Genomic DNA, 144,179 nt, shown 5'->3' with positions numbered 1-144,179 from the left:
AGCGATCATTATTTGAAATTTCTGGAATTTTTCAAATTCATTCTCTTTGACAAAGGCATCTTTTCAGCAGTTCGTTGAAGTCATATGCAGACCATTCTTGGCCTAATATCACCATAACGTTTTCTTCAGGGTAGTTGATTTCTGAGAGTCGGTATGAAGAAATTAGCTATAGGAAGGGTAGGTGTCTTGGCAACCAACTTCAGTATCCCTTCCTTTTCCAACTAAAACCATTCTTCTCAATCAGGTCAGCAATCTTACCTATCCCAATGGCTTGTTTAATCCTCTCAGCTATAACAATCAGGTCAATGAAATGTTGTGCAGAGCTTCCAACCAGGTATTCAAAGTACGGTGCCTTAAAGGTATTGGAAAATAAACTAATCATCTCTTTTTCCAACATGGGAGGGTTAACTTGTGCAGCTACCTCACTCCATCTTTGGGTGTATTCCCTTATGGACTCCTTGTTTTCCTTCTCTATAGCTTGCAAGCTTAACCGATGAGGGCCAATGTCTATATTGAACTTATATTGCCTCATAAAGGCATTAATTAAATCCTTTTATTTTTTAACCTTGGTATTGTCCAACCGCATATACCAAGTAAGGGCAGCGTCACTCAAGCTGTCTTGAAAGAAATGAATCAGCAGTTTCTCATCATCAACCACCTCAGCCATTTTGTTGTAGTATGCCTTGAGATAAGTTACAAGGCACCGGGTTCATGTATATTTAATGAATTTTGGCACCCTAAACTTCTTAGGAATGACTACGTTAGGTACCAAACACATCTTGGCAGCTTTCACCGGGTCACACAAATGGTTTCCCTCAACTGCCCCTACCCTCTCTTCTAGGGCAGTCCATTTTTCCAAACCCTCTTCTTTTAACATCTTGCCTTTTTAAGATTCCTTCTCTGTAGAATTAATGGTCAATGACATTCTTGTGGGGTATGTTGCATGGCTTGTTGAAAATCAGATGACAACCCATTTACCTCCAGATTCTGTGAATTGAAAGGATTTACGAGCATAGGTTCAGGCTGAGCTATATGTGTTGCTTTTCCAGATTTGTCTCTTAAGGCCTGTTCGAGTAGACTAGTAAGCCTTGCGACTTTTTCTTTAAGATTGTCCATCTCTTTTTGGTGTTGGGCTTCCAACTGGGCTCTTTCTTCGTTTTCCATTTGTCTTTTTCTCGAACGAGTGTTATAGATGAGTTTCAATGGGGAACCTATATTTCAACCTGCTAAATGTAAATCATGCAATTTATGCAAAAATATTGATTAAACAAAAAGTGTATGAAATGCAAACTTGCCCTTCACGAGATGACAACCTAGTAGGAAGATCTTAATTGTTGAGTGCATCAAAGGGTTGGTCATTATCTAGTTTCAAATGGTCTCTCGCATGCTCAGTGATCGTCCTTGAAAAGTCGATATGAGGCTTACAAGTAGTGTGAAGATAGAGGCCCTGAGTAATATCAGTTTAGCATATTAACCATTTCCAAGTAAACAATCAAGCGAGAGTTGGATGGTTTCACGAGTCTTACTCAAGCGAAAGTCATTGGGGTACCGTTACTCCCCCACTTATCTTAGGTTGTAAAGTGTGTGCTCTCAAAGTTATGCATGACAACATAAACAAGGATGCATGCTAAAGCAGTAAATGCAAAAAAAATAAACAAATAAACACAACAAACAAAATAGCAATAATAAGATAAAAGACAAAATTTAATCCTAATATCTTCAGTGAAGTTGTTATTATATCATATCTGACATCGCAGCGGCCCAAGCTAGTGACCTGGCTGGGCAACAGAGGACATGCGTGATTTACATCACGTGTGTATAGTCAAGCGAAGAAGTTAATTCAAAATATAATCTCAAAATGAACAGTAAATCGTGAATTAAAATGAAATGCAGAGATCAAAAAGTTTACTTACCTGGTAACTTTGAAAAAGAAAACGTAAGGGAAGACTGGCCTGCTGAATGCTTTTCTCCTTCTTTCTTCTTCGTTGTTGTTATTTTATGAATGGTCGTATCCCTTTCTTTTGCTCTCTGTTCTCTCTCAGCTTTCCATCCCCTGTCTTTGTTTTTCGTCTCTTGTGGTGGAGATGGAGAAGGCAGTGGTCTCTTTTCCTCCGTGGCCTTCTCTGGCTTTTATAAAGCCAGAGGACGACCTCTGTTTCTTTGAGAAGAAACAGGGGAATGAAAGTCTAATACCCTGGTTTCTCTCAATTCCCCTCTGCTCAGGATGAAGAAGATGGTAATAAAGGCATGATGTGTTGCTGGTTGAACGAAAGCTCTCTCCTCTGTGTTTCCTCGTTTTCATCTCTGTGTTAGGCTTGTTTGCCGAAGCCCTGGTTCTGTTTTTCTTTCCCCGTCTTTTTCATCTGTCCCTCTCCTGATCTCTTTGTTTTTTTAGCTTCCCCCCCTGTTTTTCTTCCTCTCCTTCCATCCTGGGTTTTTCCCCTCTGTTTTCTTCTTCCCCTCCTTCTGTCCTCCCGCGAGGTTGCTCGTCCTCTCCTTTTATAAGGCCAAAATCGGTGGTAACGGTCGGCCTCCTAAATGCCCTGTAACCCACCCTTTAAACGCCTTCAATGATGAAACCTAAGCGTTGGCTGCAAATGAATGAAATGGAGGGAGAAGTCAGTGAACAGTTTTGTCCAAGAAACGGCTCCGTTTTCCATTCAACTACTATATTTAATTTGGTCCTTGAAGTTTTTGAATTTTTGCAGTCCAGTCCTTGGGTAAATTGTAATTGAACCCCTACACCTCAGCGCCATTTACACATTGGTCCTTGGATTTTAATTTCTTGCAAATTTGACCAGAATCAGCCCTATACTTTGATAATTTTTCAATTAAATCCATGAATAAATTAATTCCAAGCTCAATTAAGTCTAAAACTTATCAACTCTCCAATTAAATCCTTGATTTGATTAATTAAATTAATTTCAAGCTTAATTAAGTTTCAAAACTTATCAATTCTCTAATTAAACCCTTGATTGGATTAATTAAATTAATTCCAAGCTCAATTAAGTCTCAAAACTTATCAATTCTCCAATTAAGCCCTTGATTTGATTAATTAAACTAGTCAAGAGTTTAATTAAATCTTTAAACTTCCAATCATGTTGCCCTTAACCTAAATTTTAATTCATTCTTCATTTATTTTTTTTTACTTGTTTTTCATCATCATTTTTTCATCATCTTTTCATCATTTTTCAGTAAATAAAATAATAATAATAATTAAAATAAAAGGATCAAAATTTAGGTTATAACAAAAACTCTAATTACTTGAAAGTGAGTTATTATCAATAACTCAACGCAACATGACAATTGCTTAGTATTTTCACAAAGTGAAGTCGTTATGCCGTGAAATTTCTGAGTTGGATCCACAAACTCCCATTCAAGAAACCAGGATGAAAAGAATTGTTATCCATAGTTTGAGATCTGAATACAGGGGTTTCATTATTGTAGTACAGGGATGGCAAGATCAACTATCACTTGTTGAGTTTGAAAATTTGCTTGTTAGTCAAGAAGCTTTAGCTAAGCAAATGGGAGGAGCCTTACTAAAGAGTGAAGAGGAAGGGAACTTCAAACAGCATGGAAATGGTGGATTTAAACGGCATAATGACAAGATAAAAAGTCATCAAAGTGCAGGAAGTAGTCGTGCAATGGGAGGCTGGAAAAAACAGAGTATCAATAAGAAATTTGAAGGAAAATGTTACAGCGGAAAGAAGGGTCATATGGCGAAGTTTTGTACGTTGCAGACAAAGTTCATGGAGAGTAATGCTGTTACTTCTAAAATTGAAGACGAATAAGATGTTGAGGCATTATTTGTTACAGAAAAAGAAAAAGATGAGCTAGCCCTTGCAGCAATAATATCTGATCAAATCAACTATGAGAAAGACTGGATAATTGACTCTGGTTGCTCCAATCATATGACGGGAGATAAAGAGAAGTTGCAAAATTTGACAGAATACAAGGGAAATCATGTGGTGGTAATAGTCAACAACTTAAAATTATCAATAGCTCATATTGGTAATATAATGGTCTCTAACCATTACAGTGATAATAAGGTATCACTTTAGAAAGTCTATCATGTTTCAGGTATGAAGAAAAACCTTCTTTCTGTATCACAATTAACAACTTCATGGCATTTTGTTTTGTTCGGTCCACAAGATGTGAGAGTATATCACAATCTTAAAATTGCAAAAGAACCACTGATGAAGGGGCAGAGATTAGAGTCAGTCTATGTAATGTCTGCAGAACCTATATATATATACAAGACCAGAAAAAACAAGACAACAGACTTATGACATCTGCGTTTGAGTCATATTAGATATTCTAAGCTAGCTGTAATGATGAAGAAGTCGATGTTGAAGGGACTTCCTCAACTTGAAGTAAGAATAGACACAGTGTATGCAGGATGCCAGTATGGGAAAGCTCATCAGTTGCCATATGAAGAGTCCAAGTTTAAAGCCAAGAAACCACTGGAATTAGTCCACTCTGATGTTTTTGGACCTATGAAGCAAGCTTCTATCAATGGGATGAGATACATGGTGACTTTTATTGATGATTTTTCAAGGTATGTGTGGGTTTATTTTTAAAAAGAGAAATCTGAAACCTTCTCAAAATTCCAAGAGTTTAAAAGTGCAGCAGAAGAAGAGATTGGTGAAAAAATTCATTCTTTACGCACAGACAATGAGGGAGAGTACATATCAGATGAATTCTCTAATTATCTACTGGAACATCAAATACATCATTAATTCACATGTGCCAACACTCCACAACAGAATGGCGTAGTGGAAAGAAAAAACAGACACCTTACATAACTTTACCGCAATATGCTTCATGCAAAGAATGTTCCAGGATGTTTTTAGGCAGAAACAATGAAAATTGCCGCTTATGTGATCAACAGGCTTCCTCAACAACGGTTATGTTTCCTTTCACCCTTTGAAAAAATATGGAACATGAAACTTGCAGTCAGTTATTTTCGTGTTTTTGGATGTATATGCTATACGTTTGTTCCTGATCATTTACGTAGCAAGATTGACAAGAAAGTTGTGAGGTGTATTTTTGTGGGATATTACAGTCAAAGAAAAGGGTGGAAATGTTGTGATCCTTTAACTGGGAAGTGCTACACATCACGTAATGTGGTGTTTGATGAAGCATCCTCATAATGGTCCTCAGAAAAGGAGACGTTACCAGATTTAGATTCTTTGTAGTCTGTCCAGCTTCAATTGGATTTAGGAGAAAGAGAAGTTTCAGATGATGACATAGCATAACGTTCATGACAAATAGGTGTGTATAAACAACCAAATGAAGAAGGAGAGCCTAGCAGAACAGAGGAACCAAGACGATCAACAAGAATTAAAAGGTCAAATCCTAAATATGCCAATGCTGCTATAACAGAAGAAGAAGACGCAACAGATACTGAGACATTTGAAGAAGCACAACTCAGTTTGGAGTGGAATAAAGCCACCGAAGAGGAATTTGCTGCCTTAGAACGAAACCAGAATTGGGAGCTTGTACCAAAACCAAGAGACATGAAGCCTATTTCTTGCAAATGGGTTTACAAACTAAAATGTCGCATAGATGGATTAATTGAAAGATACAAAGCATGTCTGGTAGCTCAAGGTTTCTCTCAACAGTATGGACTGGATTATGATGAAATGTTTAGTCCAGTTGCAAAAATTACAACTGTCAGAGTCTTACTTGCACTTGCAACTAATAAAGGTTGGAATCTGTGGCAAATGGATGTGAAGAATGTGTTCTTACATGGAGAGTTGGATCGAGAAATTTACATGAGCCAACCGATGGGATGTCAAAGTCAAGATCATCCTGAATATGTTTGTAAGTTACGAAAGGCGCTCTATGGATTAAAACAAGCACCAAGAGCCTGGTATGGTAAAATTGCTGAATTTCTAACTTATAGTGGCTATTCAGTGACATTTGTAGATTATAGTGTGTTTGTCAAATCAGTTAACACAAAGCTAGCTATTGTGCTAGTATATGTTGATGACTTAATCATAATAGGAGATTGTGAAGAAAAAATTCTCCTGATAAAGCAAAATTTATCAGTTCACTTTCAAATGAAAGAGCTCGGGCAACTCAAGCATTTTCTTGGTCTAGTGATTGATTATACTCATGAAGGGCTAGTTCTTCATCAGAAAAGATATTCCAATGATTTATTGAAGAAGTTTGGAATGGTTAATTGCAAACCAATCTCGACACCAATGGAAGCAAATGCAAAAGTTTGTGCTCTCGAAGGGAAGGATTTAGAAGATGCAACAATGTATCGACAATTGATAGGTAGTTTGATTTACTTAACTTTAAGTAGACTAGATATTTCTCATGCAGTTGGTGTGATGAGTCGATACATGCAAAATCCAAAGAAATTTCATTTACTGAGATTCAGCGATGATAGCACAAAAGACTACTTGGCCCATACAATTATTAAAGGATCTATGTTAGCCAATAAAGGTGGCAGTTACATTGTATTGTGATAATCAATCAACAATTTGTTTGGCTGAAAATCCAGTTTTTCATGGAAGAATCAAGCAAATAGAAGTGCATTATCATTTTATCAGAGAGAAGGTTCTACAAGAAGAAATTGAGTTGAAACATGTTAACACAAAAGATCAAGTTGCAGATTTGTTTACAAAAAGCTTGAGTGGCAACAAGTTTGAAAGTTTTTGTCATCAAATCGGAATAGTTAATTACAGAAAAGATGCTGGTGTTGAGAAGGGATGTTAAAAACTACAGCACCAGTCATGCAAAATTACTGACCAAGTCAACTCTATTTATCATTTTTTCTGCATATTGTTTAGTTTCAATATTGCTTTGCTATTCTTAGAAGTTTGTTTAGGATTTTGTGGCTAAAATAATGAATGTAGTCGTTAGCTTATGTAATTGACTTGCCTATATAAAGCAACTCAATTCTGCAAAATAATATATCATTTTATTCTCTGTTTTCCAACTTCTCTCATTTTATTCAACAGAACATTGCTAGCTTTCACATCTCTATGCAGAACAACGTGTTCCCACTCTTCATGGAGGTAAAGAAGGGCAGACGCAACTCCCCTGATGATTTGGTATCGCCGAGCCCAATTAAGGCTGGGTGTGTCATTGCGAAATAGAAGTTTATCAAGGCTTCCATTGGGCATATAATCATAGACCAAGAGGAGCTCTCCATTTTGCTGGCAATAGCCGAAGAGCTGGACCAAGTTCCTGTGCCTCACCCTCCCCATGCTAACAATCTCAGCAACGAATTCCTTAGCTCCTTGCCTGGAATCATGGGATACTTTTTTGACCGCGACTTGCATATTGGAAGAAGGCAATACTCCTCTGTAAACCTTTCCAAAACCCCCCACATCCCAGCAACTCATTGTCTGTGAAACCCTTGGTTACTTTGTATAAATCCTTGTAGGAGAATCTTTGAGGACCATATTCTGTTAAGTGTGGACACAAGCTGGTGGTGGTGGCAGCCATGTCAAGCATGACTGCTGTCAAACATGGCTGCAAAGTTAGGCATGGTAGGTTGCCTACCATTGAAAATGGTGGCTGCCATATTTGACTAAAGGAAAGTGTCTTGATTATAAATAGAGATGCTGACAGAGAGACGAAGCAGATTGAGAATAAGAGAGAAACACAGAGAGAGAGAGCTAGGGAGAGTTGAGTTGAGTAGAGAAGAATTTTCTCCTCCTCCTTGTTTTGTTGTTTGTATTGTTTCAAGCTTGATTAATACAAACCAGTAGCTCCGTGGAGTAGGCAAGTTGTCGAACCACGTAAATTTGATGTGTTTTGATTGCTTGAATGACCCAACAACTGGTATTAGAGCTTGTTCTTAAAAAGGAGGGTGTTTGATCCAAACTCAAAAATCAAAGTTCTCAAAACGTGTTTTTGAACATACCATCGTGTAGATCAAGGGAAGACGAATTCACGGTTCAAGGCAAGACTTGTTGTAAAAGGGTTTCAACAAAAGAAAGGGATTGACTACTCTGAGATATTTTCTCCAGTTGTGAAGCTCACAACAATCAGAGTTGTTCTGGGGATAGTAGCAGCAGAGAATTTACATCTTGAACAATTAGATGTAAAAACAGCCTTTTTTCATGGAGAATTGGAGGAAGACATTTACATGCAACAACCAGAGGGGTTTGAAATACCAGGAAAGGAGAACCAAGTCTGCAAGCTAAAGAAAAGCCTATACGGTTTGAAGCAAGCTCCAAGACAGTGGTACAAGAAGTTTGACAACTTCATGTGTAGTTCGGGATACACAAGATGTCAGGCTGATCACTGTTGCTATGTCAAACATTTTGACAACTCCTACATCATTCTACTATTATATGTGGATGATATGTTGATTGCAGGATCCAACATTGAGGAGATTGACAAGCTAAAACAACAATTGTCAAAACAGTTTGAAATGAAGGATCTGGGAGCTGCTAAACAAATACTTGGCATGAGAATCATCAGAGATCAAGACAAAGGCATACTACAGCTTTCACAAACAGAGTATGTCAAGAAGGTTCTCAGCAGGTTTAGTATGGATAATGCTAAACCAGTAAGTACACCTCTGGGGAATCATTTCAAGCTCAGCAAAGACCAGTCACCAAAAACTGAGCTAGAAAGTGGATACATGGATAAGATTCCATACGCCTCAGCTATCGGCTCTTTGATGTATGCTATGGTCTGTACCAGACCAGACATTGCCCATGCAGTGGGAGTTGTAAGCCGATATATGAGCAATCCTGGAAAGCAACATTGGGAGGCGGTGAAATGGATCATGAGATACTTAAAAGGTTCATCAGAGACATGTCTTACCTTCACAGCTGGTGGTTTGAAACTTGAAGGTTTTGTAGACACTGATCTAGCAGGAGATGTTGATAGCAGAAAGAGCACTACAGGATATGTATATACTCTAGGAGGGACTGTTGTTTCCTGGAGTTCGACCTTACAAAAGATCGTCGCTCTTTCAACAACCGAAGCTGAATATGTTGCAGTTTCAGAATCTGCAAAAGAGATAGTATGGCTACAGAGTTTCCTGAAAGAATTGGGCAAGATGAATGAAAAGGGTACTTTGTATAGTGACAGTCAGAGTGCAATCTTCCTTGCCAAGAATCCAGCATTTCACTCCAGGACGAAGCATATTCAGATCAAATATCACTTCATCCGACAATTGCTAGACGAGGAGCAACTGATGCTAGAAAAGATTTGCGGAAGCAAGAATCCGGCTGACATGTTAACCAAAGGAGTTACTCTTGATAAACTGAAGCTGTGTAAAGCTTCAGTTGGTCTCAGAGATTAAAAGACAGATCTAGCACCATTTGTGTCCAAGTGGGAGATTGTTAAGTGTGGACACAAGCTGGTGGTGGTGGTGGCAGCCATGTCAAGCATGACTGCTATCAAACATGGCTGCAAAGTTAGACATGGTAGGTTGCCTACCATTGAAAATGGTGGCTGCCATATTTGACTAAAGGAAAGTGTCTTGATTATAAATAGAGATGCTGACAGAGAGACGAAGCAGATTGAGAACAAGAGAGAAACACAGAGAGAGAGAGCTAGGGAGAGTTGAGTTGAGTAGAGAAGAATTTTCTCCTCCTCCTTGTTTTGTTGTTTGTATTGTTTCAAGCTTGATTAATACAAACCAGTAGCTCCGTGGAGTAGGCAAGTTGCCGAACCACATAAATTTGATGTGTTTTGATTGCTTGAATGACCCAACATATTCTTGTTCCCAATCTTCGCGCAGTTCTTCATATTTCTTCCTCCTTATTATAAAAACATCGCCAGAGATTGCTACCAGCAAAATGATTGCTGTTATTGTTGGGACCACAATTCTTAAATATGGTTTCTTTCTTGATTTTCTTTGAGGGGGAAGTGAAGGCAGCTTTGACACGTGAAGACTTTGAGCTTGTCCGCCTCTGTTGAAGCTCCACCCCAGAATATAGTCGCTGCTAGCCACTGCTCCAGTAGATGAAGAAAAACCAACGTACATAAAATCCAACATAACAGAAGAAAGATCGAGAGGTGTTGACAAGAGAGGCAAGGTTGTTCATGTGACAGGAGCAACCGTAACATTGAGTAGCTTCTCTACTTCATCATAATCTATCCACACCTGCATCACATGACCACTTATGAGAGTGAAGCTCTTATTCTCCTTTTCCTCATCTGAAAAGTAGGTCACCAGAGCAGATTCAATGGATATCAAGCTGTTTACATCAATTCCAACGTGGCTGTCATTGATGTCTTTAAGATCCGGGCTTGGAACTGCATCCAGCTCAACTGTCAATAGATGGTTTGAAGACAGGCCATTGCTTGTAGAATTGAGGATTCCAAAGTACCGACTTGCCAAAGCCCCTGTGAAGTCCACAGATGGAGAGATTGTGAAGGCCAAGCCTTGGCCACCAAGTGTCGGCAGCTCAGGAACCATGGCAAACGCAATCTGGGTAGAGAATGAGAGAGACCGAGAAATTTTGAATAAAGATGTGTTGAACTGAAAAGGAAATGGGAAGAAAGCACGGCCAATTTGCCGTTTTGAAGTGTTTGTCAGCTCTACGAGACTATTTGGATGGATGTTTGCAATCTAGCTGAGGAGCAGGTTGGCTCCAGTGAAGCCATGATAGATGAACTGGTTTTCCTCTTGAGCTAAGGCCAAGAGCTTCAAGGAAACAAACAGGCCGAGTAGAAAGTGCATTGATTTGAACGATGCAATCACCATTGTGGCGTCGCTCGACGGCTCCACTTTGTTTTGTAATAAAAAGAGTAATCAAGAAAAATAAAGATTTTATCGGAGTTGTCCTTTAAATTTGAGAGAACTAGAAATTCAAGTACCGGATTAGTTATGATTAAGAGAGTGTTTGGAAACGCGGGTTGGCCTGTGTTTTCAAAAAAATCAATTTATTTTTATTAAAAATTAATTTATTTTTATGTTTTGGATTGTTTTGATGCCCTGATCTAAAAAATAATTTTTAAAAAATAAAAAAAAAATCATTTTAATGCATTTCGGCATGAAAAGCACTTTAAAAAGCAATCACACTCTCAAACAGGCCTCCAAGGAAGGTAAACATCACCCTTAAAACATCATTTCAAGAAAAGGTTACCCTTACTTGTGTTTTATTTTATTTTATTCAAATGTTATAATATTTTGAACTTATTTGTAATTTGTTTTTAAAGATGGTTAACATCGGTCCCTAAAAATAAAATACACGTCAAAATATAACATCAGTCCCTAAAAATAGAAGACTCGTTTAAAATTTTGACGTTTAACCCTAAAAAGTATAGCTACATTTGAGTTACAAAAAGAAAGAATGAACATAATCCATAATTTATTTTTAAACTTTAGACATCAGTTTTTTTTTTGTAAAACAAAGACGTGTCGACAAACAATGTTCATTCCTAAAAAAGAAGAATATGTTGGTATCGCTAAAAATGGGCTTAAGCCATAGTTGAGAATTGGGCTTTGGACCCGCGCATGATGACGCCACAATGGTGATTGCATCATTCAAAATAAAATGGGTGTTGGACCCACCCATGTTATTCTTTTTTATATTTATTTCAGGTATTTGTACAAAATACAAAGAAAATTTTACAAATACTTGTATAAAAAATAAATAAAACACCACAAGGAATTCCTAAAATTATCTGAGTGCCACTATATAGGTAAAAGACTGAAATGCCCTTGAACTTCTCGAAAAATTATGAAAATACCCCTGGTGGCTTGAGTAGCTCATGCGCGGCCACTATTGGAGGGGTGAAATTTTTCGAAGAGATTCCGAGCCAAAAAGGGTAGATTATGGTAGATCTGGGGGAGAGGATTCTGATGATAGTGGTTTTGATGGCCATTGATAGCTAATGAGAGAGAATTGACGGTTTGAATCTTCAGGTGGCTAAATAAGTTATGGCCTTTTTCTGGCCAGATTTGCTGCCGAAGGCAACGAAAAACACCTAGGTGTTTCTTGAGATGAGGTGAAGAACCTTTTTGTTGTGTTCTGAAGTCTTTAAGTGGCCGGAGATAGGAGATCTGATGAGAGAGAGAGAGAGAGAGAATTGCTAGCTGAAGGAGAGAGAATCTGTGAGATCAGCTAGAGAACAGACATTAGCATGGTAAACCGGCATTACCAAAAATTCGTTTAATACCAACAAAATTATGGAAGGAATAATTCTGTCGGTAATTTGAGGTCGCCATTATCGACCGAATTTAATCCATCGATACTTTCGTTGGTATCTACTGACTACCAAATTCCATCGGTAACTACCAACAGAATTACGGACGGAATGTTGAGAATATAAAAAAAAGGGTCGTTCGCTGACGTGGAGGTTATTGCGAGTATTTTTTACCGACAAAATCACTGAGGGATTCAAAATGTCAGCTCCGTAAGGTGACGTGACCGATTCACTTATGAAAATGCCAACAGAATCACCGAGGGATTCAAAATGGCAGCTCCGTATGGTGACATGCCCTGTTTACCGTCGGTGAAGCCGTCGGCAAAAGTTAATATATCCCCTCTCTAGCGACCCGCTCCTCCTCTATTTCTTCTTCTTCTTCTTCTTCTTCCCCATCTCAACTCTCTCCAACTGCAAACAACCAGCCCCCTCAAAAAAAATCTCCCTCTTCTCAGCACAACAAGTCATATTTCTTAAAGTCTTCTTGTCACAGCATTCGTGTTCTGATTTACCAACGAATTTTTATCAATTTTTGTAAGTAATTCTATCTTTTAAAATTTTAACATTTAAATGTGAATTTTTTTTTTTAGTACATGTATTTTGTTAGTAGATGTATATGTTTTATTGTTATTTCTCAAACAAACTTGTAGTATATGAATGTATAATTTTATACTTGTTATGGTTTGTTTTAGATTTTGTAAGATTGTATTTGTTTGTAAATTGTTGAAACTTTATTGAATTACCGAATTACATGTGTTGTTTTGAAATAATTAATAGCTTGTTTAATGGGTCCGTTTTAATTTTTATCATCAATGGTATTGCAGAGTTGTAATTTATGTAAACTGATATATATATATATATTATGGACATTGATAATTGATAATGGATATTTAATATTTATGAGAAGTTATAATTGGTTTGTTGGATAATCCTGAGGTAAACCAATATTTTTATAAATTTATTTACCTAACATAGTTAATTAATATATGTTGTCATCATAATTTTATAGAGGTTCGATAGAGGTCATGGATGATTGTTCATGGATGTATCGAGATTCACCCTAAGGATTACGGACGATGAATTATTGTAACGGGGTTCAGGGTTTTATTAATTTCGTAGCATCTATTCCCAGAAATTTTACTGGAGGCGGTATTAGGTGTTTATGCAGGAAGTGTCAAAATAAAAAGTATCTGCATCCAGATGTTGTAACAATACATCTTCTACACAAATGGTTTATGGAGAATTACCAATGTTGGTATGCATATGGAGAAAGTATTTTTTAGTAAGAGGAGAATGGGAGAAATGGTGGTTGGGTCAACTTCTAGTGCTAGCAACGTGTATGAAGCGGCAAATGACAACACTAATCCTTATAAGAATATGGTTATGGATGCAATGAGAATGAATCAAGGTAATGTCAGTCAATGTTCAATTGTAAAAGAAAAACCTAATGCAGATGCAGCTAGGTTTTTTGATTTGTTGAAAGATTCTGACAAACTATTATGGGATGGCTGCACAAACCACAGTAAATTATCGATCTTAGCATAGGTGTTCACCATCAAGTCAGGTCACAGGTTGAGTGAGGCCGGGTATAACAAGATTATTGAATGGCCGAGAAGCATTTTACCTAAAGGGAAAAGGCTAAAAGAGAACTTTTATGCTGCAAAGTCCATGATGAAAGCCCTCGGTTTAGGATACCAAAAAATTGACATGTGCCCTAACTTCTGCATGTTATACTACCTTGAAAATATTGAGATGACTTAGTGCATGACATGCGAGCATTCCCGTTACAAACCCAGAACTGGTAGGGAAAAGACTCTAGTGGCATATAAAAAACTTAGATACTTCCCAATTACATCTAGACTATAGAGGTTATTCATGTCACCAAGGACTACTGAGCACATGACATGGCACCAATCACATGATGCGGTTGATGGAGTGATGGTGCATCCTTCTGACGGCAAAGCGTGGAAATACTTCAACAGTGTGCATCCTCACTTTTCAGTTGAATCAAGGAATGTGCGTCTTAGGTTATGTACAGACGGATTCAACCCATTCAGGTCATTTGCTGCTCCTTATTCTTGTTGGACGGTCATACTAACGGTTTATAACTTGCCACCGGGGATGTGTATAAGGCTAGAGTTCATGTTTTTATCTATTGTCATACCAGGTCCGAGCAGCCCGGCCCGGAATATAGATGTTTGTCTTCAACCGTTGATTGATGAGTTGGTGCAGTTGTGGTACTCCGGAGCTTTGACTTATGATATATCGAGGAAACAAAATTTCCTTATGAGGGCGGCTTTAATGTGGACTGTTAATGATTTTCTAGCTTATAGAATGCTTTCTGGTTGGAGCACACATGGAAAACTAGCATGTCCATACTGCATGAAAAACAACCAGGCATTCACGCTAACAAATGGAGGTAAAGCTTCTTTTTTTTACAGTCACCGTCGTTTCTTCCCACATAATCACAAGTACAGAAAGAACAGAATAGATTTCTTTGTTAGCAGAGTTGAAAAGGATGTTGCACCCTTGCGTCTTTCTAGTGAAGAATTGCATGATGTTGTATCAGAGTACGGTGACATTATGTTTGGTCTCCAATCAGGTAAGCAGAAGTTCCCTGGTTTTGGTTTGACCTATAATTGGGTAAAGTGAAGTATCTTTTGGGAGCTTCCTTATTGGAAGACCAATCTTCTCCGCCATAACCTTGACGTCATGCACATTGAAAAGAACGTGTTTGAGAACATTTTCAACACCGTCATGGATGTGAAGGGGAAGATAAAGAACAACATCAAGGCTAGATTGAATGTAGCTTTGTTCTATAACTGTAAAAATATGGAGTTGGTTTGTGATGAGTTGTAGGTCGCAAAACCAAGAGCAAGCTTCGTGTTAGAGAAATCACATAATTACTAGTCTATAAATGGCTTAAGAGTTTACGTTTTCTGGATGGACATGCCTCGAACATATCAAGGCTGGTTAATATGGAGGAATGCAGATTGTATGGAATAAAGAGTTATGACTGCCACATGTTTATGCAAACAATCATCCCATTAGCTTTTCGTGATTTGTTGCCAAAAGGGATATGGGATGCACTCATGGAGATCAGTCATTTCTTTAGAATTTTATGCTCCAGTAAGTTGAATGTTGATCACATTGAGAGGCGTGAAACGAATATCGTCGAGACACTATGCAAACTTTAGATGATATTCTCTCCATCATTTTTTGACTCAATGGAGCATCTCCCCATACATCTACCATTTAATGCAAAAGTTAGAGGACCGGTCCAGTATAGATGGATGTACCCATTCGAACGGTTAGATATTATAGTTGCAATGTAATTCATATATAAAAGTATTTTCTTTTTTTTCTTCATTGAAAATATTTGATTAATTCAATGCAGGTACTTGTTCAATCTCAAGAAAAAGGTTAAGAATAAGGCGTATATTGAGGCTTCGATATGTGAGGCCTATATTGTTGAGGAGATCTCAACATTTATCTCGTACTATTTCGAACCTCATCTGAGAACTAGAATCAATCGCGTTCCACGACATGATGATGGCGGTGAAGTGTCTTCTAGTAGGAACTTGTCAATATTCTCCAATCCTGGACGACCCCCACCTAAAAATGCCATAAGAGGAAGATATTTGTCAGAAATAGAGTTCAAACAAGCACACAATTATGTTCTATTTAATTGTGATGAGCTGAGACCTTTTATTCAGTAAGTGTATATATGTGTAATACTAATTAAACTTTGTCAATAATATACTGTTAATTATATATTTTAATATAATATACTCATTACCACTTGCAGAGAACATCGATAATATTTGTTGTCCAATAACTCACAGCTGACCGAATCCCAGATCTTTCAATTACAAGATGAACAATTTGTCACATGGTTTAGAACACATGTAAGTACTATCACAAACTCATTCTCACTTGCAAAATTATTGTATGCATGTCATTACGTGATTCTCGTTTACTGTTCGTTGATGTACATTATATACAAGGTTTATCAAACGAGAAGAAGTGCTACTAAGTCATTGTCTTCACTAAGCATGGGCCCTGAAAGAAAAGTTAAGTGCTACAACGGGTATTTTATCAATAGATATGTTTTCTATACTGAAGAATACAGGTATGGAAGAAAGACATACAACAGTGGTGTTTGCGTTAAGGGATCGACTAGTAGTGAGTTAAAAGTTGACTGTTATGGTAGATTAGAAGAGGTCGTCAAACTGCAATATCATAGTGAACAGAATAGAGTGTTTTTATTCAAATGTTATTGCTATGACACGACTGATAGAGGAATCAGAGTTGATTCGCACTATGGTCTAGTCGAAATAAACTCAAAAGCTAGACTTCGCAACGTAAACAATGTCTTTGTTTTCGCAAAGCAATGTCAACAAGTTTATTATACATACACCCCTTCTTTTAGAAAGGATCGATCAAGAGTGGATTGGTTGTCCATTTTAAAAATGAAACTCAGGGGTCGTGTCGAGCTTGTTCAGGATGAGAACGAAGACATAAGTGTGTAAGATGAAGTCTTTCAAGTTTGTGAATTGGTTGAACCATATCGAGTTGCTCCTTCGATTAACTTGGAAGAAAATTCAAATTTTCGTGTTTTCGATGATAGTCTTGTTGATGTTGATGCAGAGGAGTTGAATGTTGTTTTGAGGTTTAACGGACAAGCAAATGTCGATGAAGATGATGATATCCATATTGAAGATTATGATGAAGGTGATGACTATTAAATTAACGATGAAAAAGAAGAAAATTCTGACTAACTATTAGAATGAAGCCTTGTGTAAAAAAAAATTTCATGTAATATATATTATGGATGATATATTTTGTAACATGAAATATTTATTTTATAAGTTTACGTATTGTTTAAGCACTGTTGTTATTGTTTTGTGCGATTGACAGTTTAGCAATCAAAATAGTTACTTGAAATGCCACTATCACCGACGTCCAAACCGACAGAAAAAAGTCTGTCAGCATTTCACACAGAGTTGAAAAATAATTACATGAAATGCCACTATCACCGACATCCATACCGAAGGAAAAAATTTCATCGGCATTTCACAGAGAGTTGAAAAATAATTACTTGAAATGTTATTATCACCGACGTCCATACCGATGGATTCCGGGCCGTCGGTATGTTGTCGGCGGGTCACTATTACCGACAACATCACCAACGGACTGTGCGAATTTCAAAGAGCGGTGCATTAAATGCATCTCTGACCACGTCATTTTGTCGATGAAATTACCGACGAACAGAGAAAAATATAGAGGGTAATACAAAACGTTGGTGCGAAATTCAAAAATTACTGACATATTTTTGAAACTTCACTGATGGAATAAATTAAAATAATATTATTTTTAATTTCCGTCGGTGAATCCGTCGCTAAAAACGCACTATAAATCCCTGCGACTATCCCTTCAGTTCATTTTTTCATCTTCTCCATTCTTCACCTTTCAGTTTTAATTTTTTTTCCTCTCATTTCTTCAAGATTTTAACCTGCAATCTCTAACTAGTTTTCTTCTAAATCTTTATTAAATTAAAAGGTATGTGTTTCCACTATTTCATTTTACATTAAAGTTTTTTTTTTAGCTTTTTTTTTTGTTATGTTTTTTGTTTTGGTGTATTTTTATAATGTAGATAAAGTCTTGAAATAAACACATTATTAAGGTAAGCATATTTCATTCCTAAAGTCTATAGTTTTTTTTTAAAAAAATTATTCAATATATTTTATTGTTGTATTGGCATAATATTTGAATAATTTGTTGAATTATAATTGTTAATGTTGAATTTACCTTAGAATAAGTAATTGAATACGTTGGAATAATTAGTCATTTTACTATATTATTGCATGATTTGTGTTTAATTATTTGCATTAATTTTAATTGTTAGTCTAGATTTTTTTTTGAATTTATTGAATATTTTGTATTGTTTGTATTTATATAATGATTGAATAATTTGTTGAATTGTAATTGTTAATGTTGAATTTACCTTAGAATAAGTAATTGAATAATTTGGAATAATTAGTAATTTTACTACATTATTGCATGATTTGTGTTTAATTATTTGCATTAATTTTAATTGTTAGTCTAGAGTTTTTTTTTTAACTTATTGAATATTTTTTATTGTTTGTATTTATATAATGATTGAATGTGTTGTTGATGTTGAATGTACCTTGTAATTAGTATGAATGTTATATGTATAGATGTTATGTTATATACAATATTAGTATAGATGGAGTCAATTGGTTGTGGCTTTTGTCAATATTTGCAGGTTTGTAGATTTGGGTAGTATCCAGTATAGGGGAGGTGCTGCCGAATTTTTTTTTAACATTCAAATTTAATTATATAATTATTCATAAACAATTGTGTAGATGCGTAGAACGAAAACCACAGCTCGTCGCTCACGTATGGTCGCAGTTAGTTCTTCTAGCAGTGAAAATGACGTATCTTTAAATGCCTCTTAAGAAGAGGCACCTGCGCCACCTACATCGTTAACCGATGCTACCTCTTCTAGCGCGGGTTCACAGCGCAGAGGTGGCGTGCATTCGCAGCGGAATCAATTCACCTGCAAGTACGAGGCACAGTGGAAGGACTACCTTTCAATGTAAGTTTGTTAAGGTTTTAGTTTTTTCATTTAAATTATAACATAATTTATGAACAACTAATCAATATTTCATTAATTTAATTTATTTTTAGGTTCACAAACATTGAGGTCGTCCAAGTAATATTATCGACGTTTAAATCATCGATGGAGATTTCATTATTTCAATGGAGTTAAGTATCCAGACATCCTGAATTGATACCTCAAATCGATGCATGGTTTAACATATTTAAGGTTGTTGTTAATTTCTAATTTTCAGCTTATTTCTAATAATTTATTAATATAATTGTAAATAAATTATTATTTTTATTTATCTAATTATTTATACACAGCACAAATTCACCTGGGATAAGGCGTATGACAAAGTTGTGAGGAGGGTGTGGGAAAATCACGCGACAACTAGGTAACATCGAAAACAATACAAGATTTTTTTAGAAAAAAAAATTATGTTTCAATGTCTAATTTCTCGCTATGGAAGTAGGTTGCATGATTTTTTATATGAATCACAAAAAAACCGCGAGAGATAGGGGTCTCCAAGGCTGGAACGACATGGTGGTTTGAAGGGATTTCAAACCGATATACATCCTGGAAGATAGATGGCCGCGCTATCTTGAGCACATGACATCTGAGTGGTTCACACGACGCTCACAGTCTGGTGCTGGCAACCGGAATTGGCCAATTCATGGCTCGGTGACAACGCACACCGGCGGCTTCGTTCCGTTTGCTGCATATGCAAAATGGATGGTAAGATTAATTTAAATGAAATATATCGTTAAATTAATTTGTTGTCAATTAATCTTTTTTTATTATAGGCTACGTCTCTTACACATAAGTCGAGCCCGATAAAGCTGTTTGTGGAGACGCACATGCGGAGTGAAGACCGCCAAAAGAGGGTGCAATAGTTTGTTGACAACCATGCTCAACACTTCGTGGTATGTTTGTTCAACCATTTTATTTTGTAAGTTATTATTTTTATTGAATTGAATATGATGATTACTTTTTTTATTTTCAGGAGACCTATAATAGCCGACTAAGGGAGAGATATGGGGACGATCCTTTGACCCATCCGGAATTCAATCCGAATTTGTGGATGGAGGTTGGATCGTCTGGTAGACCCGATAAAAATCAGGTTTACGAGCTCTCCAACACTGCGGCCAAGAACTTGCGGGCGGCCCGTAGTGTTTCAACCATTGGGAGTTTCCAATCAATATCGAGCACCCAATCTAAAGAATTCCTGGCCTTACAGCAACACACGGCTCAGCTCATCAAAAAATACAGCCACCTATTAGCGGAGTATGCACAACAAAAAGCAAATCATGAACATCTTCGCGAAAGGGTCATTAACATGGCATCACAGAGTGGTGATACATGTGTGCTTCATCCTTTTTAGTCGTATAACCACCAGCCTCCTCCTCCTCCTCCTTCAGCTCCACATTTATATTAATTTGTAATAAATATTATTTGTCTTTAATAGTTCATTTAATATTTTTTTGAAACACATTTAGTTTGTAATGAATATTATTTAACTTTATTTTTTTTTGTTTTTGATGTTTAATAAAAATTTTATTTGCATAATTGGTTTTTATTACCATTAATTTATATAACTTTATATTATGTATTCTAAATAATTTTTTAAAAACATATTTAAAAATAATCACAGAGGGTTTTACCGATGGAATATATCCATCAGCATTTTGCTACAGTCACCGATGAATTTAAAGATGGATATATTTGGTCGGTATTTCATACTTACCGACAACTTTACCGATGAACTTAATCCGTCGGTATTTGACAGTACCTGCCACAATGACCGATGAATATAGAGACGGATATCTTTGGTCAATATTTCAAACACTCACCGACAACTTTACCGACGGTATGTATCCGTCGGTATGTCACACTATCACCGATGGGATAAATTCGTCGGTATATTTCAAGCGGGAAACTTTTTTTTGGCGCGCAATTTCCGTCTGTAAAACCATTGGCAAATGTTTTTTATGTTGCCGACCAATATAGCGACGGACGGTGGTATTACCGACGAATGGAAAGCCGACGGATGTATTCTGTCAGTGAGGATGTCGATAAATAAATTACCGATGAACTCTTAATCACATACCAACGGAAATATTCCGTCGGTAAAACTGTGAAATCTTGCAGTGCGGTGCATCTGAAGATTGGGAACCGCTGAATTACTGATGAACTGATCCTTCAGCTGCGATTGGCCTGATCTAAAAGTTGATCTAACAGTCCTTATTATACCAAGCTTTGTTGCAATGTGGTGAGATGTACCAGTAGCTTGGTATACCGGGTTACGTGGCACAACAAGATAACAGAGAAGATTGTTTTAAGGGCTGAGATGGATTTGGGTTTCAATCCAATATGGTAAACCCTATTAGATCCTATCAAATCAAAGGTTCAGAACTAAATACTATTAGATCTAATGGTTAGGATATTTTTGATATTTTTTAAAATTATTTAAAAAACAATTAATATCTTAGTTGTGTGAAGAAAAACTAAAAAAAAAAGATCAATAGTAATATTATTATCTCTTTTCTTTTTTCATTCCCTTTTTTTTCAAATTTTCAATTGCTTTTTATAGCAAATACTAAGGGGACACGGGAATTTATAACTAGGAGACACTGTTATGTATTGAAGAAAACATTTCACTGCCCCAACTACACCAACTACTAAAAATAAAAACTTCTGCATTATTGATTTTGTTTTATTATATATAATAGTAAATATTTATATAAGTAAAACTAAAAATTCAAATCAGTATTAAAAAAGACTCGTTTCAACCACTAAAAATCACTTGTTGATTACCGAAAAATTAATTTGAAACACCAAAAATATTTTTCAATTGGTATCAACTTGATCGACCGGGTTTTTGACCGAAAATAATAGTTTTGATCCAAAATGATCTGAAACTTATTTTTTATCCCGGTCGACATGGTTTGACTTGTATTGACTCGGAGGGCTTGGTTTTGATTGGAAATGACAGTTTTGACCCAAAACAGCATGAAACTCATTTTTTACCCCAATCGACATGGTTTGACCCATATTATCTGGTGGACTCGATTTTGACTGAAATGAATGTTTTGACCCAAAACGGCATGAAACTCATTTTTTTACCCCGATCAACACGGTTTGACCCGTATTGACCCAGTCAGCTCCTTTTTTAAAAAAAAAAAAAGACGGTTGAACCGAGAACATAATTTTTTGAATTTTAAACTTTTTTTTCTTAATTTTTTTGAAATTTTATGAATAAAAATAAAAATAAAATAACATCCAGTAAAATTTTGAAGAATTCAAAATTGAGTTATTACAATCATAATAACGTGCAGAAGATTGTTTTTGCTTCTTCAGATACACATAGGTAAAAGAAAACAATGGAGCAACGTTAAAGTCTTCTTGATCAAATTGAAGGCTTCGAGTGGAAAAATGATTCCGAAAAGTTGGTCTGTTAAAACGTGTTATAAACTGATTGATAGGATATCTCTTTAATTCTATCTAATTGATTGCGGAAAGGATTAGTATTTACTTGGCTATTAACGCATGGAAAAGTCCGTAAGGAGTGTCATTAGTACGAATTAATAATAAATGATCGACTATTATCAAAAAGATAAAAGAAAATAAACTTTGCACTTCGAGGTTCGAATGCTTAGTCTAAAGACTAAAATATTATCACGTTTTTTTCCCATTGTTATGATTATATAAGCTGGTCCGAAAAATCTGATGGTTTTTAACAATCTGTTATGGATTTACCATGCATAAAACCTAGTAGACACCAGTGCCACGTAGCTAAGCTCCATTTTAGACTTTTTCACTTTAAACAAATAGTTCGATAAAAAAAAATATCTGAAATTTTAGATGTGATAATTGGGTTGGATTTAAATTTTACTAGATGATTTTACATAATTAATTTTATAGTGGGTCAGCTAATCATAATTACCAGTCAAGGTTCATAAGATCCTCAAATTAGGCTTCGAATGTATTGTTTGAGTTAATTTCATTATTATTTTTTTCTTTTTAGATTATTAGTTTAATATTACTTTATGTTGTTGATTTAGAATTTTAATTTTTCTATAATGTTTTCTGACATATTTAAGAAGCTATAAACTTGTTAAAAAAAACAAATCAAATTAGACAACAATATTCAAAAATAAAATAGGATAAGGTTATTGTGATGACAACTTTTCACGAATATCTTTGCTTTTCTTTGCTTGTTGTCTTTTTATTTATTTATTTTCATCCATGTCATTTATAAGTAAGTGAACCCTCTTCAAAGCTTAATTTTTTCTCAGTAAAAAAAATCAGGAAAACTGCTTTTCAAAGTTAATACAAGATCAAAGAAAATAAAATTTTAAAATCTTCTATAGCTAGAAACAAATTCTACTACCAATTGGACTTCCAAAATAATTATCATTTTACTAAATAATTATCTTTAATGACTAACTGCTCAGATATGCGGTGCGCAAGTGTCCGGATTTAGACCTGGTTTTCCAAAATTCCATAGTTTATTTTCACAAATTTGAAGTGTTGAAGGAATTGTAGTTAACTTAGGGTAAAAAGAAGATTGAAGTAACAAAGAACACCATTGTGGCATTTCACCTATTTAGATAGTAAATGCATAAACATAACAAGAAAATTTCATTTCAACAAAATATTATTCATACCAGGCCATCTTTAACTGTATACAGAAGAATGATAACATTTTAGGAAAAGCATTGGCCTTGTTGAATATTGATAGCTAACTAAAAATAACAATTTTATGTATTTTGTGTACGATGCTAAATTTATCAAAAATTCTAATATTTAAGGCTAGTCAGATTTTAAGAAAAGTGAGCTTTCTGATGTTCAATACGTAACTCTAATTTTGTTTTTGCTTAGATTCGGATTGATAATGCTTCAAAATCCAGAATGCTAGGAAAAAAAATTTTTGTCATGTTTAGATGATAGATGTATTCACATGTCCATTATCTATTTTTCATTCCTGAGAATTTTAGAAATTGATAGCGAGGATTGGATTTCTTGCAAAACAATTTGTTTTTTAAGATTTTAAGGACTTTCTGATGATTAAATTATTGACTTTATTATAATGAGTTGCAAGAAATGATCATTAAATTTTAAGAACAAAAAAAATTGTCATTAATTTATGTATGATAAATGCTAAAAATAAGTTGTAAGAGAGTAAAAAAGACATCTTTCCTGGATCGTTCATAGAATATTTATAACTTTGAAGTTTTTATAATCAATATTAATATTGATTGTAATTGTCTTCTTACATGACATCAATTGTTGATAAGAGTATCACATACATATAGAAGACGGTCTTACATCAATCTACACATGTTATTTGTCACTACCCGAATCCCGGATCCATGACCGACACATAGGTAAAGTTCCCCTCCAAGGTTCCATACATATGCGAACCCAAACTTACATACAAACTTATCCTTCAAAACTCAATCAGAGTTCAATGCAGCATTAACAACAAACTAACTTCATAATATAATTTAATTGTTTTAATACAAGAGTTAATATAATTTCATAGTTTTGGAGCACTAACTAAACATAAAAGGAAGCTACAAATTACAACCAAAAAGCAGGTTCGGAAGGTTCAACAAAAATAACCCACTAACAACTATAAGCCTGAAAAGATAAATAATGAGAGGGTGAGTTCAACAACTCAGTGAGTAGATAACGTTCAATATACACACACGAGGTAATACAACAATGAGAAATATATATACAATTATGGCTCTATGTTCTTATAGGAAGGTTTCTCAAATAGGCCATAACAAGAAGATCATATGGTAAAACTCATCAGAAAATTAAAATACAATGAGCATGAGGCTCCGTACTGTGGGATGATCAGTCCACACAGGTTGGTGACTCCCCCAACCAACTAGAGTTCAGATACGATGTGCACAAAGACTAACATTACCCTGTTAGCATGGGTATTCTGACTGGCATATCATAGGTTCATAATCATAATCAAACAGACATATTCATATCTCAAGGCTCAACTCATGACATCAATCAAATTAGGAGCTATCAATTCACAAGTCAATTCAAAATATATACTGGTTCATATCAAGAATTCAGATGCAACAATTGATCATGCTTTATGATAACAAGGATAATAATCAACATATATATTATCAAAAAGCATGATCCAATTCATATTAACAAATCAAATATTTATAATATTTTTCATACATATAGAAAATTATTCACTCACCTGACTCAAAAACAAACAGCACTCAAAAGCAGATACCGAAGGAAATCCTACTGATGACCCGCCGGTAAAATATCAGGATTATCTGAATACAAAGGAGACATATTCAAGATGACTCAAAAAAACATTTAACCTATTTAATACACTTAACTAAGGGTGTATTCCATACCCCTATATATTTTTAGACTAAATTGGTTATTTTCCCAAAAACCCAAAATTAAATGGTTTTTCGAAATCTAATCCACAATAAACACAATAAAACAAATAATAAAATTGGTAATAATTTTCTAAATAACCTTCAATTATTCATCAAACCAATCTCTAAAAGCTAATATTACAGCTAAGGTCCAATCTGAATTTTATCATATTTTAAAGGTCAAATTATAACTTTGTCAAATTGAAGGACCAAACTAAAAAAATCATAAATCCATTACTATACTGAAATTCTGACCATAATTAATCCTCATTTCTGTCCAGAATATCTCATTATGCTCCAGGGACCATTCTGGAATATTTCCAAAATTATAGGGTCAAATAGTAATTTTTGTCAAATTGGAGGATCAAATTAAAATTTTCATAAATCCATGACTATACTGAAATTCTGACCATAATTAATCCTCAATTATGTCCAGAATATCTCATTATGCTCCAGGGACCATTCTGGAATTTTACCAAATTTTTAAGGTCAAATGGTAATTTGTCAAATTGAAGGACCAAATTGAAAGTGTTAAAAATTTATAACTATACTGTAATTCTGCCCATAATTCATATTTTATTCTGTTCAGAATCTCTGAATATGCTTCAGGGACCAATATGTAATTTTTCCAAAGTTTGGGGACTAAACTGTAATTTTTATAAATTGAGGGACCAAACCGAAATTTTATCATCTTCAACCTCAAACCCAAAATTTCAAAAGAAAACCTATTGTTCTTTCCACATTTATAACTCAAAATTCACCATTTACACAAATCATAACTCAAAATCATCATCTTTACCTACAATCTTCCATAATCAACTAAATAATCAATTACCCACAACAATCAACCCTATAACATTCAAATTAATTCATCAATTAAACCCAAAACAAAATCTTCAAAAACCTAACATTTATCAAAACAAAAATTTAAAACTTAAAGAATACACTTTTATACATAATCTTACCTTTAAACTTATTTTCTCCAACTCCTTTCTATTTCCCTTATAATTTCCCTCTTTTCTCTTCTTTTTATTTCGCTTTTCTTCTCTTCTCCCGGTTTTTCACTCTTAATTGCAGATCTCTCTTTCCTCTCTTTTTTTCTATTTATATTTATCAACTATTTGTTCAATTACTACAATACCCTTCATTCATTTATTCCTACATCTAAGCCTTCAAGGGCTTTGTAGCCTTTTCCTACCTATTTACTTTCAAAACATCACATTATTAATGTTGATGGGATCATCTTTTATAATCAATATTAATATTGATTGACGTATGGATAGTCTTTAGAAGATTTTTTGCACAACTAGGGTGTAGGGAGATAATGACCCTAGATTCTCATCTTGAGTGCTTGTATCAAGAGGAATCATTGGCTTAAAAGGATGATGATATGGTATTTTGAGATTAATGAGTAATCGAGTATAAAGGGATTGGGTCTTTTATTTTGCTAGACCTTCAAGCGTTTGGGCTTAGTGTGCAATCGAGCCCAAAAAGATTGGGTCTGATATCTCGTCATCCTCAGATTGAATGGATGTCAAATTGTTGACATCTATCCCAACATGATTTTCTCCGATATCTCGAAATTCAGGACTTCTCACAGCATCAAGCTCAATGGCAAGCAGGTGATTTGAAGATAAACCGACTGTGGTAGAATTAAAGAGACCAAGATATTGAGTGGCAGTGGCACCCTCGAACTCTGTAGATGGAGAAATAGCCAACGCAATGCCATGTCCACCACGCGTAGGCGTCTCGGGAACCATGGCAAACACAAAGTTCGTAGAAAATGAAAGGGACCTTGAATTGTTGGGGAAAGATGATTTGAAATGGAAGGGAAATGGGAAGAAAGCATGACCAATTTGCTGCTTTGAAGTGTTTGTCAGTTCCAACAAGCCATTTGGGTGAATACTTGCAATCCCGTTGAGGCTCAGGTTGGCTCCCGTGAAGCCATGGTAGATGAATTGGTTTACCTCTTGAGCCAAAGCCAAGTGTTTTAAGGGTATGAAAAGAGCTAGAAGAAAATGGAGTGATCTAAGTAAGGCTTCCATTGAGAAAATTAAAGACAGGAGGTGATGCTTGCGTATTCGGCCTTTTAAGAACTTCTGTGATACGAAGATGTAACCTTGCTGCATTTACATTCGAATCCTTCAACCAAAACATCGACATGCTTTGCGCAGATGCAACGTCAACAACTTGGACTTGAGAAAAGCAATGACAAGATAAAACATTGTGCGAGTGAAGTTAGAAACAGCTTGCGACTGCTAAATGGCTCTATAGGTCCCACACAAAGACAATTCTAGAACAAAAAAATTATTATTCAAGGAAGAACAACAAGAATATTTTAACTACATGAATTATAACACTTCAACTTCAACTACATATAGTTGACTTTCAGTGCTTGAGCTTGTTCTAACGAATTAAGGGACAGAAGTTTCAGTATGAAATTGCAATTTATCAATCATAGGCGGTTTGTTTTTTAAAACAAGTAGAACAACATATATGTAGTTGAAGTTGAAGTGTTAGCAAGCCGTGGTGTCTTGCAGGTGATTTTAATGAAACCTTATTCCCGTCAGATAAGAAAGGCGGCTCACAAATAACATCTTCCATGACAAGATTCAAAAATTGCATTGATGGTTGTAATCTTATGGAGCTCCCCTTAAATGGGAGAAAATTTACATGGTCTCGAGGTAATGCGGCGAGCCGTATTGATAGAATATTTGTATCGGGGGATTGGTTGCAGACTTTCCCATCATCTACCTTATTCGGTCTCTCAAAATATTCATCTGATCATAGGCCTCTGCATCTGTTGCTAGACTCTACAAATTGGGGCCCAAAACCTTTTCGCTTCATGAATTGCTGGTGGCTTGTGTCTGATTTCAGGAATATGATTCAGAGCTTTTGGAGTTCAATCATGGTTTCAAAATCTGGCACAAGAAAAATGGTCCCAGCTCTAAAGATGTTGAAAGAGAGATGTCGGCAGTGGAGTAAAGCTAATGTGGGAAGCATGAATAACAGAATTGCAGAACTGGAACTTGAAGCTGACTCAATGGATTGTAAAAATGAGTGCGGGGTCTTGAGTGCTGATGAACTGATTAGAAGTAATTCCATTGCCTCCCGGCTCAAAATCCTGTATAGAGCTCAAGAGTCTGCCTTGCATCAGAAGTCAAGAATTCAGTGGTGTAAGCTTGGAGATAAAAATACTCGATTCTTTCATTTAGCTGCAACAACAAGACAGAAAAAGAATCAGCTTACATGCCTGGAGGTTGATGGACAGATCCTATCTAAACCAATCGATGTGAAGCTAGCGATCTTTAACTTTTTTCGCAACCTATACTCCCACCAGAACAGACCTAGAGCTTCATGTTCAAACCTGGAATTCTCAAGGCTGAAGCCTTCATCCTCGGCTGCTCTTGAATTGCCATTTTCTGCAGAAGAGATTAAAACAGTTGTGTGGGATTGTGATGGAAATAAAGCTCCGGGTCCTGATGGTATTAACTTCCTTTTCATCAAGAAAGCATGGAACATTATAGGTTAGGACATTATCCAGATGGTTGATGAATTCTATCGGACTAATCTCCTTCCTGCTGGTATCAATAGCACCTTTGTTACTCTTATTCCAAAGATTAAAGGTGCTAACAAGCTAACGGATTTCAGACCTATTAGTTTGGTTGGCAGCCTATACAAGATCATCTCCAAGATTCTAGCAACCAGGTTGAAACATGTTATGCCAGAGGTCATCTCTCATCATCAAAATGCTTTCATCAAAGGGAGGCAAATTTTAGACAGCGTCTTGATTGCAAATGAGGTCCTTTCTTTCATTAAGAAGAAAAAGGGTAAAGCTTATCTCTTTAAATTAGATTTTCATAAAGCCTTTGATTCGGTGTTATGGGAATATATTAATGAAATCATGGCTAGTATGGGCTTTGGCAATAGATGGTGAGGGTGGATTATGCAATGCATATCAACGGCAAAAATGTCTGTTCTTGTTAATGGGTCTCCCACAGAGAAATTCTGCTTAGCTAAAGGCCTTCGCCAAGGAGATCCTCTCTCTCCGTTTCTTTTCAACATTGCAGTCCAGGGGTTGAGTTGTATGTTGCAGCGTGGCTGTGATTTGGGTTTGACTTCAGGTATAGATATCGGCAATACAGGGCTTGTCATATCTCACTTACAGTTTGCGGACGACACCTTTATATTCAGTTCAGACTCTTTACATAGCATGCAGAACATTAAACGTATCCTATTATGCTTTGAACTTGTCTCGGGGTTGAAGGTCAATTTTTATAAAAGCAGCATTGTGGGTGTAGGTGTAGCATCTCATACATGTAACTTCACGGCTTAGCTTCTCAGATGCAAGCAGGATCAGCTGCCTCTCATATATCTTGGACTCCCCATCGGTGGAAACCTGGGCAGAGCTACCATGTGGAATCCTATTTTACACAAAATCAGTTTCCGATTGGCTTCGTGGAAATGTAAGTTCTTATCTATTGGGGGCCGTTTGTGCTTGATTAAATCTGTGCTCAGCAATCTCCCCATCTACTACCTATCTATGTTCCCCATGCCTGCTTCAGTTGCCTCCATAATTGATCAGAAACTTCGATCCTTCCTCTGGTCTAGAAATGAGGAAAGACACAAAATATGCAATGTCAGCTGGGCCACTGTTACTCTTCCAAAACAAGCGGGTGGTCTTGGGATTGGTCCCTTAAGGGATAAAAACACAGCTCTGCTCTTTAAATGGTTATGGAGGTTTGGGTCGGAGGAATCAAGTTTGTGGAAAGATGTGATCAAAAGCATCCACAACATCAATTGCTCTAAACTGCTGCTGCAAGCTCCTATTCCAGGAGCTGCAACTACATGGTCCCGGATTGTCAATCATTGTGTGAGAAATAATAAGCTGCAGGATATTGTGAATGAGCAATCTATGGCTCTTATCGGAAATGGCAAGAAGACTAAGTTTTGGCTTGACTGCTGGCTTAATAACCACTGTTTAGCATATCACTTCCCTACTCTTTTCCAATTATCCAATGACAAAGCTGCCAGCATTGCTAAGATGGGAATGTGGGAAGGGTATGAGTGGATTTGGGTTTTTTCCTGGATACGTCCACTACGAGGGCGCAACATTGGCTTGCTCGATCAGCTTTATACAACCTTATCGACTGTACTCATGGACAAAGATGGAGAGGATAGACTAATATGGAAGGACAATAATTCGGGAAGATTTTCAGTTAAATCTCTTTGTGGATTGTTAAGCCCAAAACCTTCCACAAACAATGCCTTCTCGTTTGCTGGAATTTGGAAAGGTATTGTTCCTCCTAAGGTAGAGATCTTTTGCTGGATGGCTATCATTAACAGAATCAACACCCGATGTATGTTGGTTCGAAGAGGTATATTGGGTATCTCAGAATCAAATTGCCCAATCTGCCTAGTGGAGGCAGAATCGGTGGACCATATCCTGCTACACTGCCATAAGCATTGGCTCATTTGGTCCAAAATCATTAAGTGGTGGGGTTTAGTTTGGTGTTGCCCAAAGAGCTTCTCAGATTTGTGGTCTCAATGGACTTCCATGGTGCATGGTCATTTTCAGAGGAAGGCGTGGCTGATGTTGTTTTTCTCAGTGGCATGGTCCCTTTGGCTACTTCGAAATGATCTGATCTTCCAACAGAAGACACCTGACTATGATTCAATATTCTTTCTTATTATCACTCGTCTATGTCTATGGCTAAAAGCTATCCATTCTGATTTCCCATACTCACCTTCAGATCTGATCAGATCAGCAGATGGCTTACTTCGGTGGTCCAATGCCCACTCTTTCAGGATTAATAATATGTGGTCTCCTCCTATGATTAATAGCCTCAAATGGAATGTGGATGGCTCGTCTCTTGGTAAGCCAGGCCCCTCTGGAATAGGTGGTGTACTGCGAAATCATCATGGACATCTTCTCGGTATGTTCTCTGTTCCAGTTGGTATTTTAGACTCTAATAGTGCTGAGTTAAGGGCTATTGTCAAAGCCATTGAACTTTCAGCATCTAATTGTCTCTTCCACCATCAACACCTCATCATAGAATCGGACTCTGTCAATGCTATTAGCTGGATGAATAAGCCTCACAGCCGTCCCTGGAAGCATCATAATCTGTTCTCCTCTGTTAATAGGCTGAAAGCATATTTTGGTTCAATCACCTTCTCCCATATTTTTTGTGAAAGTAATTGCATGGCAGACTGCATGGCTAAACAAGGAGTGCAGAGATCTAGTGAATTTGTTGCCTGGCTTTGACTCCACCATTTTTCTGTGGCCTTGCTCTTGTATCTTCTCCCACTATGTCTTTAAGTTATTTTCGTTTTTGTTTTGTAGAGGAATGTTTAGCTTTGAGCTCATTCGGATGGCTATTCTAAGGTTTTCTTTGCTTTTGTTTTTCTTATACTGCGCTTTATCTTATTTATGGTTTTTTGCCATAGTAAGATATTGTGTAGTTTCTGTACTACTCCCGCTAGGCTTTGGCGTTTAAATAATATAAACATCTTTCAAAAAAAAAGTAGAACAACATATATGTTGTCTTGGAAGATGAGTATGGTAAGAAACACATTTTGGCAACTTGAAGAAAAAATGAGAGTTTTGGTTGCTCTAAGCTTGATGCCAATAATTTAAACTGATGTTCCTCCCATTTTGGTCAAGTTTCTACAAGTGCAGGCATCTGAAGTCCAATGTTGTCTGCTTTGAATTTTCATGACAAATAATAGTAGAAGAATTAAGGGGATTTTTTTAAAATTCTTTGACTTGTCCACATAGAAAAAAATAAATAAATAAAGTAGTAATGACCGCATAATATTGACAGTTGCTCCTCCCCTTCAAGTCCCAATTATAAATTCAATGACATGCTTAAGAGAATATTTAGTCTGATGTCATCGCTGATTACTAAGGATACTAGAAACAGTCACCTGTCGGGTTTGGTGAATTCCTTTACAAGAAATGATGTTCGAAGCACCGTCAAGACACATGTTTGGAAAATGGGAACAACTTTATCAAGGAAAAACATGTTGAAGCGGTACAAAACCACGGGAGCATGCACGATAACTGATCCCAGTCCTGGTGGTCTCTTTTCACACTACTGTAATAGAAGTTGAAACTACTATCTGGGAAGGACATGTGACAGCGATCATGAGCAACGTGGTTTTGGTGTTTTCCCAGGGCAGTTCTCTGGTTTTGGTGGTCATTTTAGGTACTTAATCGTATCAGTTCACCATCGGCTAAGAGTCTAAGACTGTTAGTTTTTCTATCTAATTGACAGGATATCTCTTTAATTCTATCTAATTGATTGCGGAAAGGACTAACTTCGTATTTACTTGGCTATTAACGCATGGAAAAGTCAGTAAGGAGTCATTAGACGAATTAATAATAAATGATCGACTATTACAAAAAAAAAAAAAAACAAACAAACAAACTTTGCACTTCGAGGTTTCCTTAATCGTTGCTCCAGGTTCAAATCCTTGGTCTAAAGACTAAAATATTATCATGTTTTTTCCCATTGTTATAACTTATTTATATAGGCTGGTCCGAAAAATCTGATAGTTTTTAAAAATGTATTATGGATTTACAATGTAGATACATTTATCAATAGTTTGATGAGAAATGATTTTACACCTCAAACAAATAGTTTGATGAGAAAAATCTGTAATTTTAGATGCGAAAGTTGGGCCAGACTTAAATTTTACTAGATGATTTTACATAATTAGTTGTATAAAGTGTCGGTTACTCGTAACCGGTCAAGATCTATAAGATCCTCTATATTTAACAACGAACAAGTCTTAATGTACATATTTACGTAATCAACCCTCCATGAAGCATTGCTGGTTCAACGACCACTGAGGATTGATTCAGAGTCGGACAAGGAATAGGAAGAAATTTCATCTGGTGATATAGGGATTGTTAAAACATGCTCTCTAGATGCTTCATTGCTAACGGGAACTAAACCGATTCCTGAACTGTGCAGTGGTAAATCAGGTAAAGTAGCATTTCCATCTAGATATTGCACCACTTGCCTCATGCTAGGTCTGGCTGCCGGAGTGCGATGTGTACAGAGCAGGCCTAGCTTCAAGACCAACTCCATTTCTTCCTCCACGTGGTTACCTTCAAATCTAGGATCAACTGTCCAAAGAATGGCACCTCTTTTCCAGCATTCAAGTACCCAGTCAACCAGAACAACCTCCTCAGGTGGTCCTTCTGACTCTACAGGCCTCCTTCCACATGCTACTTCGAGCATAAATGTCCCAAAAGAAAAAACATCGCTGCAGGTAGTTGACTTTCCTGTTCTAGTAATCTCTGGTGCAAGATATCCAACTGTTCCAACCACTTTGGTTGTTTGAGGAGCTGATCCATGGTCATGAAACTTAGCTAGCCCAAAATCTCCTAGCCGTCCGTTAAGATCGGCATCTAATAGAACATTGCTAGCTTTCACATCTCTATGCAGAACGACCTGTTCCCACTCTTCATGGAGGTAAAGAAGGGCAGACGCAACTCCCTTGATGATTTGATATCGCCGAGCCCAATTAAGGCTTGGTGTCTCATTGCCAAATAGGAGTTTATCAAGGCTTCCATTGCGCATATAATCATAGACCAAGAGGAGCTCTCCCTTTCGCCGGCAATACCCGAAGAGCTGGACCAAGTTCCTGTGCCTCAGCCTCCCCATGCTAACAATCTCAGCAACGAATTCCTTAGTACCTTGCCTGGAATCATGGGATACTTTCTTGACCGCGACTTGCATATTGGAAGAAGGCAATACTCCTCTGTAAACCTTTCCAAAACCCCCACATCCCAGCAACTCACTTTCTGAGAAACCCTTGGTTGCTTTGTATAAATCCTTGTAGGAGAATCTTTGAGGACCATATTCCTGTTCCCAATCTTCGCGCACTTCTTCATATTTCTTCCGCCTTATTATACAAACATCACCAGAGATTGCTACCAGCAAAATGATTGCTGTTATTGTTGGGACCACAATTCTTAAATATGGTTTCTTTCTTGATTTTCTTTGAGGAGGAAGTGTAGGCAGCTTTGACACGTCAAGACTTTGAGCTTGTCCGCCTCTGTTGAAGCTCCACCCCAGAATATAGTGGTTGCTAGCCACTGCTCCAGTAGATGAAGAAAAACCAACGTACATAGAATCCAACATAACAGAAGAAAGATCGAGAGCTGTTGACAAGAGAGGCAAGGTTGGTTTTGTTCTTGTGACAGGAGCAACTGTAACATTGAGTAGCTTCTCTACTTCATCATAATCTATCCACACGTGCATCGCATGACCACTTATGAGAGTCAAGCTCTTATTCTCCTTTTCCTCATCTGAAAAGTAGGTCACCGGAGCAGATTCAATGGATATCAAGCTGTTTACATCAATTCCAACGTGGCTGTCATTGATGTCTTTAAGATCCGGGCTTGGAACTGCATCCAGCTCAACTGCCAATAGATGGTTTGAAGACAGGCCATTGCTTGTAGAATTGAGGATTCCAAAGTACCGAGTTGCCAAAGCCCCTGTGAAGTCCACAGATGGAGAGATTGTGAAGGCCATGCCTTGGCCACCATGTGTAGGCAGTTCAGGAACCATGGCAAACGCAAACTGGGTAGAGAATGAGAGAGACCGAGAATTGTTGAATAAAGATGTGTTGAACTGAAAAGGGAATGGGAAGAAAGCACGGCCAATTTGCTGCTTTGAAGTGTTGGTCAGCTCTAAGAGACCATTTGGATGGATTTTTGCAATCCCGCTGAGGAGCAGGCTGGCTCCAGTGAAGCCATGATAGATGAACTGGTTTTCCTCTTGAGCTAAGGCCAAGAGCTTCAAGGAAACAAACAGGCCGAGTAGAAAGTGCAATGATTTGAACGATGCAGCCACCATAAGAACGTGCAGAAGATTGTTTTTGCTTCTTCAGATACACATAGGTAAAAGAAAACAGTAGAACAACGTTAAAGTCTTCTTGTTCAAATTGAAGGCTTCGAGTGGAAAAATGATTCCAAAAAGTTGGTCTGTTAAAACGTGTTATAAACTGATTGACAGGATATCTCTTTAATTCTATCTAATTGATTGCAGAAAGGATTAACTTCGTATTTACTTGGCTATTAACGCATGGAAAAGTCCGTAAGGAGTCATTAGTACCAATTAATAATAAATGATCGACTATTATCAAAAAGATAAATAAAAAAAACAAACAAACAAACTTTGCACTTCAAGGTTTCCTTAATCGTTGCTCCAGGTTCAAATCCTTGGTCTAAAGACTAAAATATTATCAGGTTTTTTCCCATTGCTATGACTTATTTATATAGGCTGGTCCGAATTCAAAAATCTGATAGTTTTTAGCAATCTATTATGGATTTACCATGTAGATTCATTTATACACCAGTGTCCCATTGCTAAGCTCCAAATGATGCTTTTTCACCTCAAACAAATAGTTTGAAAGAAAAGTATGTAATATGCTATTGTTGGGTCGGATTCAAACTTAAATTTTACTGTACAATTATATAATCAGTTTTATAGAGGGTCGGTTACTTATAACCAGTCAAGGTCTATAAATCATCCAATTAGATTTGGAATGTATTGTTGTTTGAGTCTATTTTATTTTATTTTAAATTGTTAGTTTAATATATTATTTTATGTTTTCTTTTCTATTTGATTTAGAATTCTAATTTTTCTACAATGATTTCTAATACATTTAAAAACTTGTAAAACTGTTAAAAAAAACATATCAAATTAAAAGAAATATTCGAAAATAAAATAGAAATTAAGGTTATAATGATGATAACTTTTGGACAACATCTCCAATTTTCTTCGCTTGCTATCTTTTTATGTTTTGTTTTTCGCTCGTGTGTCATTTATAAACAAGTGAACCTCTCCAAAGTTTTTTTTCTTGGAAAAAAAGGTGGGAAACTACTTTTCAAAATTGATACAAGATCAAAGAAAATAAAATTCTAAAATCTTCTATAGCAAGAAACAAATTCTACTACTAATTAGACTTCCAAAATAATTATCATTTTACTAAATATTACAAATTGAATCTACATTGTCCAGACATGCGGTGTGCAAGTGTCCGAATTTAGACCTGGTTTTCCAAAATTCCCTAGTTTATTTTTACTTGTTTGAAGTGTTCAAGGAATTGTAGTTAATTTAGGGTAAAAAGAAGATTGAAGTAACAAAGAGCACCATTGTGGTATTTCATCAATTTATCTAAACCAAAATAAAAGTAAGTTTTTAAGGCTGATACTTATGAATCGATGGAATTAGGGTCTTAGATTGTAAATGCGTAAACATAACAAGAAAATTCCATTTTAACAAAATATTATTCATACCAGGCCTACAGAAGATACCATCTTAGAAAAAGCATTGGGCCTTGTTGAATATTGATAGCTCAAAATAACAATTTTATGTATTTTGTCTATGATGCTCAATTTATCAAAAACTCTAATATTTAAAGCTGGTCAAATTTTAAGAAACATGGGCTTTCTGATGTTCAATATGTAACTCTAATTTTTTGTCTGTTTAGATTCGGATTGATGATGCTCCAAAATTTAAAATGCTGGGAAAAAAAATTTTCACCATGTTTAGATGATGAATAATCATAGGTTCATGTTTATTTTCTATTCTTCATAACTGAGGATTTTAGGGATTGATGACGAAGACTGGATTTGTTGCAAAATAATTTTTTTTTTTAGGATTTTAATTAGAGGCTTTTCCATGATTAAGTTATTGATTTTATTATAATGAGTTGTAGTAAATGAGTATTATATTCTAAGAAAAAAAGGTTTGTCCTTAATTTATGTATGATAAATGCTGAAAATAAGTTGTAAGATAATAAAAATGATGAACTTTTTTTCTACATCATTTATAGAATATTTATAACCTTGAAGTTTCCTTTTTCTCTTCTAAGTGGGAGAAAAACTTTTATAATCAATGCTAATATTGATTGTAAGTGTCTCCTTACATGACATTAATTGTTGATGAGAGTATCACATACATATATAAGATGGTCCTACATCAATCTACACACGATATTAATGTTGATTGGATTATATTTTATAATCAATATTAATATTGATTGACGTATGGATAGCCTTTAGATGCTTTTGTTCACAACTAGGATGTAGAGAGATAATGACCCTAGATTCTCATCTTGGGTGTTTGTATCAAGAGGAATTATTGGCTTAAAAGGGCGATGATATGGTATCTTGGGCCTCACGGGTAATCGAGTCTAACGGGATTGGGTCTTTCATCTTGCTAGACTTATAAGCATTTGGGCTTGATGCGCAGCCGAGCCCAAAGGGCTTGGGTCTACCATCTCGCCATCCCCATAGGCATTTGGGTCGAGTGGAAAGTGCAATGATTTGAACGATGCAATCACCATTGTCATATACGGCGTTGCTCGACAGCTCCACTTTTTTTGTAATAAAAATATTAATCAGGAAAAATAAAGATTTTTTTGGAGTTGTAATCTAATAATTTGAGGGAACTAGAAATCCAGATACTGGATTAGTTATGATTAAGGGAAGGTAAACACCACCCTTAAAACATCATTTCAAGAGAAAGGTTACCCTTACTTGTGTTTTGTTTTATTTTATTCAAATGTCATAATATTTTGAGCTTGTTTGTAATTTGTTTTTAAAGATGATTAATGTCGGTCCCTAAAAATAGAATACACGTCAAAAAATAACATCAATCCCTAAAAATAGAAGACTCATCTAAAATATTGACGTTTAACCCTAAAAAGGAGAGCTACATCTGAGTTACAAAAAGAAACAATGAACATAATCCATATTTTATTCTTAAACTTCTTATATCAGTTTTTTATGTAAAACAGAGACGTGTCGACAAATAATGTTCATTCCTAAAAAAGAAGATTATGTTGGTATCGCTAAAAATAGGCATAACCCATACTTGAGAATTGGGCTTTGGACTCGCACATGATGACGGGATAAAATGGGTGTTGGACCCACGTTGTTATTCTTTTTTATATTTATTTCGGGTATTTGTACAAAATACAAAAAAAAATTTACAAATACTTGTATAAAAAATAAATAAAATACCACAAGGAATCCCCAAAATTACTTGAGTGCCACTTTATAGGTAAAAGACCGAAATACCCTTGAACTTCTCAGAAAATTACAAAAATACCCCTGATGGCTTGAGTTGATCACGCACGACCACTATTGGAGGGGTGAAATTTTTCAAAGAGATTCCGAGCCAAAAATAGTAGATTATGGTAGATATGGGGGAGAGGATTCTGATGATGGTGGTTTCAATGTCCGTTGATGGCTGATGAGAGAGAATTGACGGTTTGAATCTTCGAATGGCCAAATAAGTCGCGGCCTTTTTCCGGCCGGATTCGTCGCTGAAGGCAACGAAAAACACCTAGGTGTTTCTTGCGATGAGGTGAAGAACCTTTTTGTGGTGTTCCAGAGTCTTTAAGTGGCCGGAGATAGGAGATCTGGAGAGAGAGAGAGAGAGAGAGAGAGAGAGAATCTGTGAGATCGGTTAGAGAACAGACATTAGCATGGTAAACCGGTGCACCTGAAGCTTGGGAACCGCTGAATTACTGATGAACTGATCCTTCAGCTGCGGTTGGCTTGATCTAAAAGTTGATCTAACGGTCCTTTATTGGACCGAGCTTTATTGCAATGTGGTGAGATGTACCAGTAGCTTGGTACATCGGGTTGCATGGCACAACAGGATAACAAAGAAGATTGTTTTAAGGACTGAGATGGATTTGGGTTTTAATCCAATGTGGTAAACCCTATTAGATCCTATCAAATCAAGGATCCATAAATAAATATTATTAGATCTAATGGTTAGGATATTTTTGATATTTTTAAAAAAATTCAATAGAAAAACTAAAAAAATATATCAATAATAATATTAGTATCTCTTTTCATTTTTGTTTCCCTTTTTTTTTAATTTTCAGTGGCTTTTTATAGCAAATACTAAAGGGACATGGGAATTTATAACTAGGAGACACTGCTATGTATTGAAGAAAACATTTCACCGTCCTAACTATACCAACTACTAAAAATAAAAACTTCTGTATTATTGATTTTTTTTATTATATATAATAATAAATATTTACATAAGTAAAACTAAAAACTCAAATCAGTATTAGAAAAAACTCGTTTCAACCACTAAAAATCACTTGTTGATTACCGAAAAATTAATTTGAAACACCAAAAATATTTTTCGATTGGTATCAACTTGATGGACCGGGTTTTGACCGAAAATAACAGTTTTGATCCAAAATGATCTGAAACTTATTTTTTATCCCGGTCGACATGGTTTGACCTGTATTGACTCGGTGGGCTCGGTTTTGACTGGAAATGACGGTTTTGACCCAAAATAGCATGAAACTCATTTTTTTACCCCGATCGACACGATTTAACCCGTATTAACCTAGTAAGCTCCTCTTTGTTTTTTTTGAAAAAAGGCGGTTGAACGGAGAAAATATACTTTTGAATTTTAAACTTTTTTTTCTTAATTTTTTTTTATTTTCATAAATAAAAATAGAAATAAAATAACATTTAATAAAATTTTGAAGAATTCAAAATTGAGTTATTACAATCATAATAGCGTGCAGAAGATTGTTTTTGCTTCTTCAGTTTCACATTGGTAAAAGAAAACAATAGAGCAACGTTAGAGTCTTCTTGATCAAATTGAAGGCTTCAAGTGGAAAATGATTCCAAAAGGTTGGTCTATTAAAACGTGTTATAAATTGATTGATAGGATATCTCTTTAATTCTATCTAATTGATTGCGGAAAGGATTAACTTAGTATTTACTTGGCTATCAATGCATGGAAAAGTCAGCAAGGAGTCATTAGTACGAATCAATAATAAATTATCGACTATTATAAAAAAGATAAAAGAAAACAGACTTTGCACTTCGAGGTTTCCTTAATCGTTGCTACAGGTTCAAATCCTTGGTCTAAAGACTAACATATTATCACGTTTTTTCCCATTGTTATGACTTATTTATATAGGCTGGTCAGAAAAATCTGATAGTTTTTAAAAATGTATTATGGATTTACCATGTAGATTCATTTATACAGTACCAGTGCCCCCATCGCTAAGCTCCAACTGAGCCTTTTTCACCTCAAACAAATAGTTTGATGAGAAAAATCTGTAATTTTAGATGCGAAAGTAGGGCCAGACTTCAATTTTACTAGATGATTTTACATAATTAGTTTTATAGAGGGTCGGCTACTCATAACCAGTTAAGAACTATAAGATCCTCTATATTTCACATCGAACAAGTCTTAATGTACATATTTACGTAATCAATCCTCCATGAAGCATTGCTGGTTCAACGACCACTGAGGATTGAATCAGAGTCGGACAAGGAATTGGAAGAAATTTCATCTGGTGATATAGGGATTGTTAAAACATGCTCCGTAGATACTTCATTGCTAACTGGAACTAAACCGATCCCTGCACCGTGCAGTGGTAAATCAGGCAAGGTAGCATTTCCATCCAGATATTGCACCACTTGCCTCATGCTAGGTCTGGCTGCTGGAGTGCGATGTGTACAGAGCAGGCCTAGCTTTAAGACCAACTCCATTTCTTCCTCCACGTGGTTACCTTCAATTCTAGGATCAACTGTCCCAAGAATGGCACCTCTATTCCAGCATTCAAGTACCCAGTCAACAAGAACAACCTCCTCAGGTGGTCTCTCTGACTCTACAGGCTTCCTTCCACACGCTACTTCGAGCACAAATGTCCCAAAAGAAAAAACATCGCTGCAGGTAGTTGACTTTCCTGTTCTAGGAATCTCTGGTGCAAGATATCCAACTGTTCCAACCACTTTGGTTGTTTGAGGAGCTGATCCATGGTCATGAAACTTAGCTAGCCCAAAATCTCCTAGCCGTCCGTTAAGATCGGCATCTAACAGTATATTGCTAGCTTTCACATCTCTATGCAGAACAACCTGTTCCCACTCTTCATGGAGGTAAAGAAGGGCAGACGCAACTCCCCTGATGATTTGATATCGCCGAGCCCAGTTAAGGCTGGGTGTGTCATTGTGAAATAGGAGTTTATCAAGGCTTCCATTGGGCATATAATCATAGACCAAGAGGAGCTCTCCCTTTCGCCGGCAATACCCGAAGAGCTGGACCAAGTTCCTGTGCCTCAGCCTCCCCATGCTAACAATCTCAGCAACGAATTCCTTAGTACCTTGCCTGGAATCATGGGATACTTTCTTGACCGCGACTTGCATCTTGGAAGAAGGCAATACTCCTCTGTAAACTTTTCCAAAACCCCCACATCCTAGCAACTCCCTGTCTGTGAAACCCTTGGTTGCTTTGTATAAATCCTTGTAGGAGAATCTTTGAGGACCATATTCCTGTTCCCAATCTTCGCGCAGTTCTTCATATTTCTTCCGCCTTATTATACAAACATCACCAGAGATTGCTACCAGCAAAATGATTGCTGTTATTGTTGGGACCACAATTCTTAATTGTGGTTTCTTTCTTGATTTTCTTCGAGTAGGAAGTGAAGGCAGCTTTGACACGTCAAGACTTTGAGCTTGTCCGCCTCTGTTAAAGCTCCACCCCAGAATATAATGGCTGCTTGCCACTGCTCCAGTAGATGAAGAAAAACCAACGTACATAGAATCCAACATAACAGAAGAAAGATCGAGAGATGTTGACAAGAGAGGCAAGGTTGGTTTTGTTCTTGTGACAGGAGCAACTGTAACATTGAGTAGCTTCTCTACTTCATCATAATCTATCCACACGTGCATCGCATGACCACTTATGAGAGTCAAGCTCTTATTCTCCTTTTCCTCATCTGAAAAGTAGGTCACCGGAGCAGATTCAATGGATATCAAGCTGTTTACATCAATTCCAACGTGGCTGTCATTGATGTCTTTAAGATCCGGGCTGGGAACTGCATCCAGCTCAACTGCCAATAGATGGTTTGAAGACAGGCCATTGCTTGTAGAATTGAGGATTCCAAAGTACTGAGTTGCCAAATCCCCTGTGAAGTTCACAGATGGAGAGATCGTGAAGGCCATGCCATGGCCACCAAGTGTAGGCAGCTCCGGGGCCATGGAAAACGCAAACTGGGTAGAGAATGAGAGAGACTGAGAATTGTTGAATAAAGATGTGTTGAACTGAAAAGGGAATGGGAAGAAAGCACGGCCAATTTGCTGCTTTGAAGTGTTGGTCAGCTCTAAGAGACCATTTGGATGGATTTTTGCAATCCCGCTGAGGAGCAAGTTGGTTCCAGTGAAGCCATGATAGATGAACTGGTTTTCCTCTTGAGCTAAGGCCAAGAGCTTCAAGGAAACAAACAGGCCGAGTAGAAAGTGCAATGATTTGAACGATGAAGTCACCATCAGAACGTGCAGAAGATTTTTTTTGCTTCTTCAGATACACATAGGTAAAAGAAAACAATGGAGCAACGTTAAAGTCTTCTTGATCAAATTGAAGGCTTCGAGTGGAAAAATGATTCCAAAAAGTTAGTGATTAACATGGCATCACAGATTGGTGATACATGTGTGCTTCATCCTTTTTAGTCGTATAACCACCAGTCTCCTCCTCCTCCTCCTTCAGCTCCACATTTATATTAATTTGTAATAAATATTATTTGTCTTTAATAGTTCATTTAATATTTTTTTGAAACACATTTAGTTTATAATGAATATTATTTAACTTTATTTTTTTTTGTTTTTGATGTTTAATAAAAATTTTATTTGCATAATTGGTTTTTATTACCATTAATTTATATAACTTTATATTATGTATTCTAAATAATTTTTTAAAAACATATTTAAAAATAATCACAGAGGGTTTTACCGATGGAATATATCCATCAGCATTTTGCTACAGTCACCGATGAATTTAAAGACGGATATATTTGGTCGGTATTTCATACTTACCGACAACTTTACCGATGAACTTAATCCGTCGGTATTTGACAGTAGCTGCCACAATGACCGATGAATATAGAGACGGATATCTTCGGTCAATATTTCAAACACTCACCGACAACTTTACCGACGGTATGTATCCGTCGGTATGTCACACTATCACCGATGGGATAAATTCGTCGGTATATTTCAAGCGGGAAACTTTTTTTTGGCGCGCAATTTCCGTCTGTAAAACCATTGGCAAATGTTTTTTATGTTGCCGACCAATATAGCGACGGACGGTGGTATTACCGACGAATGGAAAGCCGACGGATGTATTCTGTCAGTGAGGATGTCGATAAATAAATTACCGATGAACTCTTAATCACATACCAACGGAAATATTCCGTCGGTAAAACTGTGAAATCTTGCAGTGCGGTGCATCTGAAGATTGGGAACCGCTGAATTACTGATGAACTGATCCTTCAGCTGCGATTGGCCTGATCTAAAAGTTGATCTAACAGTCCTTATTATACCAAGCTTTGTTGCAATGTGGTGAGATGTACCAGTAGCTTGGTATACCGGGTTACGTGGCACAACAAGATAACAGAGAAGATTGTTTTAAGGGCTGAGATGGATTTGGGTTTCAATCCAATATGGTAAACCCTATTAGATCCTATCAAATCAAAGGTTCAGAACTAAATACTATTAGATCTAATGGTTAGGATATTTTTGATATTTTTTAAAATTATTTAAAAAACAATTAATATCTTAGTTGTGTGAAGAAAAACTAAAAAAAAAAGATCAATAGTAATATTATTATCTCTTTTCTTTTTTCATTCCCTTTTTTTTCAAATTTTCAATTGCTTTTTATAGCAAATACTAAGGGGACACGGGAATTTATAACTAGGAGACACTGTTATGTATTGAAGAAAACATTTCACTGCCCCAACTACACCAACTACTAAAAATAAAAACTTCTGCATTATTGATTTTGTTTTATTATATATAATAGTAAATATTTATATAAGTAAAACTAAAAATTCAAATCAGTATTAAAAAAGACTCGTTTCAACCACTAAAAATCACTTGTTGATTACCGAAAAATTAATTTGAAACACCAAAAATATTTTTCAATTGGTATCAACTTGATCGACCGGGTTTTTGACCGAAAATAATAGTTTTGATCCAAAATGATCTGAAACTTATTTTTTATCCCGGTCGACATGGTTTGACTTGTATTGACTCGGAGGGCTTGGTTTTGATTGGAAATGACAGTTTTGACCCAAAACAGCATGAAACTCATTTTTTACCCCAATCGACATGGTTTGACCCATATTATCTGGTGGACTCGATTTTGACTGAAATGAATGTTTTGACCCAAAACGGCATGAAACTCATTTTTTTACCCCGATCAACACGGTTTGACCCGTATTGACCCAGTCAGCTCCTTTTTTAAAAAAAAAAAAAGACGGTTGAACCGAGAACATAATTTTTTGAATTTTAAACTTTTTTTTCTTAATTTTTTTGAAATTTTATGAATAAAAATAAAAATAAAATAACATCCAGTAAAATTTTGAAGAATTCAAAATTGAGTTATTACAATCATAATAACGTGCAGAAGATTGTTTTTGCTTCTTCAGATACACATAGGTAAAAGAAAACAATGGAGCAACGTTAAAGTCTTCTTGATCAAATTGAAGGCTTCGAGTGGAAAAATGATTCCGAAAAGTTGGTCTGTTAAAACGTGTTATAAACTGATTGATAGGATATCTCTTTAATTCTATCTAATTGATTGCGGAAAGGATTAGTATTTACTTGGCTATTAACGCATGGAAAAGTCCGTAAGGAGTGTCATTAGTACGAATTAATAATAAATGATCGACTATTATCAAAAAGATAAAAGAAAATAAACTTTGCACTTCGAGGTTCGAATGCTTAGTCTAAAGACTAAAATATTATCACGTTTTTTTCCCATTGTTATGATTATATAAGCTGGTCCGAAAAATCTGATGGTTTTTAACAATCTGTTATGGATTTACCATGCATAAAACCTAGTAGACACCAGTGCCACGTAGCTAAGCTCCATTTTAGACTTTTTCACTTTAAACAAATAGTTCGATAAAAAAAAATATCTGAAATTTTAGATGTGATAATTGGGTTGGATTTAAATTTTACTAGATGATTTTACATAATTAATTTTATAGTGGGTCAGCTAATCATAATTACCAGTCAAGGTTCATAAGATCCTCAAATTAGGCTTCGAATGTATTGTTTGAGTTAATTTCATTATTATTTTTTTCTTTTTAGATTATTAGTTTAATTTATTACTTTATGTTGTTGATTTAGAATTTTAATTTTTCTATAATGTTTTCTGACATATTTAAGAAGCTATAAACTTGTTAAAAAAAACAAATCAAATTAGACAACAATATTCAAAAATAAAATAGGATAAGGTTATTGTGATGACAACTTTTCACGAATATCTTTGCTTTTCTTTGCTTGTTGTCTTTTTATTTATTTATTTTCATCCATGTCATTTATAAGTAAGTGAACCCTCTTCAAAGCTTAATTTTTTCTCAGTAAAAAAAATCAGGAAAACTGCTTTTCAAAGTTAATACAAGATCAAAGAAAATAAAATTTTAAAATCTTCTATAGCTAGAAACAAATTCTACTACCAATTGGACTTCCAAAATAATTATCATTTTACTAAATAATTATCTTTAATGACTAACTGCTCAGATATGCGGTGCGCAAGTGTCCGGATTTAGACCTGGTTTTCCAAAATTCCATAGTTTATTTTCACAAATTTGAAGTGTTGAAGGAATTGTAGTTAACTTAGGGTAAAAAGAAGATTGAAGTAACAAAGAACACCATTGTGGCATTTCACCTATTTAGATAGTAAATGCATAAACATAACAAGAAAATTTCATTTCAACAAAATATTATTCATACCAGGCCATCTTTAACTGTATACAGAAGAATGATAACATTTTAGGAAAAGCATTGGCCTTGTTGAATATTGATAGCTAACTAAAAATAACAATTTTATGTATTTTGTGTACGATGCTAAATTTATCAAAAATTCTAATATTTAAGGCTAGTCAGATTTTAAGAAAAGTGAGCTTTCTGATGTTCAATACGTAACTCTAATTTTGTTTTTGCTTAGATTCGGATTGATAATGCTTCAAAATCCAGAATGCTAGGAAAAAAAATTTTTGTCATGTTTAGATGATAGATGTATTCACATGTCCATTATCTATTTTTCATTCCTGAGAATTTTAGAAATTGATAGCGAGGATTGGATTTCTTGCAAAACAATTTGTTTTTTAAGATTTTAAGGACTTTCTGATGATTAAATTATTGACTTTATTATAATGAGTTGCAAGAAATGATCATTAAATTTTAAGAACAAAAAAAATTGTCATTAATTTATGTATGATAAATGCTAAAAATAAGTTGTAAGAGAGTAAAAAAGACATCTTTCCTGGATCGTTCATAGAATATTTATAACTTTGAAGTTTTTATAATCAATATTAATATTGATTGTAATTGTCTTCTTACATGACATCAATTGTTGATAAGAGTATCACATACATATAGAAGACGGTCTTACATCAATCTACACATGTTATTTGTCACTACCCGAATCCCGGATCCATGACCGACACATAGGTAAAGTTCCCCTCCAAGGTTCCATACATATGCGAACCCAAACTTACATACAAACTTATCCTTCAAAACTCAATCAGAGTTCAATGCAGCATTAACAACAAACTAACTTCATAATATAATTTAATTGTTTTAATACAAGAGTTAATATAATTTCATAGTTTTGGAGCACTAACTAAACATAAAAGGAAGCTACAAATTACAACCAAAAAGCAGGTTCGGAAGGTTCAACAAAAATAACCCACTAACAACTATAAGCCTGAAAAGATAAATAATGAGAGGGTGAGTTCAACAACTCAGTGAGTAGATAACGTTCAATATACACACACGAGGTAATACAACAATGAGAAATATATATACAATTATGGCTCTATGTTCTTATAGGAAGGTTTCTCAAATAGGCCATAACAAGAAGATCATATGGTAAAACTCATCAGAAAATTAAAATACAATGAGCATGAGGCTCCGTACTGTGGGATGATCAGTCCACACAGGTTGGTGACTCCCCCAACCAACTAGAGTTCAGATACGATGTGCACAAAGACTAACATTACCCTGTTAGCATGGGTATTCTGACTGGCATATCATAGGTTCATAATCATAATCAAACAGACATATTCATATCTCAAGGCTCAACTCATGACATCAATCAAATTAGGAGCTATCAATTCACAAGTCAATTCAAAATATATACTGGTTCATATCAAGAATTCAGATGCAACAATTGATCATGCTTTATGATAACAAGGATAATAATCAACATATATATTATCAAAAAGCATGATCCAATTCATATTAACAAATCAAATATTTATAATATTTTTCATACATATAGAAAATTATTCACTCACCTGACTCAAAAACAAACAGCACTCAAAAGCAGATACCGAAGGAAATCCTACTGATGACCCGCCGGTAAAATATCAGGATTATCTGAATACAAAGGAGACATATTCAAGATGACTCAAAAAAACATTTAACCTATTTAATACACTTAACTAAGGGTGTATTCCATACCCCTATATATTTTTAGACTAAATTGGTTATTTTCCCAAAAACCCAAAATTAAATGGTTTTTCGAAATCTAATCCACAATAAACACAATAAAACAAATAATAAAATTGGTAATAATTTTCTAAATAACCTTCAATTATTCATCAAACCAATCTCTAAAAGCTAATATTACAGCTAAGGTCCAATCTGAATTTTATCATATTTTAAAGGTCAAATTATAACTTTGTCAAATTGAAGGACCAAACTAAAAAAATCATAAATCCATTACTATACTGAAATTCTGACCATAATTAATCCTCATTTCTGTCCAGAATATCTCATTATGCTCCAGGGACCATTCTGGAATATTTCCAAAATTATAGGGTCAAATAGTAATTTTTGTCAAATTGGAGGATCAAATTAAAATTTTCATAAATCCATGACTATACTGAAATTCTGACCATAATTAATCCTCAATTATGTCCAGAATATCTCATTATGCTCCAGGGACCATTCTGGAATTTTACCAAATTTTTAAGGTCAAATGGTAATTTGTCAAATTGAAGGACCAAATTGAAAGTGTTAAAAATTTATAACTATACTGTAATTCTGCCCATAATTCATATTTTATTCTGTTCAGAATCTCTGAATATGCTTCAGGGACCAATATGTAATTTTTCCAAAGTTTGGGGACTAAACTGTAATTTTTATAAATTGAGGGACCAAACCGAAATTTTATCATCTTCAACCTCAAACCCAAAATTTCAAAAGAAAACCTATTGTTCTTTCCACATTTATAACTCAAAATTCACCATTTACACAAATCATAACTCAAAATCATCATCTTTACCTACAATCTTCCATAATCAACTAAATAATCAATTACCCACAACAATCAACCCTATAACATTCAAATTAATTCATCAATTAAACCCAAAACAAAATCTTCAAAAACCTAACATTTATCAAAACAAAAATTTAAAACTTAAAGAATACACTTTTATACATAATCTTACCTTTAAACTTATTTTCTCCAACTCCTTTATATTTCCCTTATAAATTCCCTCTTTTCTCTTCTTTTTATTTCGCTTTTCTTCTCTTCTCCTGGTTTTTCACTCTTAATTGCAGATCTCTCTTTCCTCTCTTTTTTTCTATTTATATTTATCAACTATTTGTTCAATTACTACAATACCCTTCATTCATTTATTCCTACATCTAAGCCTTCAAGGGCTTTGTAGCCTTTTCCTACCTATTTACTTTCAAAACATCACATTATTAATGTTGATGGGATCATCTTTTATAATCAATATTAATATTGATTGACGTATGGATAGTCTTTAGAAGATTTTTTGCACAACTAGGGTGTAGGGAGATAATGACCCTAGATTCTCATCTTGAGTGCTTGTATCAAGAGGAATCATTGGCTTAAAAGGATGATGATATGGTATTTTGAGATTAATGAGTAATCGAGTATAAAGGGATTGGGTCTTTTATCTTGCTAGACCTTCAAGCGTTTGGGCTTAGTGCGCAATCGAGCCCAAAAAAGTTGGGTCTGATATCTCGTCATCCTCAGATTGAATGGATGTCAAATTGTTGACATGTATCCCAACATGATTTTCTCCGATATCTCGAAATTCAGGACTTCTCACAGCATCAAGCTCAATGGCAAGCAGGTGATTTGAAGATAAACCGACTGTGGTAGAATTAAAGAGACCAAGATATTGAGTGGCAGTGGCACCCTCGAACTCTGTAGATGGAGAAATAGCCAACGCAATGCCATGTCCACCACGCGTAGGCGTCTCGGGAACCATGGCAAACACAAAGTTCGTAGAAAATGAAAGGGACCTTGAATTGTTGGGGAAAGATGATTTGAAATGGAAGGGAAATGGGAAGAAAGCATGACCAATTTGCTGCTTTGAAGTGTTTGTCAGTTCCAACAAGCCATTGGGGTGAATACTTGCAATCCCGTTGAGGTTCAGGTTGGCTCCCGTGAAGCCATGGTAGATGAATTGGTTTACCTCTTGAGCCAAAGCCAAGTGTTTTAAGGATATGAAAAGAGCTAGAAGAAAATGGAGTGATCCAAGTAAGGCTTCCATTGAGAAAATTAAAGACAGGAGGTGATGCTTGCGTATTCGGCCTTTTAAGAACTTCTGTGATACGAAGCTGTAACCTTGCTGCATTTACATTCGAATCCTTCAGCCAAAACATCGACATGCTTTGCGCAGATGCAACGTCAACAACTTGGACTTGAGAAAAGTAATGACAATATAAAACATTGTGCGAGTGAAGTTAGAAACAGCTTGCGACTGCTAAATGGCTCTACAGGTCCCACACAAAGACAATTCTAGAACAAAAAAATTATTATTCAAGGAAGAACAACAAGAATATTTTAACTACATGAATTATAACACTTCAACTTCAACTACATATAGTTGACTTTCAGTGCTTGAGCTTGTTCTAACGAATCAAGGGACAGAAGTGTCGAAATTGCAATTTATCAATCATAGGCGGTTCGTTTTTTAAAACAAGTAGAACAACATATATGTTGTCTTGGAAGATGAGTTATGGTAAGAAATACATTTTGGCAACTTGAAGAAAAAATGAGAGTTTTGGTTGCTCTAAGCTTGATGCCAATAATTTAAACTGATGTTCCTCCCATTTTGGTCAAGTTTCTACAAATGCAGGCATCTGAAGTCCAATGTTGTCTGCTTTGAATTTTCATGACAAATAATAGTAGAAGAATTAAGGGGATTTTTTTGAAATTCTTTGACTTGTCCACATAGAAAAAAATAAATAAATAAAGTAGTAATGACCGCATAATATTGACAGTTGCTCCTCCCCTTCAAGTCCCAATTATAAATTCAATGACATGCTTAAGATAATATTTAGTCTGATGTCATCGCTGATTACTAAGGATACTACAAACAGTCACCTGTCGGGTTTGGTGAATTCCTTTACAAGAAATGATGTTCGAAGCACCGTCAAGACACATGTTTGGAAAATGGGAACCACTTTATCGAGGAAAAACATGTTGAAGCGTTACAAAACCACGGGAGCATGCACGATAACTGATCCCAGTCCTGGTGGTCTCTTTTCACACTACTGTAATAGAAGTTGAAACTACTATCTGGGAAGGACATGTGACAGCGATCATGAGCAACGTGGTTTTGGTGTTTTCCCAGGGCAGTTCTCTGGTTTTGGTGGTAATTTTAGGTACTTAATCATATCAGTTCACCATCGGCTAAGAGTCGAGCGTCACAGTGTGGTTGCGGGTGCTTTTTAAATAACTTTTCGTGCTAAAATACATGTCAATGATGTTTTTTCATTTTTTAAAAATTATTTTTGATATCAGCACATCAAAACGATCCAAAACGTACAAATCATATTAAATTTTAGTAAAAAAAAAAATTCAAATTTTTTAAGAACACAGGCATAGCTGCATTCCCTAACGTTCCCCACTGTTAGTTTTTCTGTGAGTATAATGAAAAACAAGTGCATGGCATCAATCTTCCTGCCAGAATGATCGAATCGTAGCCCCACCACCATGATGTCCCTTTTTGAATATCTGCTATGTAGTTTATATTAAGTAATTAGCAGCATTAATGAACTGATAATCTTAATTTAACAGCATTGAATGTACACATTTTGTTACTGTGTTCTCTCTCCCTGTGTGTAATGTTCACAGTCAAAAAATAAGGCAAAATGCACCTTACGATCAACAGAGATCAGTTAATTGATGCTCATAAAACACTAGTAAAAGAAAATAGTTATTCCTCGTGTTTTCCAGAATTCCATTCCATCCACTCTGCCACTGATATTAAGCTCACCTGCTGCTCAAAAGTGAGCCATTAGAGATAAATCCCATCAGGTGATTTAACATCGCTGATTGTAAACTACCACCTTGATGGCTGAACTAGTTTCGGATGAGGAATAGGAAGAAATGTTACATTTAGTGCAGGGATCCACAAAATACAATCTCCAATTACTTATCGCTAATTCTAAGCAATTATCGCCACCGTCATTGGCAAACTACTTATTGTCATATATAGAAATTGGCACGCTGAATAGCCAAAAAAAATATATTATCTATCGAATTCCCCATTCAGTTGGCTTGAAGTATCCTTCCATGATTTTCTTCTTCAGTAACTGCAACGACAAGATATCCCATGAGCAAAAGGAGTTATTCCTGAAGTACTTGTCAACAAATTATACTGAATATTTTAGCCCTAATAGCAGGTCAGGACAACCTTTTAACAATAGTAAATATGATAAAATCATGTTACAACCTATAATCCATTCTGATTATAGCTTCTCTCCACCAATATTTCTAATTAATTGCGCTACTAGAGAATGAAGGAAAAATTAAGTTACCTTCATGAGCATCGATTGAGATGGGGATATTTGAGGATGAGTTCTTAGCTGAATGGTAAACTGTAGGTTGGGAGGACTCCGAGCCCCGAAGAAGAGAGTTGACAGCATCTTTCACCTTATCCACCATACTCACATCACCAGCAACTTTTCTTGGACTTATTGCTTGAGATATCACTTGAGAAAGTGCTCTGTCATCTTCTCCTGGCTCAAATTTGTGGATTATATACTCCTTCACTGAAACTCCTTTATCCCATTTTTGCTCCCCGGTTCTGAAATGGTAACCAGATGCTGCATCTGTTGGGGCTCGGGCAGGATCTGATGCAACTTGGTCTGGTGCTACTTTGGTTGGTACTGCTACAGATGATGATGCTTTGCCTTTGCCCGCAGGGTCTAATCCTGTTGCATCTGATGCTTCAGGGTTTGAAATATCAAGGCTTTGAATCTTGGAAGTTATGGCATGGGTGGCATCAGATACTGTGGCAAATGCTGGTGCCAGCTTCTCTTCCATAATTTCAGATAATGTCTTGGAAAAGTTCTCATTTTCTTGTTTCCCGTTCACGGTTTCAGTTACTGGCTTGTCTTCAGCAGCACAGGTCACACTACTTGGCAAAACATGCTTCTCTGGTAACACAGGAACTGCTCTTGGATGCTGTCTAGCTGCCTCCTTGTACCCCTCAGGAGCCATCTCTGATTCGTACACTGAGAGATCATGTGAACGAGTTAATTAAATGCACATTCATTTAGGCAAATATTCCAAAGAAATTTTTCTCTCTTTAGATTTTATGGTGTTCCTACTTGGCGCTCCAAGATATTCAGGATCTTCTTCAGCTTCATCATCATCCAGGCTAACACCCCATGGAGGAGTGGTGTTACTGTCATCACTATGCTTCTTTTTTATGAGATTGCTTCGCCATTTCTTGGCCCTCTCCTTCACTTTAGCAATAACTGATTTCTTGTGATTGGGGGATTGATCATACTCCAGGTCATGGTCCTTCCAAAAAGTTGGTGAGGAGTGTGGTGACCATCTAGATACTTCCTCAGCTGCTCATGCAAACCTCATAGGTCAGAAGTGACAGGAACATGAATTTTCGTGACTTTGGTATCAATTAAAAGCATTTATTTTTCACGAACAAATTACGTTGTATGCTAAATTAAAACACATTTGTTATCAATTCTCAATATCTGAAGAAAGAGTTGATGTATGAACTGAACATAAACAAATCCTAAAATATTCTTAAGCTGCCGATAAGCAATAGCTCAACCACTTGTTATTCCCATTTCCTATTACACTCGAGTTCAAGCCTGCTTGGAGAAACAGAACCATTAACCCTTTCTTCTGTCATGGATGGTTATATTAGAGTTTATGCACTTACCTCGTAGAAGTTCTTCCACGGTTGGGCTGGTTAGAGTTCTAGGGCCGTTACCATGTCTGTGCCTGACAGCAACTGGAGCCATTGCTCCAGTACGTGATTGAGGTTGTGCCATCATTTCCTTCAGCGTTGCGTTTCTCCCCAAATGTCCATCCTTTTTTCTGCATCTCTTATTACAGAGAGGGAAATTTAAGAGAACGGGGGATGCCCAAGCATCTCTTTCCCGGTGTTCTTGCACAGGCAGTGAACAAGAGCCGCATGTCATCTGTGGTAAAAACCAAAAGGTAGAGAGACTTGTGGGCTCCAATTTTACATGTGGCAATAAGATAATGCAGTTAAATTGATTGCAATTGCTTGTCACAGAAAGTCACCTCCTGAAATAGCAAGTTGACTAAGCCTGCACGAATGTTTCCCCTTTTGTAGTCTTATCGCTTCAAAGAGGTATTTCCTCTTGCATGGTCGCCTTGATCGACCACAGCAAAACACTAGCCACCATGGTCCATGGTTAAAACATGCAGCCCGCCCGCCCTCCTTTTTTCCAGATCATAATCATATACAGAAGGCGACAACCATCCTAACCCTGACTATCACCATCAATTTAGCTGCGCCCCGCTTTGTCTCAATTCTGACAAGGAAAACTTGCTACATTGTCTCGAACACACAAACTTTGGTTATAAAAAAACCTTAAGAGCGTGAGCATCAAATCCAAAACAATAACCAAAGCGTGAAGAGATACAAAATTTATGAACAAGTAAATTCTTCGCATGTTATACTTCTCTCATATCAAATTCACTTTAAATAAACACAAGCTTCTCTAGGAAAAGAAAAAAGACAACCAAAACTATATTTTTATGTAGATTCTTCTCAAACCTTTAGCTGTTTCTATTTAACTCAATTCAACTTTAATCCCAGATCGCTCGGGGTCTGGTGGAACTACATTGTGACTTTCCATCTTATTTTTTGTCCAAGAAAAAATGTAATTACCAACAAACGAAGAAAAAAAAAGTTTACATCACATGAAAATGTATGACCCTCATGAAACTTCCTTGTACCAAAAGCTAAAGATTGAGGGGGACAGCCAAACCAAAACGAGAGTGAAAGAGGGAGGAAAAGCAGAAAGATAATGAACAAAAAAAATGATGGAATCTCATTACAATCTAAACTTTTAGGGAATAAGTTAGTAATTCATCTATAAGATTTTTCTTTCCTTTTCTCCCTTCTCGAGAATCTCTGGATGTTCCCATATAATTTTTTTACCTCCATGATGCTTTGACTATTTGGACCTCATGACTGGTGTTGAACAATCGATGACTGTCTTCAGTGGCAGGGATGGAGTAAAATAAATGAGGGGGAAACGTGAGAAAAATACAAGGATGAAGGTGACAACTAAAATAAGCAAACTTTTGGAGGGGGTAATTGATATAAACCTTAGACATATGGGGTCAAAATAACTTTTGAAAAATAATAGAGGAGCGCGGGGGGTGTTGGGGATGGCTCGCACCCTGCCAAAAGGTGCAGCGCCCGCCTTGGCTATTTTAGTAATTCATGGGACACACTGCATTTCATGGTTCTGCTTCTATTCTGATGGAGGGCAAATCTTAGAGCACAACAAACTAGTGGCTAGCAGTTTGGTTCACCGGCAGTGCATCATGTTATTTCTTCCTCCCATTCCCATAGTTCATCATGCACAATCACCCATCCGCACTCCTGTATGGCTGGATCAAAAGAATAGAGACTTGAAATCTGTAACCTTGACTCATCCTTTCTGACAGTTGATTTGAGAACTGTCAAAAGTAAATCCATCATTATTTCATGCCCCGTACAATAATCTAAGCCAATTACGATAGCAGATTTGCAAAGTCCATTGTGCATTCTCAATAATATAGTAAAGAAGATACACCAAGTGGTTTAAAATGCAGCTTTATGGAAAATTTCTTACCATTTTTTCTCACCCAAATAGCTGATCACTCCTGTATGCTAAAAGCAAATCAGGTAAAAAGTTCTGTCAGCCACTGCCTGACAATGACTTCAAAAGCAGCTACTATTCTGCTGCAATGACACTGGGCTGGATATTGCAAGAAAAAAACCAGGCATCCGTTCTCTCAAGTCCAACTATAACCAGGCTTCTTTCTTAGCCCTCTATCACACATCAGTTTCCGTAAATCTGCTGCATCGTCCCAATTACCCTCCACAGTCAATACACTGGATAGCAGTACATATGTCGCTGGATCATTAGGCCAGAGCTCTAGAAGCTTTTTTGCAGAACGTGCAGCAATCTCTCTATTTCCATGAACCAGACTAGCACTAAGAAGAGCTTTATAGACTGAGGGCGCTGGTACTATAGGCATGCTATTAATGAAGGCTTCCGCCTCATTAAGATACCCAGCTCGACCAAAAGTATCTACAAGACTGGCATAATGCTCTACTTTAAGGGGTTCTAGCAAAATATCACTTTTCATCGTGTCAAAATACTCAATTCCCTTATCCACAAAACCAACATGGCTACAAGCACACAACACAGCAAGGAAGGTAGAACTATTCGGCTTGATTTCAGTTTTTCTCATTTGTTCAAACAATTCCACAGCCTCTCTGCCATATCCATGATGAGCAAATGCTGTTAGAAGTGCATTCCATGAGATCACATCATGTTCCTCCATGAACCAAAAGACCCTCTTCGAATCACCGATGACTCCACATCTCGCATACATGGAAACAAGCCCGTTTTGAACATTCAAGTGTGAAATATAGCCAGTTCTGTGAATGAGAGCATGCATTGCCTTTCCCTCTTCAAGAAATGAACTATTCCCAATTGCTCCTACCACGCTTGTTAACGTGTAAGAGTCTATATCAATACCAGCCTGCTTCATTTCATGGAAACATCTGAGAGCTTCCTCGTGATGCCCTAATTTAGAGTAACCAGCAATGACTGCATTCCAAGCTATATTGTCACATGTCATAACAACTGAGCACACCTTCTTGAAGTCCTCTAAACTACTACTACACTTTGAATACACGGTGACCAGTGTAGCTGCTATATACACATTAGACTCTAAACCTAATTGAATTATACAACAATGAACTTGCAAGCAATAACTTAAACAATCAGGACCAGAAAATGAACTTAGCAAGCTGTTATAGGTTACACAATTTGGCCTGAGATCCTGACGCGCCATTTCTTTAACCAAAGCCATTGCTTCATCAGGTTTTTCAATCTGTGAATACCCAGTAACCATAGATGTCCAAGTAATTACATTCCTATTCACCATATGATCAAAAACCAGCCTGGAATCATCAACATCGCCACACTTTGAGTACATATCAACCAAGCTCGTTCCCACAACAACATTATAACCCAATCCAGTTTTCAAAATTAGCCCATGAACCTGAGTCCCGACTTCTCTGGCCTCTAATTGCGAGCAACCTGCCAGACAACTCGAAACACTAAACGCTGACACATTTATAGCAGCTTTTAACATCTTGATAAACAATTCAATAGCTATTTTCGGACAATTGACAGCCAAATACCCGGAAATCAACGAATTCCACGTAACAACAGTTCTTTGAGGCATTTGATCAAACAATACTCGTGCACTTGAAATTTCGCCGCATTTTGCATACATATCAACAACAGCACTACAAATATACACGTTTGAAATAAAACCCAATTTGAGAATGGTTGAGTGGGCTTGAATGCCCAAATGGAAAGAACCCGATTTAGCACAAAAGGACATGATTTTGTTGAGAAAGTAAGGATTAGATAGAGAGCCATGTTGCGTGAATTCAGCAATGAGATCAGAATCAGCTGGACTTGATGCGTTCTGGTTGCTGTTGAAGGTGCGGCTGTTACTGTGTTCCTCATGGTGGTTGTGGCTTGTTAAAGCGCGGGAAAGCAGGTGGTTGGCGGATTTGGATACTTTCAGTTTCCGTAGGGGAGTAGCAGAAGAACACAAGCTCATTGCCTTCGTTCGTTCAAATGTGAAATGAAAGCCCAGCTGATTTTCAGGTTCAGGTCAGTCTGTCTGTATCTGTCCATCTTCAGCCCATAACCCTTTTCCTTCTGATTTGCGTCCTGATCCGTGTTTTTCCTAAGCGGTGACTTCTACGTTTCCTGAAGATTTTCTTTCTTTTTCTTTTTTCTTTTCCAAGTTCAAGGCTATTTTTGGATAACTTTCATATAAATGTCATCTAAAATTTCAATAATTTTATCATTTTTAATTTTTTTTAAATACAATACATGGATTCCTCAAGATAAAATGTTTTATTACCATATACTTTATAAGTTTCGTCAAAAAAAATAACCAAGAAAAATACCAACATTAGATTTCAAGTCAAATTTATCCAAATTTATTTTAGGTGTTGTTAGAGAATAATATAAATCATATCTTGGGGCCTCACCTAACAGCTTAAGCTTTTGGGTTGAGATGGTTCTTTGACATGGTATCAGAGTCTTGATGACCAAGTGGTCACGAGTTCGAATCTCACCATCCCCATTTGTTTGATAAAAATTAAGCACAAGGTAATGTGGACCTGTGCAAGTTTCAAGCCCAAAGAGCTTTCACTTGAGGGGGTGTGTTAGAGAATAATATAAATCATATCTTGGGGCCTCACCTAACAGCTTAAGCTATTGGGTTGAGATGGTTCTTTGACAGGTGTTAGGAATAAAATATTTTGAACCAAAAACTTTGAAATATAAGATGTTAGGTTTCCTATCTCTTCAAAACTCGTAAGAAATCTTTTTTAACTCTGGTATTAAGATAACACGATTTAAAACATAACAAGATGTATTAAATAGATTGTACATTTTTTTTAAGTTGTATTTGAGTATGTCTCTTTTTATATTCAAATAATCTTGATACTCTTCCTATAAGACATTAGTAGGATTGTCTTCGGTGTCTCTTTCTGTGTTATTTCTATTTTTTAGTCAGATGAATGGATAATTTTCCATATGCTAGAGGATTAGTATAAATACTTGAATTGTTAATATGGAATTGATTATGCTTCTTGGTAATTCATATATTATTCTTTATTTATGATTAACCATGGTCACTTATTAAAATTGAATCTTTGACATGAATCATTATGTATTTCTGAATTGATAGCTCCTCATTTGATTAATGTCGTGAGTTGAGCTTTAATTTATGAATTTGTTCGTGTGATTATGATATGAACCTTTAGCATGCTAGTCAAAATACTCATGCTAACACGTCTTTATGCACATCGTATTTGAACTCTAATTGGTCGGGGAAGTCACCAACTTGTAGCGACTAATCATCCCATAGTACAGAGCGTCATGCTCATTGCATTTAGATTTTATGATAATCCTTACCTTATGATATTCTTGTTATGACCTATTTGAGAAACTTTCATGTAAGAACTTAAAGTCATATTTGTATATATATTCCTAATTATTGTATTACCTCGTATATGTATATTGAGTATTAGCTACTCATTAAGTTGTTGAACTCACCTTCTCATTATTTTTCTTTTCAGACTTATAACTTATTAGCAGGTCATTATAGAAATACCCTACATTGACTATGATTTTTCCCTATATTTATTATAGAAATACCCTCTTTAAGAGTTTTTCACTTAAACTCTTGAAGGATTATAATTGTTTGAAATGTAACAACACTCTCTTAAATAGTAGACAATACAATTGGAGCTTATATCTCTATAGCTCACTTCTATAGCACTTAGAATGTATGAAGGTGTTTAAGCATAGTGAATGTGAGAATTTATACTCTTGTGCAAGAATATAAAGGTTTTAATGCACAACTATATAAGTATGGTTTAGCATCGATAATTTTAAAATTGTTTTTTCTCTTAAAATAGCTTGAATGTGATATATATTCAAAATGTGTTTTTAATTCTTCAATTAAACAAGCTATATATATATAATTCTAGCAAACAGTAGTCGTTACTACTCCTCTAACAGTTCAAATGGTCAACCTATTCAGATTGGTCAAGCTAATTGGTTGACTGGTTCCTATAGATTCTCAGGTGTTCATCTTTGATGAACAAGCAGTCGATTCGTTCACTTGGTCAAGCAGTCAACCGGTTTAACTTAAAATACAGATTTAACAGTTATAAATCTGATGAATCTTGAACCAACTAAATGCATATCAATCCTATAATGCATGTAATGTGAAGTTTGAATTTATTTTAATTTGTGATATCAAGTAAAATATAAAGATTTATATAATTTGTACTAAAATGAATTCTTAAGAACTAAATCTCCACTTGCTTTGCATCATGAACTTGTTAATTGATTTCTTCATTTAATTATCCCTGCTTGTTGATGTGATGTTCATATAAAATCTGTTTAAACTTATTCTCAACCAAGTATATCATTAGACTATTTTTATTCAATTGTTATCATCAAAATATATAAATATTAATATGTGACCCAAAGCTCAACAATTACAACTTCTAAGAAAGTCGTTATGACACCTAATCTCCTGTTCTTTTCTCACCAATAGATATCTCCTTGTAAGCATGTCCTCTCCAAGGGCACCTACCTCCTTTACTGATATCTCATAAGCGCTACCCTTTCCACCATTGACACAATAAGACAACAATTAATAGTTCATTTTTCTCCACTCATTAATAGATACCTGCAAGTAAAAAAAATATTCTTTATTATTACACTACTCTTCAAAAGATAAGTTATTGTTACCAAGGTCTATAAATACTTTAGGTCATCAAATAAAAAAAAACAATTTAAAAAGTCCTCACAAAGACATTACATTAGTTCACTCACTAATTTTTATACACAATCTCATTCACAAGTTCATGTAGGAACATCACACAAAACAACTCAAGTTCATACAATTACACATACACTTTCTATACTCTTCATTCTCCTTTGCTTTCATGTACATTATTTCTCCTTCTTCATCTAATTACTTAAAAATTATATAGTCCTATATTTTGATAGAGGACTTGTGTTTTCAAGAGAGCATAGAATGGTCAAGTTCAGTCACCCTGTCAAGCCCATTAACTAGTAATCAGGCTGAGTCAGTTCAAAATATAGTTGTGGAAAGTCTACTTTAATCTAAAGTTTTCATGACATCATCATTTACCATCTAAATGAGGGGAAAAAAGAGTAACATTATAGCATTATTATTTTAGTTTAATTACATATACTATTATATTAAAAAATAGTTTCATTGGTTCTTTAAATAGTTTCTAAATTAGTAAACCTTAAATGCTTTTTTTAATAGAAAAAAGATGCTTGAAGAATTTATGTAACAAAAAGTATATAAATATGTTGACATAAACTTTAATTGTTAAATATACTAGTATGGGTTTGGCCCTCTAGAAAGGCCCATGCATTAAGGATGTTAGGGTATACTCATATGCCTAGTCTTAATTAAAAAGCTTAGTCAATGTTTGAATTTTATCTTATTTTTTCAAGAACAGATAACTTTGTTTGCTCTTTTTTTTTAATGGGCAACAAATCACCTATAATGGCAAAAGACTTGTCGTTTACTGTTATATTTTTTAGACACCGTTAATGATCAGAAAATTAAGGATCTAAAATCTAATTTTCAAGTTATTTTAACTTTAAAACACCAAAATACCTCCAAATCACTTTATCAACCCAAGAATCACTCAAAACCCCAAAATCAACCAAATCAAAACAATCCAAACACACTCCAATGTGTGTTTTCAGCATGTCTATAGAAAAACAAAAACAATCATTATCAAACTTTTCTTATCGAATAGAACATGTTGACACCAAGATTAATCATTTTTATTATTCAAATGTAGTCAACCGAATATTTTTTTTTATTTTTTGTTTTACAATTGACTTTCTCTGTTATCTCTCAAAATCATGAACTGATGTATAAAAAAAATAAAGTTTTGAAGCAAAAAAATAGTAGTTGTCAAACTAAAAGGATAAAAAAAAAGAGTTTGGCAAAATCTTAAGGCAAAAAAATAAAATGGAACGTTTAGAATATTTAAAAAGGAAAAACTGTTGGGGTGATGTCAATTTGGGTCCATGGAGGTTCATTATTTTTCAATCAATAGAACCAATTTTTTTTTTTTTTTTTTTTGCAGAATTGAATATCAACTAAAATTTAAGGACTGTGCTTTTTTTTTTACATCCAGAGAACCACGTGGCATGGTAATTGAAACAAATTTGTAGCCTGTATGCCAGAATCCAAAATAACAGTGTACAAGGATAAAAGAAAATGACTAAATAAAAAAAAATTTAAAGTCTAAAAAAAAGAAATCAACAAATATCTTAGGTTTCTTTTAATTTATGCAAAAGCTCTTCCTTTTTCTTTTCTGCTACTGTTGCGGCAGAGAATAGTGGGAAACTAGGTTAACCCTTTAAACCAGGTTAACCTGTCAAACCTTGGATTCGTGTCGTGAAAGTTTGATAACTAAATAGAAAAATAAATTGACGGGTTAACCCAGAATTAATTGGGCTAACCCGTGAAATCAGGTTAACCCATCAAACCCGGGATCCGTGGCATGAAAGTTTGATACTAAATAGAAAAAAATTTAACATTAACAAACTAAATTAAACGAAAAAAATTAACTAAAAAGAAAAAAAAAACAAAAACAAACAAAAAGCATCAAGCTTTTTATTGTGGAATGCACTGTGCAGTCCACAGTTAAAGGCATAAAAAGGGTAAAAAAACAAAAAGAAAAACTAAAGGCAACAGCCGATAACTAAATAGAAAAAAAATTAATATTAATGAACTAAATTAAATAGAAAAAATATTAATTAAAAAGAAAAAATAAAGAAAAAAAACCTATAAGAAGAAAAAAAACTAATGAAGAAAGAGAAAAAAATCTAAATTAACTTTGAATCAACTGGGTTAACCTGTCAAACCAGGTTAACCCGTCAAATCTGGGATCTGTGTCATAAAAGTCTGATAATTAAATAGAAAAAAATTAATATTAAGAAAGTAAATTTAAAAAATTAATTAAAAAACAAAGAAAAAAGCTAAAAAAAGAAATTAAATGCATTAACTTTTTCACTGTGGACTGCAATGTGCAGTCCACATTAAAAGGCTTAAAAAGAAAAAGAAAAGGAAAAAAACCAAAGGTATACGCTACGGGTTAATTTTTTTTTTCTTGCAGGAAAAATCTCAAAAAAGGCTAAGATCTAAGAGTGTTAGGTTTTTCTGCAAAGATATACCCAAAAGCCTTGGGTCTAGCTGCAACGCTTGACCCAAGAGTAATATTTATAATATTAATAATAATATTAAACTTACATGACTCAAGTTCAAGTGAGTCTGACGGCAACACCAGACCCAAAAGCCTTGGATATGGGTTTGGCTGCAAGGTCGTGTCATAAAAATGTGATAATTAAATATATTAACTAAAAAGAAAAAAACAAAGAAAAAAACCAACAGGAAGAAAAAAAAAATAATGAAGAAAAAAAATCTGAATTAATTGGGACTAAATGCATTAACTTTTTCACTGTGGACTGCAATGTGCAGTCCACATTAAAAGGCTTAAAAAGAAAAGGAAAAGGAAAAAAAACAAAGGTATACGCTACGGGTTAATTTTTTTTTTCTTGCAGGAAAAATCTCAAAAAAAGCTAAGATCTAAGAGTGTTAGGTTTTTCTGCAAAGATATACCCAAAAGCCTTGGGTCTAGCTGCAACGCTTGACCCAAGAGTAATATTTATAATATTAATAATAATAATAAACTTACATGACTCAAGTTCAAGTGAGTCTGACGGCAACACCAGACCCAAAAGCCTTGGATGTGGGTTTGGCTGCAAGGTCGTGTCATAAAAATGTGATAATTAAATATATTAACTAAAAAGAAAAAAACAAAGAAAAAAACCAACAGGAAGAAAAAAAAATAATGAAGAAAAAAAATCTGAATTAATTGGGTTAACCCTTCAAACCAGGTTAACCCGTCAAAACTTGGATTCCCGTCATGAAAGTTTGATAACTACATAGAAAAAAAAATTGACAGGTTAACCCAAAATTAATTGGGCTAACCCATGAAACCAGGTTAACCCGTCAAACCCGAGATATGTGTCATGAAAGTCTGATAATTAAATAGAAAGAAATTTAAAATTAACAAACTAAACTAAACAAAAAAATTAATTAAAAAAAAAAATTACGGGTTAACCCGTCAAACCAAGTTAACCCGTTAAACCTGGGATTCGTGTCATGAAAGTCTGATAACTAAATTAAAAAAATTTAACATTAACAAAATAAATTAAATAAAAAAATTATTAAAAGAAAAAAAAAATGACGGGTTAACCCGTGAAACCAAGTTAACTCGTGAAACCTAAGATATGTGTCATGAAAGTCTAATAATGAAATAGAAAGAAATCTAACATTAACAAACTAAAGCAAACGAAAAAAATTAATTAAAAAGAAAAAAAAATTCAGGTTAACTTGTCAAACCATGTTAGCCTGTTCAACCCGAGATCCGTGTCATGAAAGTCTAATAATTAAATAAAAAAATTTAACATTAACAAACAAAAAAAATTATTAAAAGAAAAAAAAATAAAGAAAGAAGAAGAAAAAAAAACCCTAAAGACATGAAAAAAAGAAGAAAAAAGCAAAAAAAATTTACAATTAAAAAAAAAACTGTTCATCTTTTACTGTGAACTACACTGTTCAGTTCCAGTAAAGACTGAGTTCAATAATTCGAAACCGTTCACCTCTCTTTCGGCCTTGGCTATCCCTAAAACCAAAATCCGCAGCCTTTTGCTTTCATATTTGTGGCAAAAATAAGGAAATGAGTTTTGTTTTTCACGCAATATAATGAAAAGCAATTTGCCCACTCTCATATTACAAAAGTCTCATGGCATAAAGTGCCTCATTCCTTATCCTCTGCCCAAAGTTTCTTTAATTCGTGGTCACATACATTGCTCTCTTTATTCCTTGGTAGTGATTTTTGTACTGGGATATCGATTGTGTTTTTAAAGTATTTTTTAAAAAAAATATATTAAAATAATATTTTTTAATAATTTATTTTTGATATGGGCTCATCAAAACATCTAAAAATATTAATTTTAAGTAAAAGAATAGTTTTCCTACCGCAAAAACAAACAAGTTCAGAATCTTTGGCCATATTCTCCATCAACTTTCAAGAGAATTTGTTGTGCAAAAGAAGAGAAACCCTTTGATTAAAAGAGAACAGATTGTTCCAACTTCACTTTCTTAGAACTCTCCAATTAATATCCGAATGTTATTATCACTGGCATATGATAATTATATAGAACTCTACTATCCATTTTTTGCGTTTTAAACACAAATTACATAAGAACAAGGAGGTGATTGTTGCATGAGATGTGGAAGCCATTTCTTTGCTAAGGAAAAAAACATTAGAATTTAGAATTTAGAACAAAACATTGGAATCCAATTCTTGCAAATGATTTTCCAGCTTTTAATTTAAGATTGAAAAGAGTTGATTTAACAATATCATCAAAATAATATATATATATATATTATTTTGAATACTTTTTTATTTTTTTCTAGCTTCATCCCTTAAAATTTAAAATAATTTTATTTTTTTATTAACTTTAATCCCTTTTCTTTTTATTTTTTTATTTTTTTATTTTTTTATTTTTTATCAATTATATTTAATTCACATTCTTCTCATTGCTTTACTACACTTTTTACTGCAGAGAGAGAGAGAACTGTGAGCAAGCAATTTCAGAGACAGGAAAAAATAAGAATATCCACCCTTTCCCTAAATAAAAAGTACATAAAACATCTCAACAGATTTCAACAGCTGAGAAATTAGCAGAGCCATGGGGGACGAATTCAAAAGTGTCCAGGATCAAAAATGAGGGGTTGATCCTGCCCTGTTGTTTCGAAGCCATTGTATATCAACAACCATCCTCGTCTGACAGGTGGTTTCTTCTGTCAAAATAGGAAGTTCAGTTCTATAAATCCTTGAACAGCAGCATTTGATGCATATTTTATGAACCCATGGTTTAAATGCCTGTTAGTTCAATAATTAATATTTTCATACATTAACTTCGTACCTGCAGCAACCAGCATTAGATCAAAAGCCTATTCAAAATATTTCCATGATTCGACAAGACTCTTATGTTAATACTCCCCCCTCAGAGATAGTGCCATTATTACAAGCTAGGAATTTAAGACCTACAACTCAACTTCACGTCTGAAAAGTCAAATGTATAATTTCCCTCATAAGAGTGAACAATAATTTAAACGTGGCAGAATAGCAAAAGGGATTCAAGAAATGCGAACAAAACATTCAAAATAAAAATAGAATCTTCCATAAAGAAAATTTCCACCAAAATTTAAAAAGGCTTCCAATAAAAGTTCAATTTTTCAGCGTTAATATAAGTACACACAGCTAAGTTCGATAATCAGCAAACTTTCAAGACAACTAGAAATGAATAAGAATTAGAAGTAAAAACAGAGAGGTAAAAAAGGTAAAGCTGACAGGCTGACTTTGCGTAGTGTTCCTTTAAAGATTTGCTATGTTACCCTAAAAGAAAGTTCAACATATCCAATAATACAAAATTTTTAGCATTTATCAATTGAAGAACAAGTTAAGAATGTAAGCTATGACTTATCAATGTGGAAGCGGCAATAAGTAATATGTGAGATTCCTGCTGCCATCAGGTAACCACAGTTAGAGATATATTCAAAGAAGGATTGCAAGTTTTCCTGACACGTGCAGAACCTTAATCACCACTGGAAGAAGTGTGCCTTGGATATGCCTCCACGCATTTCTTCCTGCGAACCCTCTAATGTCTGTGAAGAGCGGAAATCTCAGCAACTCACAAGAGTTACATCAGGTTGCTCAATCTCCAGAATCTACAGAAAAAGGGATAATTTTAATAAAAATAGCAGCTAAAGGTCCAATAACAGAAAGTATGCAATTAGCAGGGATGGGAATCTTGGAACCTGTAATGGGGACCTTATTGAAACATAGGTAGGCTACAAACCTGCAAGCTCGAAGTTAGTACAACTCTGAATCAATGGGCATCAAAATCAGCTCAAAGAGATCGCACTAGTTGGCAAGATAAGGCTATATAATTCATTCTCAATACAAGAAAAATAAAAGAAAATGACTAACGACGACTCCAGCATAAGTACTGCATCAAATCATGAAATATAAATACCTTATTTTTTGCTGGAAAAAGCTTTTTTCTTTTCTTTTTTGGTACCTGATTGACTTGTGTCATAGAAAAAGAAAAGCAAAATTCTAACCATACTAAATCGATCTGCACATAAACCATCACATAACAACATTATGCAAAATAGAACGAAAGGACAAAAGAGAGGGGAAAATGAATTGTAAACCCAAATGTATAAAAAACATCATTCAAAATACATAGGCTGATAGGCAGACCTAAAAGTTTTGAGACGAAGGTAGGACGGCGACGGATGCAGCAAAATGCACCTCCCAGCATCTATAGACGGGCCTACTTCAGTACAAGGGTGCAAATTAACATATATTCCATCTAGCAAGTTTTTTTTTCTCATCTTCGAAATATGCTCTTTCAGATTAAGGGTCATGACACTGGAAGTATTAAGTAGTCATGAAAAAGCCTGAATTTTTTTTATTTTTTTTTGTTAACAGTGATGCTAACATGCACATGGACCATCAATATACGACTGTCACTCCCCCAGTTATAACAAGTATTATCAGCCAAGGGGTTTGTGGATGCACGAACTGTAAGCATAATGTTTTGTCATTATCATCTTAAGGAAGTCTTTGTGCAGGCTTGATAGTGGAAGACATTGGAGAGGATGGATGCACTAACCTCTTTTTTCTCTTTCTCTATAGCATGCCAAAAAAATATCTCCTCCCAACATCACACGTTGTCATTAGGTGCAACTTGATGAGGATGATGCGTGTATGAACCATAATGATTCCCATTCCAATCCCTCTGCTGAAACGTATGACCATGAACAACATTTCCATTATACCCGTTTTGATGACCATTAATACTAACTTGGTGATGCTGGTGGTTATCGCTACTATTATTATTATGACCGTTGTTATTCCCCATTTGCATCCCCATATGTCCATATACTGGCATTGGCATCATCCCACCCGCCGTGGCAGGGTGATGATAAGGCATCGGAATTGGGACTCCAAAATTCCCATTTCCGCCGCCGCCGCCGCCACTACTCTCGGGAAAACTCTGCGGCAAAGGAGTGGACGCAAACAACTGATCAGAAGCAGAAGGTCCTTCACTCGACAACCCCTGCATCCTCTTCAAATAAAGCCGGTACTTCTGCAAATGACTGGCTACATTCTCGCGAGTCAAACCTTCAACATTCATCAACTGCATAATCGTTTTCGGAACCGCGTTTTTAATCCCTAAGTGGCCGACCACGTCAACAAACCTCTTATGCAACTGAGGGGTCCACACGAGCCGTGGCCGTTTCAAAGTCCTCGCCGCCGCAGACGACGGGTCTTCCGCCGAATTCTCGGTCCTCAAAGCTGAATCTTCCTCTTCCGAATCAATCCTCCTCAACTTCCTCGCTTCGGATCCAGACCCGTCCCGATCCACCGCTCCGGTTTTATTATCTAAATCAACTACAATAGGGTCGTGCGTTTGACCTGTCGTTTCGTTGAACGACTTGAAGTTAATAGACGATAAGGCGTTTAATTGACCGCGGAGATTGGAGAGAGTGGTCTGAGAAGCGCGGTTGACATCGAGTGGAGTACGGTGAGGCTCAGGGAAGATACTGAAGGCCGAAGCAAGTTCAGGTGGAATCAACGTTTGTGATAAGGGAGTGAGATCATCAGGTGTAGGTAATCCTATCTCCCACACTGCAACTCTTTCATCGTCTCCGTTGATGTTATCTTCACCATCGTTGATTTCGTATTCACTCATTTTCACTTCTTCCCCCATGGTAGCTTAAATTTTGGAGAATTTTTTTTTTTTTTTGAAATGGAAACAGAAGCGGATCGGAGTCAGAGAAGAAATTGGAGATAATTAAGGGAAGCGGTGGACGTGAATTTTTGGTTTTCAGGAAAGAAAAAGGAAGGAAAATAATTTTGAGGGTGTTTTCTTGCGAGAGAAAAAGTGCGAATATCCAATGGGCTAATCGTATTTTTTACATCCCTATAATATTATAAATGTAGTCCTTTTACTTTTATTTTTATTTCTTCTATCTCTCTATTCTTAATTTAATACAATTTTCGTTAACAGATAAAAATAAATTAAATAAATTAAGAACTCGAATTGGGATAATGTAAGATTAAAATTTTAATTACGGAGAACTATCAACTACGTTCTTAACGAATCAAGAATTAAATAAAAGCATATGAACCATATTGATAAACTTTAAAAAGTATAGGGGTGGAATATACAATTAACCCCTTATCTAATAGAGATTCCGGATGGATTGGTCTCGCACCAATGCCAACGTGGATGACTTTGCCAGATATTTTTGATCCTCTAAATATCTTCACTTTCTCACTTAGCTCGAAGAAGGAGATGGATACTCGCCCTATCTATTTGACAGATGTGAAGTAGTCCAATGAAGGACGGACACGCAAGCAGTGGATCGTGGTGGATTGGGGGAGTGAAAGTACTTAACTGGTGTGAAAAAGGTTGGTTGTTGAATGCCAAGTCGGCAAAGGGAGTGCACTTTTAAGGTTGTATTGGTAATTTCAGGAGTAACTTTAATTTAGAACCGTCTTTGTCCTGCCCTACGACTACTCTTTTTATTATTCTTTAGGGATGGACCAATGAGACAGCCGTGGGTTGGCGTACAGCTGGAGCGGTGAATGATTAAATATATTGTTTGTTTATGTATTTTAAAAATATTTTTAAAATAATTAAAAAGTTTATTTTTTTATTTTTAATTAATATATTTTTAATATTTTTAGATCTTAATACGTTAATATTAAAAATAATTTTTTAAAAATAAAAATATATTATTTTGATACATTTTTTAATAAAAAGTACTTTGAAAACCCATAATTATATTGTCAAATAAACTATAAAAAGGCTTGAAAATAATATATTTTATTTATTTATTTATTTAAAAATAATAATATTAGTAGTAGATATAACAAGTTGGATGGTTGATCGAACTTTTTTTTTTAGTGTTTTCCTCTTAAAGTTTTTAAAAATAAATTATTTTATATGTTATTATTAAAAATAAATTTTAAAAATATATATTTTAAAAAACAACAACCTTAACCATATAAAACAGGAACGTGTAATATTTAAAACAAGGCAACCATCTCTTTCAAATGGTGACAAGAAAAAGGAATATTTTATTTAATAAGCGTTGGGTTCTTAGCTCTCTCTAGATAAGTACGTATTTTATATATAGTATTTTTCATGAAATATAAAATAGACCGTTTTATAATCTATACATATAAAGTATTGATATTACCCCGACAATAATTTCATATGAAAGATATAAATATATATATATATATATATATATATATATATAATGAAAAGACCCCTTATCATCAAATAAAAACAAAGAGAGAAAATTAGAGGATTTTTTTTTTAATCTATGCTAAAGCATTCAAATCACTTTAATTTTAGCATGATATATATATTATAATTTTTCTCATCTTTCTATTTAATAAGACTAATTTTCTTATATATTTGACTCAATAAACGAAAATTGCAGGCTTGTGTGTTTGAGATTATTGCGAGGTTTTTTTATATATATATTTTTCATGTCAATATTTTTAAAACAGAAGCTAACCTGCTCTTCTAGAACATTAGTTGTTTCACTTGAACGTAGGTGAAACAACTGCTGGTTAGTTTCGTTAAAATTCGACTGGATTCTTCACCCCTGGACTCGAAAAAATTGATGTTCGAGAGTTCTCACCAACAAATATAAAACATCTCTCCCTGTTTGTCTGTAAACTCCACAGATTGAAACTGGATACAGTGATATTTTATGGCAAGTGAACATCTCTCCAACCCTTTCAAAACTGTAATGCAATCAGGGAGACAGCATGAAGGAAGATCCCATCAGCGCATGAAACAATTATGTGAGAATGCTCGATCTATTTTCGAGTAGTATTATTATTACTCATTAAAAGAATTCGTGTACTTCAAAAGAAGATAAAAATTGGTTTTCCCTGCCTAACAAGCAAACTTCGATATCAGCCCCAAAGGGGAGCGCAGAAGACAAATAAAGGATGAGAAATCACAACTGAACAAGGTTGTTCTTTCTCTAGCAAGAGACGCAGGAGCAAGAAGAGAACCACAGAAGCATCATGACAAGATAATAGATATATAGCAGTCACACTCGCACAAACATAAACCACACTTGAATAACGAAAGAAAAATGTACTTTAAGAGAAGAAAAAAAAGTCAAATCCGGATACATGGGAATGAAACTCTGGCCTCACCTAAACATTAGCAGCTCTCCACATAGCAACATTTGTACATATCACGTTTAGACTACCTCCACATTTTTAAACCCTTAAAAAGTCGTATGTCATTTAACTCCTCTGCAGGGGGCATCAGGTTGTATTCAACATCTGAACCTCAGCTTGCTCGACTCTATGTATAAACCTTAAACTACAGAATGTACAGTTTCAGGTACAAGCAGCTTTATTTTCAAACAGCCCATACCTCTCTGAAAAGATAGGTAAATACGTAGCTCTAAAACAGGAAGGAAGAAAGAGAGGAAGCTCACACTAGCTTCGGTTAGCTGTACAAACAACTTTCTTTCCTATTAGAACTAAGCAGCAGGGTGCAGGGACTGCGCAGCAATTCTCCTTTCTGCAAGCAATTTAAGATTAATGAGAGCTAGTCGATGTTGAAGAAATTGTATGATCTTACTACCACATAGCAATATGACATGAGATATAGTTCAGAACAAAATAGCTATAAAGCATCACAGCTATAAAGCATTACCAGCTTCGTCTTGCATACACCAGGTCTGTTTTGTTTCTATAGAGGAGAAAATTGTAATGAAAGCATAAAATTTCTTTACATAAACATGTCTCAGTTATACATTTATATTGTGTCAATCAACAGAGCGTTCATGAAACATTTAACAATAGGCTCATTTTTTGGAGGAAGTCAATTGAAGAATGTATACACAGGTACTGAATGACAACTTTCCAAAGCAAAACATATGCTTATATGCAAATGCAAATGTATGCAAACCCAGGTAATGCAAAATAACTCAGTCAATTATTGGTTTGGTGAAATTTATGAACAAATAATTGGCAGATAACTTCAAGATGCAACAGTAAATTCCAGGTAACTAATCATGCTCTCAAACAGACTGAAACTGCAAATGAGAGAGGCAGATAGATGTCTTCAAACCACATGGAGCAGCTATTTTAAACACATTAACCTTCCTCTTTCAGAGCCTAATGCCCACCAAGGTTCCCAGGGATCCTGAGTGACAACAGTTCAAAAATTTACTAGTATGTGCCCTGCCAAGGTCCCCAACGAAGGTGAAAAGGTACTAGTGCTATTTACTTCAAATATATAGACATTAAAAAAACAATATAAGGTTAATATCATAAGCATGAAACAATGCCTACCCCCAGCAGCAACAAGTTTCTCTACACGTGCAACAATGTGCTTTCCATAGGTGTACTTCTTCAATGCAGTTAAATGAACTTTTATTCTTGTAAGGATCAGCTCACGTTGTTGGTCATCACATGTCTCCAGCACTTTTTGTACAACATAGTTAGCAAACTGATCTTTCATCATTGCCTGGACAGATGAGGGGAAACATTAGCATAAGAAATTGGGAAATGATTATGCTTAATCATTATATGGGCATATGCAAAATTTGAAAAATGCACACGCGCACAAGCACACGCGCACAAAAATATATATAGATAGTTGAAAATTACAAAGTTCTTTGATTCTAGCAAGCAAAAGTGCATAGAAAGTTGCAAAACCTGAAGAGGCTCATTTTCATCAGTGGTGCCTAGCATTTCATTGACCAGTAGTTGACGTTCAGAAGGACCACTAAATGTTAAACACTTCTCTACAACATTGGAGGCAAACTTTTGCTGACTCATCTGAACAATCCTCCCAGCTAACTCCTTGATGATAGCAGATCGTTCATGAGATTTTCCATGTTCCAGCACATGCTGTTAAAAAAGAAGCCAGTACCCAATCAAATCAATAAAGATTAAAAATAAGACAACACGACAAGTGTGATTAACAATAATTGGGAAATGTAATTTCTACAAACACACAGCATGGCTAATAAGCAGAGCATCCGGTGAAGAAATTCCAACTGCCATAAAACAGTAACAAAAGAAACGACAGCATCTGTATCTTAGAAATGAAAGTTTATTCATAATTCCATAAGAAGCAATCTCTTTCTTAAATATTATCAGCATGCTTGCATATGGATCAAATAAATGTCATTAGTATGCTGCTTATGTAGCACTCAAATGTTATTGGTCAGTTCAAAAAAATACAGGGGTGCACATAACTCTTTTGTAAGAGAAATAAGAGAAGCAGTGGAATACACTCTATTGATGACTGTATTTATCTAATTACCAAATAGAACCACGTCTTAGAGGGGGATAATGACAAGAAACTCATTCACGTGATAGAGCTTCCAAAGCAGGAATGGATGTTCCTAAAGCACTGACAGAGATAAAGGATGAGACACATGAAGGCAATAGAGCTGGAGATTCAGCCAAGCTGTATCAAAAACACATTAAAATTCCTAAACACTGCTAAGACGTCCTTCCTGTTTTCTCAAGAATACCTGGACCACTTTTCATAAATTGTAAGCAAACATCAACACCAATTCTTTTATGAAAAACAGAGAACTGTACTGTCCATACCCAGTAGCTTACATGAGATAAAAGTTATAGCACTCAATCAGAAAGGTAGTGGCATATATGCATCCAAAGTGGGAGTCCTTGAAAGGAAAAACCAACCTGAACCACATAATTTCCATATTGATCTTGTGCTAACATACTAACAGCTCCCAAAATCTCATCCATAACTTTACTCTGTGTCTCTGCGTCCTTGCAGTGCTCCAGTATCCTCTGCAAATTAAAGAAATGGCCATGTAATTTTCTTTTCTTCCAGGAAGGTCCACAGAATTGAAAAATGCAAGAAACCATTTCAAACCTGTATCACACGACACCCATATGGATGGGTGGAGAGAATCACGACTTGATCAAAGAATGTTGTGACAATAAACTGAATATTATCTTCAGGAATACATTCGATACACTTTTGGATGACATGGTTCCCATTCTGGTCACGTACACACCGCATTACATGACCATCAAGCTCTTCAACCATCTTTATTTTATGTTCTAGATCAACCACCTCAATGGCCTGAACAATATAAAAAAGAATATGTTACAATCAACAACTTCAGTAGGTGCACTTGAATATTGGACTTAGGTTGATTGGTGAGTGTTTTCAAAGGATCTCCGTAAATTTGTGCATAATCAAGGCAAATTACTCTATTCTATGGTGCAATGGCCAAAGCAAGACACAAATACAAGCACCCTTCAGAATAGGTAACTTTGTTGTCACCAAGGTGCAAATGCAGGACACTTCATTATGCAAATTGCTGTCCGCAACCCCAGTAATGAAGGATTTTTTGAGCCATTTGACCAACACTTTTCACATGAACCAGAAGTAAACATTTTTTTTCCTCAGAATTATACTTTCAGGCACCATCATAATATAATCCACAAATGAAGATGTATCAGGGTGTATCATGTAACATTAAATTGCAACATGGTAGAAAAGCTAACGGTACCTTCTGGATCACTCGACAGCCATACATTTGAAGGCTAAGTGTCAAAACATGACCTAAAAGCTTGCCAGCCAATTCTCTTCTCTGTGATGGAAGCCCATGCTCGAAAAACTATATACAAATACAGACTTTCATAAGAAGAAACCATAAAAACATAACAAAATGTATATTGACAAAGCATAGATATCTGGTACCTTCTGAATTACATAATTACCAAACACATCAGTCATCAGAGCAAGAGCCTGGGGCATGATTTCCTGATAAACCATATTTTTCTCATCCGTTGTGGCAGTCTCAAGTTTTTGTTGAATGAATCGGCTCCCATACTGATCGGCACTGCTCGTAAGTGATTACAAATCATTGAATTAAATCAAAACAATAACATAATGAACAAACATAAGATGATTTTTTGTGCAATAAATACCTGAACTCAACAACATGACCAGCAATTTCTGAAAGTTCAAGACACTTAGTTTTATTGCTCTTAAATTCTTCTAATAGGGATGATGCAAAGCTTTCATCGATGTTGCATCCTGCATCCAAGTGCCAGGGTCCCATGATGCCCCCGGCTAAGTTACTCATTCCAGAAGAAAAACGCATATTCAGCTCATTGTGTCTTATGGGACTCCCAGGTCCAACTGGGGAATTTGGAATGACAGGACTTGCCAGGGGACTTCCAGGATATGACATACCAACACCAAAGCCAGGATTTCCAAAATAACCATGATGATTAGAACTAACAGATTTACCACCTAATGGGACTCCATACTGTGATTTCTGAGATGACAGAAAACCATAAGCCTTTTGAATTTCAAGGTAATTCAAGTATGAATTACCCAAGTAGCTCCTATCAACTGAGGGATCATTAATAGCAGCAAGCTGGGTTGTAGCATACTCAGGAGTCCTCAAGTACTGGAGATACATCGGATCAACAAAAGGAGCCTGAAGAGCACTTCCTGCTATGGGACTCCCCACTCTCCCAAGATTATGAGATTCCAATGAAGCAGCAGTTAGATTTGCTCCAGACCCCAAACCTCCTCCAAGCACTCTTGAGTCCATTCCAGGCATGGCCATAGCAGATGCTGCAGCAACATTTTCAAATAATGGAGGCAGGTTACCTGTGCCAAGATGGTTAGCGATCATGGATGCCAGTGCTGGATTTATGGAATACCCACCCAATCCATAGTTTGGAAGTGATGAATTCATACCATCTAGATGCTGATACTGTGAAGGCAAACCACCTCCACCACCAAGGGTGGAGGTAGGTGATCCTTTCATGTAAGAATTGCCACTAGGAACAGCCAACTTTTGCAGTTCAACCTGCCTATCAGCCATCAAGGATGAGCTGATGAGGTCTGGCTCACCACCATTGCTCTTAACCAAATCAGAATATGACAATTTGGTAGATTGAGGAGCAGAAGACATGTGTAAATGCCCAGATTCAGACTTCTTCAAGTAAGTATTTTGCTTCAGATGATTCTGACCACCTTGGAGACCAAAGAGATAATTCTGGTGGTTGTCAACATCCTGTTCAACCTGTGATGGCAAATGGCTTTCTTCATCTATTACACCATTTGTTGACAGGTTCATGCCAGAAAAGGCAGCTGCAAATTCTGCAGACTCCCTCATACCAGATGAGATGCCATTGAAAGAGTTTGAACTAGCCATGCCTCTCTTTTCAGATGTGGTAACTCTCCCTTGTCCAATGGGTGTAGGGCAAGGACTAGGAGCCCTGGCAACATGTTGGGGATCAGGAGTAGTTCTCCCAGACAAGGAGGCACCAAGAGCAGCAGCATAACTATAAGAAGATGGCTGACCAATATTTTGAACAGAAGATGAGCCCTGATCATTCACCCTCGATCGTAAATTATCTGCAGATGATAATTCACGGCGCAAATGAGCCAACTCTGCTTCAGCTGAACCTATGGTCTCAACATTTTCATTAAACGCATTACAGCTAGCTGGGCGAGATGGGGGGCCTGTCACAAGAGTTGTGCGGTCCAAGTCATCCTGCATGGATACAAGACACCAGATCATAAGAATAATAGCGGAGTGAACAATCCAAAGGAGGCAACTTTTAGGCCATATATGATGCACTTGAAACTCAATCACAGTCCAAAGCTCAAGTTCAAAGTATATGTCTTGCATAGGCCTCATAATGGCCTCTGAGCATTCACAGACATAACTAAATCCCACATTACAACCAAAAGCTCCTCAGACTTCACAAGTTAAACATACTGAGCAGTTCATTGACTACTTCGCATGTATTTGAGAATAAAAATAACTATTTATTGTATCAATTTGTCATGGCCAGATTCTTGATACATCACCTATACCATTTTTGCACACTAACAAACTGAATGCAAAATGATTGCAAGCCATAGAGAACTCAACAAACACAGATAAAATAGCCCAAGAAAACAAAACTGATTTTCAATAACATTAAAAGTAGGCAATCAGAAATGGACAGCAAAACACTTCTTTATTTCTTCCATGCACAAATCAGATTACGTGTCAAACCTTAATAGGAAGTAATGAATCCCACATCTGAAATTTCAAGGAAAATAATCCAATGACATTCTTGATGCCATAAAGATAAAAAGAAGATACCGCACAAAAAAATAGAAATTCACAAACAAAAGGAAACATGACTTAAGCAAAATCATAGAAATTAACCTGAAAGATTTCAGCAAGGCTCTTCTGTTTGCTGGCAAATCCAAATCCTTGTAAACCAATCAGCCCACCACCTCCCCATTCGGTGGAGCCAGAAACGTTCTCTGACTCAACCTCACTGTCCTGTTTCCTCGATTCAAACCCCGGTGGCATTGAAAACATTGATCTACCATTACCATTGTCAGCTCCACTAGCTTTCCTCCTATCTCCAATCCCGCCTAAAACAGAACTTCCACCCTTCAATCTCTGTGCAGACCTCCAATCCTCCTTCGACAGCAAAGGAGGCGGAAGCCTTGGGTTCAAATTCACATTCGAATAGTAGTAAGATAAGTAAGCTGGATCAGACCTAAGCTCCTTCTCGGTTATGAACCCATTCCCATTTTTTCCGCTAGCAAAGTCTGAGAAAGAGGCACCACCATGGCCTCCGCCACTAAACAAGCCCCCGACTGCATTCAATGAACCCTCCACGGTTGGAGGTGCAGAGCCACTCCTGTACAAATTGAGCTCTTTCTCACGATCATCAGCATCTTGCCTACGTTGCTCACGCAACAATAACCCTAACTCCTTCTCTAAATCATCACCGAATGATCCATCATTAGCTCCTATCATCGGTCTCCTGCCCAATTCAGATAACATATTCAAGACTCCAATTTGACCATTACCCACTATAACAACTCAAAAACTGATCAACACCCACAACTTATAATCACACCCTAAACAGTTTCGAAAATTAAAACTTGCATACGCTTGAAATAGCCAAGACCCTACTTACAGCTTGAAGATGGTAACTTTTTAACTAGAAAAAAGATCAAAACTTTTACACCTACCTTATGGATGAATATAATTACCCAGTCCTAACTGCAAAAAGGTTCCATTCTCAAGCATAAAACAGCAACATGGAAGGATGGGTTTTTCCTCTCCTGTCTTACATAATCAATTTCATGAAACAAAGTACACAACTTTGTGCACCATGTTTACATGCAACAAATATCGTATGTGGAAGAGAGATAATGAAAGAGAAGAAATTTTTCTTCAAGAAACAAGAGAGGAAAAGTGTTTTATACTTCTATTGAAGGAGAAGATCAATCTGGCGGCGATTGGTTCTTACAAGAACCCTTAGGGTTTTGTTCTAATGTTGGAGTGAATTGAGTATCCAATATCACCACCACAGGAGTTGATTAAATACAGTAAGATATTTATATATATTTTAAAAAAAAAAATTCTTTTATTGGGTTTTTGAAACCTACAAAGAAAAGGAGAAAAAAAAAAGAAAAAAAAAAGGGAAAAAACAAATTTTATTTTGTCACGTCCTAAAGATGTGGGCAAGTGACCAAGTGATAACCGACCGATGGAGGGAAGTTGGTAGTCGGAGAAATAAAGATAATGATGTTTGGCTTTTGCTCCTCTCCATGGTGTCCCAAAACAGGATTTAAATGGTTGTTTTTAAAAATATTTATTTTTAATATATATATATATATATATATTAAAAATAAATTTTAATGTTTATTTTTAATATTAGCATATTAAAAAATTTTAAAAATTTTAAAATAATTAAAATTTTAAAAAACTTCCCAAAATACACTTTGGATTGGATTAGGGGTGTTTATTTTCAGTTCGATTCGGTTTTTATCAAAAAAAAATAACCAAACCAAAAATTTAAAAAAAAACCAAAACTGGTTCAAACCGACCGGTTTCGGTTCGATTCGGTTTTTTAGGACAAAAACTGGTTCAAACTGGTTTAGCTTTGTTTTTTCCGGTTTTTTCGGTTTGGCTCGGTCTTTTTTGATTTTTTTCGGTTTGGGTTCGATTCGATATGGTTTTTTCGATTTCAGGCTTATAAAACCGAAACCATACCAGTCAGTTTTTTCAAAATTTTAATTAATTTTTTTTCACGGTTTGGTATTTTTGGTTATTTTTTTTTTCTATTTTCTTAATTTAATTAGTTTTTTGATTTTTTTACTCATTCTATTTTAGATTCTGTTTTTACGCTCTTTTTATTTATTTGTTTATTTTAGGCATTATTAATTAAAATTGAAAAGTAAGCTAAAGAGGGAAAGTACAGGTAAGTTGAGTTGAAATATCTCTCGACCATCTTTGCTTCCCTTTTTATCAATGGTTTGTATGTGTAGACATGTTTCCTTTCTGTTTTTTTTTTTTTTTTTCCTGATGAATTCATTACCATTTTTGTTTTCGTTAAGAAACAGCAAACGAGAAGTCTTTCTATTCATTACAAGATCTTTTCTTTTATTAGTACATGATCTTTTCACTTCGATTTTTCTAGAAAGAAGCAAAGCCCGTTTGATTTTGGCTACCTGTTTCCTATGTGAATTGCGACGTTCAATGCCTAGGGTTTCCTCTTATTTATTTATTGCATTAACGTTGACATGCTGGGCAGGTCTCGAGCAGGCAGTTCTAATATCATGATGGGGTTGGTTATAGGCAAATGTTCATGTTGTTTCATATCATTCTCGTTTTTATTTTGTTTTTTAATTCTCAAGATGAGATATAAAAAACTTATTTATTTTGGTTATTAAATTTCCAAGAAATAAATAACTGGCAATCGGTTCTCAAGAGCTTTACCGGATAAAAGATGGATTTTTAAAATATCACAATATAATTAATACGGGTGAGAAAAAAACTGAAAAATCGATTAAACCAAGAAAACCAGAAAAAAAATAATCGAAAAAACCGAACCGTGAAAAAACCTGATTAAACCGATTAGAAAATCACAAAATATTTCCGGTTCGGTTTGATTTTCAAAGTCTGAAATCGAGTGAACCGAATTGAACCGGTCCGGTTCAACTGAGCTAGCTCTTGGAAAAAAAAAAAACAAGTATAAACAACATATTTTCTTCTAACCCTAAACTTAAATCAACATTCTCACTTTCTCAACCACCCCCTCTCCTTGCTCTCTGTCTCTCATTTCTCAAATATGTCTTTTTCTCCATGCTCTCTGCCTCTCATCTCTCAAATCTGTCTTGTTCTCCTCCTTGTTCTCTGTCTCTCATCTCTCACCTCAGATGACGGGGATATGCACAGAAAGGTTTAAGAATTTCAATTTTTAGGTTATCCTATTACAAAATTGTGTAAGTAGTATTCGAAATTGCTTCGTCAGATATTCAGGAATTGACATTGGGTTTCATCTAGCTCCAACAATTTCTACTTCTAACCACTCTTATTTCTCACTTTTTCAGGAAATTCCAAAGCCCCAGGAAGAAAGGACACTAAATTAAGATTTATTCTAATTGAAGGGGTGCAATGACACCCTAAGCTCATTGGGCTTGAAGAACAGGAAAGAGCGGACTAGCTAACCTAATTTCAAAGAAAGTAGTTGCAGCCAGGGATATCTTTTTTGTTTTGTTTTGTGTATTTTTTTGTTGGGTTTAACTTTTGGGTAAGGATATATCAAAACAAAAATTGGAGTTGATTTTCTGGAAAATGGAAGCAAGTACAAAAACAAAAATGCTAAAAAATTTGGTAAAAAAAACCCAGAAAAAACTCAACCAAAATAATTTCGGTTTGAATCGGTTTGGAAGGGAAAAAACCGAACCGAACAAAACTTAATCAGTTTGGAGATATTAGTGTAGGGATGATCATTTTCGGTTCGATTTGGTTTTTATATAAAAAAAAAGTAACCAAAACCAGTTCAAACCGACCGGTTTCTGTTCAGTTTGGTTATTTTAGGGGAAACACTGATTCAAACCGCTTTGGCTTGGTTTTTCTAATTTGGATCGATTTTTTCCTGTTTGGCTCGGTTTGATTATTTTGGGGAAAAAACTAGTTCAAATCGCTTTGGCTCGGTTTTTCTGGTTTGGATCGATTTTTTTCGGTTTGGCTCGATTTTTTCGGTTTCAAGCTTATAAAACTGAATTGAACCGATTGATTTTTCCAAAATTTTAATTGGGTTTTTTTTCACGGTTCGGTTTTCGGTTATTTTTTTCTGGTTTTCTCAGTTTTTTAGTGTTTTTGCTCACTCCTATATTGGTGATTGGGTTAGGATTAAATCCACAAAGAAATTGAGTTTAGGCTCAAGGCATCTAGGGCTTGGATCAAGAATGGACCTATGTTGTCTGTAAGTTGGATCGAGCTCGAGTTCAACGCACGAGGGCTTGAGTGGGCAACTTACTATGCAGTGATGGAGGCAAGGTGTTTAGAGATTAGGTTGAAATAAGTTCAAGGACTTTAAGAATCGGGTGGACACGGATTGAGCATTTCGCCTCAGGATCGAGCTCAAGTCATGTGAGGGAATGGTCGAGCTAAGACCATCTATAAGATGTTAAAGATCGCTTAGGAAAGCATCTAGGTTATTTGGGGTCAATTCGAGACTACAATGCATATTTAGAGTTACGATTTAATTTGTTTTTCATGAAAATTTGATTTTTTTTTTGCTTCAAGATAATTTTTTAATGTTTTTTATAGTTTTAGTGTATTGATATCAAAAATAAATTACTTAAAAAAAAGATATCAAAAATAAATTTTTTAAAATAAAAAATATATATTTTTAAGCATTTTAAAGCAAAAAAAAAACACTTTAAAAAACAACTATTACCACATTTCTAAATAATCTTGTATTTAGGGGTGCTTGAAGATTTGGCTGTAATTATAGGCGTTTAAGGATGGCTCAAGCAACGTCGAAGCTAGAAAAAAAAATAAGCGAGGTCATCAACAATTCAACATTATATCAAAATACAATGAAAAGGTAGCTCTCAAATAGTTATGAGTTTCAATTCTTTCATGATCACTGAAAGTTTATATGATTATTAATTTTAAAATTCGTAGAATTAATTGAGATGCATATAATTTAAATATCCATATTAATAAATAAAAAAATACAATGAAAAGATGGAAGTTATAACGAATGATTATTCATTGTATATGTATACTTTTTCGGTGCAATGCGATGGATTTGAAATCTGAAAGAATTATTATTACGCAAGACATTGTAAATAATGCATGAAAAGATAAATAAGAACATGAAAGTGGATTCAATCATTCAACCAGCCACGAGCTGCGAGTGAACATACGTATGAAACTTTGCATTCACAACTAGAATTTTTATTGGTTCTTAAAAGGAGCATTGATAACGCCAGCGACTTGTCGTCCGATCCATGAGAGAGCGCGGGCGAACTGGCTGGCTAGTGCTGGTCTAAAAATCTATATACATCTAAATTGGAATATTGGCCCGAGCTAATGCCGTTTGAATTAAATTTTTTTTTACATAAAAAAATATCTAACCATTGCTTATATTTTCTCTATAACAAAAATTAATCATATGAAATTGATATGATGTTACTAGTCATCTTGATGAATTAAAAAACAACTTAAATAACTAGTGAAAATATAATTTGATTTAAAATAAATATTTAAATTTTATTCTTATAAATATTGAAACAATAACATGCTTGATCGATTGGAGTCAACTTATCAATTTACATTCCGACTCACAAGATCATGATAACCTCATGAAAAACAAATAAAAATATAGTATAAATATAAGTTTTTAATAAACTCGACGTTGAATGATGAAACTGAGAAAAAAAATCAACTATACAAGGATCCAAGAAAATGACCCGAAATAATTTGAGTTAATCTACTAGACTCGTGATCTGGGTCATAAGACCAGAATAATCAAATAAAAAGCAAATTGTAATAAATTATGAATATTAATTCTCAATCAATTCAATATTGATGAATAAGTTTTTTAAAAAGATAAAAACAAACACAAAAAATAACTCGAGTCAATTAGGATTAACCCGTTAAATTTATGATCTAAATAATAAGAAGGAGATAACTCCATCAAAAGTAAACCAAATCACAAAGTGTGATTTCAATTAACTTAATCTCTAATAAATTTAATGTAGAAAAATAAAATAAAAATTAAGAAAAAAATTAAAAAATTAAATAAAAATATCATTTTAATAAATAGCACTTTACAAGAAAAGGTACCATAAATTCCCGCCTTTTTAAGATTGTTTTTATTTATTATTGTTAATAAAACAAATGGGCTTAACTGTTTCGCTTGGTTTGGTGTGGTTTTTATATTCTAATGGGCCAGGCCTTCAATGGCATGAAATCTCACGGAGGTGAAAATTGGGGATGGCTATAAGACAGGAGCGAACTCCACAGCACATTGTTATTAAGTGTTTTTTATTTTAAAATTTATTAAAAAAATATAATTTTACTTTAAAATTTAATTTTTACATCAAAATAATCTAAAATTAATTTAAAGAATTAAGATTTTTTTAAACGTACAGTGTCAACGCATGAATAAATACATTATAATGCTTTTTGACCGATGAACGATGTAAACGTGTTTATAAGAACCACGACATTCTTACCGAGTCAATGTTTATTTTTTCTCAGCCACTTTTCACTTTCAACTTGTTGCCTAAGAGCGTAAGGTTTCACACGAGACGCTCGCACCATGGATTGGGTGGGAAATGACACAATACAATACCAAATGGTGTTTTTAATTATTTTTTATTTTAAATTAATATTTTTTTATGTTTTTAAATTTTTAAATCAAAAAATAATTAATTAAAAAAATATTATTTTAATATATTTTAAAAAATAATTACAACTACATTTCATATATGCTTGGAGGGTGCTCTACCGTATAAAAAAATGATGCGGAAGATGATGCAAAGAAAGAGATCTCAGCGGTCAAAGACGACGACACGGGCATTAGGAAAGCCTTGTCAATTTTGTTCACTTTAAAAAATATATCCAGGTGCCAATTGTCCATACTACTACTACTATTATTAATTAACACTATCAATTAAAAATTAACATCAACATTTATGTTGACAAAAATAAAAGAGACGGTGTTCATAAAACATATTTTATTTTATTGCAATAGTCTTTTTTTTAATTAAAAATTTAATCTCATGATTTATTGATAATTTATTTAATTAGTTTTTTTAAAATTAACTATTTAATATTAAGTTGATTATAAACTAGGCTTTATGTTTTGTTTTACTTTATTTTTTATGATATTATCTTGATTTCGTGACATCGACCATAGGTTTTTTGGGATAAATCGGGTATACTCTAGTCGTTTTATTATTGTATTGTTTTTTTAGGTTGATTTTTTTTTCAATTTCATTCTTCAACAATAGACTAAATAAATTGAGACAAATTACGAATCTCGATTCGTTGTTTATTTAATTTACTTTCTACGAGATTATCTCGGTGTTATAACATGAAAACATGGATTCGACAAGTTAACCCGCTTAACTTGGATTATTTGGTTTTTCCAAATCAAACCCTGCATAATTTTTCTACTAGAAAATACTAGCAATGATTAAATATTTTTTTTTACATTAAAAATGTAATCTAACCTGTAACGCATCACAAGCAAACCATCTAATTCACTTCTATTTCATTTTTAACCTAATATGTGTCACACGATAAGTAGCAGTCCGTCCATAGCATCTAGCAGCCCAATAATTACTTGCTTTAAACGCATGCACCTAAACAGAAATACAGGCACCCTAATCCATGGGATTCATGAGAGACAGCTCGCCTCTTTTTTCCTTTTTTCTTTTTTCTTTTTTCTTTTTTGTCTTTTTATGTGGAGCTGTCACCAAAAATCATTCGGGATTTCTACCCCGCAGAGACTCAAACACATGCCCTTGAGAAGTTCAGAAAATAAGAGGGAAAAAACAATAAAAAGTCACAGGAAATGTTCATACACCCGAATCAGTCCGCAGGGAAGGATTAAAATTGGAGCAATAATTAAATAAAATCTAATTGCAGGATAAAATAAAAATCAGAGTCCTCGGTTTTGGACAAGTAGGGCCCAATCCATCCGACAGTGGAAGAGTAAAGAGACAAACGGCGTTTTGAATCTTCTGCGAAACGCCTCAAATCAACAGGTGAGTGGTGACTTTCCTTTAGCTTTGAATTTTCAAACTGGGCGTTCTCTTCTGCTTCTCCGGTCAAACCCTACGCGCCCCCTTGTCCCATCTTGTCTTCGTTTTAAATTTGAAGCACAGTTCCTTCCCCCCGCCCTTGCCCATCACCGCCCCTCCTTTACTCGCGCGTGTGAAGAAGTTTAACTTACTTCCAGCGGCTAGTTTACGTGCTGTTTTGGCTGCAGTACAACTTGTTTTTATAATTTTTTTATTTTAATACGTAAGAATAAATTTTTTTAAAAAAAATATTATTTTAATATATTTTTTAATATATTTTTTTTAACAATCAATATCACCTCTTAAACTAGGATTTTATTTTTCAAATTCCCCTTGAGATTTTAGTTTTACAATCAATTTTATCTGTGTAATTTTTATGGACAATTGAATAATAATCTATTAAAAATAGGAAATGATTTAATTAATTGGTGCTTTTATGACTTGGAATCTTAGAATTCAATATGATGGTATATTTATGGATTATCAATTAAAGTTATTTGGGTTCTGGATTATTTAGATTTTTAATCGAGAAAAGAAAAATTATATATTATAACGATATTCAGGTCAGGTTGGGGTCCCATTTTAAATTTCGTAAGAGAAAGGGACGACACTGAAACAAAATAAAATACCAGGGGCGCTTAAAGGGCCCCCAGTTATTGAAAGCGCTTAACTCCGTGGAATACACGCGTTAACATCATGTGTTAGATTTGTACACCATCAACCCTCTAATTTATATTCAAGGCACCGTCCACGCTTCTTCCCTTTTATAAACCCATTCCTCTCCTTTCCCATTTCTCCTTTCTTCCTGTCTCAAGAATTATTGCTCTGTTTCTCTCTCTAGATACTTGCTCATCTGGTCATGGCTTCGACGACGACGACGACGTCGTATTGGTGTTACAGATGCTCACGCTTCGTCGCCGTTTCACCTCACAACGAAGACGAAGAACACAGCCACACAAGCAACATCACGTGTCCTCACTGCGACGGTGGGTTCGTCGAAGAGATCCAATCCAACTCCACCTCTGATATCCGTCAAAACCGTAGCCGGGTTTCCAACCTTACCCGAAACCGCCGCAACGCCGGCGACCGGTCTTCGTTTAACCCAGTGATCGTCCTCCGCGGAACCACCCCTGCCGCTGCTGCTGAAGACAACGAAGATGGAAGCGCCTACGAGTTCTACTATGACGATGGAATCGGTACGGGTCTCCGACCCGTACCGGAGATGATGTCTGAGTTTTTAATGGGTTCAGGTTTTGACCGTTTACTAGACCAGTTATCACAGATAGAGATAAACAGTTTAGGCCGGTCGGTTCCTAACCCGCCGGCATCGAAAGTCGTGGTTGAATCAATGCCGAGTGTAGAAATAAACGAAACGCATGTGATTTCGGAGACGTACTGTGCAGTGTGTAAAGAGGCGTTCGAGATAGGAAACGAGGCTCGTGAGATGCCTTGTAAGCATATTTATCATTCTGATTGCATTTTTCCTTGGCTTGCGATGCGAAACTCTTGTCCCGTTTGCAGGCACGAGTTGCCTGTGGAGAATTCCAGAGAGGAGGAGGTGGAAGGGGAGCTTGTGGGGCTAACTGTATGGAGGTTGCCTGGTGGTGGGTTTGCTGTTGGGAGGTTTAGTGGGGGAAGGAGAGGTGGAGAGAGAGAGTTTCCGGGTGTTTTTACGGAGATGGATGGTGGTGGGAATGGTGGGCTTAACGGGACCAGTAGGCCGTCTCGTGATTGGGATTCTTGGGTGACTAGGAGGAGTAGAAGAAGAGAGAGTACTAGTGGTACTGGGGGTTTTAGGAGAGTTTTTCGTGGTATGGCTTCGTTTTTAAGGAGGATTAGGCCTAATTCGTCGTCAAGAATGCGTGATGGATCTGAAGAACCTTGACCGATTGATAGAAGTTATTCAAGTTGCGTGACAAGGAGGAGAAGAGGATTGGATGTGGAAGTTGAGGAAGGGGCTTGTAGGCGGTGACATCACTTGATTGCTTCTTCTTATCCTTCACATAAATGTACCTGTCTACTTGTTACTTAAAACAGGTTAAGAATTATTTTTTTTTTTCATTTACTGAAAGAGAGCAGAGATTTCTTATCTCTTCATATTGAAAAATTCTTTGTATTTGCAGCAAAAGGATAAATTATTCAGTTTTGTTGTTTCTGAAATTTAGAAGATAGTTGAACTGAAGGTGTAGGTGTTAATCCGCAATGTAGTAGAAGAGCGAAAGGCCGTAGTCTTAAAGCATTTCCTTGTTATCTACTGCAATCAATTAAATTTTAACCTTGGCATTCATTCTATTAAGTTCTTGTCTTTGTTTTCTGACTGCTCTTCTCATGCAAATCACACTGTTGTTGTTGAGTGCTTGCTGTATATCTAGATGGGATTGGTGACTGAATTTAGCTCAGTTGTCATTTGAATCCGATCCTGCCTCGCGGCACAAAAATATTACTGTTCTACCAAGAAGAGCTTAAAAGCAGCATGAGATCGGATCAGTCATATTTGCTGGTCAAATTAATTATGGCACTGCTAGTTTAATGCTTTCATGGGGCATTTCTGATCTATTTTTTATTTGTAAAATGACGAGTGTCTGGAATTTCTGGCCAGATTGGTTAAAAAAGCACCAGCTTTTGCTTGCATGTGCTTACATTTTCGGCTTTCTTTTGCCTTTTGTTCAACTTCACAGTGTCGTGAGTGGTCTAAATTTGGAGCTTTGAGCAATGATGATGAAGTTAAATCCAAGTATTACATTGATGAGGTTGTAAATCCTTGAAGGATGATGTGTAACTTTGCACGACTAAGTAAATATGGTGGGCTGGTTGAAGATGAGGATAATAGCTTTGCCTGAAACAACAACGATGATGCTAAATAGAGTGTAGAAAGTGGAAGAGGAGATTTATTTATTAGCGGTTTGCTACTGAGATAACTTCTATTTTTTATCCTCCCATATAGAAAAAAACCTGTTTATGATTATACGAGAAGCGCTCCTTAGTGGCTTGGTCACTTGTCTACCTTGATTTAGATTTTATTTGGAAGTATGCTGGGCTTTCAGTGAGGTGATTTTACATTGTTTTTTTCTTTTCTTTTATAGGTTCTTAAAAAAAGACAAATTAATTATAACTAAAACTATCAGTGTTTTAGAGTGTGTTTGGTATTGCGGTTGTTGTTGTGGTTGTGGTTTAAAAAAAGTTGTTTTATAAAAAGTACTTTTAGTTGAGGTTGGTTTGAAAAAATATATGTTTGGTTAAAACTGTGGTTAAAACTGAGGTTGAGTAAAAAGTAGTTTAATGTGTTTGGTTAAAAAAATGCTTTTCAAATTGAGGTTATAAAATAATTAATATATATATTGAATGTTTTTAATTTATTTAACTATTGTTATTACATTATGAAATAAATAATACTTTATATAAAATATTTTATATTGTTCCATTGAACTATCTACAATTTCATCACGTATGAAATACATCCGACAAGGACTACAGTTTCATTGATTTCGTAAGTGCGCAACAACATCAGGTAAAATATTATTAGAAGTAAAATTAGGATTGTAATCAAATTCCAGAAATATTACGTCATCAAGTGATCTTATTCTAATTTATATAGTGTTATTGAATAATGTGAAACATTAGTTTTTTCGAATAAAACACAATTAAAAATAAAAAATATTATTTTTACTGGGTCGAACCCGGTTCAATACATTTTTATAGCTTTGGACCGGGTCCGATCTCCACTGTTCACGTGAACAGTGGAGACATTCTCCACTGTTCAAGTGCACAGTGGAGGAACTCTCCACTGTTCACTTAAGTGGACAGTGGAGAGTGACCGCAGGAGAAAAACGCAGGAGAAGCAGATAAAACCTGCTTCGCATGAGCTGAGGTTCTACCTCAATTATTAGGCGGGACCCATGTGAAAAAATGTGTAGTTTGGATTAACCAAACACCTTAATTCAGCTTTTGTTTTTTGCCGCAGCCGCTGCCGCAGTGCCAAACAGGCACTTATTGTAGCGTCGTCTACTGTGCGTCATAAGTGCTTTCACTATATATTACACCGTCGTCTACTGTGCATCATAAGTGCTTTCACTATATATTACACTGCTTGATGGAGGCATGGTGAAGCTGCAGCCTGCAGGCCTCAAGTGCCTGGCTGGAGGCACGTCTCCTGGGGTCATGGACAAATGGCGCTTGGCTATCAGGCCTAGGTGTTGGGCAAGCCACGCGCGCCTGCCTACGCCCCAGGCTGTAGCCACCTAGCGTTGGTTGGTCGAGGCCCTGGCATGCAAACACTTGACACGGGGTCTACCCATTCTTAGGCGTTAAGGGCAGATCCGTGGGCTTGGCTATAGCCCCAGGGCGAGTGGGTCTGCATCCTAGCGAGCCTGGGATCTACAAACCCGCGAGCCTAGGATCCAGACAAGTTTGATATTATTATTAATATGATAAATATTATTATTTGTATTTAAAATATTATTATCTTTATTGTAATTAAAAGTATTAATATTAAGAATATAAGAAAATTGAAAAAAAAATACAATAACAATTATCATTATTGTTATTGTTAAAACAAAATTTGAAAAAAATATTGTTGTATAAACTTTCATCAGACAAGTTTAATATTATTATTAATATAATATAATATTATTATTTATATTCTAAATATTGTAATCTTTATTGTAATTAAAAGTATTAATTAATTAGCTCAGGTTGTCGACACCTGGCACTAGGGCTGCCAAACCAGCGCGTGAGCCCGCCTACACGGGCTTGGCCATGGCCCCAGGCAGCAGACACCTGGCGTGGGGTTTGCCTAGGCACTGGGGCTGGCCAAGGCCCTAGCATGCAGACACCTAGCCCGGGGTCTGCCCAGCCTTGGGCTCTAGGGGCAGACCCGCGCGCCTAGCTGTAGCCTCAGGGCGAGCAGGTCTCCCAGCGAGCCTGGGGTCTGCAAGCTCGCGAGCCTAGAGTGTGCAGACCCGCGCGCTGGGTGCAAACCCGACTGCCGAGGTCTGTTCTCACAACTCTTGGGTTTAGAGACTCGCCGAATGAATTGACAGACCCTGCAAAGAAGCAAAATAAAAAAATATATAATAACAATTATCATTATTATTATTATGAATAAATTTTTCAAAAAAAATTATTACTATAGAAACTTTGGCTAGACAAGTTTGATATTATTATTAATATGATAGGTATTATTATTTGTATTCTAAATATTATTATCATTATTGTAATTAAAAGTATTAATATTAAGAATAGAAGAAAATTGAAAAAAATAATAATAACAATTATCATTATTATTATTGTTAAAAAAATTTTGAAAAAAATATTACCGTATAAACTTTAATCAGACAAGTTTAATATTATTATTAATATGATAAAATATTATTATTAATATGATAAAATATTATTATTTATCTTATAAATATTTTTATTACTATAATTAAAACTATTATTATTAAAACTATTATTATTTTTATTACAATGAAAAGTATTAAAATTAAAAATAGTATTATTTGTGTTATAAATATTATTATTTTTACTATAATTAAAAGTATTAATATAAAAAATAGTATTATTAATATCATAATAATAATAATAATTAAAAAACAATAATTTGATTTGAAGGGTAGAATTATAAATTATTATTATTATTAGTAAATTGAAAAAATTATTATTACCATTGAAAAAAAAACCATACATTTTTTTTAAATAATTAAAAAATAAAATAGCATCGAGTCTTGGTCGAGGCAGGACCCATATTAACTTAGGTCCTGCAGCCAAAATAACCTTAGGTCCTAGCCAATCAGGACACAAATAACCTTGAGTCCTGCTGTGTGCAGGACCCAAATAGCATTGAGTTTATACCAGGTGCAGGATCTAAGATAGAAGATCCAAAATAATGTTTGGTTCTTAGTGTACAGGAGCTGGATGCAGGACTCAAATTGCCTTGGGTCCTGTCATATGCAGGACCTAAGATAATCTTAGTTTATAAGTGATATAGGATCCAAAATAGACTTGGATTTTATTTTGTGTAAGACTTAAAATAACTTTAGATTTTGCTAACATCAAGACCTGAAAAATTTATAAAAATAAAAAGTAAACCCACAGCATTACAAGGCCATCTAATTATTGTCTATCCTAGATATACTCCTATCTCACCATGGATGCCTAGTGGGAGGAGGTAGGGCTACCATCTTCCATATGGTCTCATGATAGGTCATGAGCTCTTAGAGATATACTTGCACTCAATACACTGTTTATTGTTAGCACTAGTCATGGGTTCACGCCACACCGAGACTCCACTTAATATTTTTTTTTCACTAGAAAAAATATTCAAGTAATATTTTTGGTGATAAATAGATGAATATTGAAATTTTACCATCTCTTTATTTAGATTAAATTAAAAAATGATAGGTTAAAAAAAAAACTAAGTCTCCGGTCATTACTTAAATTGACAATTTAAATATTCATATAAAAAAAAAATAAACTGATAAAAAAACAAATAAAAAACCTTACCAAATTTAATTAGATTATCAAACAACCAAATACTAACCTAACTAAAAGAAAACTAGAAAAAAAAAGAGAGAGTCAAACTTCAAAAAAAAAAAATCAGCATAAAAAAAGAGAAAACCAAACAAACATAAGTGAACCTCCTAAATCTAGTGTGATAAAAAAAAACTTAAAATTGTTAAATTATGGATCTGAGTTCAATAAAAAAAAAACTTAAACGTCCTTCAATTTAACCTTGAAGGATAAAATCGTTGAAAAAACTATTAATAAAAAAAGCTTGCAAAAGAAAAGGAACAAAAAAAAAAAGAATGGGGCTAAAAAAATTAGAGCAAACAAAAAAAAACACAATTAAAATAATTAAGACCAAACTTGAAAGATTAAAAAATTATAGGAGGTGAAATTAAAAATTATTTGTAATATGGTATATTATTTATATATTAAAAAGTGGTAGGAGTGAAATGGAAAAAAAATTGTTGAGGGCTAACCCAAAAAAGTCAAATAAAAAAAATTAACAAAGGAAAAGTTAAAAAGAAAATGATAAAAAATAAGACAACATCAATCTAGAAAAAGGAAAAAAAACAGGGCAAATCTCTTAAACCTTATCTAATATTTAAAAGCCGCATTCCGTGAAATTTTTTACCCATATTCAATGAAGAAGCATAATTCTCAATCAAATTAATTTCAAATGATGTGATCGGTAGAGAATTATTAATAAAAAACCTGTAAAAACAACAAAAAAAATGAAGATAAAATTTGATAGAATAAACTAAAGGAGGGTGCAATTTAATGAAAAAAATAAAAAAATAATTTGAAATAAAATAAATATCAATTAAAAGAATAATGATCAAATTTTAAATATAGAAAAATCATACACGATGGAATTGAAAACATGTGTAAAAACCAAGTAAACTTAGACAAATATCCTAAATATGATCAAATCTTAAAAAGCTCAACACTTTTGAAGCCCTTAATCCAAGTCCAAACAATAAATTTATTATAAGTCAATTTAAAAAATTTGCCAAAACAAAAAAAAAGATAAAAAAAGGCCTAGAATAAACTCGGGTTAACAAATCAAACATATGACCTAGAATATGAAATTGAGATGACCCTATAAACAAGAAAGCGAAAAAAACACTGGCAAAAAAATATATAAAAATATTTTTTAAAAAATAAAAGTCAACCCGGGCTAATTTTCAGATCTATTATCCGGGTCATGAGACTGGGATGACCTTATTAAAGGCAAGCCTTAAAAAATAAAAAAGCAAAATTCTTATTTAAACAAATATTGAGGAATGTAATTACAGAAAACAATTAATAAAAAAAGCAATGAAAAACAAAAAAAAATAGAAATTAAAAGAATTAGAACTAAATTCAATGTAAAAATAAAATAAAATAAAATAAAATATTTAAATTAAATTAAATTAAATTAAATACTTAGAATTGAAATTAGTTTTTGTGATTTAAAAAAAATATATTCAATAAAAAATTAAAATTCATGCTTTGTTTTAAACTCAAGTTTTTACTACAATGTAAGATGAGCTCCATAAATATTTTCTATAACCAAATAATTTTTTAAATTATAGTCTAAGTAAAAGTATTTCCAATCCTACAATTGTAGCCACCACAACAGGCATGGCTAAATGTAATTTTAGGTTTGATTCTTAAAGTTTATTCTTCAAGTTTTATAAATTTTAAAATTATTAAATATTTATATAATTATTATTTTAAAATTTATATAATTAGTTAAGGTATATATTAATTTTTTATTATTAAAATATAGGACGATCGTCATCCTCAAATTCAGTAATTAAATAAGGGCCAGCTGGATCTGCACCGCTGGGGTAAATAAATAAAAAAGAGGTTCTTGTCCCTTTCACCTACCAACCAAAGACACTAATAAAGAGTAAAGAACATGTCATTCGTGAGAATCTTCAAGGTGATTATGAAGCAACCAGTAACCTTTTATTATTAGTTATTTTTAGATATAATTTAAAGAAAAAAATTCTTCATTTTTTTAAAGTATGTAGTATTTCTTTTTTAATTTAAGTTTTCTTTACTAATTGCCGATGTTTAGATAATAGAATAGCTAGGGAACGAGACTATGTTTTGTTACTGCTAAGATACAAAAAAAAAAAAAAAATAATAATAGATATATAGAAAAAATCTATTCCTACTTCATGTTTTGAAAATACGTATATTTATTTTAAAATTATCAAAAAACAATTAATTTAAAAGCAAATAAAATCTTAATATATCATTTATATTATTCTCTATCATATTTCTTCGAATAAAAATGTTTTGAGTTTTAAACTTATCTAGATTAACATTATTTTGTTTTTAATTTTTATTAAACAAATAGAATGATGATATTCAAACTTTTGATTATTTGGTTATTAAGATTTTGATACCATGTCAAAAAAACTAAATTAATCTAAAAATTTAAATTATTAAATAAAATTTTTAAAATAAAATTTGTATTATTACCAATCATTTATATCTGTTTTTATTTCTCACACAAAACAAGTTTTTGGCCCCCCCCCCCCCCCCCCCCCCCTACCAAACTCAACCTAAAGGCACTGAAATGTGAAGATTTAAGTATTTACTAAATTGGATCACCAAGTCAAGTGTAGGACGACAAGTATTAGGTGGTAGACCGAGGAAGGTAGGCCCATGGGTCATCAAAGGAACACGACTAAGGCCATTTCTTTGGTGAAAAAACTTGTGGTGGTGGGACAGTTCTCCGACCAGCTGTCCGCCTCCTTAAGCTCGGGGTTCACATCACAAGCTCAAGAGTCAAGAGACATGTCATGGGCTCGGGGTTTCTATTCCCAGACCACCGATGATTTATGCTGAAAGAGAAACCTCCGCTAGTACATGGACGACATCTGGCCTCGAGGGAGGAGGAGATTCTCGGGGAGCATTTTTCTTTCTTGGCTCTAAGGACTCGTTTGAAAAAATTGCAACTTTTTACTGTAGTTTTTGCCATGCTTGTTGCTGATAGTTGTTTTTGTCATAATTGTAAAAAAAAAACTATGTTTAGTAATATTTTTTTTGAAATACTTTTATGTTGTAATATTTAAAAATTTCAAAAGATTTCTTCCTGTAACTTCTCTTTTTTTTTGAATTTATAAATGGTTTTTTAAAATAAATTTTACAATTCTATCAAACCTTGTTTTCATTGGTTAAAATAAAAAAAAACTATAAAAGATCAAGAAGAAAAACAAAAATCAACTATATTTTTAAAATATTTTTTTTAAAATATATAAAAAATATATATTTTTATATTTTTGATATCATTATATTAAAAAATAAAAAAATATTAATTTATATTTTATTAAAAATTTAAAATGTTTTAAAAATATGATGCAACCGAACTCCTAAACAATATCTTCAAATGTTTGGTATTATAGTATAATTTATTTTTACTTTAAAAATATATTAAATAATTTTTTTTAATATTAATACATCAAAGTTATAAGAATTATTAAAAAACTTTTAATTTAATATATATTTTTATAAAATATACTTTTAAAATAAACACAATATTTAAAAACAAGAATTTACGTGGCATTATTTCGACGAAATCAAAATCGACGTGGCAGGCACTAGAGGTCTCCTGAGAATGGGATGAAGACAAAACACAACATCGACAACTACATTTCGGACAAGGAGTCCTTAAGAAGGCGTTATTGCAATAATAGCAAGCCACTGTTTTTAATACCCCACTAAGAGATCTGCATTATCTCCTACATAGTTCTTAACTATAAGATCTCTCTATTTTCCAAGGTTTCAACTTTGTTCTCTGATCTCTCTCTCTCTCTGTATTAGCACTGTAAGTCCATCTCTCTTATTCTTCTGCATTTCTGTTTTCATGTTTGCTTAATCATGATCCCTCGCTAAGATTTCATCCCAAAAACTTTTACTTTGGTTTTTATTAAGAGAGATTTTGAATTTCTTTTTTCTGTTTTTCTTATAGACTGCAACTTTCTGGGTTTTTACAGCCTTGTTTTGGGAGATCATGTAATTCATCTGATCTTCCTCTTAGCTTGCAATTTTTAAAGATGATTTATAAATTTGGGGTTTCTTAAATTTTTACTATTTTCTTCATTCCATGACAAAAAATGTGCTTAATTTCTTCTCATTTATCTCTGAGAAAGTTCGAATTTCGTGCGCTGGTCTGTAAATTTTATAATTGGAGATGGTTTCTATATTTTAGACTCTTTCAATGCTTTGTAGAATTAACAGTGGAGTCATAAAATTTTGGTCTGCATGTCAGTGCATGTAAAATATAAAATGCAGGTTCAGGGGGGCATATTAGTTTAGTTTCTCTATTAAGTAAATATCATATTCTGCTGCTTATGTGGATGATTGCTAGGGAATTTTCATAAATGCTCTATGTACAAGACAAGATGGATAGCATGATTGTTTAAAAAATTAATCCTTAGCCATTCATCGCTTCTGTTAATCTGTCTTTGAGAAAATTGTTTTTCTTCAGTTATGATCAATTGACATGATCCTTAACTTTGATTCTGCAATTAAACAGCTGTTTAGTTTTAAAGTCCTTTCATTAATATTGTCATTCTACTTGATCGATCATGTTTGGCCATACTACGTTGCCAAGAACAATATCTTATTTTTACCATACAAGCACAAACGAGCCTCTGCGTCTTCGATGCACGTGACTTCGTCCCAGATAGTCCATTCATTATGCTCTATTGAGCATCGTATTATATTGTAAACATTGTTGGTATAGTGTTGATAAGAACATTGATGGGAAATAAAAACTAAGAACACACAAGAAAACTCACCATTAAAAGAAGTTTCGCTTGAAAACACACACAATTTTTTTACTCTACCCAGAAATAGAATCCAAAATAAGTTGGTTAACGTGTAATTTTTGAGGATGTTTAAATAAGACAAGCCAGTAGAACCAATTTTCAGATTTGTATTTTGAGTTAGTTACACTGCTGCTAGCATTTTCCTTTACCAGTTGGAACAATGGTTTTGCTTGGAGAGTTTACTGGCACCAATAAACTGTCATATGGAGTTATTCCGCTGAAAAAAGTGTGAAATATTGTATTATGCAGAAATGTCTTTTACTATCCTGTTCATTTTGTAGGAGAGTTATCATGATCATTACGTGTTACAATTAAGGGATCATTGTACTTTAATTTAAGTTGCAGTATTATATCCATTTCAATTTGGAAAATTTTGAAGGTTTCAAGGACAATTGGAGGCATTGGTAGATTTTAAGTTTGTTTTGGCACTATCTGTCACTTCTTTAGACAAGCGTGGTTCTTTGAAAGCTCTCGCAACCATGAGTTTTGTGTTTCGAGGCTCGAGAGGAGATATTGAAAGTGGATTTTCAGGCTTCATTCCTGAAAGACCTGCAGTGGTATGTTCACTTGTTTGCATGTATGCTTTTGGGTACTTGTATTTTGCTGCTGAGATAAGATATTTAAATATGCAATATGAGAGATTCAATTTGACTAACTTTATCCTCTTCCTATCAGCGTATTCATGCAGCTCGACCAGTTAACTCCAATTCACTTGCTTTTCTTGTCACGGGTAATGTTCTTACCTCTTTGGTCTATTGTTATTCCATCTTATTGATACACATCTTTAACTTCACCTTAGTAAAAATCATTTTTAACCCAAATCTGACCTGTTCATTCAGCAGTTCTTTTGCTGTTCATGATTTTAAACTCTCATCAGATGTCACCAAACTTCCTGGTATGCCCTCATTGAGCTAGAGACATGGGCCTTACTGGTGTTTCTGATATATCTGAAATATTAACAGAGAATTCACTGGTCCTGTCTATCTATGCTTGCAGCTTTGGCTGGTTGTGGGTGTCTTTTTGATGGCCACAAGCTTGAGAATGTATGCAACTTGTCAACAACTTCAAGCTCAGGCACGAGCTCATGCTGCAGCAGCCAGTGGCTTGATGGGTCACACTGAACTGCGTTTGCATATGCCGCCATCAATAGCTTTTGCAACAAGAGGACGGTTGCAGGGACTAAGGCTCCAGCTTGCTCTTCTTGACCGTGAATTTGATGACTTAGGTATGACACTTTCTATGATGTGTACTTCCATATATAAGGTTTTGTAATCTCCTGAGAGTTGGAGATGCACCTGGAGATGTTCAAGACAAAAGTAGGTCTGTGATTTAGTTGCTGTGTGTATTTTGAATGTGCACATGCTGATGGTTATCCTTCCCTCCTGTGGCAGATTATGATACTCTTAGAGCACTGGACTCTGGTAATGCTTCTACTACCTCAATGACCGAGGAAGAGATAAATGCATTGCCAGTTCACAAGTATAAGGTCCCTGTTCAGGAGAAGTAAGTTGGCATGGTTTGCATTAATCCTTGCCCCCTGAACACTTGCAGGGTTTTGACATAATTTCCATTTTGTCATCGACAGTGGTAGTGCATCTCTGCAGCATGCTTCATCTTCTTCAGCTCCAGCTGAGGTACTTTCTTTGCACCGAAGTTTTGTTTCATAGTCAATGGAAATGCGTTCTGATGAGTCATTATGGTTGATCATTCATTTGACTTGTGTGGTCATCATATTTGTGAATCTCTAATCACGTACCAAGAGGACAGATGAAAGAACATAAAACTTCACATATAAACAAGCATTCATTTGCCGCTTCTCATTTATTAATTCTCAATGAATAATTTTAAGTTGCCTTTTGCGGGATGCCATTTTGGTTCAGTTCTGATGATATATTTGTGTTGGGTTTGGTCAAAAACACATGGTATGTTCCTGCCCTGAGCTGCAGCAGACATGAGGGGAATAGGATTGAGTCACTGAGGGTTAATCTATGGAAACTTAATCTTGACTTCTACATAAAATTGGTAGTTTAGTTTAAGAACATTGAAAGCAGAGGAATACATAAATTGCTAAAGAACTTGATCCAAAATTGTGATGAGCTATCTTGCCATCTTAGTCTTTGGATCAACATCATGAATAATCAAATGGACCACAGTGAAAGTTAAATCAGTGCTTTTAATGGCCAACCTGAATTGCATTAAAATATTCCTTTCCCAGTGACAGTAGTTCTGGACTTGACCAGAAACAAATGATCCAACTTTTCCATGCGCATTGTAGTTCATCACTTTTTGTTATTTGATCAATGAGCAACAGAATAACTTTAGGCCGTAGATGGAACAACTCATTTATGTATGGTTTTCTTGCTTGTGGAGTTAAAAAGCATTCTTAATAGTTATTCTTTTCACTTTTATGGATGTCAATTAGAATCTTGCTTTTGATTTTACAAGCAGACAAAGCAAGACTCAAAAAATGCAGATGGGAACATGAAAACTTCAGAAGATGAATTGACTTGCACTATTTGTTTGGAGCAAGTTAACAGGGGGGAACTAGTTCGTAGCTTGCCATGTTTGCACCAGGTTTTTCCTCTGGCTCCCAAGTCCCATCATTGTCTGCCAAAAATTTTAGACTTCATTCAACAACTTATATTATCAACTGTCCTTTTAATTATTTGAGGTCTCACATGCTTTACATGAATCACCTGTGAATCTGGCATGCTCACCCTCCCTCCCTTACCAAATTTATGACTATAACGGACTTAAAAATAAGTTTTTTTTTTAAATTGCTGACTTACAGACTAGCCCAACTGCAACTTTTTTATATTAGATGCTATTTTGGGTTATTATTTTGGAAGAACTTCTGAAACTATTAAGATATATCACAGTCTAATTGTCTTTAAATTGAAGTTCGATCTTTAAATTTGCAAAGTTTTTATGACCTGCATTTGTCTTTTCTTTGAAAATCTTATATATATATATAAAAGCCATCAAGAAAATGGCAAATTACACAAAAGTTAGGACAAGGAAAACCTAAAAACCACAGATGAAACCAAACTTGCATCAGAACCAAGCAACTAAGTCATCTGATCTGCTCACGCTGTCTTTTGCTAATGAATAAGCAACGACATTGCCTTCCATTGTACTGTGAGTGAACCAGATATTCCTCAAAATTTTAGCTAAAGTTGCTATTCTTTGAAAATCCTTTTCTTTTAACTGAATACCAAAAATCTATGCTGAGTGTTTTGTTACCATTGCCTTTGTGTCGTATTCTCTCACTGAGTCTCGGTGTAACTTCTTCAATGGTTGCTGTATGGTTAGCTAACCCTGAATCAACTGTTTTAAATATCTTCTGGTGGTAAATGCTTGGCATATTAAGTCATTAACAAGCATTCCATTTAATTTGTATGCTGTATTGATGACTTTAAATCTATGTTGGTTTTCTCCTCGTTTGCAGTTTCATACCAACTGTATCGATCCATGGCTGCGGCAACAAGGCACGTGCCCAGTTTGTAAATTTCTGATCGGTTCCGGATGGCAAGAAAGCAGAGAGAGTGAATCTGATGGGTCGGACATGGTTTAATGACTGCCCAAGTAAATCAATGAATCTGTGTAGGAAAACTTTTCTCATGTCTCAATCTGTGATTGCATGAAAATGAATTTCTCTTATGCCTGTGTAAATAATTTATAGGATGGGCTTTTATCTAACCTTTGCTTGACCAGAGGGAAATTTAGCTTGTATCGCTCCCTCATTCTTAGCTCTGCATATTATGGATTGGAAAGAAGCAAAAATCAACCGTTGAGCATTGATCTGAAAGCAAAAGAAAAGTTGTGACGCGGTCACCCCTGTTGAGCATGGCTGATGACGATGTTCCTGCTCAGGCGTGATGCATTATGAATCCAACCTATCTGTAATATAAAACGTTTGTGAAAGTTACATTGCTCAAAACTTTGTCAATCTCAAAGCCCATCGTTGGACAGTCTACACATCACAAATAATACTATAAGAAAAGCCTCGACCCGGTGCTAAACTCAAGGTTGCCCCACAGTCTACACTGTGCTGGGTGGCGGGGACCGATGACTGTGTTTTACTGTTTCATGTTCATGTCATTTTGCATGTAAACACGAGTTTCCTTAAATCAGTTTAGAAAAACAGTTTAAAAATGCTCAGGGATCTGAGTGTTTTGTTTCGTTATTGTTGTGGAATGTAGGGCTGCTCAATTCTTAGCTCCTTTCTTCTTCCTTGTGTTTCGCGACTAGATATGATTATTAACCAGAGTTGTTCTTAGCTAAAAGGATGTGGGAGCCCTTCATGTGACCCCAATAAAAAAATTACCCTAATAAACCTTTCATTTGGCTAGAAACCTAATTTTCACCGACGGAATTAGTCTGGATTGTTGTTGGCACGTAATTTTTAGTCCAAAGACTAATGATGCCCCGACCAATAATTCAAAGGATTATGCACAATTTAGCCTTATTTTTTTTATATGAATTATTGGTGTAAGACTTACTCAACATTGGACCCAGAAGGGATTGCATATATAAAAGCAATTAAACAAAATGGAGTGCCATTTAACTATAAATCCAACGATCAGCCTCAAGCAATTCATCACAACTAGGTCATTAAATTAAATTAGTACTAATTACAAATTAATATTCTTATATTTCTTCGATAACTAAGTATTGACTATTATACATGCCTCGAACTCCCATCAAGAGTGAAGTACAACATGCATATATATTCGAGGTTGGAAGTCCTTTGATTTATTTGGTGTGTAGTACAGCAGATAAAGCTGTACTACAAATAAATGGAGCAGATGCATGAGATCATCCGCCTGCTTGTATTTAATTATTCCGTTTGATTCAATCTCATTGTATACAGATAACATTATATATATATGTGATATTTTTTTCACTTATTTTTTTGGATGAAGTAATATTTTTCGCTTAAAAATGAAAAAAAGTCGTGTAATATATGATATATATAGGGGGGGGGGGGGGGGGGGGGAGGGAATGAAAGTAATCATGCAAAATCAGATCAAGAAAGTTGATGATACATCCACTCAATTAATTCATGGCTAAATATTTCATGCCTTGTTTGAAAACTCCCAAGTCAACCTCTTTGTTGATCTCTCTGATATTGATCCTGCAATTCTCTTTAATCAGTAGCCACGGAGGTCATGATGGAAACGACAGCAGCGAGGGTAACGTACATTTACATTCGAAAAGCTTGATTCTGGTGAAAGTATGGTGTTTGATCATACTGCTAGTTACCACATTCGCAGGTGGTATCTCTCCCTACTTCTATCGATGGAACGAGAATTTCCTTCTCTTGGGCACACAATTTGCCGGCGGCGTTTTTCTAGGGACCTCTCTCATGCATTTCTTGAGCGATTCGGCTGATACTCTTAGCAAACTCACTACCAAGACATACCCTTTCTCGTTCATGCTAGCCTCTGCCGGCTATCTTTTAACCATGTTTGGTGATTGCATAGTGATGTTCGTAACAAGGTCAGGTGCTGAAAGAGAAGCTAGAGTGCAAGTGGATGAAGGAGGGGTAGCTCAAGAGGATGATAAAGATGTGGCCATGAATGCCGATCCCATTTTCTTGAAGACCACGTCTTTTGGGGACACCATACTACTCATCCTTGCCTTGTGTTTTCATTCAGTTTTTGAGGGAATAGCCGTTGGAGTCGCAGGTAATTAAATCTTTTTAAGTTGATTTTTCAGTTCATAGTTTGCCCGAACACATGTTTCTTCATCCATGCTGCTTTTTCTTAACTGGTTAGTTTCTTTCATTGCAATGAAACCGCATGAGATGCATGAAGGTATCATCTGGGTTTGGTTACTGGATAATTAGTCAAGTCACTTTCTACAAAATTAGAGATTTTGGGGTCCCCTCGACTGCTATAACAACTGTCAAAGGGATATGCTAATGAACTTCCACTGGTTCATTAACTTTCGTTATGTATCTTTTGGCAACTTCCATATTTAGCAAAGCTTGCTGATAGGAAAGTTATTAATTAATCAATCTGGACCTGGTAGCTTGATTTCATTGTTAATATTAGTTTTGGTAACTTCTATGATAGTTTATCAATCTGAATCCCATCTCCTTTTGCTATGATGTGGTTAATTCTAGTAAGGATTTGACAATGAGTTCTTTTAAGGTCAGGATTGGTTTGACCTAGCTAGTAATGGAAATCTTTGCGACTATTTTTGTTTTCCCAGTAGGATTAAAACATATTCCTGTAAATATGTTCTTAGGTTTATTTTCTAGCGTGTCAAATTGTGAGATTTTGTGACTATAGTAAAATTTCTTCTCTTTACTTGTAGATCTAAACACATAGCCGAATCACGTAAAATCACTATATATGTTATATTGTTATTTCTTTTCTGGTTGTTCGTTGTGATATTTTTTATGTTTATGTATGCAATGCTTAACACCTTCTAATAATTTCTTCTTGTATTTGAGCTTATACAGTCATAAGTAATTATTATAAGAGCTAAATATGTTAGCAAGCACAAGTAGTTGCCTTCATCAATTCATAACTGAAACTATATATATGAAAGGGTTATATATCAATGATCCATGCATTGCTTCATTGTTAGCTCCAATACACTCATGCAATGGATGAGTATTACGCAGTACACACACACAGAGGTGCCTTCTATATTTAGTGATAGCTGATGACGCATAATTTGACAAGAACATATAAATCTTGGTAATGGTACTTGTTAGCTTGAGTAACTATAGCTATATAGGGTCGAGTTGCAAAATTTAGCGAGGGAGTTTTCTTGTTTAATGTTAACATCTCAGTGTCATGTGTTTAATTTTTGTTTTAGGGACCAAGGGAGAGGCATGGAAGAATCTTTGGACTATATCATTGCACAAAATCTTTGCAGCCATTGGGATGGGAATCGCTCTGCTTAGGATGCTCCCAAAGAGGCCATTTCTATTAACCGTGGCATATTCTTTTGCTTTTGCTATTTCCAGCCCAATTGGAGTAGGGATAGGCATTGCCATTGATGCCACTGCTCAAGGCCAAGAAGCTGATTGGATCTTTGGTATCTCTATGGGGATTGCATGTGGAGTTTTTATCTATGTTGCCATCAACCATCTCATAGCTAAAGGATTCCATCCACAAGCTAAATTGTACTTCGACACTCCATTCTTCAAGTTTGTTGCTGTGTTCCTTGGGGTGGGAGTTATTGCAGTTGTTATGATTTGGGATTGATTAAAATAATTCTGCTTAATGTCCATGTAGACATATGAAAAAAATATAGATGTGGCTGCAGACTGGGAGTTCGTCTTTCCTTTGTTTGTAGTCACAACGTTAATTAAACACAACATTCTGATTACTTCAGGCAATTCCTGTATATGATTTTTCCACTGCAGAACTTAAAATTCACTAAGATTTTAAGCATGCATTAGTACTGTTTTTGGTTGATACATTATAACGGTCAGGGCTTTATCATGTGATTCGCATAAAATGGACGCCTCAATTCTCCCATGCATATATATGCGCCAAAAGCATAAAACGTTACTGATCTGATGAACTTTCTATCTTTTGATTTACTGAATAAAAATTGACCAACAAGCTTGGACACATAACTAAATAATGTCTTGCTTATAGATATAGAAATGTGGAGATAGGATTATCCTACAAGGAGCTAGCGTAGTTGGTGCACCTACAAACTCGAATTCATTATATATGTTGTAAACTGATACACATGTAAAATCTTTCACACACCTCGACTGTTAACTCCTACATAATATATATCAGTTACTTCTGATTCGATGTAATTGTAACTTCATGTTTAAGATCAAGAGATTACTTTGCTCTTTACAGAAAGAAGTGACTATATATATTAAACAAACTGAATCTCTATATATCGATCATTCTTTTGTTGCTTGGAAGAAAGGTGGCTCAGATGTCCTTCTCTTCCTTGGCTTTGTGATTTTTCAACTGCGTGAGTGTGGTTGGCACATAGGTTATCACCAACCACTGTACATGTCCCACAGTCCCAGTGAGTAAGTCTCATGAATATGATCATTAGCATGGAACGTTAAATTGACTAAAAAACAACCTGTTCATCGGCAAATGGGATCTCTTTGATTGCCCCGGTCATCGACACCAACGGTTTGATCTTTGAATTCTGTAGCTGAATATGATAGAGGTTTCCATGCATTTTTATTTACAGTTACGTAGCCCCCAATATATCCTCGGAACATAGGTTTCGGAATGACTATGATCTTTCCTATCCCTCATGTTCTCCAGCTTTTTTGGTGGAAGATACATTTCATCACTTAACGTGGGCATAATAAGTCAAATTTCATTTACAAGCATGCGATTTGTTTATAGGTTTTTGAGGAAAACTTTTTATTACGAGAAGAATTTTCAATAAAAAAGGGTTACTTACGAAGGAGGAAAATTAATGCCATGCTGACATTTCTTTCGATTAACCAATAATGGTAAATATTTATGTAATTAACAAGTTGAGGCTATCGTCCACCATATTATTCAAACTAAAGCTAAAGCACAGGTTAAATTAACTAATTATTTGACTTTGATTACACTCCAAATCAAACATGAACCGACAGTAGGTAACTCCCTCCCTCCCTCCCTCTCTCTCTCTCTTTTGTCTTATCCGAGACATCTGGTTACCTAATCAACCAGACACTACTACTCTTAACTATAAGCTATTGGCCTATATAAACACCCTCCACTGGGTCTAATGATCATATAATTCCAGTAAGAGAAGCAAAGTTTTGAGTTTGATCACCGATAGTACCTCGCTCCTATCTCCATCCATCTTTCTACCAATAGTAGCAAATTTAATTTCACTTTTGGTACGTAAAGTATGGGTGCTCCAGTCCCTGCATCACCAGGAATTCTTCTGACAATTCTACTCTTTGCTCTGAGCTGCCTCTGGGCCTTTCCTGAGGTTGCCGGTGCAAAGCATGCAGGCATCACGCGGCACTACAAGTTCAACGTACGTGTCTATATATACACACACACACACACTTTGCGCATGCTAACACTCAGCTAAGCATTTAATTATATGCTTTTGTCTGGCTAGCTAGCTTATCATCATGTTCATATGTAAGTAACATTTGTTGTAATTTTCTTTCAGATAAAACTGACAAATGTCACCCGGTTGTGCCACACTAAGAGCATGGTGACTGTTAATGGGAAATTCCCGGGGCCTCGTGTAGTTGCCAGAGAAGGTGACCGTTTAGTGGTGAAGGTGGTCAATCATGTTCCAAATAACATCAGCATCCATTGGTATGAAAGTGATCAAGTTTTCTGTTGTATGGCACTGTTATTCATGGATTGATTAACAATGACATGTAGTTAAACTACATCTATATGATTCGTGTTGATGGTAAATATTAACGTGTACTTTTGGTGATGAAATGAATTGAATTGAACAGGCATGGAATTCGACAACTTCAAAGTGGATGGGCAGATGGGCCAGCATACATCACACAATGCCCTATTCAAACAAACCAGACTTATGTGTACAACTTCACTGTTACAGGACAAAGAGGAACTCTCTTCTGGCATGCTCACCTCTCATGGCTTAGAGCTTCTGTCTATGGACCTCTTATCATCTTCCCTAAGCGCAACGTTTCTTACCCATTTGCCAAACCCCACAAGGAAGTGACTATCATGTTGGGTAATTATTTACCTTTTTTTTAAAATTTTCTAACCAAATATTCTGATTTAATTTCTAAAGTTGATCTTTTTTTGATTAATCTTAGAGTGATTTTTACAAATATTTTAAATAATTCAGTTATTTTACTCATCGACTGTTATCTTCTCCAAAGTCAAACAAGCTAATTAATAAAGCATTTGATTGAATAAACCACAGGAGAGTGGTTCAACGCTGATCCTGAGGCAGTGATTAGACAGGCTTTACAGACAGGAGGGGGGCCAAATGTTTCTGAAGCCTATACCTTTAATGGACTTCCAGGTCCACTGTACAATTGCTCAACAAATAGTAATTGATCATAGCTCTTTTAGTCACCCAATTGATACTTGAAAGCTTATTACACACACACGCCTGGACATTTATTTTTGTATAATATGTTTATAACCTGCAGATACATACAAGCTAAAGGTGAAGCCGGGAAAGACATATCTTCTCCGATTGATCAATGCTGCACTCAATGATGAGCTTTTTTTCAGCATTGCAAACCACACCTTCACCGTTGTTGAAGTGGATGCAACTTATGTGAAGCCTTTTGAGACCAACCTTCTGGTTATCACACCAGGACAGACCACAAATGTTCTTCTGAAGACCAAACCCATTGCTCCCAATGCATCATTCTACATGTTAGCAAGACCATATTTTACTGGCCAAGGCACATTTGACAACACAACTGTTGCAGGGATACTCGAGTATGAAACTTCTTCAAACTCGACAACTTTTAAACCTACCCTTCCTCCGATTAATGCTACAAATGCCGTTGCGAATTTCACAAGAAAACTTCGCAGTTTGGCTAATTCTCAATTCCCGGTTAATGTCCCTCAAACAGTCGAAAAGAAATTTTTTTTCACAGTTGGTCTGGGAAACAGCATGTGCCCAAAAAATCAGACATGTCAAGGGCCTAATGGCACGAAATTTTCAGCTTCTGTTAACAACATCTCCATGGCTCTCCCTTCAACAGCACTCCTTCAATCCTATTTTTTCAAAAAATCAAATGGGGTTTACACCTCTGATTTTCCAAGCTCTCCTCTCCATCCATTCAACTACACAGGGACCCCACCAAATAATACTTTTGTGACCAATGGTACCAAACTTGTAGTGCTACCATTTAACACAAGCGTGGAGGTAGTGATGCAGGGCACTAGCATTTTGGGTGCTGAAAGCCACCCTCTCCATCTCCATGGCTTCAATTTCTATGTTGTTGGAGAAGGGTTTGGGAATTTCGATCCAAATAATGACCCCAAGAACTTTAACCTTGTTGATCCTGTTGAAAGAAACACTGTTGGTGTGCCTTCTGGTGGCTGGGTGGCAATTCGTTTTCATGCAGACAATCCAGGTTCGTAGCACTATTTCTTAATAATAACAATGATAACAATAATAATTAATAAATTGAAGCACACCCTTTCCCTTTTCATTCTGTTATTTTGAGAGTTTTCATTTATTCCACTAATGTTTTCTTAATCATATCAACATTATTAATGTGTTGTGACACAGGAGTATGGTTTATGCACTGCCACTTCGATGTCCATTTGAGCTGGGGGTTAAGGATGGCATGGATTGTCTTGGATGGAACACTTCCCAGTCAGAAGCTCCCTCCTCCACCATCTGATCTTCCCAAGTGTTGAACAATGCTATGATCATCATTTTTTCTTTTGGGTTGCGAATTTTAACTTAAAATTTTGCTGCTGCTACTGCTGCTTTCCTAATGTTTTCATTGAAAAATTGTTAGTCGCCCACCAGCATTCCTATTAGATTTCTCTGTATTTCTGGCTTGCCATTCTTAAGAGCTGACCATCGAGTTCACATGAGGTTTTGTAATATATTACAGAGTTCATTGCTCTTCATTGGAGCATAAATAAAAATTGTTCATTGATGAAATTTACAACCCTCTCTCTCCCTCTTTTTGTCCAGTGTATATATATATATATATATATCCTTAATTCACCAATGAGCGTTTGCTGAAGCATGAAAAACTGTACTTTTGACACGTCATCTATGCCCTTGTATATGAATGACCAGCAAACTAAGACCCCCCCATTTTTTTGCGAGTTCGAATGAATTTTTTTGATGAGATGGAGATCACAAAACTTAATGTTTTTGATCCGTGAGCAAGAAAGACACGAATTTACTCTTTCATAATCATTGTTTTTTTAAAAAAATTATATTGATTATTTTCATATTTATTGAATGATGAAGTAAAAAGAAATATATAAATAAATTTAATTGCTCTTATTTTTATACTCTAATAATAAATAACAAGTACATTACAGGTATGAATTATGTTCAGTCAAGTTAATGAGATAATAAAAAAATCAGTGTTCTAATTTGCATAAATATTCTTACAATGTATTAATGATTAAATGCACATCAATATATTTGAAAAACAAAAAATTAATATACATCTTATCCTTTTTTTTCGTTTTATTATCAATATCAATTTTAATCATAATTTAAAAAAACACCTAATAAATATATTTTTTACTAAACAACAATTTTAATTATAGTTTTAACATAACACATATTTTAATCAAATCAATTACAATTAAAAATAATTTTTCTAAACTTTTTTTTGAAAAGTTACCACAATAATAAATACAATCTAAATTAAGAGACTAATTCTAACTGTTTATTGAGAGGGAAAGTGGGAGAGTTTACTGAGTAGGTTAGTCCTTTCAGAGGAACTGTTTTTTGCTTTTTTATGCTACAGTTTCCTTCAATCCTCCAGGAGCTGTTGATCCAAGGATGCTTTCACTTAATTTCAGAACTGATGGCATTTTTTATACAGTTATAGGATGATCCTCGTGCATTAAATTAAGAACCTAAACCCCATGAGAAAACTAATGTGGATACGTTGATAGTTGATTACTATGGATTATAATAATAGAATTACTCTTTTGTTATTGGCTGAAAAATAAGATAAGTTGTCTTGAAGGGTAAAGTGGTCTTTGCACGAGGTCAATTTATCATTCTTTATTTGTTTGTAGGAAACAATGTCTTTTTATTTTTTTATAACCATAAAATTACCATATCAACCTTAAAAGTTAAAAATAAGAACTTTTGGTCCAAGAGCCTTATATTAATTTCATTTTACAATGAATAGTTTAATTACTCTATTACCCTTAAAATTCAAATTTTTTTGCCTTAACTTCAAGGGTTTGGTTGTAATTTCATAATAATATATTTTTTTATTGTTTATTTCTAAGGGCATTTTTGTTTTTGTACGAATAATAAAAAAAGAGAAAAAACTGTTTATACGTGAAGTTGACTACGATGGTTTTAATCGTGCTTCCACTGCATCATTGGATTCGTCTCGGTGTCCTCTTTCTCTTGTATGGTGGTTCGGTCTAATTTGAAGTTAATTTGCTTTTTTTCTCCCTTTCTTTTCCTCTCTTTTTTCTTCAGATTACATGTTAGTCATGTCCAAAATTATACAAGCCCTTCAATTTTTTTTTTCTTTTGATTCAGTCTCTCTTTTCTTAATTGCAATTGTTTTAATTATATTGATTATTTCTAAATGGATTTTTTTTCAATTTCATCCCTATTCATTTGATTTTTTTAATTTTTTTTAATCAAATTTAGTCCTCATTCTTTTAATTGCTATTTGTTTTGTTTTGAATCATTTTCTTGATTGATTTGTTTTTTTTTTCAATTCTATCCCCATGCATTTGTTTTCATTTTATTTTTATGTCAAATTTGGTCTTAATTCTTTTAATTATTATTTTTGAATCATTTTCTTTATTTTTTTTTCAATTACATACCTAAACATTTAATTTCATTTAATTTTTCCCTAAACGTTTAATTTTAGTTAATTTTTATGTCGAATGTAGTCCTAATTATTTTATTCGCTATTTGTCTAAAATTTCATGCATACTGGACAAAAACACTTTTTAAATACTAAAAGCAAAACATATTGGATGGCATATTAAGATGATGAAACATTTAATCGATATGATGTGGACATAGGATTCTAACTTTGTTATATTTTAAATGTGATTGTGAGGCATAATTTCATCTTTCATTATTTGTTTTTGTGCTTTATATAAATTAACTTTATTTTCAGGGATAAAAAAAATTTATTTTGTGGTAAAAGATAAGCTTTGTGACAAAGAAAAATACATTTGCATTAGACAATTTTGGCTTCGGATATCAAGCTTATTTATATTTTATGTTTACCGGATAATTTTCCTTTTCTTTTTCATCATTTCATTAGTGTGAGCGCTTGCCCATAGTGAGATTCTCGATTTATGATTTAAAAAAAACATTAAAAAATCATGCGCTCTTATTTTTATAATAAAAATAATTACAACCTGCAACGAGGCGCAAGTTAACGATTTATTTAGTTAGATATGTGCATGATCCTTTTAATTTATTATTTGGTTTTTTTTTCCTTTAAAAAAACATTAAGATCACAATCATTTTCATTTTTCTTTGTCTAAAAAAAGGCTATGACAGTCTAGGCGTCACGAACATGTTTTATATATATATAAAACATGTTCGTGACGCCTAGACTGTCATAGCCTTTTCATATATATATATATATATATATATGAAACAACTAAGCTTATATCTCTGATTAAGTTTAATAAGTTGGTTTTATTTTAATTAGATAATAAAAAAAATCCAACGATAGTAAACAGACATATTGTTTTTTTTTTAAATCACAATAACCTGGAAAAAAATCTTCGGAAGTATGGGATTTTATAAAAAAAAAAAGACAAAAAATAGCTCGAATTAACCAAAGGTAACGTGATAAACATGTAACCTGGGTAATAAGAGGTGAGCCAACCCGCAAAACTCATGGTCTAGGTTATGAAATCAAGATAACCAAATAAAAAAGAAATTAAAGAAAACCACAAAGCACATTTTTTTTTAAAAAAAACCAGTGTCGAATAATGAAATCAAGAAAGAAAATAAGCCAAAAAAAAGGTCGACCACGTTAATTTTTTAAACATATGACCTAAATCATTAGATCAAAAGCACTATACATGGTGAAACAATGCCCAATTCCTGACAAATTAAATGTTGAAGGATGAAATCGGGAAAAAATCAATTACATAAAGGATCTAAGATAAAAAAAATGACAATTAAATGAACGAGGGTGAAAATAAAAATAAAAAATAAATTAGAGGGCAATAAAAAAAGCTTGATTAGAGGGTTAAAATACAAAGAAAAATTAAATCAATAAAGGGAAAAAAATAATCAAAAGAATGACGACCAAATTAGAAAAAAAACAAGAGACCATAAACTTGGTTTGAAGGATAAAAATTAAAAACCAATAAAAATTTAACAAAAGGATCAAGATAGAAATCAAAAGAATAAGAACTGAATTGAAACAATAATACATGACAAATTGGAATTGAATGACTAAATAAAAAACAAATAAAACCTTTATAAAGGGTCAATAACTAAAATTAGAAATAAAAATAAATAAAGAATGAAACTGAAATACAAAAAATAAAAGGACTAAACTATATTTTTTTAGGGAAGAGAGGAAAAAGAAGGAAATAAAAGAGAAAGGTTGATCGACAACAAACCACTTCACCTTTATCGACATGCGTTACATCTTGAGAAAAAGGATAAGAGGGTGCTTTAAAAAACTTGGTGAAAGGGTGTGTTTGACAACTGAGAGGCACTGCACGTGCCGCCCAAATTGCATGGGCACCTTCTACACTTGGGCATGTGGATACCATGCGCCAACAATTTTTTAAATCTTAATATTAATTAATTAACTTAAAAATTCCAAATTAGCCCTAATAGTTATGAAATTAACAAAAAAAAAACATGAAAAGACCAAAAGGCCATTGAACTAATGTTTTATTTTTTTTATTCCAAGGGTAAAAATGTGTTTTTATTGTATTTAAAAAAATAAAAATACTTAAATACCTTTGATCGACAATTTAAAAACAAATATGAAGGGTAATCAAGTCATTTTATTATTCTGAAAAACATGGAAAAGTCATATATACCCTTTATCAAATCATTGATGACTAATGAATCATGTGAAACTACCCCTAACTCACAATTCTCTCATTTTTTCTTGGAAGTGCACAAATGTCATTGCACTGTACCAATGAACTAGATAAGTGACACGCGCTACATCATGGGCCGAGTCAAATTTTTCTTAACATAAAAAATATTAAGGTTATGATAATCTAAGTCAACCTGAGTTAACTTTACTAACATGTGACCTAAGATATGATATCAATATAACCCACATAAAATAAAAATAAAAATAAAATATAAAGCTCAAGCCCCAATAGTCTAATGTCAAACGATAAAATAATAAAAATCAATTTTAAAAAAATAGAGTTGAATAAAAAAATGGGTTAACCCATGCTAATTTGACTAACCAACCATCTGCAATATGAGATCAGGATAAAAATAATAGACTCTCAAAAGAAGGACCTAATAAAAAAGACTGAAGTTCATTAAAAAAACATTGAAAAAATAACTCAAGCTAATTTAGGTTAACTTGACTAACCCACATTTTGGATAACCTCACAGAAAGATAAAAAAAAACTAGACAAAGCTCAAGGTCCAATAATTTAATGTCAAATGATAAAACTAAAAAAAAAATTCAATTTCATAAAAAAAAGGTCAAGAAAAAAAACTTAGTCAACCCAAGTTAACTTGACTAACCCACCATCCGCAATATGAGACTAAGATAAAAAAAAAATTAGACTTTCAAAAGAAGAACCTAGTAAAGAAAAACCGAAGTTAAATAAAAAAATGTTGAAAAAAAAAACCAAGCTAACTCGAGTTAATTTGATTAACCCGCACCCGGGATAACCTAACAGAAACAAAAGCGAAAAAATCACAAAGCTCAAGGGCTAATAATTTAATGCCAAAAGGATGAAATTAAAAAAAAAAACAATTAAAAAACAATAAAGGAAAAAACCCCAAAGTCAACTCGAGTTAACTCGACTAACACGATTCTCGGGATATGAGATTGTGGTAACCTAACAAAAAAGAAAGTGGAACAACTAATGAAGTTTACGGCCTAATAACCAAGATGTCAAATGATGAATTTGAAAAAAAAATTAATTTTTAATGAAATAACAAAAAAACCAACATAAATTGGACCTACATCATGAGACCGAGATTACCTTGTAGAAAGACAAATACGAGAAAAATTAGATTAGAAAATAAATGCAATAAAATGATTAGGGATGAAATTGAAAAAAAAATAAGGAAATGATAAAACACCAAAAAAGAGCAATAAAAAGAATAAGGATTAAATTAGATACAAAAATCAAATCAAATCAAATCAAATTCTTAGAGATAAAATTGAAAAAAATCTAAAATTCAAAAACATCAAAAGCAAAATAAATACTAATCAAAAGAATAAAGATCAAAATTTATAGAAATATAAACCGAAGAACACAATTGTTTTTTTGGAGGGGTTGATATAAATTTCAAGGTCAGGAGAAAGGACCAAAAATCATGTTGGAGGCCAATCATGCCTTCGCCACAACCACGCACCACACCGCCAGAAAAAAAAACGATGCGCCACTCTTAACGCCACCCCTGATAGGAGAATTTGGTAACTGGATGGTCTCATTGCCAAAAAAAACAGAAGGAAACGCTCTCGAAAGAAGCATTTTTTTTTTAACTTGTAGGGCAATCCTGTGACTTTATTGTTTAAATAAAAGGAAAAGACAAAGAAATTCCTTTGTGCAATATTTTTTTCTTCTTGTAAGGGTATTAGAATAGTTATACTGTGCAAATAATTTTGAAAAGATAAAAAATCTAATGATTGAAAAGTATATATATCTATTTTTTTTTTGCTTTTAAAGACAATAAAGTAATTTAAATGTACTAAAAAAAAGTGTACCAATCAATTTATCTACAAACAATCTTGTAACGTCCAATGTGAAAAAATTATTTTATCTAAATTGCAAGTTTTATAAGTTTAGATAAGAAAGACAAAATAATGGAGTATAAAGTATCTAGGGTTACAATACTAATGATTAATCTTGTAAAGGATTTTTGCTACAGGATCGAGTCCTCAATCCTTTACAAAAATGCAGCGCTTTGTACCGTATAACATTTCAGTTTCCATGCTCCATGTTTGAAGGAGGAGTTTACAGTTGATAATGATTGCTTTTAATATATATTAAAATAATATTTTTTAAAATATAATATTTTTAAAATGTATAAACAAATAAATTTTTAATCAAAGCATGCATTAAACATCTTATGGATGAGGGGTTGAGGTAAGGGAGGGTGGAAGGACCCGGGCCCTGCAAAAATAATAATATTTCTAGCTCTTCTTTAATAATTTTAAATTTTAGATTCAAAACTAGTAAAATTTAAGTTTTGACACCTCCATAAAAAAAATTCTTAATCTTACATAAATGTTGACTTATTAACATTAATTACAGAAAAAGGAAACTAAATAAAACGAACTCCTAGGCCCACGCCAGCAGAAGTGAACCAGGATTCACATGTAGAATGGTGGCACGACGACAAGTACCGACCGAGAAAGCCCGAGTATTTCGATGCTATTCACACTGGATATGAATGGAACAAATATAAGAGGACTCACTATGATCACGACAATCCACCTCCAAAGATTGTGCGAAGATACAAGTTTGCTATCTTTCACCAGACCTGATTAACAGGACAGAAACTCCAACTTATACATGTGAGGATGATGGGATCAATGGTGAGACCCGCATTCTAAGGTTTCATGCAGGGCCACCTTCTGAGGACATGGCATTCCGAATTGTGGACAGAGATTGGGACACGGGACATAAAAAGGGATTCAAGAGCGCGTTTGATAGAGGGATTTTGCGGCTTCATTTCAACTTCCGACGCTGCTCTTATCGCAGGTGACATGTAAATAACCTTGTGGTGGAATATTTTGTATCAATGACATTCTGATCATAAAGTGGTCCTTTTCCATGTTATTGCTTGATCTGATGCCATTTCAATCCTGCCAGTTGCAATGAAGAAATGACATTAAATTATCATACAGTCATTGGTTTTTAATTATTAGACAAAAAACAAAAGCTTGTAATGCTTGATTCTGCTCAAATTTAAAACTGCAGAACATTTTTCTTCTGTCTTCCACGACTGATTTTTGGGAAGTTAGAATATGCAACCTCTTTCTTTTCTTTTTGTTTGCTTTTTACCCTAAATTCTTCCAATGTTCTTCTGAGGAAACAATGACTGGTGGCAGTTTCTCCAGTGACTAAAAGTGTAGATACCATGTGTACTGCATACTTTCTCCAATAAAATGCATCACTTTCACACGTTCCATTCCACACAATAGCACACGGGCTTGAGTTTTATTGACTCATCTAGTTGCACATATGAGGGTTTTTTTTAGGATTATAGATTGGGATGGCTTGATGCATCCTAGCCAGAGTGTGACTGTTGAAAGATTTGATGAAATCGAGGAGCTAAGAGCTTAGATACCTTCTCCATTATGACAAGTTCTTATCTTCAAGTTGATCAAACAGGCGAGACATGTCATGTCAAGTCATTTGTGGTTTCTGATATTTTTCAGTGCTTAAATGACAAAATTAGATGCTATGTGCTCATTAGTGGAGAGAGATGCTTGGAAAGAATCCATATTCTAACTTTAGAACCAAATTGTATGCAAGTTGTTCATAGTAGGATCAGTTTTGCTGGTATTACCTTTTACAGAACTCTTTTTTATCAATGGTTGAAAGATGAGTGACACTCCCAATGCAGATCCAATAACTAATAATGTCCTACCTTACTGCCAGTTCCAACAGCTGAAATAAATCTCTCTCCCATCAAGAAAAAACAGAGAGGAAAACGGAAACAGAAAAGAGATGAGATAAGACTGCTATCAGACAACTCCAATAACAGAGCAAAACAAGTCTTGCTAGTGTTGAGATCCAAGAGGACTAAGAATGCATGCAGAGAAAATAAAAATCAATGAATGAAGAAAGTTATTGGAGTTTCTGAAGAATTATATTTGATGTATGATCTCTTGCAAAAAAAAGTTGAAAATTCTAGCTCTCTTCAAATTGTAATTACAACTGATATTAACTCTCTATGATACCAATATCTTCTTGGTCAGACGGTAGAAAATTTACGAGTTCAGCCAAGCCCAACATCCATCTTTCAGAAAGAAAAAGGGAAAGGCAAAAAAGGAAGAAGAAGCAACCAAGAAGATACATTTAATCCCTTACTCGATCTCTTTGCACGTTCCTTCAAGAATCACCGTGTTTGTGCCAACAAACAAGCATGGCAACACAGCGCCTCATGATATAAAACCTTGCCTTCTGTTCCTTGGCTAAGCTACTACATTTACGTGAAATGGAAGAGCTTTTTTGAGAGCAACTCCTTGGAAGAGGACACTTTGGAGAAGAGATTTTAAGGGATGAGCTCCTCAAGAGAGGAGCCTTGGAAGATGAACTCTTTGTTGAGAAACTTCTTGTGAAAGAAGATGAACCTTCTTTCTTCGATAGCTTCCACTTCTCAGCCATCTAAACCTTGGAAACTAGTAGCGACTAGCTAGTAATAGCAAGTAATATGATATGATACTTCCTTGTATGTATATGTGTATGAGAGTGAGAAACAGTTCAGTGTGTGAGAGGTAGAGGGAGATATATGATCAAGGAGGCGACTCGGGACTGTGGTGGGGCTTTGATATTTTATATAGTAATAGTGATTTGGGCTTCAAGATGTGAGCCAGTGTTCAATTTGCTACTCGATTTTTTGTATATTTGGTCACATTGTATCCATATTTTTTTTAATTTGCTCTCATGGCGTCATCTTATTGGCTGGTTCTCTGAAGTCTCTTGGTCTGTATTCTTACCATATGATCTCCTGATTCTTGAACCTCCTTCCTCTTGGAGATCCATCGTTTATTTTGGAGACACTGCTGCTGTGTTACGGTGCTCCATCATGGTCCCTTTTTTTTAAAACAAAAAAAAAAACTCAAAGTTCATCACACAGTACTCCATACAGAAGGAGCAAGTGAAGAGAGCTCATCAGCAGACAGTCATTAGCTGGTTCAGCGAAGAGAGTTGTGCCCATTGTTCCACAAAGGACAGGGATCGATCGGTATAATAATTGAAGTGTTTATCACTTGTGGTGAAACCAGGAGTGCGTTCGATCTGCATTGAAGTAGGGCTCCTTTGCTTCTGTGACTCTGTCCTTGCAAAACCTGAGGTCACAGTCATTGTTGCTATCTACCTGTTTTCTCTCTTTGGCTTTGACATTAACTTCATTCCGAGTCACTGTGCCGTGTAGAAAATCTGTCTACCAGGAATAAAACTTTCACCATCATAATTTTACTTTAACAATGACAAAGATTTCCCACCACAAGTTTGGTGCCTTCTGAGGCACCTTTTTCAACATCGAGCGTGTCAATGTGTAACCTGATATGGTTATAATTTAATTGGTTTTTTTATGAAACCCAGCAATCATCGAAAAACAACATGTTTATTTCAGAAAATAAAAATCATTCTGGAAAGAAAAGGAAACTGTATCAAAAAACTATCTCAATCCAATAGTTTAAGTTGTTAGGTGAGATCTTAGGATATGATTTATATTATTTTTTAACATATCCCCTCAAGTGAAAGCCTTCTAGGCTTAAAATTTACATAGACCCACATTACCTTGTGCTTAATTTTTATCAAATAAATAGGAATGATGAGATTCGAACTTGAGACCACTTGGTCATTAAGGCTCTGATATCATGTCAAAGAACCATCTAAATCCAATAGCTTAAGCTGTTAGGTGAGATCTCAGGATATGATTTATATTATTCATTAATAAACTATTTTAAAAAATACCTTCAAGGATTTTTTTAATTATGCATTGGATGCAAATCTCCTTTCCTTTCCTTCTCCTGTGATTCTTTTCTTAATTTGGTTTATACTAATTGATGGCCCACGTTTTACTATGGATGAGGTCACTTTCTTTATAGCTGGAAAAAAATAATGCCAAAACATTATCATTGTATTCTTAAGAGTGAAAAAAAATAAACGATTAGACATCATAAAAAAAAACTAAAAAAAATAATGATTGTAAAACTTCATGAATCAAACTATAAAATAATAAAATTGAGAAAAAATATCCAAGAAAAAAAATATTAAAAAAGAAAGCAATAACAAAACCAAATGACGTTGTCAAAATCCGCGAGTAGAATCATGTTAAACCTTAAATATTAAAAAAATAAATTGAAGGGCAAAATCAAAAAGAAAAATCAAATGCACAAAAGAATCCAAAACATAAAAAAACAATGGAAATCAATTTTTAAGGAACTCAATGATGATGGATTAAAATTTTAAAAATAACTGAAGCGAACTCGATTCAATTTTTAAAATTTATAACACAAATCATGAGGCCAGATCATAACGTAAAAGGCAAACAAACAAAATAACAATATAAAATTCTAAATTAACCAAAATAATTAGGGATAAACATGAAACAACAAATTAAAAAAAAACATTTAAAAAATGTAGATTTGAAAAGAAAGAGAATCAAATTTGACACAAAAAGAAAAAAAATCAAATCATAAGGGATGGAATTGGACAACAATTTCAATTAAGAAAAGAATAAGAACAAATAAAAATAACAATCAAAAGAATAAGGATCATATTTAATATAAAAATAAAATATCAAGGGATGAAATCAAAAGACAAATTAATTCAATAAAGGATTTAAGACAAAAAATATCATAATTAAAAGAATTAGGACCAAATCTAATATAAAAATAAAGTGTAAAGGGATGCATTTTAAAAAATAATTATCTTAATAAATGATAAAAGATCAAATACATTGCAATTAAAAAAATGATGACGAAATTTGATGTAAAAATAAAGCATCAAGGGATGAAATTAAAAAAAAAAACAAATTAACTCAATAACTAATTTAAGACCAGATACATTGTATTTAAAAAAATGAAAACTTAATTTAATTTAACAAATAAATAGCTAAACTTTTTTTTTTATAATGACCAACATGTTTTTTTAGGTGAAGAGAGGTAAAAGAAAGAGAGAGTGGAAAAAACTCATCGCTGGCATTCCTCTGCATGTTATCGGCGAACACATACCTCACCACCGTGATAGGTGGTGAGCGCATCAAATGCCATCTTGGATAGTGATATTCAATGCTGTGTGGGCGTCGCATACGCTACCTAAAATGTGCGGGTGGCGCAAATAACTTTTTGAATTTAAAATTAATTATATATAAAATCAAGTTTTTGGATTTCACCCTAAAAAGGCTAATCGCTTTTGTTTATAGTTAATTAGAGTAGAGAGTTACTGTTCTTATGAAAGATGCCATAGTCAGATTGGATTAATATCCGTGAGCCACTGGTCTGTATATGAACCCAATCTCTCGTCCAGAATGTTTCCATGCTAGCCAGCCAGCCAGCTCCATGACCCCTAAATTTTTTTATTTTTTTTTGATAACCCGAAGTGTCCGAGCTAGCTTACGCGCACCACAACTAATCCCCGGATCCACTGAACACCCTGCAAGCCCAGTAGACATGTAAGACAACGCGGGGGTGACAAACATGTACGCTAGGGCTCGAACTCAGGTGACAGAGTCAAGGTTTCCTTGACTCTGCCGCTGGGCTACAAGAATTATTATGATAGCGTAGGAGACTGTACTGCATTTCATATTTCTATATGTGAACCTTGGAATTTTAGATTCACAGGCACATGCAACCCTCTGGATCAGTAGAAACGAAGCTCAACGTTCTTCAATTAATCAAATCTTTATTCAATAGAAAACAAATGAAATTTGAAGTTGGCACAGATAAATAATTCACCAATGGTGCTCTTCTGAGACTCGCCATGTGATTTTTTAAATTGATTTGTGCTCTGCGTCATCCTGTGGTGGACAACACACTCCAAGAATATTGTTCTTCGTAAGAGATTATTTAAAGCCAGATTAACCCATGATCAAATGCATTCTTAATCAATTATTGATTCCAAAACTTTCTTACAAGTAATCATTGTATAATTTCCCCCCCTCGAAAGTCATTAAGCTACAGTCTTTCAAAACAACATCAATATAAAAATATAAAATTAGTTTAACTTAATAAATCAAAATAATATTAGAAACGTGAAAACCAAACCGGGTTTGTAGTTCATTATTATATTCTAATTAATTAGATTAATAAAATTAAACATAAAATAATCTAAATAACTTTAACTCAAGAAAATATATTAAAAATTAATATAAAATTATTTTTATAATCTTATCTAATAACTTAAATTTGTATTTGTGGGTTGAGATAATATTTATTAACCTTACTATTGTATTTATATATAATGAGATATGGTGTTCGATGTCTTTAGTTCAAAACTAAAAACATTGATTTTGTATTTAAGTACTGTATATAACTATTATCTAAAAGGCGAACGCAAAACAACGAAGCCCATATTATTGTAAACATGGATTTATTATACCGTGGATTGATAAATTGCAATTTTTTTTTGTTTCAAAACTTTTTTTTTTTAATATAGCTCTTATAGGACAAAATTGAAAGCCAATCTTAAGTTAATTTGTTAGGGAACGACGAGGTTAAAAAATAAAGGATAAAAATAAAAAAAACCTCAAGAAAATAGGTGGTATTTTAAAATTTTAAAACATTTTGTAGTTCTTATATTTTTCAAATTATAAATATTAGATCCCTTTATTTTTTGAAATTTCAAGAAAATCAAATTTGATCTAAAAATTTATTTATTTATTTATTTTCTAGTCTCTTAATTGATAAAAGAGAGATCTTGATGTCAACGAGTTTTATTCGATGAGGGAAGTTTTACTTAGATATTTTTTTATCTTTAAATTGCCTAAAAAATAAATCTAACATGAAGAAGTTTTTTATCACTATTGTTTTAGGTTGATTTTGGTTTTTGGGACCAATTTTTAGGTTATTATAGGTCATATATGGGTTTATTAAGGCATCTATGGTGTTTTTTAGAAAAAAATACCACCTTTAAATAGCTAGTCAATCACCAGATTCAAATACCTTCTAAATTGAATAAGCTATTATGAGATCTTTAAGCATGAGGTTTGGCATAATCCTATATACTTCCTCTGTGTTTCAACATTGAGGGTTTTGAATAATATATCCTTCAAATTGAAATCACAAAAGGGCACAGAGGAGCTACGTTACTGTTTGACTGGTCAATATGTGCCCAAATACAAATGTAGATGCCACCCACCTGGCTCAGCACTGAACGATGCAAGCAATCCTGGTCGTGGCCTGTGAGTTTCGTACAAAATAATCTTGTTCGTGATGCCATCTCCATGTGACCTTCGCAGATTATTTCAATCATCATGATATAATATTCCAATCAGCAGAATCATGTAAAATATATTTAGAATTTCTTGTGCATGTGATTTATGACACAAGACCATATGAAAGAGACCACTCCTTCCTCGAGCCTGATATTGACAAGGTCTAATTCGAAGCCATAAATCTCTACCACAATTTCACCTTAATGTAAAACTAAAAGGGAAATAAAAAAACAGAGGTGAAATCAGAAAGTGTAATGACTGGTCTTTGTTGGGTGTTTTTTTTTTCAAATAAATTCTAATCTAGAATAAAGATTTGAGTGGTCAAAGAGATAGAATAGAGGAGTCAACATCTAGCCACATGATATGTTCTATTGGGTATTCAATGCACCTCCTGTTTTTCTTTTTTTCTTCTTCTTCACCTTCTCTGAGACTCTTTGGGCATAGCAAATTTCTTGCTTAATCATGTGGACTTGAGAACATGAACATTTTGGGAGACACACATGGAGACATGTGAGCTGCACAAGGGGCCAGTGCCCCTTTATATGCTGCTAGTACACTCCATTAAAACAACAGTCAAACTTTCCGTGGTTTTGTATCAATAGGGGTTGGTATCTTGATATAAAATGTTTTATATCATCGTATTAAATTTATAATAGATTATTAAAATATTAATTTAATATTTTTTTAACTTAAACGATACTCAAACATAATTATAAAAGTAAAAACAAATATCCCTACAAATGGTGCATTCTTTTTTCTTAAATTAGCATATTAAAATCATAATACACTTAAAAAATATTGATTTGATATTTTTCAAACCAACATACTTTTAAAACACATTCAAACATAATTATAAACGTAAAAATAAATACCCTGTGAATGATCCATTATTATTTTTATTTTTATTATTTAATTTTTTATATTAGTATATCAAAATTATAATGCATTAAAAAAATTAATTTAATATTTTTTTAAGTCTAATGTACTTTTAAAACAAAGTTATAAATGCAAAAACAAACATACTTTTGAATGGTTAATTAATTTGTTTTTTAAAAAATAAAAGAATAGAGGGTCTTTCACAATCTATATTATTGGCTACATTTACGTACATACCTATAATATTAAAACACAAAACTAAGAATGGTTATCGATATTCACTGGAGATTTTGGTATTATTCATACTCATTTCAGATCCCAAAACCATTATATATACTTAACTTATTTGCTCGAAGGACATGAATTTTAAATACTTAAACCCGATCCATAAAATATCCCATTTGTATTCAATGTACTGTTTAAAAATATGGTAGTATTTATCTTTTAAAATATTTTTTATTTAAAAATATATTAAAATATTTTTTTTATTTTTTAAAATTTATTTTTAACATTAACAAATTAAAATAAAAAAATATTTAATCTATTATAATCGGTTTTAAACAGGAATTGTTTCACGCCATCCCTCCACAAGTGAAAGATAGCGTTTGGATTTGGCTCATGTCTCTCGCTAACTACAATGTACTCACAGGCACACATACTAGGCGGGCCCATGCTATGCCATGGGCCTTACTATTTTTATTGTAAAATATTTAGATGTTATAAGTGCTTTTTTTTTAAAAGAAAAATAATCTAATGACTCGGCTATAATCCCAACAAAAAAAAACCTGGTTGTATTTGAATCACATAAAAAAAATAATCAGAAAACAAATATAAATGTATAAAAAAATCACAAAAACATGGAGAAAAAACCTTTATTAAATAAAAGAAAAATGATTTTGCTCAATTTTTAGCCACTTAAATAGGGAATGACAAAATAAATTAACAAAGGGATAAAAAACCAGTGTGAGTCAAAACGAGCTAGCATGATAGACATGCCATATGGGTATTAAGTGACGAGCCAGTTTGGATTAACCCTTCATCTTAGATCATCATATTTAGATAACTTGCATCTTAGGTCATCAGATTTGGATAACTAGATAGAAAAGAATTGAAGAAAATCATAAAACTATATTTTTAAAAACAAAATTCTATGTCGAATGACTACATCAAAAAAGAAAATAAGCCAAAAAAACATGTTAACTCCTGTTAATTTTTCAAACCTGTGACTTGAATCATCAAACCGAAAGCACCATACATTGAAAAACCACTAAGCTCAATTCTCAAGAAATAAAACGTTGAAGGACTAAAGTAGAAAAAAAAATTAGACTAAAATTCAAAATAAAAAATAGTAATTAAAAGAATGAGGGTTAAATTCAAAATAAAAAATAACTTAGAGAGCAACAAAAGGTTTTCAATTTGAGAGTCAAATTGAAAAAAAATATATTGATAAAAGGATAAGAAAAAAAATAAAACGAACTAGGACCAAATTATAAAAAAATAATATATCATAAATTTGGATTGAATGATGAAATTTAAAACCAATAAAACTTCTATAAAAAGACCAAGAAAAAAAATAAAAAAATTGACCAAATTGAAAAAAATAACATTTGATAAATTGGGATTAAAAGATGAAATTGAAAATAAATAAATTTTTTTATAAAAGAGCCAAGAAAAAAAATAAAAAATCAAAAGAATAAAAACTTAATTTGAAATAGTAAAAACATAGAGGACCAGCCTGTAATTTTTAGGGTAGAAGAGAGAAAAGAAAAAAAAAAGATTCACCGTTGACAAATTACACGAATTCTGCTGACACGCACTTCACCACCAGAAGAGAATATAGCGGCGCATCCAACAACATGATGAAAGGACAGTTTCAACCACCGACAAACGTTACACATGACATTGAAAGTGCGCAAATGCCTCTCACGCACCAATATCTTTTTAGATTAAAAATCATAATTTATAAAACTAAAAAAAATGTAAAAATGAGTTTATACGCATAATATTTTTTCCTTCATCCTTAGTTTTTTTATACATATACATGTAAAAATGAGTTTACAAGAACAATATTTTTGCTTTTAACTTTAGTTTTTTTTTACACACACTTATACATAGTACTAACACAAGTAAATTGATGTAAATTTATGCTTCATCTAATACCACAATCCAGTTTGATGAACGACCTCGATGATCCCCTTCTAGATTTTAAAAAAATAAATTTGAAATAGAGTTAGTTGATCTAGTAAGTCAATCTATAATCCGGTCAAAACCAGATTAAAACTCGGTTTAATTTTAAAAAATTAAAATAATAATTTTATAAAAAATTAAGACAGATGAACTTAAATCCCATATAACCCATAACTCTAGCCTTAAAACCCCAGGTTTAATAACTTTGCTTGACACTAGAAGGCCAACCTAATATTTAGTGCGTTTAGGCTCTAGCGCATGAGAATAGAATGACTATCTGATATTTGGCACCAATTTGTTTTGGATTCGGGCCCACAACATGGACTTGTTGATGCTTCAAGCTATCACAATTCAGATCATATAATATCAACATGAGCCCATAAGATAAGCTCAAGCAAAATTAAATTAAATTGAAATAGCATAATGCATGAAAATTCTACTAAATTTCATCCAAGATTAATAGCCCATGCTATATCCGATTAACCATTTAAATTTTTTTGAAAAATATTGATTAAGCTCCTTATATTTGTTTAACTAACATTGAGATATTGTTTGTCGTGTGACTTAATTGGAGTGGATTGGAAATATTCTTAATTCCCTCTCTATAATAAATAAATATAATGTTTAAGGAAACTAAATTATCATTTGATGCGTGATATTGAATGAAATGTCAAGTAAAAAAGGAAACTGGTTTTTACACTTCAATTTTTGAACTCTGTTCCGATTGGAAAGCAAACAAAAATCGTGAAATTGGTGAAGTTGTGAAGTTAACATTACAATAGAGTTGGAGCAATCATATTTATTTACAATTTGGGAAAACCCACTCGGTTTGAGGGGGTTTTCCCAAATTATTATTTGTATGCTCGAAGATATTCTTTACAATTTGGCACATTTTAAACACACTCGGTTTGAGTTTTAAAAGCTTAATTTTACTTGGAGAGAGACGGGAAACTAGTGTCAACAATACCAGTTAGCCCATACTATGTTGTGGGTTAGTTCAATTTTTTAACATATAAAAAAAGTTATTCAAGTGACGATAATGCTTTTAAATATACAAAAAAAACTTGAAACCAAGGTTGTTAACTTGACTGGATCCAATAAGATTAAGTAATCTAATAATCTGATTTAAATTGTAGGCAATGATAGCAAACAAACAATTAAAAAATATTTGGAAACAATTAACTAAAACAAACGAGCCACCAATATCACACCTGTAAGGAGCAGAGAAAAAGATTGTTAGAAACACACCGTTGTTCTAGCATGGATATCGCTCACAATCAAAAGAACTTACTGAGATTATTCAAACCCCGCCATAAAAGGCTACACGACAATATTGAAAGAAGTTGCATAAGTCGTTAGAGCAACACCTTGAAAAAGCAAATCAAACAAAACAAAAGGATGGAGCATTTGTCTATATTCAATCAATCAATTCTATTTAATTCAAGAATAAAATTTATTTGAATAAAATAAATTTAACAAAAAAGAACAAATAAAAAGATCAGAGATAACCAAATTAAATATATAAAAAAACAAAGGATAAAAAAGGATGTAGAAAAAAAACTGAGTCCAATATCAAATTAAATAAATATTCAAGGGTGAAATTGAAAAAATCACTATATCAAAAAAATGATAAAAAAACCAAAGCAACCCCGGGTAAACCACTAAAAGTTTGGTTAATTTTCAAAACTAGCAAACCATGAAATACGAGACACGGGTTTACCCAAGAAGCCAAAATCCAAACCAATTAAATGTTGATGAGTGAAATCAGGTAAAAACAAAATCATTTTAAAAAGTTCTGCAAAGCAAAGAAAAAAAAAACATTAAAAAGAGTGAGAATAAAATCTAATAGGAAAAAAACTATGGAGGGTGAAATTACAAAACAAAAATCAATTCTAAAAACAATCTTTTATTACATAAATAACAATTAAAATAATGAGGATCAATTTTGACAAAACAAAAAAAATCTATGCAGATGAAATCAAAACAAAATTCTAATCTCATAAATTATTTAAAATAAAACAAATAATAACAAAAAATACATGGACTAAATACAAAAGAAAAGGGAGTTTAGGGTTTGATTTGAAAAACTGGAGGGCCAGGTGCAAAAGAGGAAGATAGAGGAAAGAAAGAAGGATAAAAAGAAATGCCTATCGACACCAAATTAGAGGTGTTTTGGGTGCACACGTCGTTAATACATGGAGAAGAAGCCAAGATAAATCGAACGTTATCCTTGAACAATGTTTTTGGCTACTGGAATCAACTATAAGCTTCGTTCAAACACGTGCCAACATATTTTTTAAATACCTTTAATTTAGACTAAATTGTCATTGGCATAACCTAATAATCACATAAAAAAGAAATAGTGCAATGACAAAAACACCCTTTGACCTAAGGTTTATGAATTTAAACATTAAGGACACTTAGGTCTTTTTACCATGCTAATTAAAAGGAAAAGGCGAAAACATCCGCATTGCTAGTTAAATATTTTCTGATTATAAAAGTAAATATGCTATTTTACTGTGCACTTTTATATGAAAATATAAAAATAACCCTTTATGGCATCCTAAAAATTTCTCATTTTGTTTTAAGAGCATTAATGTTATTTTACTATGCAAACAAAAAACTAAAATACTCGTCTTATGCCCAATCAATTTTAAAATGCCTTTAGCCTTAACCTTTAGCCTTTGAGGTTTTTGTTTTAAAGAAATGGCAAGATGGCAAAAACATTGTTCTCGTCCTTAATGCAATATGTCTAGGTGAAGAATGTTTTTACCACTCTGATGATGTTCTAAAATTCAATATGCTCAGGAATAAAGCTTTTTAATATTTGGATAATGGGTGATCATATGTTCATGTCAATATTTCATTCTCATAGTGCAATGTGTCTAGATGAACATTGTTCTTACCATCATGATAATGTTCTAAAATCCAATATGCTCAGGAATAAGGCTTTTTAATATTTGGATAACGAGTGATCATATGTTCATGTCAATATCCCATTCTCCAAAGCTTAGAAAGTAGATGATTAGTGGAAAAAAAGCCTAACACTTGCAAAACAATTCTTTTTTTTTTTGTGGGGTTTAAGGATCCTTAAATAATAAAGTGAGTAACTTTTTAGTAAGAAATTGCAATAAATAAGAGAATGAACTATAAATTTGAAGAACAAGAATATTTGTTCTTATTTTGATATGATAAATGCTCCGAGATTTAAAAGTATAAATACTTAGAAAATAAAAATTATGAATCCTTTACTTGGATGATCAAGGAGATATTTATAGCCCCTGAACCTTGTTATTTTGCTGGAGCGGAGAAGTTGAAGAGTCATTTTGCTGGAGGTAACCTAATGATATTGGACATGACAACTTTTCAGATCTATATCCACTTGAGCTTTGCTTTAACCATGTTCAAGGGTTTTAGACTTAGAAGCAAGTTAGATCCATGTCATTAATTGAGTCTGTCATTCTGTTAAGCTTAGGTATGCTGGGTATGAACATAAGTCTCACCTACCTATCATTTAGTTATCATCCTCCCTTTAATTTTTTAAACTATCACACCTCTTCCGTTTATTTTTTAAATTAATTCTACTGGTGAAGCTATCAGCTCTTTAGATCAATAGGCAAATTTGGGTACGTGGTTGTGTGTATATATGCTTCGGAGACTATGATGATTGGATTGATGGGCTTGTTGGTATTAATATTGATAAGGGTATGTAGAACGAATTGTGATGAAGGTTAAGGTTGTTTATTATGGCTGTTCATGTGGTGGTGTGGGCATGCAATTTTCCAGTTATTATGATTGTTCTTGCGATCTTTAAGAACATTAGACTTTGCCCTGAAACAATCAGGTTTAAATTTAAGAAGTTTGTTGGAGTCAAACGAGCTTTAGACTGAAATTTAATAAGTATATTCTATGAACTTGGTTCTATAAAGTGTTATAGCTTATTATAAATAGTTGAGATTGTTTTCATGTTCAAACTAGATCCAAAGATTTCTCTTTCAAAATTTTCTTTAGATTTTTGGATCCCATTCCTAATTAGGTTTGGTAAATTTATTTAATTTAGGTTTTACTTAGTTTATTATTTAAAATAGTTTTGTACACCATTGGCATTTAATTATTAACATTTGGAATTTATTATATTAGAATTCTTTCTATAATTCTAGGGTTTATAATTTTTTTTCTTTTTTTCTATATGCTGAGTTAAGTTGCCATGGCCCATGGTTCTTAGGAGAGGAAGCTGATTACTAAGAAACTAATTTGTCGACTTTTTTTATATTTTTCAAGTTTTAATTAAATTATTAAAGTTTTATTAAAATATTTTCGTGAGTTTTCCCTTTTCAAATATTTTAATTTTATTAAAAAAAATGTATTATTATATACTAATGGCTACACTGTTTAGGAGGTAACATCTCCCTTCAAATTATAAAAAGTAATAACTTTGTATTTAAATTTTTTAAAAGTATAATGAATTGTGAAAAATTAAATTTCATACATTTGATTTAAGAAAAAATAAAAATTGGTGTCCTAACAATGCAGTTATCACCTTTCTGCGCAATGAGATTATTTTATCGCTAATGTGTTTGATATTATAATATCAAGTGCTTTTTAAAAATATTTTTCATTTAAAAATATAATAATTTTTTTTAACATCAATATTTTAAAATTATCAAAAAACATTAAAAAAATTTAATTTAATATTTTTTAAATAAAATGCATTTTTATAACACAATCTCAAATATATGCTAGTCTTCAATAAAGAAACTTGTGTTAATAATTTTGTTTCAGTCTATCACCAGGTGTACATTGATATCAAGTCTTTATTATGATTTCTTTCTTCTTTTATTTTCCTGGAAGACTATATATATGCATTTGTCTTCGTCAAAATACATTGCAATTTGCTACTAAAGTATTTATCCATGCAAAAACTCCATTGTACTGAGGAAACTAATTGCATTTTGATTATTGGGTTTCTGTCATTTATGGGTATTTATCCCAGCTTGATGTTCCTATCTCTCGTCTTGGTAGCTCATCTTGAATTATCCATGGGTTTAATTATGCATTGTCTTGATCTATCAAAACAAAAACACAATAAGAAGATGCAGCTAGCCATCACTCATGCAACCCCTTTGCATGACCTATAATCTTAAACAAGTCAAATATAACTCGGTATATTAGTAAATGCAAACGGAACACCAATATAATTTTTTTGTCGGTATATTACGTTGATATTTACTAATCAAATTTTTCATTATTAAATCTGTTGGTAAACACTGACACGAATATTCTCACAGTATATACCGATAGATTCGCAGTGAAAAAAAATAAAATAAAAAAGGCCAGATAATACGATAACGTGTAAGTTTTGTAGATGACATCATCGATGAAATTAACCCGACAATAAAATTCGTTTGAGAACATATTGATGGATTTTTTCGTTCGTGATCCCGTCGTGAAAATAATCATAGACAAACTGATAATGTAAATACAAACAAAAATTTCTATAAATAAAACTGTTAATTAAATTTGGTGGACTCATATAAATTATTTTCTTGCAACACTATGCGTTTGAATCAAAAGAAGAGAGGATCGATTGATAGATAATAATGTATTAGAGGAATAAACAAGGTGCCTATTTTCCTACTCAGTGCATCCAAAAGGAAGGAACTGATGGATCGATCATTAGATTATTTTCAAATCCAACCAATATGAAAGGATTGTGAGAGATTGAGAGCGTAAATTGAGTGGTGTTTTTCAATTTTATCTTTCATCTAGATTTTCTGTTCTTTTTACTTCCAAGACTAATTAACTGAAAAGTCAGGTCAGTAATGAGCTACTATCTCTTCTCCATCTTCTCTTAATGTCATCCTTCCAGCTAAAGAGTCTGAATCTATTATCGTCAACGGCTATATCAGTAATGTAAAGATTGGTACGTGGCTGCCACAAGTGAGGCTAGCAGCGCCATGAATGACTCAAATATCATCTGTGTTACCATTGATCTTTAGCAATGAATCTAGGTTTACATTTTCCATCAATAAGTTCAAATAAAACAAAACTAAGCATATACATGGCACCTTCTTCCTTAACTTGCCTTTCCTATTCCCTTCCTTCGTTGTAATATCACTGGAGATTGAAAACTCACTCATCTGTACTTAGCGCTACCACCATAAGAACTAAATGATCTCTAAAATAGACAATAATTGGAGTCATTGTTCCCCCCCCCCCCCCCCCCCCCCACCCCCCGATAAATCAGACAAGTTCATTAAGCGCATGAGGAGACCAAAGGCGAGCCACCTGGAAGACAAATTACAGATTGAGCAATGATCAAAACATGCAAATATGTTAGTGTGTTTGATATAATGACGCATAGTATTTCTTTTAAAATATTATTTTATTTAAAAATATATTAAAATAATTTTTTATTTTTAATATCAATGTATCACAATCTTTAAAAAATATTAATTTAATTTTTTATCCTAGTAATACATTTTAAAACTCGCCCAGAATAAAAGGCTAGCAACTTTGATATCAATTTAATTATCTGGGTGTACCTAGCTAGCTAGCTAATTCATAGGGCAATTAATCCTTGCATGATTATGAAAAAGAAAGAACGACGGAAAGATATACATCGGGCGGTGGAGCCCTTGATCTATATTTTTCAGCAAATCTAAATCCTTCGTGTTGATTAGCGAGGCAGGTTCACGAGCTCATATGAAGTGTGTATATATCAGCACAACAGTATTGAGGTGGACTTTATTATCTAAAATAAATTCTTTATCATACATAGATCCATTAACATTTTTATTTTATTTTATTTAATCTCTCTTCATAATCCTGAGATATAGCATATAGGCATCACATATAGTCATAGAATCACAGTAGATATTCATCTCCCAGTCCTTAATTTTTGTCAAACCAACAATCATTTCAAATAAAAATTCCTTTTCTTGTTCTAAAGTGCTACTAGCTAGGATCTTGTACGCATGAGACGTCATAAGAAAGCGAGTCAAAAAAGAGAAGCTCGGGGGGGGGGGGGGGGGGGGGGGGAAGAATAAGATAATTACGATTATAAAAGGAATATTCATTTTCCTAGCAATTTATAAAATAAAATAAAAAACAAGAGTCAGTTATTTGTCAAAGGATTTGCTGAGGAACCATTCAACTAATTAACGAAAAGGCTAACCCACCACCTTGTAGTAATCGCTGTAAGGAAAAGCTATTACATAAATATGACCTGAAAATCAACGTTTTTTATTATAAAAAAATAATAATAATCAAAAAATAAGAAAGAAAGAAAGAACTCGGTTTTAAGGAAAAGCTGCTGCATAAATATAACCTCAAGACAACGTTTTAAAAGAAATAAGTGATCCTGGAGCTATATGCTCTCTCCTATGGATCCAGAAAAGAAAGAGAGAGCTTAATAACTTTAGAGATCGAACTACCAGAATTATGATAAATAAATGAATTTAGATTACAAAAATTAATAGTCCTTTGAGAACCTTCTATATACAGAAGGTTTCCTGCTGCCGTTTTGATGCCATAAAACTGCAGAATAATCATTGTGTAAATTGAAATAAACATCGAAAGAATTTTGGATAATATGTAATCTTTATATATTCAGTGAATTTCTCAAAACTAAGCTGAGGTTTGACAGAAACACCACACCTAAAAATGAAAAGGGAGGACTAGCTAGTCGTCTAATGACCATTCTTATCTTTCATTAAGTCATAAAAGTGTTCTGTAGCAACACCAGATAACGAAATCTCACTTAGTTGACTGCACAATCAATCACCTACCTTGGAAATTAAGTAGGCAAGTGAAAACTACCGAAGGACATGATAATTAAAATATTCACACAATTTATTCATTCAACAAGCATAATTAAATAGTAGCTTGAGATATGTTAAAGAACCATTACCTTCATGGTTTTGGTTAGATAATTAACTTACACTCCACCTTTGATCAAATTGCAGAGCTCGTTGTACATGTTTGGTATGCAACAGTAAATTAAGAAGAATAGTCATATATTTGCCGATGCAGCATCATCAAGATTCCCATCAGAAAGGAGCCTTTCGAGTAAAGGAGGTGACCGTGTACCACCCCAACTCAAGCCTTAATGTTTGTGAATCTTGATGCTGCCGCATCGGCCAATATAGACTGATAATCTTGATCAGATCTTTCACGAGTATGAATGGACCAACCCTAACCCTAAAAGGAATAACTCATGAAGTAAGAGTAAAGAAAAGGAATGAATATGAATGACCCGGTAATTAAGGCAAACAAATCCACCTGAATTAATCATTGTGGAGCTAAATAGGAGAGACCCACTAGTGGTTAAACCAAAGGCCAAAAAAAAAAAAAAAACTGATGGCCAACAACAGTATCACACCTCTCTAATATTCTCGACATACACATACCTTAGACTTCAATTGTTGGAGCACGTTAAAATGACAAAAAAAAAAAAAAAAAATACAGACTGAAAACGAGCAGGATCACAAGAAACTTTGTGTGTGTGAATTTGCTGTGAAGATACGGATGAAGAGAGGAAAGGGTATATATATAGAGAGAGAGAGATGGAGTTGAAGGAGGGGTTAGATACTTGATTAACCCACGAAGATGATTCTTTGGTTTGAGAGGGTAACTTCTGAGATCATATGGGCTACTAACTAAGCTCATGAATCCGATTATATCAAGTTGATTGTGTGTGTGTGTGTGTGTGTGTGTGTGTAATTTGTATTGGAAGGATATAGACCCGAAGTAGTACATGTTAGCAAAAAGAAAATGATTTGATTGGACTCGAAATATTGAATAAATCAGCTGGAAATCCAAGTTAATCCGCAGTCCATGCCAGAATATAAAAAAAATTGCAAGGACGGATCCACACATGCCCACAGCTTCTACATACAGGTGTCCAGAAAGGAACTGGCAAGATCTATCTTTTTCTAGCTAAGCAATCTGTAAGATCTCCCAAAAAGAAAATGACAAATATATGCTGGAGTGGTGGCATTTAAGATTGGTAAGAACTGAATTTTCCTTTATATAAAGCCGATTCCCAGGTTCGGAGGATGGGTAAATAACCAAATACTATATAGGAAGATACCCAGGATTAGACAAGCATTCCATGTGGACTGTGGGGACGAACGCAGAGGGATGTGACCCCAGATATCTAATGCTGCTTTCTCCAATGATTTTTGGATTCTTTCTTACCACACTTAGCTTTTCAAATGCCTTCATTTGCTTTTCAATTTAGACCAAGCCACCTGTCGTTTTTTTGATGGCCCTAGCACGATCGATCATTTAAAGATGAATAGGTGTTCTTGACGACATCTTTTCCTTTTCTTTTTCAATTCGACAAGTTTAAGATTGGTGACATTTTAATTCCATTTATAAGCTTCATCCATCTTTGTGAGTAAATTCACCTATATATGTTGACAGACTTACGAGTCAATTTTTAGTGCGTAGGACTCTCCACAGGCTTGACACAATAACTTATCATTTAGTCCTTATATAATAAGTTTTAAATTCGTTTTTATATGTTTTAATAATTGTTCGATCTTAATATATTCCGATGATGCTGAAAAAAATACTTAGTAAAGAAATCGAGGTACTTTTCATTTTCATGAGCTGATAAAATTAAATCTAGAGAATTTAGACCCAACAATATCCATAAAAAAAACACTCTCGTACTAAAATTAGTATAGTGTCTGTACACATAACAAGAAAAATAAATATTATCTTGAATTAAATGTTTTTTAAACCTTGTTTAAATATTGTATTAGACTTTACAGAGAAATGAATCTTAAAGAAATGAGCTTGGCTTTTTGACCTCTTAATTAACCTAGAGAATTGAAGTTTTGCTTTATATAGATTTTTTTAGGATACATATCTAAAAAATATTTAAAATATTGAATATAAATATCTAAGTTATAAGATATTTAAAATATTGACACCTGTATTTCATTATGTTACCGAAAGAAAAAAGGAAACAAGATCTTTGGCTCCTTCACCCTCCGTAGGTCACAGTGTTGAGTTTGTCAAAAATAAATAAATAATAATAATCAATTTGTTGAATCTCGGAGATTAAATTTTTCTTTTCATAATTAAAAGAGCGACATATATATATATATATATATATTGTTCTCTATATGTTTTATTTTTTTTCAAATTGCCAAGTTTATCACATTAATTAAATATTCTAAGTAGTATTTTATTAGTATTTCATGTGACTTTTAAAAAAATAAAGATAAAAATAGAAGAAATAAATTCTTTGTAGAGATATTGTTATTATTTTTTATAGGTATGGTTTTTATCTTCTCTCCTACTTGTATTTGTGTGTTTTGTTTTTAGTGAATTTCATAAAATAATTAATATGATGTCACTAATTACTCTTTATACACTATAAAATTTTTGGTTGGTATGAATCAGTTGTGCTATGTTAATGAACTATCTATTAGGATTAATAATAACTAGATATTTAACGCGTGCTCTATCACAAGACGCAACTTTTTTAAAAAAAAAATTGGTTAGACAGGCTATTTCGATATGTTTTTTTGGATCAAAAGTTCAGAGTGTAATTCGAAAAGTTTATCCAAGCATCTAATGAAATAAATCAATAATCATCAATTTAAATAAACAAATAAAAGTTATTAACAACAAATAAAAGAGAAATTGAAAAAAATAAAAGATTGATGTAGATCAAGATATTTAATCTCGTATAATGAGATATTTATTCGTTTGTACCAACCAATTATTTTTTTTAAATCAATAAAAGATAATAAAAATAAATACACATGAAATTGAGTGAATAAAAAAAATTATGTATGGCTGGACATATCAAAAATATTATTTCAAAATAATTATTTTTTATAAAATAAATCTCATCAGCATAAAATAAAATAAAAGGCATTCAAAAATTAAATGCAAAACAATTTAAAAAAAAAACTATTAAAAAATATTGAGATAAACCAATAGAAAAAAAATTTGAAGATAACTACAAAACCATTTTTTTAAAAAAACAATAATACATAATGATAAAACCATAAAAACAAATGGGAAAAAAAAGGAATCTCTAATCATACCAACTCTTAAAACTCGTGACTTGTATCATTAGATCAGAAGCACGACAAATGAAAAAACCATGAAGCCCAATCCCCATCAAATCAAATGTTGAAGGATAAAATCGAGAAAAAAATTTATAACATAAAAAACTGTAACTAAAAGAATGAGGGCATCAAAAGTTTGACAATCAAAATAAAAAATTAAATTAGAGGGCATCAAAAAAATTAACATTAGAGTGTTAAATTGAAAAGAAAAAAATTTATCAAAAGAAAAAAGAAATCAAAAGAATAAGGGCTAAATTGAAAAAAATAAAATAACATAAACTTTGATTGAAGGATGAAATTGAAAACAACAAAACTTTTAAAAAAGAGTCGGGAAAAAAAATCAGAAATCAAAAGAATAAGGATCAAATCGGAAGTAATAATCCATGACAAATTGTAATTCAAGGATGAAATTGAAAACATTAAAAACTTTTCCAAAAAAGCTAAGGACTAAAATAGGCAATAAAAAACTTAAGAACTAAAATTGAGAAACAAAAAGAAACGATGACAGGTGTGCATTTTTTATGGGAGAAAGAGAAAAGCAAGAAGAAAAAAAAGAAACAATCACCGGCAAAAAACCATCCATCGACCACTACCACGCGTTGCACCATTAGAAAGAGAGCGAGGCGACACTTCTATTGACAAGGCATAATAGAATATTTGGCCATGAAGATACATCGCACGTGCTGCAATAAGATCGCGTATCCATCCCACGCGTTAACTGTTCTTTGATTTAAAAATTAATTAATCAGAGCGAAAAGTCTAAAATACCCCTCGTGATTTCGGCATTCACAAAAAACTAACGTGAAAAGATGAAATCATCTTTAAACCTTTTCCTTATTTTTTCCTGAATATAAGGATAGAAAGGTCCTTTCATAATCTTGCAAAACAAATATGAAGGCTTAAAGACTCTTTCCTATTTATTCATTGTTTTTTGAGCTCGGGAGTAAATAAGTAATTATAATGTTTTGAGAAAATTAGAAAGATAAAAGTAACCCCTATCAATCCTTTGTTGACAAATTAATTTTTTTAAAAGATAAAATTACCGTCAAAATCAAAACAACCAAAATTCTCTTGATCAAGCGATAAAATCAAGACTACATCACCACACAGCATATTGTCTTTACATATACAGTAAAATAGCATATGGTTGTTCAGTGTGTTGCTTGCAAGTTTTCTGAGCAGCCAAATTAACATATACATAGTACTAAAAGATGGTAAGCAGTAAGAGCTTGAAATTTAGAGGTTTGTTTTTATTGTGATTTCAGGTTCGAGCCCTGTGGTTGCTCATATGATAGCCATTGGAGGCTTACATGGTTGTTAACTTTAGGACCCATGAGATTAGTCGAGATACACGCAAGTTGGTCCGGACACTCACATTAAACTAAAAAACAAAAAAACTTCTCTTCTCTTCGTCCGTGGGACTAAGACAGCCTATGCATACGCAAAACTTTATTCTGATGTTTTACTACTCGTACGTAGCAGGATTCAAACACCAGAAGTACTAGCTTTTCTTTCATTTTTTTCTTAGTTTTTCCTCGACATGTTCACTTTCCATTGTAAATGGATTGTTGAGATTGTACCGAATTACCTTACCTTTATGGGATTTGCCCTTTCTGGAGTCAATTAAACTACACCGAATTTAGAGCTTACGTATAACCTAACCCCTTCAGATCCTAAAACATGAGGCAGAGGATGCTTGCTAGGCTCGAACATGATCGAGTCTAGCCGTCGGTCATATGGCTAGATTATCATGTTTTTCTCTTTATTCTCTCTGTCCCATGTGACTTGGATCCCCATTCATTTTCCCTTCTTTTTTTTTCTATTTATTTATTTAACCCATCTTTCAACCTCTGACCTCAACCTCTGGTCATCATGACAAAGTTATTGGACCACAGAACTGCTTACAAGGATTAACATGTATGATGTCACAAGATCTGTCAATACAAAATTCATTCCCTTTCAAGAAAATAGGCGAGCTGCACATCCATGGATCAGAAAGGCATCAATTTAGTCCAACTCCCAGAAGAAAAAGTGGAGCGCATTTCGTTCATATGGGGGCAAGTGGCACCATGTTGACATGTAACTTTATGCTAATCATAATTGTGATTTGCTGCTAATAGGCAAGGAAACGTGTGCCCTACGTGTAAAGGCAAAAGACACTTCATAAAGACCTACATGCTTTTGCCTATAAACAATATCTTACTAGAAGGAATCAGTTTAATCGGCGTGATGCGAGGCATCAACTCAATCAATTGGATAACCTAGGACTATTATATTCATTGATGGTGCTTCGTCTAGAGCTTAGTGACAAATTTTAGTTAATAGCAACTTGTGCATACATAAGAACTACCGACGCCCTCTGGTTTTGTTAATTAATGGTGGCTATCTATCTGATTGATGCATGGCTCCGCCGCCTGTTAGCTTTGTCAGTGTAATTTAAAGATGTAATCATCAAGTGATTTGTCTGTACTCGTCCTCTCCGTAGTTGCTTCTCATGTGTTACTCCCATAAAATGGTTACACCACTATGATACCAATTGAAGGCCTAAATCGCTTGTAAACTAGGAAATACATGTTGCTTTGTCATTCTAACACAATTTAATAAAAAATTTTAAAAAATAACATAGGTTTACAAATATTAGAAAAATAGAATGGTATGAACACAATCCCTACCAGGAATAGTGGTTGTTTTAAATTTTATATCTTATTCAAATTAATTAACAAGTATAAAAGTTACCATAAAATTTTACAACTCAATAGTCAAAAGATGATATTTAAAAACTAATAGCTAAGAAAAAAAGAGCAGAAAAACTAATGTGGCAAGAGAGAGAAAGAGGAAAGAGAAGAACAGGGGGGAAAGCGTAAACCCCGAGCCTAAAAATCAGTGAATTGATAGTAAATAGAGTAATTTTTTTATTTAAAAATGATAAATTAGGAGGGAAATTATTTCGATATGGGATGGATATCCCCATTAAATTAACTTAAATCACAACTAGAAAATTAACAAATACAAACAGAAATACCAACAGAATTTTTTCGTCGGTATATTATGGTGACATTTATTGACCAAATTTTCCATCACTAAATTCGTCAGTAAACACCAATAAGAATATTCCCATGGTATATAAAATATGTACGTGAAATGTTAACGAGTGATAAATTGTGTAAACTTCTTGATTGGGTAAAATAATTATTTAAAATGAAGAAATTTTAATAAATTTGGAGAGAGTATTAAGAAAAATAGAAGGGAATTCTAAATAAAATAATACATGATTTTACACGGGAAAGATATTGATCACTGGTAGAAGCCCTATATACAATTGCGTTATTTTAATAGAAAGTGATGAAAACTCTAAGGAAAGATTTTATTATGATTATGAATGGGAGCCTACAATTAATTTTTTTGGAAATTTTGCCAGTTGGAGTAAATAAAATAGTACACAAAATCGGATTTTAGCATGAAATTTTATACTTGGTTTTACGATATTAAACATGACTTTCAATCCAATTATTAGATCAGTCTAAAATTTTATAAACAACTCTTGATATATTATTTTATCTTGGGTTAAAAATTACTGGTCAATTAGAGTTTCAAAAGACCTAATAAAAGTACCAATAGCCAAATAAATTGCAGAAATAACACATGGTCATAAGTGATGATAATTCCATAATTAAGTCAAAAATTCCTTCCCTTTATCATTTAAATGGTTGGCAGCAGCTTTAATGAAAGAGAGGAGATTTTTTTTCTCTTTTTTTCAAATAAATTAATGGTTTAATATTTTAAGTATATAAGTTGGAGTGTGTTTATGAGAGATTATTGACGGAGAAAACAAGATTAAAGATGGGTTTGAGAGAGAGTTTGAGAGAGAGAGAGTTGGAAACTTGAGAGAGAAACAAAGAATTTGGAAGGGAGAAGAGGTGGAGGAGAAACTAGCAAGTAAAACAATTAATGGAAAACAACTTGGTAATGAAGTCTTCACCGATTAATTAATTCTTGTTATTTTGAATTTGGAGCAATTTTTGGGTGAAAACCCTAACTTTTCAAGTTAGGAATTTTGAATAAAATTTGGGGAGAAGTTTGTTGATTGTGAAATTGTTATAATGACATGAATATATGTTGCGTAGCGTTAAAAAAAAGTCATATAGTTAAAATTAAAGAAAAAATCAAGAGGTGACAATTAGTCTTAGGGCGGCCATGTTGAATGAGTGGGAGGGAAATGATAATCTAATGGAATGTGTGTGTTCATTTGAAAGAAACATGTGAAAAAGTGTTGTGACTTAAGTGTATGTCTTAATCTAATAATTCATGTTAAAGAAAATGAGTTACATATTATGAAAATAGTGAAAATTATTGAAATGACATGTAAATATAATAATTATAGTGTGTTTTGAGTGTGCGGTACATAAATAAAAAAGTGTAGAATATAATTTGAATACTAGCTAGATTCTTAAAAATATTGAATTTAACTAAGTATGGATTTTGATAGTTGTTGGATTGTGGGATTTCATAAATATAAAATTATGAAATTTTATAATATTTTTGTGTTTAGTAATGTGCTAATAAAGCATGAAATATATTAGTATTAAATGAAAATATATGATTTGTTATAAATAGATGAATTTGTGAGGCATAATTGGTTTTTAGTGTAGAATTATAAAGGATTGAAGAACAAATTGTGGTAACAAAAGGGGACTCGGAGCCGACCACATATGCATGTAGTGTTAGGAGGGTTGATTTAATTGGTTTTAGTTTGTATAAAATGTATGTAAACTAGTGGGCATTGTGCAAAGAATTATATGTATGTTGGAGAATTTTATGTGGAATTAAGGGATAATTAATTACATTTTTAAAATTATTTTAATATATTTTTAAATAAAAAATATTTTCAAAAACAACTTGAATTACATAACCAAATATTACTTATCCATATTATTTTATAATTAATAATATAAGCACTCATCATTATGCAATTATCTCACATGATTTACCTCTAAAATAGACCACACAATATATTCATATATTTACCAATACTTCTTGCAACTTGTGAGCAAAAAAAACTAAAAAACTGATTAAACCGAGAAAACTGGAAAAAAAATAACTAAAAAAACCAAACCGTAAAAAAAAACCGATTAAAATTTTGAAAAAACTGACCGGTTTGATTTCAGTTTTATAAATCTAAAACCGAAATATTCGAATTGAACCCAAACCGATTTAAACCGGTTTTTGTCCTAAAAAACCGAACCGAACCGAAACCGGTTTGTTTGAACCGGTTTCAGTTCGGTTTTTTTAAAAAAAATTCAGTTTGGTTACTTTTTTTTATAAAAACCGAACCGAATCGAAAATAATCACCTCTAAAATCAATAGATAAATGGTTTGACTCATTAACAAACATACAAACAAACAAAAAATCATTATATTCTTCCACATTTCTTAAATCTGTCATCTTCATTTACCAATAGACCACATAAAAACTTTAAGGATATGTAGTATTCCTATATCCTTAATTATTTAAGCATTAGAATATATATCCTCTACACCACATATAGAAATTGTTTTGCATTACTAACCAAGCTCTTCTTATATAACCTTCATAACATGATAATCAGCTCTGCAAAAAAAATTTGAAGTCGATTATTTTAGACTTCATTGATTATTGATATATATGTTATCTGAATAAAAAAGTATTTTCTTAATATATATTTCATACTTACCTCATTAATCTAAGATTCTGGAGTCTTAGGTCCATTCTCATGCAGAGTTGGTAGGTTAATTCGAAGACAACGCGTGGAATCATGGGATAATGAAAGCAAAGTGTCCAGGGGCTGGTTTTTTTAGTTTTTTTTTTTTAAAAAAATAGATTTCAAATAGAGCTAAATAAAAGAAATAATCTATTTGATGCAACAATGATTTTTAATCTATATTATAGTTTCTATTTGTTAAACAGATTCCACGGGATTAATAAATGTATACAACTCTTAAATAAATTCCAAGAGTTCTAGTAAAACACACCCTAAATATTGCTGAGTTTTCTTTTATGTTATGAACCAAAAAAAAAAAAAGAATTTTACAAGTTATCCTACGAGGAAAGAATCAAGAAAAATCCCAGAGTCTAGAAAAAAAATCTACAAATTACCAAAAGCACTAAATTATATATATATCTTTTAGTTTTTCTTTTATGTTGTCAAACAGGAAAAAAAAAGCTAACATATTATCTGGTGGAAAGGATCAAGAAAACTCTCAGAAAAAAGAATAATTACCTAAAAATTATCAAAAGCATGAGCTTTAATAATAATAATAATTCAAAAAAAATAAGAGATTGACTCAATAACCTGATTGAATCGGCAAGATCCAATCAAAAACTCAGTTGTAACTCCTTGACTATTAAAATTTTTAACAAAAACATCATTTTTTTATTTATAAAAAAAATCAGAGTGAATCCAGAATGATCTAGTGACTCACTTAAAACTTATAATTAGATTTTGAGTTTTACCGATCAGGTTTAAAAACAAACTTTGCTTAGAAGCAGCTTGTTAGATGATTGTTTTTGGTCTGGGATGGTTTCCTTATCCCTCAATGATTTCAATTCGAGTGAGCCCATTATTTCCATGAAAGTAGACCCGAGTGATTAGCCCATTTTGGAAGTCTAAATTGAAGAGGTGGTCATTTTCTCTGGACATACAGGAGGGGTGGGTCATCGTCCAATTCCACTGGTAAAGTCGCAGAGCACTCACTTATTATAAACGTGGATTAATTTATTACACCATGAAGCCATCTAAAACTACAGCATGCATCTCTTCTCTTGAAAGGAAAGAAAAATACAAGACGACGATGGCAAATTATCACAACATTTGTTAGAGATTCAGTCAGTCTTGCAATAACACAAATCCATTGATTATCGACCCCATTTCTATATACAAAAAGAAAAGGAAACAAAAGCCTCCAACTTCACTCTTCAATTTATAGCACATCCACAAAATCTCAACACCCTTCCTTCCTGCAAGCTATACCTACTGCTTCTTGAACTGAGAGCTACATCACATATATCCACACGCTGCCTTTTCTTGAGTCCTGACCTAACAAAAACAAGTCAATCCCGCGAAGCAACAAGAAACCAGCCCCGAAGAGAGAAGGAAAAAAAAAACCAAAGCTAATTAAGCACAAGTTTGCCGTCTTGAAACCATGGGGAAATTAAAGAAGCTGCTCAAGTTCAGGAGGGTTGAAATAGCCGTCCTTCGGTGGGTCCCTCTTTTTCCAAAACTTAAAGGGCTTCTTCTTTGGTGGCGGTGGACACACCACTGGCTCTGGTATCCGCCGGTGTTTTGGTGTAGAACACCCATCATTCTCCTCCTCCACCACCACCATCCTTTCAAATGACCCTTCTCTCTTCATCTCTCCAAGATAGAAGAAACCCTGCAAGTGGGACAAGAGCTAGAACAATTTAGAAGGTGATGATTTGCTGTAACGAGAGATTGCTTAAAGCGAACCTGACGGGCAGGGAATTACAAAAGCTGGGGTCTTGTTTATGTATTTATATACTAAGATTTTGACAAATTTCAAGGAGGGTGGGGGACTTGGGGAGGGGATGCATGTGGATTGTGGCCAGTTCTGGACGCTTCCAGGATTAACCACATGTTGTGGTTCATATAATTACAGATAAGCATGGATGGTATCTACGTGTCGCAAAATTATGCCTTTGGTCTGATGACTGGACACGTGGCCCACTACTCTCTTTTCCATCTCCAATTAAAATGGCGCCAAACGTTTTTTTAAGCGCGGGAGCTTTTGTTTTCGAACCTCGCCATGAGTTTTTCTTTTTCATTTTCTTTTTGTTTTGATCTATTGGGTTATTGTAAGTTTATGGACACTCAGTTAGCTAAAAAAAAGCTACCCATGAACTAGTTGGGATGATAGGAATTTTGAAAAAAAACATTAAATACATTAGGTTATGTTGTATAAAGATTACTTCATTACAATTATGAAAAGGAATTTTAACTTGATTAATATATAAATTAGTTTTAAGATATTTTTTATTATCAAATAAAAAAATCTAATTATAATAATATCTCCAGTTAAAACATTAGGTTATGTTGTATATAAATTAGTTTGGAAACAAAATAAATAAAATACATATGTGTGGACTATAAAAGTCTTAAGGAAAAAAAAACACAGATATGGAAGTATAAACAATTCTTAGATGATGAAGTTGTAAGAACTTCACATTTTATTATTTTTTTAGTATTGCCTTTCAATGAATATGTCTTGAGCGAAAATGTATGAGCTTGAATGTAGTCTTTTATCTCTAGACTTGATATTCTCTACAAAATAAGTTTTATATTGGAATAGAAAACCCTTCATGCTTAAGTGGGTAAATTGTAAGAGGAAAATAAATTATAGCCAAAAAAATAAAATTTTAAAGATGAATATTGTGTGTGGTTGTGTTATGCTATTATTGTTGTTGAATGAATTTATTTATTTCGTGACCCGAAGTATTTATACACTTCGATCATTTGAGTTTACTTTGTGGAGAATAAAGTAATGATAAATAATAATTGATATCTCTCATACGTAACTTCAAAAATGGAGTCATTAGTTGTTGTGATTTTTTATGTCATTGGTTGAAATATTGGAGCTCGAGAGTGATTAGCATGAAAGGTGGCACCGTCTAAGAAGACAAGTTAGTGGAAGATAGGTATTGACAAAAAAGTAGGTGTCCTCTAAGAAGATGAGAGACAAGTTAGGAGAGATAGTCATTGGTGAGATAATAGGCACTCTCTAAGAAGATAGGTTGAAAGAGATAGTCATTAGCGAGGAAGTAGATATCCTCTAAAGAGGTAGATTATAGGAGATAATTATCAGTAAAAAAGATAATGTTGGAATGACAATTTATGTATAAGCATATGAGAATATGACGTCGTACTAATTTTCTTGAAGATAATAACTTTGTTTTATAGTGTATGTCAGTCGTTGAACTTCTTGAGAATTTGTTGGGACAATGTATATTGTTGAGGGTCTAAAAAAACAAGG

General features: G+C 34.0%; 10 protein-coding genes and 1 pseudogene across 24 annotated transcripts; 4 read left to right on the top strand and 7 right to left on the bottom strand.

Moving 5' to 3' along the window:
* Window positions 1–6,929: 6,929 nt before the first annotated feature.
* LOC133680118 (L-type lectin-domain containing receptor kinase SIT2-like) lies at window positions 6,930–27,236 on the bottom strand (annotated as a pseudogene).
* Window positions 27,237–33,032: 5,796 nt separating this feature from the next.
* LOC133680116 (L-type lectin-domain containing receptor kinase SIT2-like) lies at window positions 33,033–35,063 on the bottom strand. Its single transcript, XM_062102939.1, has one exon. The coding sequence runs from the start codon at window positions 35,061–35,063 to the stop codon at window positions 33,033–33,035; it is 2,031 nt and encodes a 676-aa protein (XP_061958923.1).
* A 5,438-nt stretch (window positions 35,064–40,501) lies between these two features.
* On the bottom strand, window positions 40,502–42,532 carry LOC133680115 (L-type lectin-domain containing receptor kinase SIT2-like). The gene has a single exon (XM_062102938.1). It carries the CDS (start codon window positions 42,530–42,532, stop codon window positions 40,502–40,504), a length of 2,031 nt encoding a protein of 676 aa, XP_061958922.1.
* An 8,932-nt stretch (window positions 42,533–51,464) lies between these two features.
* LOC133679599 (uncharacterized) lies at window positions 51,465–57,644 on the bottom strand. 2 transcript variants are annotated; one of them, XM_062102245.1, is made up of 6 exons: window positions 55,391–55,546; window positions 53,823–55,235; window positions 53,455–53,716; window positions 52,877–53,122; window positions 52,082–52,780; window positions 51,465–51,856 (listed from the first exon to the last, which is right to left on the bottom strand). In XM_062102245.1, the coding sequence occupies exons 3-6, from the start codon at window positions 53,714–53,716 to the stop codon at window positions 51,813–51,815; spliced, it is 1,251 nt and encodes a 416-aa protein (XP_061958229.1). In that variant the 5' UTR covers window positions 53,823–55,235; window positions 55,391–55,546; the 3' UTR covers window positions 51,465–51,812. The 2 variants fall into 2 exon arrangements, 1 of the variants encoding a protein (XP_061958229.1); XR_009836175.1 differs by lacking the exons at window positions 51,465–51,856; window positions 52,082–52,780; window positions 52,877–53,122; window positions 53,455–53,716 and having other exon boundaries at window positions 54,298–55,235; window positions 55,391–57,644.
* An 8,022-nt stretch (window positions 57,645–65,666) lies between these two features.
* LOC133679167 (transcription factor BOA-like) lies at window positions 65,667–68,472 on the bottom strand. 9 transcript variants are annotated; one of them, XM_062101680.1, is made up of 4 exons: window positions 66,775–68,472; window positions 66,545–66,646; window positions 66,327–66,367; window positions 65,667–66,236 (listed from the first exon to the last, which is right to left on the bottom strand). In XM_062101680.1, the coding sequence occupies exon 1, from the start codon at window positions 68,288–68,290 to the stop codon at window positions 67,241–67,243; it is 1,050 nt and encodes a 349-aa protein (XP_061957664.1). In that variant the 5' UTR covers window positions 68,291–68,472; the 3' UTR covers window positions 65,667–66,236; window positions 66,327–66,367; window positions 66,545–66,646; window positions 66,775–67,240. The 9 variants fall into 9 exon arrangements, with proteins under 9 accessions (XP_061957664.1, XP_061957663.1, XP_061957666.1 ...); XM_062101679.1 differs by having other exon boundaries at window positions 66,327–66,646; window positions 66,775–66,847; window positions 67,190–68,472; XM_062101682.1 differs by having other exon boundaries at window positions 67,190–68,472.
* Window positions 68,473–70,693: 2,221 nt separating this feature from the next.
* On the bottom strand, window positions 70,694–77,981 carry LOC133679093 (pumilio homolog 2-like). Of its 3 annotated transcripts, none has more exons than XM_062101603.1 (10): window positions 77,630–77,981; window positions 76,806–77,418; window positions 74,554–76,139; window positions 74,324–74,465; window positions 74,133–74,240; window positions 73,487–73,699; window positions 73,291–73,401; window positions 72,289–72,483; window positions 71,923–72,097; window positions 70,694–71,146 (listed from the first exon to the last, which is right to left on the bottom strand). In XM_062101603.1, exons 2-10 carry the CDS (start codon window positions 77,409–77,411, stop codon window positions 71,106–71,108), a joined length of 3,177 nt encoding a protein of 1,058 aa, XP_061957587.1. In that variant the 5' UTR covers window positions 77,412–77,418; window positions 77,630–77,981; the 3' UTR covers window positions 70,694–71,105. The 3 variants fall into 3 exon arrangements, with proteins under 3 accessions (XP_061957587.1, XP_061957586.1, XP_061957585.1); XM_062101602.1 differs by lacking the exon at window positions 77,630–77,981 and having other exon boundaries at window positions 70,694–70,942; window positions 71,061–71,146; window positions 76,806–77,623; XM_062101601.1 differs by lacking the exon at window positions 77,630–77,981 and having other exon boundaries at window positions 76,806–77,623.
* A 7,504-nt stretch (window positions 77,982–85,485) lies between these two features.
* On the top strand, window positions 85,486–87,007 carry LOC133679711 (E3 ubiquitin-protein ligase RDUF1-like). Its single transcript, XM_062102384.1, has one exon. It carries the CDS (start codon window positions 85,575–85,577, stop codon window positions 86,598–86,600), a length of 1,026 nt encoding a protein of 341 aa, XP_061958368.1. The 5' UTR covers window positions 85,486–85,574; the 3' UTR covers window positions 86,601–87,007.
* A 7,870-nt stretch (window positions 87,008–94,877) lies between these two features.
* On the top strand, window positions 94,878–100,019 carry LOC133680657 (E3 ubiquitin-protein ligase SDIR1-like). Of its 2 annotated transcripts, none has more exons than XM_062103692.1 (9): window positions 94,878–95,042; window positions 96,428–96,605; window positions 96,724–96,778; window positions 96,888–96,943; window positions 97,045–97,273; window positions 97,440–97,551; window positions 97,634–97,682; window positions 98,497–98,622; window positions 99,497–100,019. In XM_062103692.1, exons 2-9 carry the CDS (start codon window positions 96,528–96,530, stop codon window positions 99,620–99,622), a joined length of 831 nt encoding a protein of 276 aa, XP_061959676.1. In that variant the 5' UTR covers window positions 94,878–95,042; window positions 96,428–96,527; the 3' UTR covers window positions 99,623–100,019. The 2 variants fall into 2 exon arrangements, with proteins under 2 accessions (XP_061959676.1, XP_061959677.1); XM_062103693.1 differs by having other exon boundaries at window positions 94,879–95,042; window positions 96,891–96,943.
* Window positions 100,020–101,053: 1,034 nt separating this feature from the next.
* On the top strand, window positions 101,054–103,408 carry LOC133680548 (zinc transporter 1). Of its 2 annotated transcripts, XM_062103558.1 has the most exons (3): window positions 101,054–101,243; window positions 101,325–101,738; window positions 102,883–103,408. In XM_062103558.1, the coding sequence occupies exons 1-3, from the start codon at window positions 101,114–101,116 to the stop codon at window positions 103,272–103,274; spliced, it is 936 nt and encodes a 311-aa protein (XP_061959542.1). In that variant the 5' UTR covers window positions 101,054–101,113; the 3' UTR covers window positions 103,275–103,408. The 2 variants fall into 2 exon arrangements, with proteins under 2 accessions (XP_061959542.1, XP_061959541.1); XM_062103557.1 differs by having other exon boundaries at window positions 101,054–101,738.
* Window positions 103,409–104,782: 1,374 nt separating this feature from the next.
* LOC133679706 (laccase-2-like) lies at window positions 104,783–107,631 on the top strand. Of its 2 annotated transcripts, none has more exons than XM_062102379.1 (6): window positions 104,783–105,033; window positions 105,175–105,326; window positions 105,476–105,720; window positions 105,916–106,017; window positions 106,148–107,089; window positions 107,248–107,631. In XM_062102379.1, exons 1-6 carry the CDS (start codon window positions 104,902–104,904, stop codon window positions 107,376–107,378), a joined length of 1,704 nt encoding a protein of 567 aa, XP_061958363.1. In that variant the 5' UTR covers window positions 104,783–104,901; the 3' UTR covers window positions 107,379–107,631. The 2 variants fall into 2 exon arrangements, with proteins under 2 accessions (XP_061958363.1, XP_061958362.1); XM_062102378.1 differs by having other exon boundaries at window positions 105,916–106,044.
* A 6,392-nt stretch (window positions 107,632–114,023) lies between these two features.
* Window positions 114,024–116,628, bottom strand: LOC133679839 (small polypeptide DEVIL 13-like). Its single transcript, XM_062102547.1, has 2 exons — window positions 115,923–116,628; window positions 114,024–114,691 (listed from the first exon to the last, which is right to left on the bottom strand). Exon 1 carries the CDS (start codon window positions 116,217–116,219, stop codon window positions 115,944–115,946), a length of 276 nt encoding a protein of 91 aa, XP_061958531.1. The 5' UTR covers window positions 116,220–116,628; the 3' UTR covers window positions 114,024–114,691; window positions 115,923–115,943.
* Between the last annotated feature and the right edge of the window lie 27,551 nt (window positions 116,629–144,179).

The sequence above is a fragment of the Populus nigra genome, chromosome 19 (genome assembly GCF_951802175.1).
Source record: "Populus nigra chromosome 19, ddPopNigr1.1, whole genome shotgun sequence".
Lineage (NCBI taxonomy): Eukaryota > Viridiplantae > Streptophyta > Magnoliopsida > Malpighiales > Salicaceae > Populus > Populus nigra.
The sequence above is the reverse complement of the archived record's forward strand: the minus strand, read 5'-3'. Positions and strand labels throughout refer to the sequence as shown.

What these genes read in the sequence shown, in the direction of transcription:
- LOC133680116 (XM_062102939.1), bottom strand. Translation starts at nt 35,063, where the DNA reads ATGGTGGCTGCATCGTTCAAATCATTGCACTTTCTACTCGGCCTGTTT.
- LOC133680115 (XM_062102938.1), bottom strand. Translation starts at nt 42,532, where the DNA reads ATGGTGACTTCATCGTTCAAATCATTGCACTTTCTACTCGGCCTGTTT.
- LOC133679599 (XM_062102245.1), bottom strand. Translation starts at nt 53,716, where the DNA reads ATGACATGCGGCTCTTGTTCACTGCCTGTGCAAGAACACCGGGAAAGA. An exon ending in TGAATATCTTGGAGCGCCAA is followed by an intron (nt 52,781 to 52,876) that starts GTAGGAACACCA and finishes ATGATCTCTCAG; the next exon opens with TGTACGAATCAGAGATGGCT. An exon ending in CTCAATCGATGCTCATGAAG is followed by an intron (nt 51,857 to 52,081) that starts GTAACTTAATTT and finishes TTGTCGTTGCAG; the next exon opens with TTACTGAAGAAGAAAATCAT.
- LOC133679167 (XM_062101674.1), bottom strand. Translation starts at nt 68,290, where the DNA reads ATGGGGGAAGAAGTGAAAATGAGTGAATACGAAATCAACGATGGTGAA.
- LOC133679093 (XM_062101601.1), bottom strand. Translation starts at nt 77,438, where the DNA reads ATGTTATCTGAATTGGGCAGGAGACCGATGATAGGAGCTAATGATGGA. An exon ending in ATGGAAATTATGTGGTTCAG is followed by an intron (nt 72,484 to 73,290) that starts GTTGGTTTTTCC and finishes CTTTTTTAACAG; the next exon opens with CATGTGCTGGAACATGGAAA. An exon ending in ATGAAAATGAGCCTCTTCAG is followed by an intron (nt 72,098 to 72,288) that starts GTTTTGCAACTT and finishes TCATCTGTCCAG; the next exon opens with GCAATGATGAAAGATCAGTT.
- LOC133679711 (XM_062102384.1), top strand. Translation starts at nt 85,575, where the DNA reads ATGGCTTCGACGACGACGACGACGTCGTATTGGTGTTACAGATGCTCA.
- LOC133680657 (XM_062103692.1), top strand. Translation starts at nt 96,528, where the DNA reads ATGAGTTTTGTGTTTCGAGGCTCGAGAGGAGATATTGAAAGTGGATTT. An exon ending in ACTTGCTTTTCTTGTCACGG is followed by an intron (nt 96,779 to 96,887) that starts GTAATGTTCTTA and finishes CTGTTCATTCAG; the next exon opens with CAGTTCTTTTGCTGTTCATG. An exon ending in CTTCTTCAGCTCCAGCTGAG is followed by an intron (nt 97,683 to 98,496) that starts GTACTTTCTTTG and finishes TTTTACAAGCAG; the next exon opens with ACAAAGCAAGACTCAAAAAA.
- LOC133680548 (XM_062103557.1), top strand. Translation starts at nt 101,114, where the DNA reads ATGGCTAAATATTTCATGCCTTGTTTGAAAACTCCCAAGTCAACCTCT. An exon ending in AATAGCCGTTGGAGTCGCAG is followed by an intron (nt 101,739 to 102,882) that starts GTAATTAAATCT and finishes TTTTTGTTTTAG; the next exon opens with GGACCAAGGGAGAGGCATGG.
- LOC133679706 (XM_062102378.1), top strand. Translation starts at nt 104,902, where the DNA reads ATGGGTGCTCCAGTCCCTGCATCACCAGGAATTCTTCTGACAATTCTA. An exon ending in GGAAGTGACTATCATGTTGG is followed by an intron (nt 105,721 to 105,915) that starts GTAATTATTTAC and finishes AATAAACCACAG; the next exon opens with GAGAGTGGTTCAACGCTGAT. An exon ending in TTTTCATGCAGACAATCCAG is followed by an intron (nt 107,090 to 107,247) that starts GTTCGTAGCACT and finishes GTTGTGACACAG; the next exon opens with GAGTATGGTTTATGCACTGC.
- LOC133679839 (XM_062102547.1), bottom strand. Translation starts at nt 116,219, where the DNA reads ATGGCTGAGAAGTGGAAGCTATCGAAGAAAGAAGGTTCATCTTCTTTC.